We start from the raw sequence: 107478 nt of genomic DNA, 5'->3' as shown, positions 1-107478 counted from the left end.
GGTCCCCAAAGGCCATCTAGTCCAACACAATAAGAAAGACACAGTCAAAGCCCCCCCAACAGATGTCCATCCAGCCTCCATCAGAACCCTCTCAACAGATGGACATCCAACCTTCAGAGTAGGAGGAGAGGAAGCCAAACTCTGAATCGTAAAGTCGGAAGGGGTCCCCAAAGGCCATCTAGTCCAACCCAATAAGAAAGACACAGTCAAAGTCCCCCAACAGATGTCCATCCAGCCTCCATCAGAACCCTCTCGACAGATGGACATCCAACCTTCAGAGCAAGAGGAGAGGAAGCCAAACTCTGAATCATAACGTCCGAAGGGACCCCCAAAGGCCATCTAGTCCAACCCAATAAGAAAGACACAGTCAAAGCCCCCTCAACAGATGGACATCTAGCCTCCATTTAAAGAACCATAGAATCAATAAAAGTCAGAAGGGACCCCAAAGGCCAACCAGCCCAACCCCTTCCTTCCTGCCTGCCAGGCAGCGAGAGCACCATCAGAACCCTCTCGACAGATGCCCATCCAGCCTCCATTTAAAGAACCATAGAATCAATAAGAGTCAGAAGAGACCCAAAAAGGCCATCCAGCCCAACCCCTTCCTTCCTGCCAGACAGGGAGTGCAACATCAGAACCCTCTCGACAGATGGACATCCAGCCTCTGCTTCAAAACCTCCAGAGAAGGAGGACAGGGCACCAAACTCTGAATCGTCAAGTCGGAAGGGACCCCCAAAGGCCATCTAGTCCAACCCAATAAGAAAGACACAGTCAAAGCCCCCTCAACAGATGTCCATCCAGCCTCCATTTAAACAACCATAGAATCAATGAGTCAGAAGGGACCCCCAAAGGCCATCCAGCCCAACCCCTTCCTTCCTTTCTGCCAGGCAGGGAGTGCACCATCAGAACCCTCTCGACAGATGGACATCCAACCTTCAGAGTAGGAGGAGAGGAAGCCAAACTCTGAATCGTCAAGTTGGAAGGGACCCCCAAAGGCCATCTAGTCCAACCCAATAAGAAAGACACAGTCAAAGCCCCCTCAACAGATGTCCATCCAGCCTCCATTTAAACAACCATAGAATCAATAAGAGTCAGAAGGGACCCCCAAAGGCCATCCAGCCCAACCCCTTCCTTCCTGCCAGGCAGCGAGAGCACCATCAGAACCCTCTCGACAGATGGGTATCCAGCTATCTGTCGAGAGAGAAGGAGGACAGGGCGCCAAACTCCGAATCGTCAAGTTGGAACGGACCCTCCAAAGGCCATCTAGTCCAACCTCCTTCTCGGCACAGTTGGAGCCCTCTCAACAGTTGGCCATCCAGCCTCCATTAAAAGGACCGTAGAATCAATAATAGTCAGAAGGGACCCCCAAAGGCCATCTGATCCAACCCATTCTGCCAGGCAAAAAAGCACCATCAAAGCCTTCCCAACAGATGGCCATCCATATATATATATATATATATATATATATATATATATATTAAATTACCTACAATAATATAATAATATTAATATATATTAATTATTATATTAGTAATAGAATCCTAAAGTAGGAAGAGACTTCATCCAGTCTGACGCTATTCTACCAGGCAGAAAAGCATTACCAAAGCCCTCCCAACAGATGAGCATCCACCTGTTGTTGTTATTATTATTGCTCATAATATAATATTATTATATACATAATATTATATATAATGATAATAATATAATGTATTATTATTATCATATAAATAATAGGATCCTAAAGTTGGAAGAGACCCCAAAGGCGATCCAGTCTGACCCCATTCTGTCGGGCAGAAAGGCACCAGCAAAGCCCTCCCAACAGATGGCCATCCACCTGTTGTTGTTATATATTATAATAATATAATGTAATATTATATTATTATATTAATAACAGAATCCTAAAGTTGGAAGGTACCCCCAAAGGCGATCCAGTCTGACCCCATTCTACCGGGCAGAAAGGCACCTGCAAAGCCCTCCCAACAGATAGCCATCCACCTGTTGTTGTTGTTGTTGTTGTTATATATTATAATAATACAATGTAATATTATGTTATTATATTAATAACAGAATCCTAAAGTTGGAAGGTACCCCCAAAGGCGATCCAGTCTGACCCCATTCTGCCAGGCAGAAAGGCACCAGCAAAGCCCTCCCAACAGATGGCCACCCACCTGTTGTTGTTGTTATATATTATAATAATATAATGTAATATTATGTTATTAATAACAGAATCCTAAAGTTGGAAGGTACCCCCAAAGGCGATCCAGTCTGACCCCATTCTGCCAGGCAGAAAGGCACCAGCAAAGCCCTCCCAACAGATGGCCACCCACCTGTTGTTGTTGTTATATATTATAATAATATAATGTAATATTATGTTATTAATAACAGAATCCTAAAGTTGGAAGGTACCCCCAAAGGCGATCCAGTCTGACCCCATTCTGTCGGGCAGAAAGGCACCTGCAAAGCTCTCCCAACAGATGGCCACCCACCTGTTGTTGTTGTTGTTGTTGTTGTTATATATTATAGTAATGCAATGTAATATTATGTTATTATATTAATAACAGAATCCTAAAGTTGGAAGGTACCCCCAAAGGCCATCCAGTCTGACCCCATTCTGCCAAGCAGAAAGGCACCAGCAAAGCCCTCCCAACAGATGGCCACCCACCTGTTGTTGTTGCTATATATTATAATAATACAATGTAATATTATGTTATTATATTAATAACAGAATCCTAAAGTTGGAAGGTACCCCCAAACGCCATCCAGTCTGACCCCATTCTGCTGGGCAGAAAGGCACCAGCAAAGCTCTCCCGACAGATGGCCACCCACTTGTTGTTGTTGTTATATATTATAATAATATAATGTAATATTATATTATTATATTAATAACAGAATCCTAAAGTTGGAAGGTACCCCCAAAGGCCATCCATTCTGACCCCATTCTGCCGGGCAGAAAGGCACCAGCAAATCCCTCCCGACAGATGGCCATCCACCTGTTGTTGTTGTTATATATTATAATAATATAATGTAATATTATATTATTATATTAATAACAGAATCCTAAAGTTGGAAGGTACCCCCAAAGGCCATCCAGTCTGACCCCATTCTGTCGGGCAGGAAGGCACCGTCAAAGCCCTCCCGACAGATGGCCATCCAGCCTCACAGGCATTAGAAGGTTCGTTGGGAATTAGAATCCTACAGTTGGAAAAGTTCTCAAAGAGTGTCACTTGGTCCCACCCCATTCTGTTATGCAGGGTGACACCATCCAATCCCTCCTGACAGATGGCCATCCAGCCTTTGCTTGAAAACCTCCGCTGGGCTTCTGGGCAACAGCACATTCCTCTTTTGCAAATACTAAATACTAAATGGAGGTGAGGATATTTGCCTTGGAGGGTCTGCTGGAGATCAAAGGCCTGCACCAGCCAAACAGGAGATGGAGGGAGAATCCCATTTCCCACCTCCTTCCTCCTTCCTTCCTCCCTCCTTTCCTTCCCTGCTGTTTCCCACTCCTATGCCACCTCTCAACACAAGGCAGAGCCATAAAACCATTAAGGCCAACACTCTGTAACCAATTGGACCATAAAGACACCCAATTCAATCACCATCAAGCCTTCCTCCTTCCCTCCCGCTGTTGGCTCCTCTTTCTCTTGTCAACACACCAGGCAACTGCACTTGCAAAAAGTTCTGTTCCCAGTTTGAACTATCGTGTTAAAGATTTATTATTGTTATTATTTTCTTATATTTATTATGCTCATTCTTACTCTTATTTTCTTATATTTATTCTTATTTTCTTATATTTATTATGCTCATTTTTATTCTTATTTTCTTATATTTATTTTATGTTCTTATATTTATTTTTATTTTCTTATATTTATTCTTATTTTCTTATATTTATTATGCTCATTCTTATTTTCTTATATTTAGTATTATTTTCTTATATTTAGTATTATTTTCTTATATTTATTATGCTCATTCTTATTTTCTTATATTTAGTATTATTTTCTTATATTTATTCTTATTTTCTTATATTTATTATGCTCATTCTTATTCTTATTTTCTTATATTTATTATTATTTTCTTTTATTTATTTTTATGTTCTTATATTTATTTTTATTTTCTTATATTTATTTTTATTTTCTTATATTTTTATTATGCTCATTCTTACCCTTATTTTCTTATTTTTATTCTTAATTTCTTATATTTATTCTTAATTTCTTATATTTATTATGCTCATTCTTATTCTTATTTTCTTATATTTAGTATTATTTTCTTATATTTATTATGCTCATTCTTATTTTTATTTTCTTATATTTAGTATTATTTTCTTATAATAGTAATATTTTCTTCTTTTCTTTATTATTAATATTATCTTATATTATTATATTTATTATTATACATTATTATTTTCTTTATTATGTTTTCTTTATTATTGTTATTATTTTCTTATTATTATTTTTCTTATATTTATTATTATTATTTTCTTATATCTATTACTGTTATTATTTCCTTACATTTATTATTATATTCTTATATTTATTATTATTACTATTTTCTTTATTATTATTATCACTTTCTTATATGTATTATTGTTACTATTTTCATATTTTTATTATTACTATTTTCTTTATTATTATCATTACTATTATCTTTATTATTATTATTTTATCTTTATTATTATTTTATTTATTATTATTATCTTATATGTATTATTATTAATTTCTTATATATATATATATATATATATATATATATATAATTTCCTTGTATTTATTATTATTGTTTTCTTATATTTATCTTTATTATTATCTCTATTTTTATTAGATTATATTTATATTTCTTCTATTTATTTTTCTTATTATTACAAATACATATAATAATAAATATAAAATAATCGTGATGTATAAAATACAAATGATAAGGAAATTAGAGCCATTATTTTTATTATTTATTATTGTATTTATTTATTTTTCTTATATTTATCTTTATTATTATCTTTATTTTTATTATATTATATTTATATTTCTTCTATTTATTTTTCCTATTATTACAAATAAATATAATAATAAATATAAACTAATCGTGATATATAAAATACAAATGATAAGTAAATTAGAGCCATTATTTTTATTATTTATTATTTATTTATTTTTATTATATTTATCTTTATTATTATCTTTATTTTTATTATATTTATATTTCTTCTATTTATTTTTCTTATTATTACAAATAAATATAATAATAAATATAAACTAATCAGGATATATAAAATACAAATGATAAGTAAATTAGAGCCATTATTTTTATTATTTATTATTGTATTTATTTATTTTTCTTATATTTATCTTTATTATTATCTTTATTTTTATTATATTATATTTATATTTCTTCTATTTATTTTTCCTATTATTACAAATAAATATAATAATAAATATAAACTAATCAGGATATATAAAATACAAATGATAAGTAAATTAGAGCCATTATTTTTATTATTTTTGTATTTATTTTTATTATATTATAATTCTTATATTTTTACTACTATTACAAATAAATATCATTATAATAAATATAAAATAATAAAATTATTAAAAGTATAAAAGTAAATTATAGTCTATATTATATTATAATTCTTATATTTTTACTATTATTACAAATAAATATAATAATAATAATAAATATAAAATAATAACAAGTAAATTATGGTCTATATTATATTATTATTCTTATATTTTTACTATTATTACAAATAAATATAATAATAATAATAAATATAAAATAATAACAAGTAAATTACGGTCTATATTATATTATTATTCTTATATTTTTACTATTATTACAAATAAATATAATAATAATAAATATAAAATAATAACAAGTAAATTATGGTCTATATTATATTATTATTCTTATATTTTTACTATTATTACAAATAAATATAATAATAATAATAAATATAAAATAATAACAAGTAAATTATGGTCTATATTATATTATTATTCTTATATTTTTACTATTATTACAAATAAATATAATAATAATAATAAATATAAAATAATAACAAGTAAATTACGGTCTATATTATATTATTATTCTTATATTTTTACTATTATTACAAATAAATATAATAATAATAAATATAAAATAATAACAAGTAAATTATGGTCTATATTATATTATTATTCTTATATTTTTACTATTATTACAAATAAATATAATAATAATAATAAATATAAAATAATAACAAGTAAATTATGGTCTATATTATATTATTATTATTATTTTTTACTATTATTACAAATAAATATAATAATAATAATAATAAATATAAAATAATAACAAGTAAATTATGGTCTATATTATATTATTATTCTTATATTTTTACTATTATTACAAATAAATATAATAATAATAAATATAAAATAATAACTAGTAAATTACGGTCTATATATGCCTTGGGTAGAGCCAACGGCAGGCACAGGCAAGTGGGAACTTGCCTTGGCTTCTTCCCAGAAGGAAGGATGGTTCCCCTGGCCTTGGTTTCTCCATTCCTTCTGATTCATACCTGGTTCGTCCATCTGGATTGTGCCACCAAGAGAAGCCCTTTTGCAAGAATGCCAAAGGCTGTGCATCCCACCCGTCCCTCGGAAGCCCCTCCGACCCCTCTTTGCAGAAGAAGAAGCCCCCAACCCATAAAGCCTGGGCCTCACTCTCATCTCCTCTTCCTCTTGCGCTCATCAAAACAAATTACTCTTTTTACAAGCAGTGTGTGGCTTGCTTTTGTCTGGCCGTTTGCCCGGCGGGCCTCTCTGGGACTTTATGGCCACCTTGCATTCATCTTCTCTCCCTTCCTTCCTTCCTTTGAGTCTTTTTATAAGGGCCACCTTGAGCTGGAAGTGCATTGAGGGAGTAAAGGAGAAGGGTCCTGAGAAGAAGGGCTGGAGTCTCAACTCCTTTCTGGGTACTTAAGGCAATCAAGGGATCATCTGCATATCCACGTTGTAGGAGTCCGAGTCCAAAACACCTTGAGAGAAGGATAAAGTCAGCCCATGCCTTTGTCCGCTTGGGACTGGACATTATTACGGGATCATCTGCATACCCACGTTGTGAGAGTCCAAGTTCAAAACACCTCGAGGAAAGGCCTACGTTGGCCCATGCCTTTGTCCTCTTGGAACTGGACGTTATTACGGGATCATCTGCATACTCATGTTGTGGCAGTCCGAGTCCAAAACACCTCGAGAGAAGGATAAAGTCAGCCCATGCCTTTGTCCACTTGAGACTGGACGTTATTACGGGATCATCTGCATACCCACGTTGTAGGAGTCCAAAACACCTCGAGAGAAGGATAAAGTCGGCCCATGCCTTAGTCCGCTTGGAACTGGACATTTATTATGGGATCATCTGCATACTTATGTTGTGTGAGTCCGAGTCCAAAACACTTGGAGGGAAGGCCGAAGTTGGCCCATGCCTTTGTCCGCTTGGAACTGGACACTTAATTACAGGATCATCTGCATACCCACATTGTGGGAGTCCGAGTCCAAAACACTTGGAGGGAGGGCCAAAGTTGGCCAATGCCTTTGTCTGCTTGGGACTGGACGTTATTACGGGATCATCTGCATACTCATGTTGTGCAGGCCGAGTCCAAAACACTTGGAGGGAAGGCCGAAGTTGGCCCATGCCTTTGTCCTCAGGTGACTGGACACTTAATTAAGGGATCATCTGCATACTCATGTTGTGGGAGTCCGAGTCCAAAACACTTGGAGGGAGGGCCAAAGTTGGCCAATGCCTTTGTCCGCTTGGGACTGGACGTTATTACGGGATCATCTGCATACTCATGTTGTGCAGGCCGAGTCCAAAACACTTGGAGGGAAGGCCGAAGTTGGCCCATGCCTTTGTTCGCTTGGAACTGGACACTTAATTACGGGATCATCTGCATACCCATGTTGTAGGAGTCCGAGTCCAAAACACCTCGAGAGAAGGATAAAGTCGGCCCATGCCTTAGTCCGCTTGGAACTGGACGTAATTATGGGATCATCTGCATACTCAGGTTGTGGGAGTCTGAATCCAAAACACTTGGAGGGAAGGCTGAAGTCAGCCCATACCTTAGTCCACTTGGAACTAGACATTTATTATGGGATCATCTGCATACTCATGTTGTGGCAGTCCGAGTCCAAAACACTTGGAGGGAGGGCCGAAGTTGGCCCATGCCTTTGTCCACTTGGGACTGGATACTTAAATCAATCAGGGGATCATCTGCATACCCACGTTGTAGGAGTCTGAGTCCAAAACACTTGGAGGGAAGGCCAAAGTTGGCCCATGCCTTTGTCCTCTTGGAACTGGACATTTGTTATGGGATCATCTGCATACTCATGTTGTGGCAGTCCGAGTCCAAAACACTTGGAGGGAAGGCCGAAGTCGGCTCATGCCTTTGTCCGCTTGGGACTGGACACTTAATCAAGGGATCATCTGCATACCCACATTGTGGGAGTCCGAGTCCAAAACACTTGGAGGGAAGGCCCAAGGTGGCCAATGCTTTTGTCCGCTTGGAAATGGATGTAATTACGGGATCATCTGCATACCCACGTTGTGGGAGTCTGAGTCCAAAACACTTGGAGGGAAGGCTGAAGTTGGCCCATGCCTTTGTCCTCTTGGAACTGGACACTTAATTAAGGGATCATCTGCATACTCATGTTGTGGGAGTCCGAGTCCAAAACACTTGGAGGGAAGGCCGAAGTCGGCTCATGCCTTTGTCCTCTTGGAACTGGACGTAATTAAGGGATCATCTGCATACTCGTGTTGTGGGAGTCTGAGTCCAAAACACTTGGAGGGAAGACCGAAGTTGGCCCATGCCTTTGTCCGCTTGGAACTGGATGTAATTACGGGATCATCTGCATACTCAGGTTGTGGGAGTCTGAGTCCAAAACACTTGGAGGGAAGACCGAAGTTGGCCCATGCCTTTGTCTGCTTGGAACTGGACACTTATTACGGGATCATCTGCATACGCATGTTGTGGGAGTCTGAGTCCAAAACACTTGGAGGGAAGGCCGAAGTTGGCCCATGCCTTTGTCCGCTTGGAACTGGACACTTATTACGGGATCATCTGCATACGCATGTTGTGGGAGTCTGAGTCCAAAACACTTGGAGGGAAGACCGAAGTTAGCCCATGCCTTTGTCCTCTTGGAACTGGATGTAATTACGGGATCATCTGCATACTCAGGTTGTGGGAGTCTGAATCCAAAACACTTGGAGGGAAGGCCGAAGTTGGCCCATGCCTTTGTCCGCTTGGGACTGGACACTTAATTAAGGGATCATCTGCATACCCATGTTATGGGAGTCCAAAACACTTGGAGGGAAGGCCGAAGGTGGCCCATGCCTTTGTCCGCTTGGGACTGGACACTTAATTAAGGGATCATCTGCATACTCATGTTGTGGGAGTCCGAGTCCAAAACACTTGGAGGGAAGGCCGAAGTCGGCCCATGCCTTTGTCCGCTTGGAACTGGACACTTAATTAAGGGATCATCTGCATACCCACATTACGAGAGTCCGTGTCCAAAACACTTGGAGGGAAGGCCGAAGTTGGCCCATGCCTTTGTCCGCTTGGGACTGGACACTTAATTAAGGGATCATCTGCATACCCACATTACGAGAGTCCGTGTCCAAAACACTTGGAGGGAAGGCCGAAGTTGGCCCATGCCTTTGTCCGCTTGGGACTGGACACTTAATTAAGGGATCATCTGCATACCCACATTACGAGAGTCCGTGTCCAAAACACTTGGAGGGAAGGCCGAAGTTGGCCCATGCCTTTGTCCGCTTGGGACTGGACACTTAATTAAGGGATCATCTGCATACCCACATTACGAGAGTCCGTGTCCAAAACACTTGGAGGGAAGGCCGAAGTTGGCCCATGCCTTTGTCCGCTTGGGACTGGACACTTATTAAGGGATCATCTGCATACTCATGTTGTGGGAGTCGGAGTCCAAAACACTTGGAGGGAAGGCCGAAGTCGGCCCATGCCTTTGTCCTCTTGGAACTGGACGTAATTATGGGATCATCTGCATACTCGTGTTGTGGCAGTCCGAGTCCAAAACACTTGGAGGGAAGGCCGAAGTTGGCCCATGCCTTTGTCCTCTTGGAACTGGACGTAATTATGGGATCATCTGCATACTCATGTTGTGGGAGTCCGAGTCCAAAACACTTGGAGGGAAGGCCGAAGTCGGCCCATGCCTTTGTCCGCTTGGGACTGGACACTTAATTAAGGGATCATCTGCATACCCACATTACGAGAGTCCGTGTCCAAAACACTTGGAGGGAAGGCCGAAGTTGGCCCATGCCTTTGTCCGCTTGGGACTGGACACTTATTAAGGGATCATCTGCATACTCATGTTGTGGGAGTCGGAGTCCAAAACACTTGGAGGGAAGGCCGAAGTCGGCCCATGCCTTTGTCCTCTTGGAACTGGACGTAATTATGGGATCATCTGCATACTCGTGTTGTGGCAGTCCGAGTCCAAAACACTTGGAGGGAAGGCCGAAGTTGGCCCATGCCTTTGTCCTCTTGGAACTGGACGTAATTATGGGATCATCTGCATACTCGTGTTGTGGCAGTCCGAGTCCAAAACACTTGGAGGGAAGGCCGAAGTTGGCCCATGCCTTTGTCCTCTTGGAACTGGACGTAATTATGGGATCATCTGCATACTCGTGTTGTGGCAGTCCGAGTCCAAAACACTTGGAGGGAAGGCCGAAGTTGGCCCATGCCTTTGTCCGCTTGGGACTGGACGTTATTACGGGATCATCTGCATACTCAGGTTGTGGCAGTCCGAGTCCAAAACACTTGGAGGGAAGGCCAAAGTTGGCCCATGCCTTTGTCCGCTTGGGACTGGACACTTAATTAAGGGATCATCTGCATACTCATGTTGTGGCAGTCCGAGTCCAAAACACTTGGAGGGAAGGCCGAAGTTGGCCCATGCCTTTGTCCGCTTGGGACTGGACACTTAATTAAGGGATCATCTGCATACCCACGTTGTGGGAGTCGGAGTCCAAAACACTTGGAGGGAAGGCTAAAGTCGGCCCATGCCTTTGTCCTCTTGGAACTGGATGTTATTACGGGATCATCTGCATACTCAGGTTGTGGGAGTCTGAATCCAAAACACTTGGAGGGAAGGCCGAAGGTGGCCCATGCCTTTGTCCTCTTGGAACTGGACATTATTACGGGATCATCTGCATACTCAGGTTGTGGCAGTCCGAGTCCAAAACACTTGGAGGGAAGGCCGAAGTTGGCCCATGCCTTTGTCCGCTTGGGACTGGACACTTAATTAAGGGATCATCTGCATACTCATGTTGTGGGAGTCTGAGTCCAAAACACTTGGAGGGAAGGCCGAAGTTGGCCCATGCCTTTGTCCTCTTGGAACTGGATGTAATTACGGGATCATCAGCATACCCACGTTATGCGAGTCCGAGTCCAAAACACCTCGAGGGAAGATTAAAGTTGGCCCATGCCTTAGTCTGCTTGGAACTGGACACCTGGAGACAGGGCCAAAATTGGCCCATGCGTTTGTCCTCTTGGAAGTGGACACTTCAGAATCAAGGGATCATCTGCATACCCACATTGTGGGAGTCCGAGTCCAAAACACTTGGAGGGAAGGCCAAAGTTGGCCCATGCCTTTGTCCGCTTGGAACTGGACACTTAATTAAGGGATTATCTGCATACTCATGTTGTGGGTGTCCGAGTCCAAAACACTTGGAGGGAAGGCTGAAGTCAGCCCATACCTTAGTCCGCTTGGAACTAGACATTTATTATGGGATCATCTGCATACTCATGTTGTGGCAGTCCGAGTCCAAAACACTTGGAGGGAAGGCCGAAGTTGGCCCATGCCTTTGTCCGCTTGGAACTGGACACTTATTACGGGATCATCTGCATACGCATGTTGTGGGAGTCTGAGTCCAAAACACCTTGAGGGAAGGCCGAAGTTGGCCCATGCCTTTGTCCTCTTGGAACTGGACACTTAATTAAGGGATCATCTGCATACCCACGTTGTGGGAGTCTGAGTCCAAAACACCCCGAGGGAAGGCTGAAGTTGGCCCATGCCTTTGTCCTCTTGGAACTGGACACTTAATTAAGGGATCATCTGCATACCCACGTTGTGGCAGTCCGAGTCCAAAACACTTGGAGGGAAGGCCGACTTTGGCCCATGCCTTTGTCCGCTTGGAAGTGGACACTTATTACGGGATCATCAGCATACCCACGTTATGCGAGTCTGAGTCCAAAACACCTTGAGGGAAGTCTAAAGTTGGCCCATGGCTTAGTCCGCTTGGAACTGGACACTTAATTAAGGGATCATCTGCATACTCATGTTGTGGCAGTCCGAGTCCAAAACACTTGGAGGGAAGGCCGAAGTTGGCCCACGCCTTTGTCCGCTTGGGACTGGATACTTATTACGGGATCATCTGCATACTCATGTTGTGGCAGTCCGAGTCCAAAACACTTGGAGGGAAGGCCGAAGTTGGCCCATGCCTTTGTCCGCTTGGAACTGGACACTTAATTAAGGGATCATCAGCATACCCACGTTGTGGGAGTCCGAGTCCAAAACACCTCGAGGGAAGGCTAAAGTTGGCCCATGCCTTAGTCAGCTTGGAACTGGACACTTATTACGGGATCATCTGCATACTCATGTTGTGGCAGTCCGAGTCCAAAACACTTGGAGGGAAGGCCGAAGTTGGCCCATGCCTTTGTCCTCTTGGAACTGGACATTTAATTACGGGATCATCTGCATACCCACGTTGTGGGAGTCTGAGTCCAAAACACTTGGAGGGAAGGCCGAAGTTGGCCCATGCCTTTGTCCTCTTGGAACTGGACATTTAATTACGGGATCATCTGCATACCCACGTTGTGGGAGTCTGAGTCCAAAACACTTGGAGGGAAGGCCGAAGTTGGCCCATGCCTTTGTCTTCTTGGGACTGGACACTTATTACGGGATCATCTGCATACCCACGTTGTGGGAGTCTCAGTCCAAAACACTTGGAGGGAAGGCCGAAGTTGGCCCATGCCTTTGTCCTCTTGGAACTGGACATTTAATTACGGGATCATCTGCATACCCACCTTGTGGGAGTCCAAGTCCAAAACATCTGGAGGGAATGTATGCTGGGAAGGAAAAGGCCTTTCAAGACGTTGCCCAACTGTAGTAAAAGCCGTGAGAAAGACGTGTTCCTCATTCCTGTCTTCCTTCCTCCCTTGGGTGAAATCCACCGAAGACGAGCCGGTTTCTGCTGCGTGAGGTCACTTCACCCGGGAGGAAGAGAAACAGGTGACTTTCCTTAAGAAAATAGGTGAATAATAGGAGATTAGTGATGTCATCCTCTGAGAAAGAGAGAAGGAAAAGCGGTTTCTGCAAACCGAGAGGAACAAGGAGTTCCTTGGTTGAGAGCCATGGCCTTGCCTTCCAATCCTGGCTTTTGTTGTTATTCTTATATTCTTATATTTATTGTTGTTATATGATACTTCATCATCTTCATATCAGACAAATGGCAAGCTATTTAACTCTGAAAGCTGAAACCAAGGTCACAGCAACATCTGTTATAGAACTCCAATATGCTGATGATAACATAGTTTGTGCACATTCAGAAGACTTACAATGTCTGTTATAGCATTCCAGTATGCCGATGATAAAGTAGTCTCTGTTTTTTCAGAACTACAATGTCTGTTATAGAACTCCAATATGCATATGATAATGCAGTCTGTGCGCATTCAGATCTACAAGGTCTGTTATAGAACTCCAACATGCCGATGAGAACGCAGTCTGTGCGCATTTAGAAGAAGACCTATGTCTGTTATATAATATTATATTATATTGTTATCGTATTATTGTTAAATTATTGTATTTATTATTGTTATAATTATATCATTTTATTATTCTTATCTTTATATATTATTTTGTTATATTATTATTATTAGTCATCATATTATTGTTATTATATTATTTTGTTATAATAATATATCAGCATGTTATATTATAATTATATCATCATATTATTCTTTATATTATTTTTGTTATATTATTATTGTTATTAGTCATCATATTATTATTATATTGTTTTGTTATATTATTATAACAAAAATAATATAATAATATGATGACTAATAATAATAATATAACAAAAATGATGTATAACTATAAGAATAATATGATGATATAATTATAATATAGCAATTGTAAATTTATTGTTATATGATTATATTATTATTTGGTTATTGTCATATTGTTATTGCTACTATTATATATTTATATGTATTCTTGCTGTATTATTGATTTTGTGGTCATACTGATATTGTTATATATTTATATGTATTATAGTTATTATATTATCATATTATTGTCATATTTATTATTGTTGTATTATTATTATATGTTTAAATTATTATTTTTATCATTATATTGCTGTTATTATTGTTACATTACAATAATAATAATATAATATATATTATATAATAATATATTATTATTATTATATTGCTATATTATTATTATTATCTTGCTGTTATTATTATTACATTACAAAAATAATAATATAATAATATATATTATATAATAATATATTATTATTATATTGCTATTATATTATTATATTGCTGTTATTATTGTTACATTACAATAATAATAATATAATAATATATATTATATAATAATAATATATTATTATATTGCTATTATATTATTATTATTATTATATTGCTGTTACTATTGTTACATTACAATAATAATAATAATATAATATATATTATATAATAATATATTATTATTATATTGCTATATTATTATTATATTGCTGTTATTATTGTTACATTACAATAACAATAGTAATATAATAATATATATATTATATTATAATAATATATTATTATTATATTGCTATATTATTATTATTATATTGCTGTTATTATTGTTACATTACAATAATAATAGTAATATAATATATATATATATATATTATAATAATATATTATTATTATATTGCTATATTATTATTATTATTATTATATTGCTGTTATTATTGTTACATTACAATAATATATATATATTATGTATATATATATATATATTATATTGCTATTATATTATTATATTGCTGTTATTATTGTTACATTACAATAATAATATATATATAATATAATAATAATATATTATTATTATATTGCTATATTATTATTATTATATTGCTGTTATTATTGTTACATTACAATAATAATAATAATAATATAATATATATTATATAGTAATAATATATTATTATATTGCTATTATATTATTATTATTATATGGCTGTTATTATTGTTACATTACAATAATAATAATATATATTATATATAATAATATATTATTATTATTATATTGCTGTTATTGTTACATTACAATAATAATAATATAATATATATTATATAATAATATATTATTATTATTATATTGCTATAATATTATTATTATTATTATTATTATTATTATATTGCTGTTATTGTTACATTACAACCAATTGCAAGCTATTTTGAAGCAGTGACACAAACAAAGTATCTTGGAGTAGAACAACAACTTTCCAAGTCAGGACTTGACCATTGAAGAGGCCCTTCCCCTTGGCTCCTCCCCTGGGCTGAGGGGTGGGCGGGGCCTCCATGGGGTGGGCGTGCCCTCGCTGACGTCACGGGGCAGCATGAATGAACTGGGCGAGAACTTTCCCACCGGCTCCCATTCAGCTTCCCGAGGGAGAGAGAGAGGAAGAGAGGGAGAGAGAGGAGCCCCAGCCATGGCCAGACGCCCCCTCCTCCTCCTCCTCCTGGCCCTCTCCTCCTGCTTGCTGCTCAGAGGGTCCCACGCCCGGGAAGGTGAGCCCACTCCCCTCCCAGGAGAAGGAAAGAAGGAAGGAAGGAAGGAGGAGGAAACTTCGCCCAACTTGGGAAGAAGGGAAGGAAGGAGGGAGGGGGGGGGGGGCACAAGGGAGACAGGCACATCGAGAAAGAGACCAAGACCCAGGAGAAGGAGGAGGAGGAGGTCTCAACCCGGGGCATCCTCCTTCTTTATTTCTTTCCTTCCTTCTTTCCTTCCTTCCTTCCCTCCCTCCCTCCTTCCTTCTTTATTTCACTCCTTCTTTCTTTCCATCATTCCTTCCTTCTCTCCTTCCTTCTCTCCCTCCTTCTTTCCTTCCTTCCTTCCCTCTTTCCTTCTCTCCCTCCTTCTTTCCTTCCTTTCTTCCCTCCTTCCTACCTTCTCTCCTTTCTCTCCCTCCTTCCTTCCTTCCTTCCTTCCCTCCTTCCTTCTTTCCTTCTTTCTCTCCCTCCTTCCTTCCTTCCTTCTCTCCCTCCCTCCTTCTTTCTCTCCCTCCTTCATTCCTTCCCTCCTTCCTTCTTTCCTTCTTTCTCTCCCTCCTTCCCTCCTTCCTTCCTTCCTTTCTTCCCTCCTTCCCTCCTTCTTCCCTTCCCTCCTTCCCTCCTTTCTCTCCCTCCTTCTTTCTCTCCCTCCTTCTTTCCTTCCTTCCCTCCTTCTTTCTCTCCCTCCTTCCTTCTCTCCCCCTTTCTTCCTTCCTTCCTTCCTTCCTTCCCTCCCTCCTTCTTTCTTTCCTTCCTTCCTTCCCTCCTTCCCCCCTTCTTCCCTTCCTTCCCTCCTTCCTTCTTTCCTTATTTCCCTCCTTCCTTCCTTCTCTCCTTCTTTTTCTCTGTCCTTCCTTCCTTCCTCCTTTCCACATTTCCCTCCTTCTCTCCTTCTTTCTCTCCTTCCTGCCTTCCTTCCTTCTCTCCTTCCTTCCCTCCTTCCTCCCTTCCTTCACTCCTCCCTCTTCCTTCTTTCCTTCCTTCCTTTCCTCCTTCTTTCATTTTCTCCCTCCTTCCTCCCTTCCTTCTCTCCTCTTTCTTTCTTTCTTTCCCTCTTTCCTTCCTTCACTGGAGCTTTTGAAGCAGAAGGATCTGCCGGGAGGGATGAAGGAGCTGGACTGGATGGCCCTTGGGGTTCCCTTCCAACTCTATGGTTCTGCTCCTATCATCACCATCATTATTACAGTATTATCATTATAAGGAATGTTTGGCCATCTGTCGGGAGGGATCGGATGGTGCTTCCCCATAAGGGGGTTGGGCTGCATGGCCCTCTTTGGGCTCCCTTCCAACTCTAGTTCTCTATCTGTCCATCTATCGCACCTACCTCCCCACCCATCATGTTTATGTGTAGTGTTTGGATGGTGCCTCCCTGCTTGGTTGAAAAGGGGCCAGACTGGATGGCCTTTGGAGGCCCCAACCTACTGTGTGTTTTGATTATTTTATGATGACAGCCTGGGCAGGAGGGCTTTGGTGGTGCCTAACCCTGCAGTGCAGAAGAAGAAGGGCCAAGCTGGATGGCCTTCGGAAGTCCCAATTCTAAGAGAGGCAAATAGATCATGGAATGCTAGAGTTGGGGCCTCCAAAGGCCATCCAGCCTGGCCCATCTTCTGCCATGCAGGGAGGCACCACCAAAGCACCAAAGAGAGAGGTGATAGAGAGGTAAATAGAGCATAGACTCCACCATCTCTCTCTATGGTGCTTTGGTGGTGCCTCCCTACCGGGCAGAAGAAGAAGGATCAGACTAGATGGCCTTTGGAGGCCCCAACTCTGGGATTCTATGCTTTGTTTACTTCTCTTTTTGGTGCTTTGATGGCGTTTCCCTGCCTGGCTGAAGGAGGTCAGACTGGATGTCCTTTGGAAGACCCAACCCTAGGATTCTATGCTTTGTTAACCTCTTTATCATCTCTCTTTTTGGTGTTTTGATGGCGTTTCCCTGCTTGGCTGAAGGAGGTCAGACTGGATGGCCTTTGGAGGGCCCAACTTGAGGATTCTATGCTTTGTTTACCTCTCTGTCGTCTCTCTCTTTGGTGCTTTGGTGGTGCCACCCTGCAGAGAAGAAGAAGGGTCAGGCTAGATGGCCTTTGGAGGACCCAACTCTAGGACCCTATGCTCTATTTACCTCTCTCCCATCTGTTTTTGGTGCTTTGGTTGTGTTTCCCTGCCTGACTGAAGGAGGTCAGACTGGATGGCCTTTGGAGGGCCCAACTCTAGGATTCTATGCTTTGTGTTTACCTCTCTGTCCTTTCTCTCTTTGGTGCTTTGGTGGTGTTTCCCTGCAGAGAAGAAGAAGGGTCAGACTAGATGGACTTTGGAGGGCCCAACTCTGGGATTCTATGCTTTGTTTACCTCTTTTTGGTGCTTTGATGGTGTTCCCCTGCCTGGCTGAAGGAGGTCAGACTGGATGGCCTTTGGAGGTCCCAACTCTGGGATTCTATGCTTTGTTTACCTCTCTGTCGTCTCTTTCTGGGGCTTTAGTGGTGCCACCTGCAGAGAAGAAGAAGGGTCAGACTAGATGGCTTTTCTAGGACCCTATGCTCTCTCCCATCTCTCTTTTGGGTGCTTTGGTGGTGCCTCCCTGCCTAGGTCAGACTAGATGTTCTTTGGAGGGCCTTTCTTCTCCCTTTACCCTCTCTTTGGGGCCCTGGTGACTCCTGTGAGTGTCACTCGGGGAAGGGGAAGAGCCTGGCGCACCTTGGTTACACAATGGAAGGAGGGCCAGGCCCACTGAGTCACCCCTCCTTCCCTTCCTTCCTTCCTTGCGGGACATTCCTCCTCGCTCACCTTTGGGTGCATATTTCCCAGGTGACGAAGAGGAGCCCTCTCTCTTTCTCTCTCTCCTTGGCAACCCAAAGGGCAGGGCTCCTTCCCAGTCTTCCCAGTGGGCAGCCCCTTGGGACGGCGGCAGGACAAACTGGGAGCCTCCCTTAGGCAAGCCCAGGCCTGTCCTGCCCTCCTTCTCCAGGGATGGATGGGTTTCCGCTCTGAGTAGCCACAAAGCTGCAAAGTCAATCAGGGAGGGTCTCTGCAGAGAGGTCTGTTGGAAACTAGACAAGTGGGGTTTGTATATCTCCCTGTGGAATGATGTCCAGGGTGGGAGAAAGGACTCTTGTCTCCTTGAAGCAAGTGTGGATGTTGCTGTTGGCCAATTGCATAGCCTGGCAGCTGCAAAGTCAATCAGGGATGGTCTCTGCAGAGCGGCTGGTTGGAATCTTGGCAAGTGGGGTTGATATATCTCCTTGTGGAATGATGTCCAGGGTGGGAGAAAGGACTCTTGTCTGCTTGAAGCAAGTGAGAATGTTGCCATTGGCTAATTGAATACCCTGTCAGCTGCAAAGTCAATCAGAGAGGGTCTCTGCAGAGAGGTCTGCTGTAAACAATGCAAGTGGAGTGTGTATATCTCCTTGTGGAATGATGTACAGGGTGGGAGGAAGAACCCTTGTCTGCTTGAGGCAAGTGGGAATGTTGCCATTGGCTAATTGAGTAGCTTGGCAGCTGCAAAGTCAATCAGGGAGGTATGTTGGAAACGAGGCAAGTGCAGTGTGTATATATCCCTGTGGAATGATGTCCAGGGTGGGAGGAAGAACCCTTGTCTGTTGGAGGCAAGTGTGAAGGTTGCCATTCGTCAGCTTGATTTGCATTGAATGGTCTTGCAACCTCAAAGTCAATCAGTGAGGGTCTCTGCATAGAGATCGTGAAGGAAGTGGAGTGCATACACACGCATATTTGTGGAATAATGTCCAGGGTGAGAGAAAGAACCCTTGTCTGTGTGAAGCAAGTGTGGATGTTGCAATTGCCCACCTCGATCAGCATTGAGTAGCCATGAAGCTGCAAAGTCAATCAGTGAGGGTGTCTGCATAGAGGTATTAAGTGGAGTGCAGTGGAATGATGTCCAGGGTGGGAGGAAAAACCCTTGTCTGTTGGAGGTCAATGTGAATGTTGCCATTGACCACCTTGTTTAGCATTGAATGGCCTTGCATCTGCAAAGTCAATCAGCGAGGGTGTCCACATAGAGGTCTGTTGGAAACGAGGCAGGTGGAGTTTTATATATCCCTGTGGAATGATGTCCTGGGTGGGAGAAAGAACTCTTGTCTGCTTGAAGCAAGTGTGGATGTTGCCACTGGCCAATTGTCTAGCCTGGAAGCTGCAAAGTCAATTATGGAGGGTTTCTGCATAAAGGTAGCGAAGCAAGTGGAATGCACATATCAGTGTGCAGCGATGTCAAGGATAGGAGAAACCCTTGTCTGTGTGACGCAAGTGTGAATGCTACCATTGGCCAGCTTGATTTGCATTGAATGGCTTGGAACAGCTGCAAAGTCAATCAGTGAGGGTGTCTGCAGAGAGGTCTGTTGGAAATGAAGCAAGTGGGGTTTGTATATATCCCTGTGGAATAATGTCCAGGGTCGGGAGAAAGAACTCTTGTCTGTTGGAGGCAAGTGGGAATGTTGCAATTAGCATTGAGTAGCCTTGCAGCTGCAAAGTCAATCAGTGAGGGTCTCTGCATAGAGGCAGCAAGTGGAATGTATGTATGTGTGTGTGTGTATCCCTGTTGAATAATGTTGAGGGTGGGAGAAAGAACTCTTGTCTGTTGGAGGCAAGTGGGAATGTTGCAATTAGCATTGAGTAGCCTTGCAGCTGCAAAGTCAATCAGTGAGGGTCTCTGCATAGAGGTAGCAAGTGGAATGTATGTATGTGTGTGTGTGTGTGTGTGTGTATCTCCCGGTGGAATAATGTCGAGGGTGGGAGAAAGAACTCTTGTCTGTTGGAGGCAAGTCAGAATGTTGCAATCAGCATTGAGTAGCCTTGCAGCTGCAAAGTCAATCAGTGAGGGTCTCTGCATAGAGGCAGCAAATGGAATGTATGTGTGTGTGTGTATCTCCCTGTCGAATAATGTCCAGGGTGGGAGAAAGAACTCTTGTCTGTTGGAGGCAAGTGGGAATGTTGCAATCAGCATTGAGTAGCCTTGCAGCTGCAAAGTCAATCAGTGAGGGTCTCTGCATAGAGGTAGCAAGTGGAATGTATGTATGTGTGTGTGTGTATCTCCCTGTCGAATAATGTCGAGGGTGGGAGAAAGAACTCTTGTCTGTTGGAGGCAAGTGGGAATGTTGCAATTAGCATTGTGTAGCCTTGCAGCTGCAAAGTCAATCAGTGAGGGTCTCTGCATAGAGGTAGCAAGTGGAATGTGTGTGTGTGTGTGTGTGTGTGTGTGTGTGTATCCCTCTGGAATGATGTCCAGGGTGGGAGAAAGGACTCTTGGGATGATTTCTGCGCATCATCAGCTTTGCAAAGGCCTGGCCGTGTCCAACTCGGCCTCAGACCAGGAATGTTAATGACCAGTCCCGGATGGCCGCCCGGGCTCTCATTACGCCGTTGCCGCCACCGCCACGGCTGCGGCCGCCTGCAATCTGCCCAGTAAGCAGTTCGTGGCCGGCTTGCTGTGCTTGGGCTCATTGTGGGCTTCCTTCCTCCCTTCCTTCCCCAGGAATGTGGCCCCCTCCCATTGCTACCGTATATATCCATGTATAAGTTACCATTCCAACTGTAACTCCCAGCATTCAACTAAAAACCTCGTCATCCTAAGTATGATTCCCATCATTCTGGATCATAGAACTCAATGGGTGCAGGGTTAACTACAACTCCTATCAACCTGGTTCACAGGGTGTGGGGTGAGCTATAACTCCCACCATTCTAACTACAACTCCCATCATCCTCAGTACAATTCCCATCATCCTGGGTTGCAGGCTCTGCATATGGGGTGAACTACAACTTCCACCATCCTGGGCCACGGGGGCTCTGGGTGTGGGGTGAACTATAACGTCCACCATTATAACTACAGTACTCATTATTTTAACTACAACTCCCATCAGGTTCTCTGCATATGGGGTGAACTACAACTCCCATTATCTTGATTCAAAGGGGTTATCTGGGTGTGAAGTGAACTATAAATCCCATCATCCTAACTACAACTCCCATTATCCTGATTCACATGGGCTGTCTGGGTGTGAAGTGAACTATAAATCCCATCATCCTAACTACAACTCCCATTATCCTGATTCACGGGGCTATCTGGGTGTGAAGTGAACTATAACTCCCACCATCCTAACTACAACTCCCATTATCCTGATTCACAGGGGCTATCTAGGTGGAAAGTGAACTATAACTCCCATCATCATAACTACAACTCCCATTATCTTGCTTCACAGGGGCTATCTGGGTGTGGGGTGGGCTATAACTCTCATCATCCTAACTACAACTCCCATTATCTTGATTCACAGGGGCTATCTGGGTGTGGGGTGGACTATAATTCCCACCATTCTAACTACAACTCCCTTCATCTGGGGTCACAGGCTCTGCATATGGGGCAAACTGCAACTCCCACCATCCTTGTTCACGGGGGCTACCTGGGTGTGGGGTGGACTATAACTTTCATGTTTTGAACTACAACTCCCATAATCCTAAGTACAATGCCCATCATCCTGGGCCATGGGGGCTCTTTGCATAAGGGGTGTAGTATAACTCCCATCATCCTAAGTACAACTCCCATCACCCTGGTTCATAGGGGCTATCTGGGTGTGGGATGGACTATAACTCCCATCATCCTAACTACAACTCCCATCACACTGGTTCACAGGGGCTATCAGGGTGTGAGATGGACTATAACTCCCATCATCCTAACTACAATCCCATTATCTTGATTCACAGGGGCTATCTGGGTGTGGGGTGGACTATAATTCCCACCATTCTAACTACAACTCCCTTCATCTGGGGTCACAGGCTCTGCATATGGGGCAAACTGCAACTCCCACCATCCTTGTTCACGGGGGCTACCTGGGTGTGGGGTGGACTATAACTTCCACCTTTTGAACTACAACTCCCATAATCCTAAGTACAATGCCCATCATCCTGGGCCATGGGGGCTCTTTGCATAAGGGGTGTAGTATAACTCCCATCATCCTAAGTACAACTCCCATCACCCTGGTTCATAGGGGCTATCAGGGTGTGGGATGGACTATAACTCTCATCATCCTAAGTACAACTCCCATCACCCTGGTTCATGGTGGCTATCTGGGTGTGGGATGGACTGTAACTCCCATCATCCTAACTACAACTCCCATCACCCAGGTTCATAGTGGCTATCTGGGTGTGGGGTGGACTATAACTCCCATCATCCTAACTACAACTCCCATCACCCAGGTTCATAGGGGCTATCTGGGTGTGGGATGGACTATAACTCCCATTATCCTAAGTACAACTCCCATCACCCTGGTTCATGGGGGCTATCTGGGTGTGGGATGGACTATAACTCCCCTCATTCTAACTACAACTCCCATCATAGGTGCCGAATATAGCTATGTATAAATTAATGGCATGTTTACATCACATACAAGTCAAATGCATGTATATATGTATATGTATGTATATATTTTGGCGCCAACGACAGAGACTTCCCTAGCGTCGCTTTGCATGTTTTTGTCTCCTGCGTGGAGATAGCAATGGCATTTCTGGGTGTGTTTTGGCCCACGCTCAAAGTCCGAATCCCAGACTTTGGGTGCCATAATAATAATATTATTAATAATAATAATAATAATTAATACCCTGCATTTTCTCCCCAAAAGGGACTCCAAGCGAATGCTGTCTCCAGCAAAGAGAGCCCAGGGTTGCCTTGCTCTCCTCCTCCTTCTTTCCTCTCCTCCCAAGTGTTTGGGAAGCATTCGTGCTTCCCAACCGTCACCAAAATCGCACGCTGCGAAGGGTTTAAAATTAGCCGGTGGGAAAGGAAACTTCTTCCAGATGCTCCTTGCAAATGTCTGGAGCGGAGGCAGCCTCGGACGACAGGCAGCTGCTGGGGATTTCAGCATGAAGCATCACGTAAAAATAGCCCCCAACGACGGCCAGACCGGGCCCATAACCCGCTGCCACACAATCGAATGCCCAGGTTGGGTTTGGCCTTGGGAAAGGTGAATGGATGCGCCTCTCCTTTGGGTCTCTCCCTCCTCCTGACTGCACAGATTTGCCTCCCTCTTTCCAAACCGCTCACATTCCTTCGGGCGGGAGGCAAAGGGTTTGCAAACGACAGGCGTGGAGATAAGGCTGAGGCAAGCCAGACAGAAGCCTCACAATGGGAAGGGGGGTTTTATGGCACGTCCGGAAGGGCGTTGCTATAGATACGGCATGCCTTCACTACCTTGGGTTCCCCCCTCTTTGGGTCTTCGGCTCCTCCGGGCTGCCATCCTTTGAGGCTGAGAGAGTGTGACTTGCCCAAGAGTAGGCTCTGGGATTCACTTGGTTGAGTTGGTCATGGGGGTTCTGTGTGCCAAGTTTGGTGGAGAGCGGTGGTCCTTGAAGGAGCTTGTTGGAGCTCCTTCAGGATCTTGGGAAGGCTGGGGAGTCTACAGCAGAGGATGAGGGGAATAATGGGTGCGATCAGACTGAAACACGGACAGAAATGCACGCCGTAGATCAGAGAGAAGGGCCGGCAGCTGCCGAAGAGAGAGAGCATGTCTGGGATTCCATTTTTCTTGGGAAGCAGCCAAGGCCAGACCCAGGAATCACCAAGCTCTCTCCGTGCAGAGGTCTAATCTCATATCATGGGAAAACTCCTCATCTTCTGAAGGCCGAAGATCACACCCAGACTCAGTGAAAAATCTAGCATTCCCCGAGGCAGGAGGAATCACCAAGCTCTCTCTGTGCAGAGGCCTAATCTCATATCATGGGAAAACTCCTCATCTTCTGAAGGCCAAAGATCACACCCAGACTCAGTGAAAAATCCATTATTTCCCTCATCCTCCAAGGCAGGAGGAATCACCAAGCTCTCTCCGTGCAGAGGTCTAATCTCATATCATGGGAAAACTCCTCATCTTCTGAAGGCCGAAGATCACACCCAGACTCAGTGAAAAATCTAGCATTCCCCGAGGCAGGAGGAATCACCAAACTCTCTCCATGCAGAGGTCTAATCTCATATCATGGGAAAACACCTCATCTTCTGAAGGCCAAAGATCACACCCAGACTCAGTGAAAAATCCATTATTTCCCTCATCCTCCGAGGCAGGAGGAATCACCAATCTCTCTCCGTGCAGAGGTCTGATCTCATATCATGGGAAAACTCCTCATCTTCTGAAGGCCGAAGATCACACCCAGACTCCGTGAAAAATCCATCATTCCCCTCATCCTTCGAGGCAGGAGGAATCACCAAGCTCTCTCCATGCAGAGGTCTAATCTCATATCATGGGAAAACTCCTCATCTTCTGAAGGCCGAAGATCACACCCAGACTCAGTGAAAAATCCATCATTCCCCTCATCCTCCGAGGTAGGAGGAATCACCAAGCTCTCTCCATGCAGAGGTCTAATCTCATATCAGGGGAAAACTCCTCATCTTCTGAAGGCTGAAGATCACACCCAGACTCAGTGAAAAATCCATCATTCCCCTCATCCTCCGAGGCAGGAGGAATCACCAAGCTCTCTCCGTGCAGAGGTCTAATCTCATATCAGGGGAAAACTCCTCATCTTGTGAAGGCCGAAGATCACACCCAGACTCAGTGAAAAATCCATCATTCCCCTCATCCTCCGAGGTAGGAGGAATCACCAAGCTCTCTCCATGCAGAGGTCTAATCTCATATCAGGGGAAAACTCCTCATCTTCTGAAGGCTGAAGATCACACCCAGACTCAGTGAAAAATCCATCATTCCCCTCATCCTCCGAGGCAGGAGGAATCACCAAGCTCTCTCCGTGCAGAGGTCTAATCTCATATCAGGGGAAAACTCCTCATCTTCTGAAGGCCGAAGATCACACACAGAGTCAGTGAAAAATCAATCATTCCCCTCATCCTCTGAGGCAGGAGAAATCACCAATCTGTCTCCGTGCAGAGGTCTGATCTCATATCAGGGGAAAACTCCTCATCTTCTGAAGGTCGAAGATCGCACCCAGACTCAGTGAAAAATCCATCATTCCCCTCATCCTCTGAGGCAGGAGGAATCACCAAGCTCTCTCCGTGCAGAGGACTAATCTCATGTCATGGGAAAACTCCTCATCTTCTGAAGGCCGAAGATCACACACAGACTCAGTGAAAACTCCATCATTCCCCTCATCCTTCGAGGCAGGAGGAATCACCAAGCTCTCTCCGTGCAGAGGCCTAATCTCATATCATGGGAAAACTCCTCATCTTCTGAAGGCCGAAGATCACTCCCAGACTCAGTGAAAAATCCATCATTCCCCTCATCCTCCGAGGCAGGAGGAATCACCAAGCTCTCTCCGTGCAGAGGCCTAATCTCATATCACGGGAAAACTCCCCATCTTCTGAAGGCCAAGAAGGCCACGTGTCGAAGGGATGACCTCATGGCTTCTTGTCCAGGTTTGAGCTTGTGTGATGCTGGGGAGTCTGCCTCGGAGTATGAGGGGAATGATGGATTTTTCACTGAGTCTGTGTGTGATCACACTGAAACACTGACAGGAATGCAGATTGTAGATCAGAGAGAAGGGCCGGCAGCTGCTAAAGAGAGAGAGGATGTCTGGGACTCCATTTTTCTTGGGAAGCGACTAAGGCCAGACCAAGGAATCACCAAGCTCTCTCCGTGCAGAGTCCTAATCTCGTATCACGGAAAAACTCCCCATCTTCTGAAGGCCAAGAAGGCCGAAGCTGGGGAGTTTTCCCGTGATATGAGATTAGGCCTCTGCACATTGAGAGTAAATGAAAGGTTAATTAGAAGGTCAGAAAGACTCTGTAAGAAGCAGTCCTTGAAACCCAGGTGTCGAAGGGAGAGGCTTCTTGTCCAGGTTTGAGCTTAAATTAAGGGATGTTTTTCTGGTCCCTTCAGAGCAGAAAACATTGCCTTAAAGTCAAGTTCATGTTCATCTCTCAAGTTTGCCTGATGCTGGGTAGTTTGCCTTGGAGGATGAGGGGAATGATGAATTTTTCATTGAGTCTCTGTGTGATCACACTGAAACATGGATGGAAATGCAGGCCATACATCAGAGAGAATGGCCGGCAGCTGCCAAAGAGAGAGAGGATGTCTGGGATTCCATTTTTCTTGGGAAGCGGCTAAGGCCAGACCCAGGAATCACCAAGCTCTCTCCATGCAGAGTCCTAATCTCGTATCACGGGAAAACTCATCTTCTGAAGGCCAAGAAGGCCGAAGCTGGGGAGTTTTCCCGTGATATGAGATTAGGCCTCTGCACATAGAGAGTAAATGAAAGGTTAATTAGAAGGTCAGAAAGACTCTGTAAGAAGCAGTCCTTAAAACCCAGGTGTCAAAGGGATGACCTTATGGCTTCTCATCCAGGTTTGAGCTTAAATTAAGGGATGTTTTTCTGGTTCCTTCAGAGCAGACAACTTTGCCTTAAAATCAAGTTCATGTTCTGCTCTCAAGTTTGCCTGTCTTCCTGAAAGAGTTTTGCCTTGGAAAAGTTCCCGTTTCACATTTATGGAATTTACGCCTATGTTCCTGACTTCATGGATGTCACGTACCTTGCTATCTTGGGCTATTGATCTTTGTATATATGGACTACTGCAATTTTATGGCACCTTTTCTACTGCTTTTTGGGAAATGCCCTTTTTTTACCTTTTGTAAACAAACTGCTGTAGTTAGCTACTACTGGACCCTTGTGTGGTACTGGGTGTAAAAGTGTTCCCGGGCTAAAGTGCAAGAGAGGCTCAAATTTGGTAGCAACAGCATTCCTGGCTTGGTGACTTCCTTGGCTGCTTCGTTGCCTTTCCTTCCTTCCTTCCTTCCTTCCTTCCTTCCTTCCTTCCTTCCTTCCTTCCTTCCTCCCTCCCATTTCGATTCCCTCCCTGTTCCCAAATAGCTTTACGGCCTTGGCCGGTTGCTCAGCGACTACTCCTTCCCAACAGGAAAAACACTGCACAGGAAGCCAAAGAACAAACTTGTCTCGCAGATAAGAACCCGATAAGGGGACTTCCGACCTTGCCCTTCTGTTTGCTGACAAAACACATCATTCCCCTGTTGACTTATGGCAAACCCATGAGTTTCATAGGCAAGGAAGACTCAGGGGCGGGTTGGCCAGTTCCGTCCTACAGCCTCGTCTCCCAATACTTACCGAGGTTGGCACTGCTTAGCTTTTCAGACGGGATCAGATGTTATCTTCCGGGCATTTACCCCAATGCAAGCGGCTACAGAAGGAGATATATGAAGGAGCCACTTATCTTTCTGTGTCCAAAAACCTAAAGCCAGCTGCTGTTGACTTAAGGGAGTGCAGACATGATGGATGTTGTTGCGCAAGGGAGGGATGAGATAGTAGGGGCTCAAGCGCTTTATGGCTTAAGAGCAGGCCTGGGCCGACTTCGGTCCTCCCTTCAGGTGTTTTGGACTCCAACTCCCACAATTCCTAACAGCTAGTAGGCTGTTAGGAATTGTGGAAGTTGGAGTCCAAAAAACCTGGAGGGACAGCCGAAGTCGGCCCATGCCTTTGTCCTCTTGGAACTGGATAGTTAAGTCAATCAAGGGATCATCTGCATACCCACATTATGGGAGTCCGAGTCCAAAACACCAGGAGGGAGGGCCAAAGCTGGCCCATGCCTTTCTCCTCTTGGAACTGGATATTTAAGTCAATTAAGGGATCATCTGTATACCCACATTATTGGAGTCCAAGTCCAAAACACCTGGAGGGAGGGCCAAAATCAGCTCATGCCTTTGTCCTCTTGGGGCTGGATACTAAAGTCAATCAAGGGATCATCAGCATACCGACGTTATGGGAGTCTGAGTCCAAAACACCTGGAGGGAGGGCCAAAGTTGGCCCATGACTTTGTCCTCTTGGCACTGGATACTTAAGTCAATCAAGGGATCATCTGCATACCCACGTTGTGGGAGTCCGAGTCCAAAACACCTAGAGGAAGGGCCAAAGCTGGCCCATGCCTTTGTCCTCTTGGGACTGGATACTTAAGTCAATCAAGGGATCATTTGCATACCCACGTTGTGGGAGTCTGAATCCAAAACACCTGGAGGAAGGGCCAAATTTGGCCCATGCCTTTGTCCTCTTGAGACTGGATACTTAAGTCAATCAAGGGATCATCTGCATACCCTTGTTGTGGGAGTCTGAGTTCAAAACACTTGGAGGGCCAAAGTGGGCCCATGCCTTTGTCCTCTTGGGACTGGATACTTAAGCCAATCAAGGGGTCATCTGCATACCCACATTGTGGGAGTCCGAGTCCAAAACAACTGGAGGGAGGGCCAAAGTTGGCCCATGACTTTGTCCTCTTGGGACTGGATACTTAAGTCAATCAAGGTATCATCTGCATACCCACGTTGTGGGAGTCTGAGTCCAAAACACCTGGAGGAAGGGCCAAAGGTGGCCCATGCCTTTGTCCTCTTGGAACTGGATAGTTAAGTCAATCAAGGGATCATCTGCATACCCATGTTATGGGAGTCCGAGTCCAAAACACCTGGAGGGAGGGCCAAAGTTGGCCCATGACTTTGTCCTCTTGGGACTGGATATTTAAGTCAATCAAGGGGTCATCTGCATACCCACCTTGTGGGAGTCCGTGTCCAAAACACCTGGAGGGAGGGCCGAAGTCAACTCAAGTATCCAGTTCCAAGAGGACAAAGGCATGAGTTGACTCGGAGTGGCTTACATGAGGCCAAGCTCAACAGCACATACCAACGTTATGGGAGTCCAAGTCCAAAATACCTGGAGGGAGGGCCGGAGTTGGCCCATGCCTTTGTCCTCTTGGGACTGGATACTTAAGTCAATCAAGGGATCATCTGCATACCCATGTTGTGGGAGTCTGAGTCCAAAACACCTGGAGGAAGGGCCAAAGTTGTCCCATGACTTTGTCCTCTTGGGACTGGATACTTAAGTCAATCAAGGGGTCATCTGCATACCCACGTTGTGGGAGTCTGAGTCCAAAACACCTGGAGGAAGGGCCAAAGTTGTCCCATGACTTTGTCCTCTTGGGACTGGATACTTAAGTCAATCAAGGGGTCATCTGCATACCCACGTTGTGGGAGTCTGAGTCCAAAACACCTGGAGGAAGGGCCAAAGTTGGCCCATGCGTTTGTCCTCTTGGGACTGGATACTTAAGTCAATCAAGGGATCATTTGCATACCCATGTTATGGGAGTCCGAGTCCAAAACACCTGGAGGGAGGGCCGAAGTCAACTCAAGTATCCAGTTCCAAGAGGACAAAGGCATGAGTTGACCCGGAGTGGCTTACATGAGGCCAAGCTCAACAACACATACCGATGTTATGGGAATCCAAGTCCAAAACACCTGGAGGGAGGGCCGGAGTTGGCCCATGCCTTTGTCCTCTTGGGACTGGATACTTAAGTCAATCAAGGGATCATCTGCATACCCTTGTTGTGGGAGTCTGAGTTCAAAACACTTGGGGGGAGGGCCAAAGCTGGCCCATGCCTTTGTCCTCTTGGGACTGGATACTTAAGTCAATCAAGGGATCATCTGCATATCCATGTTGTGGGCATCTGAGTCCAAAACACTTGGGAGGGCCGCAGTTGGCCCATGCTTTTGTCCTCTTGAGACTGGATACTTAAGTCAATCAAGGGATCATCAGCATACCCACGTTGTGGGCATCCGTGTCCAAAACACCTGGGAGAGCTGAAGTTGGTCCATGCCTTTGTCCTCTTGGGACTGGATACTTAAGTCAACCAAGGGATCATCTGCATATCCATGTTGTGGGCATCTGAGTCCAAAACACTTGGGAGGGCCGCAGTTGGCCCATGCCTTTGTCCTCTTGAGACTGGATACTTAAGTCAGTCAAGGGATCATCTGCATACCCACGTTGTGAGAGTCCGAATCCAAAACAACTGGAGGAAAGGCCAAAGTTGGCCCATGCCTTTGTCCTCTTGGGACTGGATACTTAAGTCAACCAAGGGATCATCTGCATACCCACGTTGTGGGAGTCTGAGTCCAAAACACCTGTAGGAAGGGCCAAAGTTGGCCCATGCCTTTGTCCTGTTGGGACTGGATACTTAAGTCAATCAAGGAATCATCTGCATACCCACGTTGTGGGAGTCTGAGTTCAAAACACCTGGAGGGAGGGCCAAAGTTGGCCCATGCTTTGTCCTGTTGGGACTGGATACTTAAGTCAATCAAGGAATCATCTGCATATCCATGTTATGGGAGTCCAAGTCCAAAACTCAAGTATCCAGTCCCAAGAAGACAAAGGCATGAGTTGACTTTGGCCCTCCCTTCAGGTGTTTTGGACTTGGACTCCCATAAAGTCAATCAAGGGATTATCAGCATACCCACGTTATGGGAGTCCAAGTCCAAAACACCTGGAGGGAGGGCTGAAGTTGGCCTAGGCTTGCGTAAGAGCCAGGTCCCTCCGCTTCGGGTCTCGGGAAAGTGACTTTCCCTTGTGTCTTTTCCGTAGTGAGAGTTTCCTAGGTGGGATTGAGACCTTGCTGTGCAACACTAATGCCTCCTTTTTCCGTGCCTTTCCTCCTAGTTGTCCTGCTGGACTTTGCCAAGGCGCAGGGGGACCTCGGCTGGCTCAACCATCCTTTTGGGAAAGGGGTAAGTCCGGCTATTGAAGTATTTGGGCTAAAAAGCAGTTAATTCATGTCGTTGCATGGAGAGTTGGTGGTGGTTGTGGTGATGCTGATGCTAGTGCTGGTGGTGATGATGCTGTGTCCCTCCTCCGCCAGTGGGACCTCCTCCAGAACGTCATGAACGAGTCCCTCATCTACATCTACTCGGTCTGCAACGTCATGGAGGGCGACCAGGACAACTGGCTGCGGACCAACTGGATCTACCGCAGCGAGGCCCAGCGCATCTTCATCGAGCTCCAGTTCACCGTGAGGGACTGCAACAGCTTCCCCGGCGGGACGGGCACCTGCAAGGAGACCTTCAACCTCTTCTACGCCGAGTCGGACGTGGACTACGGCATCAACTTCCAGAAGCGGCAGTTCCGCAAGATCGCCACCATCGCCCCGGACGAGATCACGGTCCGCGAGGACTTCGACACCCGCAACGTCAAGATCAACGTAGAGCGACGCTCTGTGGGGCCCCTCACCCGCAAGGGCTTCTACCTGGCTTTCCAGGACATCGGGGCTTGTGTGGCCCTCCTCTCCGTCCGCATCTACTACAAGAAGTGTCCCGCGACCATCCACAACATGGCCACCTTCCCCGAGACCATTGCCGGGGCCGACTCGCAGTCTTTGGCCGAGGTGGCCGGGGCGTGCGTGCCGGATGCGGTGTCCGCCGGGCAGCCGCTCCTGCACTGCAACTCCGATGGGGAGTGGCTGGTGCCGATCGGCGAGTGCCTCTGCCGGGAGGGCTTCGAGAAGGACGGCGACAACTGCAGAGGTAAGCAGCCTTATTTCCCTTTTGTGCTGATGATACATGTGGTGCAACTGTTCTTAGAATAGTCTTAGAATACGGGAGTCTCTTCTGATACATGTCTGGCCTGCTTTTATTTATTTATTTATTTCTGGTACTTTTACCCTGCTCTTCTCAACCCCAGAAGGGGGATTCAGGGCGGCTTACAGAAAAGGCAGAATTCGAAGCCTATACAAATTACACATAATATACAAAAACGTAATTAAAACAGTTATCACAATTAAAACAATCAACAACTAGTACATAACACATCATATAAAACATCATATATAAGTCATTCTTATAATCAGCGTTTCCATAGATCCAATCCGTTAATCATTTCCTAGTCATCATCGAAGTTCTTTCTTTATCTGCCCGCTTGTCCGAATGCCTGGTCCCAGATCCATGTTTTTAGTTTTTTCCTCAAAGAAAGGAGGGATGTTGCAGATCTAATTTCCCCGGGGAGTGAATTCCACAGGTGGGGGACCATCACCGAGAAGGCCCTGCTCCTCGTCCCTGCCAATCTCACTTGTGATAGAGGCAGGGTCGAGAGCAGGACCTCCCCAGAGGATCTTAGGCTCTGGGGTGGGACGTAGAGGGAGATCCGTTCGGACAGATACACTGGGCCGGAACCGTATAGGGTTTTGTAGGTCAAAACCAGCACCTTGAATTGTGCTTGGAACTGGATTGGCAGCCAGTGGAGCTGACACAACAGGGGGGTGGTGTGCTCCCTGTATGACGCTCCGGTGAGTAGTCTGGCTGCCGCTCGCTGGACCAGTTGAAGTTTCCGAACAGTCTTCAAGGGCAACCCCACGTAGAGTGTGTTGCAGTAGTCTATTCGGGATGTAACAAGAGCGCGGACCACTGTGGCCAGATCAGACTTCCCAAGGTACGGGCGCAACTGGTGCACAAGTTTTAATTGTGCAAAAGCTCTCCCGGCCACCACCGAGACCTGGGGTTGTTCAACCATCTCAAAGCTCCCAGCTTGAGTGGTGATGGCATGATCGTCTGCATAGAAGAAACTCTCTGTCCCTTCTGGCAGTGGTTGGCAATATGTGTAAATGTAAGAGCACCTAAACCTTCGGGGAGCTTCTGTTCAACCATCTCCCTTCTGGCAGTGGCTGCTCATTTGTGTCAATGTTAAACTTTAATGGCGCAAGCTGGTTTTCCCTGTAATAGGCAGTAAGAGCACCTAAAGCTTCGGAGAGCTTCTGTCCAACCATCTCAAAGCGCCCTGCTTGGGCGGTGATGGCACGATCGTCAGCGTAGAAGAAACTCTCTGTCCCTTCTGGCAATGGCTGATCATTTGTGTCAAAGTTAAACTTTAATGGCGCAAGCTGGTTTTCCCTGTAATAGGCAGTAAGAGCACCTAAAGCTTCGGAGAGATTCTGTCCAACCATCTCAAAGTGCCCTGCTTGGGTAGTGATGGCACGATCGTCAGCGTAGGTGAAACTCTCTGTCCCTTCTGGCAATGGCTAATCATTTGTGTCAAAGTTAAACTTTAATGGCACAAGCTGGTTTTCCCTGTAATAGGCAGTAAGAGCACCTAAAGCTTCGGAGAGATTCTGTTTAACCATCTCAAAGCGCCCTGCTTGGGCAGTGATGGCACTATCGTCAGCGTAGATGAAACTCTCTGTCTCTTCTGGCAATGGCTGATCATTTGTGTCAAAGTTAAACTTTAATGGCGCAAGCTGGTTTTCCCTGTAATAGGCAGTAAGAGCACCTAAAGCTTCGGAGAGCTTCTGTCCAACCATCTCAAAGCGCCCTGCTTGGGCGGTGATGGCACTATCGTCAGCGTAGATGAAACTCTCTGTCCCTTCTGGCAATGGCTGATCATTTGTGTCAATGTTAAACTTTAATGGCGCAAGCTGGTTTTCCCTGTAATAGGCAGTAAGAGCACCTATAGCTTCAGAGAGATTCTGTTTAACCATCTCAAAGCGCCCTGCTTGGGCAGTGATGGCACTATCGTCAGCGTAGGTGAAACCCTCTGTCCCTTCTGGCAGTGGCTGGTCTTTTGTGTCAATGTTAAACATGGATGTTGCAAACTGGTTTTCCCTGTAATAGGCAGTAAGAGCATCTAAAGCATTGTGGCCAGATCAGACTTCCCAAGGTACGGGCGCAACTGGTGCACAAGTTTTAATTGTGCAAAAGCTCTCCCGGCCACCGTCGAGACCTGGGGTTCCTGCGAACCTGCGTCTTCAGGGGGAGTGGAACCCCATCTAACACAGGCTGTAACCCTATGCCCTGTTCGGCCTTGCGACTGACCAGTAGGACCTCTGTCTTGTCTGGATTCACTTTCAATTTGTTAGCTTTTGCCTCTGAGCCAGGGCAAGAACACACAGGACAGGAGCAGGAAATGGGTGACAACCTGGGATTCACGCTCCTCCGCTCCTCCATTCCTCCCAGAAACACTTTCCTCTCACTTCTTTCTCCTGGGTGGAGCTGTGGCTTCTTTCCTCCTAAATTGGCCTGGAATGGTGCAGAGGAAAAAGCAGACTGGGAGATCCTGTTTGTGATCTGGAGGTGATACTGTTAGGGAAAACTACCCGAAAATATAGCAGAGCGTACAAAACAAAAAAAATCAAACCGGACACTGACAATTGAGCCACAGCTCACAGGTAGCGAAGCTGCTCTTGGCAGGCAAAGAGTCCAATCTTCAAAAATCACAAAAAGTTTTGTTTATAATAATACGAGGGTTGAATGAAAAGTAATGCCTCCACCTTCATAACTCCTCAACAGATGGCAGTACTGGTATGTGGCAGGTACTGGCTTGCTCAGTAGACTCTCCTCTACAGTTCCATTTTATGTACCATATATTCTGGCGTATAAGCTTGTGCACCAGCTGCGCCCGTACCTTAGGAAGTCTGACTTGGCCATGGTAGTCCACGCTCTGGTTACATCCCGCTTAGACTACTGCAACGCTCTCTACGTGGGGTTGCCTTTGAAGACCTCTCGGAAGCTTCAACTAGTCCAACGCTCAGCAGCCATGATACTAACAGGAGTGGAACTCAGGGAGCATACAACTCCTCTGTTGCGCCAGCTCCACTGGCTGCCAATTTGCTACCGGGCACAATTCAAAGTGCTGGCATTGGCCTATAAAGCCTTAAACGGTTCTGGCCCAAGTTACCTATCCGAACGCATCTCCGCCTATGAACCCACTAGGACTTTAAGATCTTCTGCTCTTGATCCCGCCTGCAACTCAGGCACGGTTGGCGGGGACGAGGGACAGGGCCTTCTCGGTGGTGGCCCCTCAGCTGTGGAACGCCCTACCCACAGACATCAGATCAGGTCCCTCATCAATGGCATTTCGGAAGAAAGTGAAAACCTGGTTATTTGAACAGGCGTTTGAATAGGCATTGCAATGAATTACAATGAATTATAGGAAATCGGAACAACGGATGACGAGCTTGGATTACGATTTTAGTTATGAGACCCTAGTGAGTTGTTTATTGATGTTTACTGATGGTTATTGATGTTAATTGCTTACTGTATTATTGTGTTAATTGTCTTTTAAATGGCGGTAAGATGTTTGCATTGAATTTTTGCCGCTACTTGTTGTTAACCGCTCTGAGTCGCCTAATGGCTAAGAAGAGCGGTATACAAATAAAGTAAATAAATAAATAAGACACCTTTTTAACCCTATTTATTTATTTATTTACAGCATTTCTATTCCGCCCTTCTCCTCACCCCGCAGGGGACTCAGGGCGGATTACAGTGTACACATATATGGCAAACATTCAATGCCAGTTTTTGACATACAAACATGTACAGACATATACAGAGGCTATATTTAACTTTTTCTGGCCACCAGGGAAGCTGTCGCTTTCATCGTCCATCTGCGACACTGATGAAGCACTTCCGCATTCCCCGCATGCTTCCCCGCTGCAATGCTTTGTTGGAGTCTTCTTTATGGCCTCATAAATCAGTTAATTTAGCCTCCCCACACTTTAAGGTGGTAACTTATTTTCCTACTTGATAGATGCAACTCTCTTTCGGGTAGCAAAGGTCGGCAACAGGCTACACACAGTTGGTTGGAAACCCACTCCAACCCGCGCTGGCTTCGAACTCATGACTTTTTGATCAGAGTGATCTTAATGCCGCTGACACTCAGCCAGCTGCACAACAGTCCCGGTGCAAGATTTTCCCCAAGAAAATCTCAAAAGTCAGGGGTCGTCTTATATGCGGGAGTAGTCTTATACGCCGAGAGTCGTCTTATAGAGCGGGTGGTGAAACTTCCAATCTGTGGAGAATCTGTGGTTGCTGCCTGTTACCATCCCTCCTCCTCTGCCTCTCAGATCTCGCTCCCGAAGACTGCAGTGAAGCGGTGCAGGTGCGCATGTGCGAGATCTGAAAGGCAGAGAAGGAGGGACAGTAATAGGAAAATTACCATATTGAAATCAAATCTGATGCTTTTGGGAGTTGTAGTTCACCTACATCCAGAGAGCATTGTGGACTCAAACAATGATAGATCTGGACCAAACTTGGCACAAATACTCAGTATACCCAAATGTGAACACTGGTGGAGTTTGGGGAAATTATATTTGAGAGTTGTAGTTGCTGGGATTTATAGTTCACCTACAATCAGTCCCTTGAACCCCACCAACGATAGAATTGGGCCAAACTTCCAACATAGAACCCCCATGAATGTACTGGGGGGATTTGGGATGAATTGACAGTGATTTAGGGGAGATGTAGTTCACCTTCCACCTTTCTGATGGATATTTGGTGACCCTTCTGACACCCCCTCGCGACCCCACCAGGGCTCCCGACCCCCAGGTTGAGAAACGCTGCATTACATGTTTGCAAAGGTTGGCAAGAGCTAAGGCTGAAGATGAGAGCTCACTCTGTCTCATGGTTTCGAACTGCAGACCTTCAGGTCAGCAGTTCAGCAGCACTAGGGTTTAACCCATTGCGCCACGGAATAACATTTCTGATTGGTCCAGCAGCTCATAAGTGAAGAAGGAAATGATTTCCAAGAAGAGCAAAGGGAGTGATTCCTAAGCTGCTCTTAGCTTGACCTTTCGTTTCCTTCTGGATGCTTTTGCTGGGTCCCCGAGCACCCATGCATGAGGATACATGGATCCCACAGTCCCTTGGCCCCAGATTGTTTCCTGGCATGGGAGAAGCAAGGCTCCAGACAGGTGCGGACCCTGCGAGGAGAGATAGGAGAGGGGCTTTGTGCAGGAATGTGCCTGGCTTTGCAGAGGGAGATAAGCGCCCTTCAAGGCTGCAGAGCAAACACAGACCTACGGAGCTCCCCTCTATTTCAGTGCTGGCAGGACTGATGACCTGTCAGCGGTTCGAATTCGTGGAGAGTGGATTGAGCTCCCTCTGTCAGCTCCAGCTCCTCATGCGGGGACATGAGAGAAGCCTCCCACAAGGATGGTAAACATCAAACACGTGGGAGGCTGAGGACGGTGGATTGTGTGATTGTGTGAACCCATCCGATTGGGTGTCCGCACTAAGTCTGGTGTCAATATGGGCGCCCGCGGGAAGCTGGGGGCCACCAAGTTGTCTCAGGAGTGCTTCTTGTTGGTCAGGGTAACTCCCAGGTATTTGGGCGTGCTGCAATGCTCCAGTGGGATTCCTTCCCAGGTCATCCTCATACCTCAATATGCTTTTCTGTTGTTAAGGTGAAAAAGCACACTTATGTATTTTAGATGGATTAGGAATAGGCAGTAAGAGCCCCAAAAGCTTTGGAGAGCTTTTGTTCAACTGTTTCAAAACTCCCAGCTTGAGCGGTGATGGCATGATCGTCAGCGTAGATGAAAATCTCTGTGGCTGATCATGTGCGTAAATGTAAGAGCACCTAAACCTTCGGGGAGCTTCTGTTCAACCATTTCAAAGCTCCCAGCTTGAGCGGTGATGGCATGATCGTCTGCATAGAAGAAACTCTCTGTCCCTTCTGGCAGTGGTTGCCAATTTGTGTAAATGTAAGAGTACCTAAACCTTCGGGGAGCTTATGTTCAACCATCTCAAAGCGCCCTGCTTGGGCAGTGATGGCACTATCATCAGCGTAGGTGAAACCCTCTGTCCCTTCTGGCAGTGGCTGATCATGTGTGTAAATGTAAGAGCACCTAAAGCTTCGGGGAGCTTCCGTCCAACCATCTCGAAGCTCCCAGCTTGAGCGGTGATGTCATGATCGTCTGCATAGAAGAAACTCTCTGTCCCTTCTGGAAGTGGTTGGCAATTTGTGTAAATGTAAGAGTACCTAAACCTTCGGAGAGCTTCTGTTCAACCATCTCAAAGCTCCCTGCTTGAGCAGTGATGACATGATCGTCTGCATAGAAGAAACTCTCTGTTCCTTCTGGCAGTGGTTGGCAATTTGTGTATATGTAAGAGCACCTAAAGCTTTGGAAAGCTTCTGTTCAACCATCTCAAAGCGCCCTGCTTGGGCAGTGATGGCACTATCATCAGCATAGGTGAAACCCTCTGTCCCTTCTGGCAGTGGCTGCTCATTTGTGTCAATGTTAAACATGGATGTTGCAAACTGGTTTTCCCTGTAATAGGCAGTAAGAGCACCTAAAGCTTCGGAGAGCTTCTGTACAACTATCTCAAAGCTCCCAGCTTGGGTAGTGATGGCACAATTGTCAGCGTAGATGAAACTCTCTATCCCTTCTGACAGTGGCTGATCATTTGTGTCAATGTTAAAAAGCTGGTTTTCCCTGTAATAGGCAGTAAGAGCACCTAAAGCTTCGGAGAGCTTCTGTTTAACCATCTCAAAGCGCCCTGCTTGGGCGGTGATGGCACTATCATCAGCGTAGGTGAAACCCTCTGTCCCTTCTGGCAGTGGCTGATCATTTGTGTCACTGTTAAACATGGATGTTGCAAGCTGGTTTTCCCTGTAATAGGCAGTAAGAGCACCTAAAGCTTCGGAGAGCTTTGGTTCAAACATCTCAAAGCGCCCTGCTTGGGCGGTGATGGCACTATCGTCAGCGTAGGTGAAACCCTCTGTCCCTTCTGGCAGTGGCTGATCATTTGTGTCAATGTTAAACATGGATGTTGCAAGCTGGTTTTCCCTGTAATAGGCAGTAAGAGCACCTAAAGCTTCGGAGAGCTTTGGTTCAACCATCTCAAAGTGCCCTGCTTGGGTAGTGATGGCACTATCGTCAGCGTAGATGAAACTCTCTGTCCCTTCTGGGAGTGACAGATCATTTGTGTAAATGTTAAACTTTAATGGCGCAAGCTGGTTTTCCCTGTAATAGGCAGTAAGAGCACCTAAAGCTTCGGAGAGCTTCTGTCCAACCATCTCAAAGTGCCCTGCTTGGGTAGTGATGGCACGATCGTCAGCGTAGATGAAACTCTCTGTCCCTTCTGGCAGTGACTGATCATTTGTGTAAATGTTAAACTTTAATGGCGCAAGCTGGTTTTCCCTGTAATAGGCAGTAAGAGCACCTAAAGCTTCGGAGAGCTTCTGTTCAACCATCTCAAAGCGCCCTGCTTGGGCAGTGATGGCACGATCATCAGCGTAGGTGAAACTCTCTGTCCCTTCTGGCAGTGGCTGGCCATTTGTGTCAATGTTAAACATGGGTGGGGCAAGCACCTTCCCCTGAGACAGGCCGTTTCCTGTGTCCTTGCTGAGGTTGAGCCTTGGGCAGTAGGGAAATCTAGGTCTGCCACTAGGATGGAAAGACTGTCCAGTGCCGCAAGGAACGAGGAAGCGGTGGTCGCAATGGTGGCCAAGCCCAAAAGATGGTCTCAAAAGAGGCTTTGGGCTCCTAGGACCAGGCTCTTTGGTCAGTTTAGTTAGGCCGAGGTTGGGGGAGGAAAAAGGAATGTGCCCTTTTGTGCAAAGATACCCTGACCTCCCATCCCGCTGGCCTCTCTCTGCGGGAAGGAAACAAAGGCCGTTTATCTCCAGGAATAAACACAGATATTCGGAGCTTCCTGGCCGGCTCGCCAGAAGCCAGCCCTGCTTTGTGTTCATTTTCCTGCCTGCTTTGGCTTTTGGCAAGAGAGGTGCCATGGAAACCCACGCCTCTCCTCCCAAGCGGAGTCCCCACAAAGGTGCATTCCTCTGATCCCGTCCCATCCCGGTCTGTACGGGAATGCGGCCAAAGATTGGCCAGCCGGCACGAAAGCCAAGAGGGGAACTCTCTCAAACAAAGTCAAATCCGCATCGTGGATGGGGAAGGGACCGCCGTGGGGTGCGTTCTCCGAGTCCCTCCGTTACGGATCCCCGAAAGGAAGGAAGTGACACGGTCCAGGGAATGTTCGGTTCCTGTGGAAGAACAGACTCATCCAGGAAACGAGCCTGAATGGCTGGCCGGCGGCAGGCAGGAAGGTGTCTTCCGCTCCCCCCGCAACGCATATTTGCTCTAATGTGCGGACATCCAGAGCTGAAGCTCATTTCCCCTCTGGGTGAGCCTGCTTGACATTCTTTTGCTCCCTCTCAGTAATAGCGCATACGTCAGTAAAGAATACCTAGCCACCTGAAATATGTACACAGTCCACCTGACCACGGTTAGGGAAAACTACCCCAAAATATATAGCGGAGCATCCAAAACAACCCCAACATATATAGCAGAGCATCCACAATATATAACAGAGCATCCAAAAACAAACAGGATACTAAAGTTGAGTATTCAACAGAGCGTGAAGTGCCTTGTGATGTGACTGCAAAGAATTCAGAGCTTAGAATCCAATCTTAAAAATCACCAGAGGTTTATTTACAATCATAAAGAACTAACTGCATTTCTGAATGATCAAGAACTGGATCTGAGCTACTCTAACACCCATCTCTTCTAAGGCTTCAAGAGAGGGAAAAGCTCAATCACTACATCTCTCCTGACACACAAGCAGAGAGAGATCTCAAAGCACTCAGCACATACTCCAATGGAAGAAACAGAAGTCGGATTCAAAAACCTTGCAGTAGAAAAGTATCCAATTGAGCGGTGAACTGGGTCCGAGCTACTCTAACACCCATCCCTCAAGAGAGGGAAAAGCTCAATCACTACATCACTCCTGACACACAAGCAGAAAGAGATCTCAAAGCACTCAGCACATACTCCGATGGAAGAAACAGAAGTCGGATTCAAGAAGCTTGCAGTAGAAAAGTATCCAATTGAGCGGTGAACTGGGTCTGAGCTACTCTAACACCCATCTCTTCTAAGGCTTCAAGGGAAGGAAAAACTCAATCACTACATCTCCACTGACACACAAGCAGAGAGAGATCTCAAAGCACTCAGCACATACTCCGATGGAGGAAACAAGTCAGATTCAAAAAGCTTGCAGTAGGAAAGTATCCAATTGAGTGATGAACTGGGTCTGAGCTACTCTAACACCCATCTCTTCTAAGGCTTCAAGAGAGGGAAAAACTCAATCACTACATCTCCCCTGACACACAAGCAGAGAGAGATCTCAAAGCACTCAGCACATACTCCAATGGAAGAAACAGAAGTCGGATTCAAAAACCTTGCAGTAGAAAAGTATCCAATTGAGCGGTGAACTGGGTCTGAGATACTCTAACACCCATCTCTTCTAAGGCCTCAAGAGAGGGAAAAGCTCAATCACTACATCTCCCCTGACACACAAGAAGAGAGAGATCTCAAAGCACTCAGCACATACTCGAATGGACGAAACAAGTCAGATTTGAAAAGCTTGCAGTAGGAAAGTATCCAATTGAGCGGTGAACTGCGTCTGAGCTACTCAAACAACCATCTCTTCTAAGTCTTCAAGAGAGGGAAAAACTCAATCACTACTTCTCTCCTAACACACAAGCAGAGAGAGATCTCAAAGCACTCAACACATACGCCAATGGAAGAAACAAGTCAGATTCAAAAAGCTTGCAGTAGGAAAGTATCCAATTGAGCGGTGAACTGGGTCTGAGCTACTCTAACACCCATCTCTTCTAAGGCTTCAAGAGAGGGGAAAACTCAATCACTACATCTCTCCTGACACACAAGCAGAGAGAGATCTCAAAGCACTCAGCACATACTCCGATGGAAGAAACAGAAGTCAGATTCAAAAAGCTTGCAGTAGGAAAGTATCCAATTGAGCGGTGAACTGGGTCTGAGCTACTCTAACACCCATCTCTTCTAAGGCTTCAAGAGAGGGAAAAACTCAATCACTACATCTCCCCTGACACACAAGAAGAGAGAGATCTCAAAGCACTCAGCACATACTCCGATGGAGGAAACAAGTCAGATTCAAAAAGATTGCAGTAGGAAAGTATCCAATTGAGCTATGAACTGGGTCTGAGCTACTCTAACACCCATCTCTACTAAGGCTTCTCCTGACACACAAACAGTGAGAGGTCTCAAAGCACTCAGCACATACTCCGATGGAAGAAACAGAAGTCAGATTCAAAAAGCTTGCAGTAGGAAAGTATCCAATTGAGCGGTGAACTGGGTCTGAACTACTCTAATACCCATCTCTTCTAAGGCTTCAAGAGAGGGAAAAACTCAATCACTACTTCTCTCCGGGCACACAAACAGAGAGAGATCTCAAAGCACTCAGCACATACACCGATGGAAGAAACAAGTCAGATTCGAAAAGCTTGCAGTAGAAAAATATCCAATTGAGTGGTGAACTGGGTCTGAGCTACTCTAACACCCATCTCTTCTAAGGCTTCAAGGGAAGGAAAAACTCAATCACTACATCTCCACTGACACACAAGCAGAGAGAGATCTCAAAGCACTCAGCACATACTCCGATGGAGGAAACAAGTCAGATTCAAAAAGCTTGCAGTAGGAAAGTATCCAATTGAGTGGTGAACTGGGTCTGAGCTACTCTAACACCCATCTCTTCTAAGGCTTCAAGAGAGGGAAAAACTCAATCACTACATCTCTCCTGACACACAAACAGAGAGAGATCTCAAACACTCAGCACATACTCCGATGGAAGAAACAGAAGTCGGATTCAAAAAGCTTGCAGTAGCAAAGTATCCAATTGAGCGGTGAATTGGGTCTGAACTACTCTAACCCCCATCTCTTCTAAGGCCTCAAGAGAGCTCTGAGTCCCCTTGGGGAGAAGGATGGAATATAAATAAGTTGTTGTTGTTGTTGTTGTTGTGGTTGGCTGAAGCGTAATTTGCAGCCTTCCATCTGCTCCCCTGCACCGTCTTTCCATAATATGAACCATGGTGATGGATGCTAACCTCCGGTCCTTCGCTGCCCTCTCTCTTTTGCAGCCTGCTCCCCCGGGTTCTTTAAGGAGGAGGTCTCCAACAGCCCCTGTTCCAGCTGCCCCTTGCACACGCTGCCCTCGGCCGCCAGCTCCACCTCCTGCCCCTGCGAGGAGGGCTACTTCCGGGCTGCGAGCGATCCCCTTTCCGCGCCGTGCACACGTGAGTAGCCCAACTGCAGAACCGCGGGGACAAGGGACCGGAAGGAGAACCCTCTAAGTGTCCAACAGGGGAGCTCTCTGCCTTGGAGACTGGATGGCCATCTGTTGGGGGGGCTTTGACTGTGTCTCCCTGCCTGGTCGAAGGGGGTTGGTCTGGATAGAACAATAGAGGAACATGGAACAATAGAGTTGGAAGAGACCTCTAAAAACCATGCCAAAGTGTTTTGGACTTCCAACTCCTACAGATTTCAACTGTGGGAGTTGAAGTCCAAAACATCTAGAGGAAAAGCCAAAGTTGGCCCATGTCTTGGAACTGGACACAAGTCAATGAAGGGATCATCTGCATACCCACGTTATGGGAGTCCGGGTTCAAAACATGTTGAGGGAGTGCCAAAGTTGGCCCATGTCTTGGAACTGGACACTCAAGTCAATGAAGGGATCATCTGTATACCCACGTTATGGGAGTCCTGGTCCAAAACACGTTGAGGGAGTGCCAAAGTTGGCCCATGTCTTGGAACTGGACACTCAAGTCAATGATGGGATCATCTGTATACCCACGTTATGGGAGCCCGAGTCCAAAACACGTTGAGGGAGTGCCAAAGTTGGCTCATGTCTTGGAACTGGACACTCAAGTCAATGAAGGGATCATCTGCATACCCACGTTATGGGAGCCTGGGTCCAAAACACGTTGAGGGAGTGCCAAAGTTGATTCATGTCTTGGAACTGGACACTCAAGTCAATGAAGGGATCATCTGCATACCCACGTTATGGGAGCCCGGGTCCAAAACACATTGAGGGAGTGCCAAAGTTGGCTCATGTCTTGGAACTGGACACTCAAGTCAATGAAGGGATCATCTGCATACCCATGTTATGGGAGTCCGGGTCCAAAACACGTTGAGGGAGTGCCAAAGTTGGCCCATGTCTTGGAACTGGACACTTAAGTCAATGAAGGGATCATCTGCATACCCACGTTATGGGAGTCCAGGTCCAAAACATGTTGAGGGAGTGCCAAAGTTGGCCCATGTCTTGGAACTGGACACTCAAGTCAATGAAGGGATCATCTGCATACCCACGTTATGGGAGTCCGGGTCCAAAACACGTTGAGGGAGGCCAAAGTTGGCCCATATCTTGGAACTGGACACTCAAGTCAATGAAGGGATCATCTGCATACCCACATCATGGGAGTCCGGGTCCAAAACACGTTGAGGGAGTGCCAAAGTGTTTTGGACTTCCAACTCCCACAGACTTCAACTGTGGGAGTTGAAGTCCAAAACATCTTGAGGAAAAGCCAAGGTCGGCCCAAGCCTTGGAACTGGACACTCAAGTCAATGAAGGGATCATCTGCATACCCACGTTATGGGAGTCCGGGTCCAAAACACGTTGAGGGAGTGCCAAATTTGGCCTGTGCCTGCTATAAACCCACAAGAGATGCAGAGAACCCAACGGTGGAAACAAGGACCTCCTTTTGTGATGGGACTCCTTTGCTCGTTTGTTCCACAGGCCCCCCGTCCACCCCATGTAGCGTCACGGCCGTCGGCCTGGGAGCCAAGGTGCAGCTCCGTTGGCTCCCTCCTCTCGACGCCGGCGGGCGCTCGGACCTCACCTACAGTGTCTCCTGCGAGCAGTGCTGGCCAGAGTCTGGAGAGTGCCGCCCTTGCGACCCCGGCCTCCGCTTCTCGGACCGCCCGCACGGCTTCACCGGCACCTCCTTGACCGTCAGCGATTTGGAGCCCCACGTCAACTACACCTTTACGGTGGAGGCCCAGAACGGAGTGTCCTCCTTCAGCACCCGGCGCAGTTATGCCGCTGCCAGCATCAGCGTCAACCAGACAGGTACCGACGGGCAACACTCTCCACTTCTGCTAACCAATTCCATTTTGGTACTGTTCAGGGATTTGACATATAAGGCCCTATGTTTTGGAAAGGTATAACCGTGTTAGACATCATAACCTTTAGTAAGGTATGATCTTCCTGAGAAGAGTTACAAACTCGCTTCTCCTTAGTGGTAAATATCCACTAGTATTCATGCAAGGCAATTAGGTTTCTCAGTTGTTAGACTGATATACCTGGATATCTCTTTGAACTGTTAGGAACGAAGATATGCCATTGCACAAAACATACACACACACGCATATACACACACACACTATATTTATATATCGCCTTTCTCACCTCAAGGGGGAACTCAAGGCAGTTTACAACATATAAATGGCAATAATTCAATGTCATATACATCTATTTATTTATTTACTGTATTTGTATACCGCCTTTCTCAGCCCGCAGGCGACTCAAGGCGGTTAATCGGGTAAAATTCAATGCTTACGATATCATAAATACAATTAAAAACATAACATATAATAAAAATTAAACATATCAATAAAATATAAATTTAAAATATAAAAAGCAGAAGACATTTCCATCTTGTCTTTACTGATAATATAATATAGTATATTATAATTTACTAATATTTACTAATAATATTTACTAATATTTATTGATATATTTATGTTAATATTTATTAATATATTTATTTAATATTTATTGATGTATATTTATATTTATTATTTATTAATGTATTTATTTAATATTTATTAATGTATATTTACTAATAATATAATATAGTCTATTGTATATACCTATAATATTTACAATATTATAATGTAATACAATATAATACTAGTAATAATACAATATTATAATTATATATTTACATTACATGTAATGTAAATATAGTGCAATATAGTAATATATAATGCTGATATTGTACTATGCTAATAATATAATATATTGTATGAAAATATATATTGTAAGCTGCTCTGAGTACCCTTCGGGGTGAGAAGGGCGGCATAGAAATGCCGTAAATAATAATAATAATAATAATAATAGTGTCGCCTTGTTGAAAACGTTGTCCGGTCTCATTGTCATCGTTCCATTTTCCTATATAAATATCTATATAAATAAAAATGTTATGTTCGTTTGTGGGATTAACATAACTCAAAAACCACTGGACGAATTGCCTCCAAATTTGGTCACGAGACACCTACTAACCCAACAAGTGACTATCATTTCATTTGGGAGTTGTAGTTGCTGGGGTTTATAGTTCACCTACAATCAAAGAGCATTCTGAACTCCAGCAATGATGGAATTGAACCAAATGTGGCACACAGGCCTCCCATGACCAACAGAAAATACTGGAAGGGTTTGGTGGGCATTGACCTTGAGTCTGGGAGTTGTAGTTCACCTCCATCCAGAGAGCGCTGTGGACTCAAACAATGATGGATCTGGACCAAACTTGGCACGAATATTCCATATGCCCAGATATGAACACAGATGGAGTTTGGGGAAAATAGACCAAGACACTTGGGAGTTGTAGTTAATGGGATTTATAGTTCACCTACAATCAAAGAGCATTCTGAACTCCACCAATAATGGAATTGAACCAAACATGGCACACAGGCCTCCCATGACCAACAGAAAATACTGGAAGGGTTTGGTGGGCATTGACCTTGAGTCTGGGAGTTGTCGTTCACCTACATCCAGAGAGCGCTGTGGACTCAAACAATGATGGATCTGGACCAAACTTGGCACGAATATTCCATATTCCCAGATATGAACACAGATGGAGTTTGGGGAAAATAGACCAAGACACTTGGGAGTTGTAGTTGCTGGGATTTATAGTTCACCTACAATCAAAGAGCATTCTGGATCCCACTACCAACACAATTACAACACAAGAAATACTGTTTACCCACAAGCATAAAGAAATTACATTTATTAGAAACCAATAAATTACATTTATTAGAAACCAAGACTTGCTCATTACTGGATTTTCCAGATCAGCAGACTGGGCCACAGCAACGCCTGGCAGGGACGGCTAGTATAAAATATATATAGTTTCAGAAGTGTTCTTTCAGTTGCCCAAAAAACATATCTACTCTCCCTTAAAACATCTCTCAAGAGACAAATAATAATGTAGTTTTTTGTCAAAATAACATAGTTGGTTTACTCATAAACTTCATGTACCCAGTGTAGAGGTACTTGGCATATCAGTCCAGTTACAGATAGGGTTGGAAGTAGTTTTTTTGTGTAGATAATAGGCTTGGGCGATAAAGAAAAAAATTGGTTCTAAACTCTTTTCGTTTCTAGAGTGCGCTAGCGTTTCGAAATTCTGAGGGCTTCCGAAATTTGAGATTTCAAAATTTCGAAATTTCCGAAATTTTGTAAATTACGAATCGATTCGTTAATGGCGGACGCGATTGCACAATATGGGACAGGGGGAACTTCTGAAGCTTCCCTCTCCCTCTGTTGTTGACTGTTGGTGTGATAAAACAAACAACAACTATATTATATTATATTATATTATTATATTATTATAATATTATATTGTTGTATATTATATTATAATATTATTATATTATATTATAATTATAATATTATATATTATTATAATAATATATTATATATATATAATATAATATAATAATTTATTATATATTATATTATATTATATTATATTATTATAATATTATTATATTATATTATATTATTGTATATTATATTATATATATTATATTATAATATATTATATATATTATATTATATTATAATATACAATACAATGCACCAGACATACGAAAATAATTACGAAATAATTACGAAAATTGAAAAAAATGTTTCGATTCTTAATTACTCCTCACACTATTCCTGCATGGCTCGATATTGGATCGAAAGCTAATTTAAATACGAATCAATAACGAATAACGAAATTAATGAACTGGATCGCCCATGCCTAGCAGATAATATTGGGTGTAAGACCAAGCTTTTGAGTATGGCTTTGAATGAGGTGCTGTTGCATTGTTGACCTCACTCTTTCTCCTCCCCGATGTCCAGAACCTCCTCGAGTGACCTCTGTGACTATGGACGGCCGCACGTCCACCAGCCTGACCTTGTCGTGGACTGTCCCTCCCCGGCAACGGAGCCATGTCTGGAAGTACCAGGTCACTTACAAGAAGAAGGTATCTGTCTCTCTAGAAGCCCACTCTCTATTCCTTCAGGCAGGCCTGTAGCAAGGGGGTGGTATGGGGTAGGCCTTAGTCTGTGAGAAAAGCCTCTGTGAGAGAAGCCTCTCCATGTGAGAGAACACCTCAGTGGGAGAATAGGTCTCAGTCTGTGGGAAGGCCTCACAGTGTGGGGTAGGCCTTAGTCTGTGAGAGAAGCCTCTGTGTGAGGTAGGTCTTAGTGTGTGTGAGAAGCCTGTGTGAGAGAACGCCTCATTGTGAGAATAGGTCTCAGTCTGTGAGAAGGCCACACAGTATGAGGTAAGGCCTTGGTGTATGAGAGAAGCCTCTGTGTGAGAGAACGCTTCAGTGGGAGAATAGGTCACAGTGGTAGTATCCCTTATTGTAGGAGAAAGGCCTCGTTATGACAAAGCCTCGTGTGTGAAGGTCCAGTGTGCGGTAGGCCTTAGTCTGTGAGAGAAGCCTCTGTGTGAGGTAGGTCTTAGTGTGTGTGAGAAGCCTGTGTGAGAGAACGCCTCATTGTGAGAATAGGTCTCAGTCTGTAAGAAGCGCTCACACTGTGAGGTAGGTCTTAGTGTGTGAGAGAAGGCCACACAGTATGAGATAAGGCCTTGGTGTGTGAGAGAAGCCTCTGTGTGAGAGAATGCTTCAGTGGGAGAATAGGTCACAGTGGTAGTATCCCTCATTGTAGGAGAAAGGCCTCATTATGAGACAGCCTCGTGTGTGAAGGTCCAGTGTGTGGTAGGCCTTAGTCTGTGAGCAGGCCTGTAGCGAGGGGGTGGTTTTAGGGGTTCAACCCCCCCCCCCCCGAAATGTTTCAGATTTTTTTAAAAAACCTGGTTTACTCATGAATTTTAACTGGTTAACCAAATCCCCATGCTAAGTCTATGAGATGCAAAAAATTAAGAGTCCCTCCAGAACTGCAAGCACTATCTCAAGCAAATATTGACAATTTATTCACACTGTCGTTACTTGCAGCAATAGCCGATGCAGTGAAGCAACCAAGTTGGGTGTGTGTGTGTTGAATGCTCTCATTAAGGAGGCCAGACTTGGTGGAGGTGGTTGACAGGGGTGGAGCTGCAGGCTATTGAAGGTTGCTCTGCCCCCTGCTGTGCTCTTTGCTTCAGCGTGAGCTAGGAGGCAGGTTTCAACCCCCTCCCCCCGAAAAGTTCAACCCTCCCCCCCGAAATTGTCAACCTCTCCCCCCCCAGAAGCAACCAAATTGGGTGTGTGTGTGTTGAATGCTCTCATTAAGGAGGCCAGACTTGGTGGAGGTGGTTGACAGGGTCAGAGCTGCAGGCTATGGAAGGTTGCTCTGCCCCCTGCTGTGCTCTTTGCTTCAGCGTGAGCTAGGAGGCAGGTTTCAACCCCCCCCCCCGAAAAGTTCAACCCTCCCCAAAATTGTCAACCCTCCCCGGAATTTTTTTCTGGCTACGGCCCTGCTCAGGGTCTTGCGTGCATGGTGGGGGCTCAATCGACCCCTTGACTAATGCTGGTGTTTCACATGTCGAGTCTCACGGGTTGTTTCCCTTCGTCTTTGGCAGAAGGACGAGCACAGCTACTCCGTGGTGCGCTGCGACGGGAACTCCGTGACCCTCCCGAAGTTGGCCCCGAGGACAAAGTATGTGGTCAGCGTCCAGGCCCTGACCCAGGAGGGCCACGGGGCCCACAGCGTGGAGCACGAGTTCGAGACGCTCCCAGAACGTGAGTCATGCAAGAGGAGGCTCCTCCCGTTGACGCAAAGTTGGTACTCTTTCCGGAGGATGACCACTGCGTTTTCGTCCCTTTTTCTGCAGGATCCGATGGCGCAAACAGTGCCGCTGTCCTCGGGGGCTCCATCGCTGCCTGTGTCGCCATGGTCCTCTTCATAGGGGGCTTAGTCTTTTTCGTTCACCGGAGGTGCGTTTCATATTTACGCTATGTATGTCTTTGAATTGCAAGTTTTCAGCCTTGAAAGCCTAAGCACCTTCCGTCACCCGAGCCTAACAAGCTTTGCGGGTTTGTAAACAATGCCAGGTCCTGCTTTCCAGAGGCTTTCCAAAGTGGGCTGTGGGCACATTCTCCTCTTCCGTGTTCTGTCTCTGGTCTCCTTTTGACCCAGCTTATTTCCCAAATGTATGGCCACTTTGTTTGGAAAGGGCTACCACCATTGAGAGAGGAGTTAAGAGGGTCAGGAATCAATGGACTAGATGAGCAGGTGCCTACTGGGCCTGTAAATAATTGTCTTTAGAACAGGACATGCAACCTTAGCCCAGCGGGAAGCCAGGGGGCCTAAAGAGAAGTTCTCAGAGGTTTCCACCACAAACAGTCTTTAGATGGCTTGAGAAGTACAACAAAGTCCTTTATTAATGAACAATCAAACAGAAACTTCTCTTGTCTTCAGTAAAGTTAAGCAAATGATTCCAAGCTTTTAGGCAACTGGTGAATTCCTAATCTTGCCCACGAAGGACAAGCAACTGTCTTCAATAACTTCTTCTTCAAAGGAAAATCCCCTTTTTAACTTCTCCCAGGCTGACTGTAATCTAACCCTTACTGATGTGGGCTCCGCTACCAGGTCGAACTGCTTCTCGAACGCTGAGTGGATCTACCAGCAAGGCGGTAGATGTTCTCCAGCTGGAGTTCTTTGGTCTTTAGGGCTGTTTTCCTGGAAATTCTGAAAGGTTGAAGCTTTTGTACAGGGGAAGCTTGCACACATCCTATACATCAGCTTACCTTGCTGAGACTAACTAAAAAAGGCTCCCTTCCCTTCCCAATTGCCCTGAGCAAGGGGCGGGACCAAAATTTAACAATGATGGACAGGTGACTTGCCCTATGACTGCAACCAAAAGAAGCCACCTATCTGCAAAGTCCCTGAAACCCAGGGCTGCAAGCAAACAATAAATACAAAGCAAATAAAATTGGAGCTCCTGGTACAGCTGTACCAGAACACCTACTGTTAGGGGAAACTTCCATTAAATGTAGCAGAGCATCCAAAAACAAACAGGATACTAAAAATTTGAGCGTCAGCTCATTAGCGAGCAAAGCGTAAAGTGCCGTTGGTTGTGGCTGTAAAGAATTCAGAGCTTAGAAAGGTAAGATCTTTAAAAAATCCAAAAATTATTGTTTATTTACAATAGTAAACAATAACTGCATTTATCAACAATCAAGAACTGGGTCTGAGCTACTCTAACACCCATCTCTTCTAAGGTTTCAAGAGAGGGGAAATCTCAATCACTACGTCTCTCCTGACACACAAGCAGAGAGAGAGCTCAAAGCGCACAGCACATACTCTCCTGACACACAAGCAGAGAGAGTCATCTGTACGCGGATGATGTCCAACTCTGTCACTCCTTTCCACCTGCTACTAAGGAGGCTGTTAAGGTCCTGACCCGGTGCTTGGCTGCTATAATGGTCTGGATGAGGGCAAACAAATTGAACTTGAATCCAGACAAGACAGAGATAGTCCTGGTCAGTCGTAAGGCCGAACAGGGCATAGGGTTACAGCCTGTGTTAGATGGGGTTCCACTCCCCCTGAAGACGCAGGTTCGCCGCTTGGGTGTGACCCTGGACTCGTCACTGAGCCTGGAACCCCAGGTCTCAGCGGTGACCAGGGGAGCATTCGCACAGTTAAAACTTGTGTGCCAGCTGTGCCCGTACCTTGGGAAGTCTGACTTGGCCACGGTAGTCCATGCTCTGGTTACATCCCGTATAGACTACTGCAATGCTCTCTACGTTGGGTTGCCTTTGAAGACTGCTCAGAAGCTTCAAATGGTCCAGCATTTGGCAGCCAGGTTGCTAACAGGAGCGGCACTCAGGAAGCATACTATTCCTCTGTTGTGCCAGCTCCACTTGCTACCAGTTTGCTACCAGGCACAATTCAAAGTGCTGGCGTTAGCCTATAAAGCCCTAAATGGTTCTGGTCCTACTTACCTCTCCGAACGCATCTCCTCCTATGCACCGGCTAGGACACTAAGATCATCTGGGGAGGCCCTGCTCTCGGTCCCGCCTGCATCACAGGCGTGCTTTGCGGGGACGAGAGACAGGGCCTTCTCAGTGGTGGCCCCTTGGCTGTGGAACGCCCTGCCTGCAGATATCAGATCGGCCCCCTCCCTGCTGGCATTTCGGAGGAAAGTGAAGACCTGGCTGTTCGAACAAGCATTTGATTAAACAGTGGAATTGAACATAGGAATACGGAATAATGGATGATGAGACTGGATTCTGATTTTACTGTTGAGGCGCTAATGATTGTTATACGGATGTTTAATGATTTATGTTACAATTGTTTTTAATTGCCCTATACTTGTCTCGTGATGTTTTGTATCAATGTTGTTCACCGCTTTGAGTCGCCTGAGGGCTGAGAAAAGCGGTATATAAATAAAGTAAATAAATAATAATAAATAAATCTCAAAGCGCACAGCACATACTCTCCTGACACACAAGCAGAGAGAGATTGTCGTGAAGGCTCAATGTTCTGCTCCTTGTCCTTTAGGAAGAAGAACTCGAGGGCCCGGCAGACGCCTGAAGACGTTTACTTCTCCAAATCTGGTAAGTCATGGTCGTCGGCAGACGGGCGACTTATCCCAATGGACCCCCAAATCTGTGGTCAATTAAATAAGCCATCAGACGAGGAGAGCAGAGCAGGAGAACCTTCCTCTTTCCACTTCTGACTGTTGGCTTTCCCCCTCAGACCAGCTGAAGCCCCTGAAGACCTACGTGGACCCCCACACGTACGAAGACCCCAACCAGGCGGTGCTGAAGTTCACCACCGAGATCCAGCCGTCGTGTATTTCCCGGCAGAAAGTAATTGGGGCAGGTGAGAGAGGAAGCCGGGATGTCTCGTGATGGGGAGTGGATTCCTCTTTGCCGAGATTTATCTTCACGGCCACCTCCTGCTCTTCTCTTCCCAGGGGAGTTTGGCGAAGTCTACAAGGGGACCCTGAGGAACGGCAAAAAGGAGCTCCCGGTGGCCATCAAGACACTGAAGTCGGGCTACACCGAGAAGCAACGCATTGACTTCCTGAGCGAGGCCAGCATCATGGGACAGTTCTGCCACCACAACATCATCCGCTTGGAGGGGGTTGTGTCCAAATGTAAGGGCCCTTTGTCTATTGAGATGGGGGGAGGCGTTGAGGATTCCGGTTCAAGGCCGTCTTCTTCTGCGGGAGATGGGTTGACGGAACCGAGCACAACACCTATCTGTCCGTCCTGTATGTCTAGCGGCACATTATGTATGTTCTGTGATTCGCCCTGAGTCCTCTTCGGGGTGAGAAGGGCGGAATGTAAACACTGCAAATAAATAAATAATTTTTCCCCTTTTCCCAGATAAGCCATTCATGATAATCACAGAATACATGGAGAATGGAGCCTTGGATAAATTCCTACAGGTACGGAAGTTTCTTCTTTCTTGCATACACAATGAGGGAATCATTGTCAGAAATATTAAATATTAACGAGGTTTTTTAAATCACAGAAATGGATGCAGTGACTCAGCAAAGGCTGTAGTTTGCTATGGACAGGTGTGCCTGTAGCTTAGTAGCCCTCAGTGTTCGTAGTCCTCAGTCTGTGAGAAGGCCTCAGTGGGAGAAAGGCCTCAGTATTAGTAGGTTATTCCTTCTACCATACGCAATGAGGGAGTTGAGAGGAGGTCCTGTCGGAAATATTAAGTATTAGCTAGGTATTTTTTATGTGAGTGAATTACTGAAAAGATTAAATGGATGCAGTGACTCAGCAAAGGCTGTAGTTCGCTATGGACAGGTGTGCCTGTAGTTTAGTAGCCCTCAGTGTTCGTAGTCCTCAGTCTGTGAGAAGGCCTCAGTGGGAGAAAGGCCTCAGTATTAGTAGGTTATTCCTTCTACCATACGCAATGAGGGAGTTGAGAGGAGGTCCTGTCGGAAATATTAAGTATTAGCTAGGTATTTTTTATGTGAGTGAATTACTGAAAAGATTAAATGGATGCAGTGACTCAGCAAAGGCTGTAGTTCGCTATGGACAGGTGTGCCTGTAGTTTAGTAGCCCTCAGTGTTCGTAGTCCTCAGTCTGTGAGAAGGCCTCAGTGGGAGAAAGGCCTCAGTGTTAGTAGGCTATTTCTTCTACCATACGCAATGAGGGAGTTGAGAGGAGGTCCTGTCGGAAATATTAAATATTAGCTCCTCAGTCTGAGGGAGCCCTCAGTGTTCGTAGCCCTCAGTCTGTGAGAAGGCCTCAGTGGGAGAAAGGCCTCAGTGTTAGTAGGCTATTTCTTCTACCATACGCAATGAGGGAGTTGAGAGGAGGTCCTGTCGGAAATATTAAATATTAGCTCCTCAGTCTGAGGGAGCCCTCAGTGTTCGTAGCCCTCAGTCTGTGAGAAGGCCTCAGTGGGAGAAAGGCCTCAGTGTTAGTAGGCTATTTCTTCTACCATACGCAATGAAGGAGTTGAGAGGAGGTCCTGTCAGAAATATTAAATATTAGCTAGGTATTTTTTATGTGCGTCAAGCACTGAAAGGATTAAATGGATGCAGTGACTCAGGAAAGACTGTAGTTCTCTATGGGCAGGTGTGGCTGTAGTTTAGTAGCCCTCAGTGTTCGTAGTCCTCAGTCTGTGGGAAGGCCTCAGTGGGAGAAAGGCCTCAGTGTTAGTAGGCTATTTCTTCTACCATACGCAATGAGGGAGTTGAGAGGAGGTCCTGTCAGAAATATTAAATATTATGGGCAGGCGTGCCTGTAGCTTAGTAGCCTTCAGTCTGAGGGAGCCCTCAGTGTTCGTAGCCCTCAGTCTGTGGGAAGGCCTCAGTGGGAGAAAGGCCTCAGTGTTAGTAGACTATTTTTTTCTGGCATATGCAATGAGGGAGTTGAGAGGGGGTCCTGTCAGAAATATTAAATATTAGCTAGGCATTTTTTATTACAGAAATGTGAATCAAGAGATCTCTGTGGGAGAAAGGCCTCAGTCTGAGAGAGCCCTCAGTGGGAGAAAGGCCTCAGACTTAGAGAGCCCTCAGTGTGAGAAGGCCTCAGTGGGAGAAAGGCCTCAGTCTTAGAAAGCCCTCTGTGTTAGTAGGCTACTTCTTTCTGGCATACGCAATGAGAGAGTTGAGAGGGTTTCCTGTCAGGTATTTTTTTATTTCAGAAATGTGAGTCAAGCACTGAAAGGATTGAATGGATGCAGTGACTCGGCAAAGGCTGTTGTTCTCTATGGGCAGGTGTGCCTGTAGCTTAGTAACCCTCAGTCTGAAGGAGCCCTCGTTGTTAGTAGCCTTCAGTCTGTGAGAGATCTCTGTAGGAGAAAGGCCTCAGTCTGAGAGAGCCCTCAGTGGGAGAAAGGCCTCAGTGGGAGAAAGGCCTCAGTCTTAGGGAGCCCTCAGTGTTAGTAGGCTACTTCTTTCTGGCATACGCAATGAGAGAGTTGAGAGGGGATCCTGTCAGGTATTTTTTTATCATAGAAATGTGAGTCAAGCACTGAAAGGATTGAATGGATGCAGTGACTCGGCAAAGGCTGTAGTTTTCTATGGGCAGGTGTGCCTGTAGCTTAGTAACCCTCAGTCTGAGAGAGCCCTCAGTGTGAGAAGGCCTCAGTGGGAGAAAGGCCTCAGTCTTAGAGAGCCCTCAGTGTTAGTATGCTACTTCTTTCTGGTGTACGCAATGGGGAACCTGAGAGGGGATCCATCTCTTGGTGGATCCTCTGCTCCGAAGTATTGCTGTCTTTGTTGACCCCAAGCTTATCTTGGGAAGAGAGTGGGGACTCAATTCTGTGTTGCCACTAACCTGCCCATAAAGCGCTTCCAAATGCTGGAGTGACTTATCTGTGTGGAACTCCCCTCTTGCAGGAAAAGGATGGGCAGTTCTGTGTCATCCAGCTGGTGGGCATGCTGAGGGGCATTGCCTCGGGGATGCGGTACCTAGCCAGCATGAACTACGTCCACCGCGACCTGGCCGCACGCAACATCCTGGTTGACAGCCAACTGGTCTGCAAGGTCTCTGACTTCGGACTCTCGCGGGTCCTGGAGGACGACCCTGACGCCACTTACACCACCAGCGTGAGTCTCGGCCCTTGCTCCCCACTTACACGGCAGTTGTGTCTCTGTACCGCCTACAAATATAGGAGGGTAGGGCCAAACTGGCCATGCGTTGTTCGTTGTTTGGAAGCAGATCTTCTGATGTTTGGGTTTACTTGCAGGGTGGGAAGATCCCCATCCGATGGACTGCGCCTGAGGCCATCTCCCACCGCAAGTTCACCTCGGCCAGCGATGTCTGGAGCTACGGCATTGTGATGTGGGAGGTGATGTCCTACGGCGAGCGGCCCTACTGGGAGCTCTCCAACCACGAGGTAAGGCACCTGGCTGCTCTGTGTTGTCTACGTTGTTCCCATTGCAACCAAAGTGATGTCGATGGAGTGTGTACTTTCTGGGCTGTATGGCCAACGTATTCTAGCAGGATTCCAAATGTCTCATAAAAATCCAAAGTTAACACAGTCCAGGCATAGCTAAAACTCACACGTACAGCATAAAACCATCAGCAAAAGATATCCTTAGAAAAACTTGAGCAAAAATAACAAAACAAGAATATAGAAACCTTCCAAGATACTTGAATCCAAAAACAGGACTTGACCTAACACAAAAACTCAGGCTTAGGTTCTCCCTCGAACACCAACGTTGCCTAGTAAACAATTGGCTGTTAATGCACAGACATGAAGTCATGGCTTTTCCCATGATTTTTCTCTATCTTTCCCATGTAATTTTACTGACCTACGGAGCTGATTCTCTGCTCTGATCTGCAAATAGAGATCCTTGCTTATCTCCGTACCACCAGGTGCTTTCCCTTGAGAGTTTTCTGTTTCACTTAATTCCCTTTCATTTCACTCCTTATCTAATGATGCTGTTGCTGGCTCCTACGACTGATTTTGAAGCTCAGCACTGTTTGACGCAATTTCATTCCTATGGCCTGAATCTTCAGTAGTTTTAATCTATCTCCGTATCACCAGGTGCTTTCCCTTGAGAGTTTTCTGTTTCACTTAATTCCCTTTCACTTCACTCCTTATCTAATGATGCTGTTGCTGGCTCCTACGACTGATTTTGAAGCTCTGCACTGTTTGACGCAATTTCATTCCCATGGCCTGAATCTTCAGTAGTTTTAATCTATCTCCGTACCACCAGGTGCTTTCCCTTGAGAGTTTTCTGTTTCACTTAATTCCCTTTCACTTGACTCCTTATCTAATGATGCTGTTGCTGGCTCCTACGACTGACTTTGAAGCTCAGCACTGTTTGACGCAATTTCATTCCCATGGCCTGAATCTTCAGTAGTTTTAATCTATCTCCGTACCACCAGGTGCTTTCCCTTGAGAGTTTTCTGTTTCACTTAATTCCCTTTCACTTGACTCCTTATCTAATGATGCTGTTGCTGGCTCCTATGACTGACTTTGAAGCTCAGCACTGTTTGACGCAATTTCATTCCCATGGCCTGAATCTTCAGTAGTTTTAATCTAGCCTACATCACTTTGAACCTCAAGAAATCCTTCTGAATTACCAGTGAACCCATCAGCCCCTGACTGCTGAGCTAACCCATTATCCCCTAACTGCTGAGCTACAACAGTTGCTCCATCTTTGAGCACTTCTGTCCCCGAACAGGTGATGAAAGCCATCAATGAAGGCTACCGGCTACCGGCCCCCTTGGACTGCCCCTCCGCCGTCTACCAACTGATGATGCGCTGCTGGCAGCAGGAGAGGAGCCACCGGCCCAGATTCAACGACATCGTCAGCATCTTGGACAAGCTCATCCGCGCCCCTGAGTCACTCAAGACCTTGGCGGAGTTCGACCCTAGGTAAGCGTGGCTTCCATTCCCCAGGCAGAAGCCCACATCCTTCCAGTAGTTTGTGCCTCTGCCTTCCTCCCTTCTCCCATAAGAGATAGAGATGCCCAGGAATAGGTTTCCAAAGTGTCCCCTGCCCTCCCCAGACACTAAAGAACAAGGGTCCCTTTTTGTCTCCAAAGGGTCTCCATCCGCCTCCCCAGCACCAGCGGCTCAGAGGGCATCCCTTTCCGAACGGTGGGCGAGTGGCTGGAGTCCATCAAAATGCACCAGTATACAGAGCACTTCCTCTCCAGGGGGTATAACACCATTGAGAAGGTGGTGCAGATGACCAACGAGTGAGTCTGGCCTCCTAGACCCCTACCCTGGGCTCTCTTCCTCCCGTTTCACCCAATATGGCAACTGAATGGGTTTCCGAGTTCTGTTTCCCAGTGCCTTTCTCCTTTCAAGGAACTATTCTCTTGTATACATGGAGTGCATACTTCTATTTCAATGGTTCCCAACCTTTTTTTGACCAGGGACCACTTTGACCAGGGACTATGCTCCAACAAAAAAAGTTACGAATCAGATTTTGGTCAACGTTAGATTCGATCTGGTTATTTGGGGTGCTGATTCAGAAAATTGCATTGGATAGATCACATCAGCTGATTCTGAAAATTCCACTAGATACACCACATCAGCTGATTCAGAAAATTGCATTGGATAGACCACATCAGCTGATTCTGAAAATTGCATTGGATAGACCACATCAGCTGATTCTGAAAATTGCATTGGGTAGACCACATCAGCTGATTTTGAAAATTCCACTAGATAGACCACATCAACTGATTCAGAGAAGTGTATTGGATAGACTACATCAGTTGATTCAGAAAATTGCATTGGCTAGACCACATCAATTGATTCTGAAAATTGTATTGGATAGACCACATCAGCTGATTCAGAAAATTACATTAGATAGACCACATCAGCTGATTCAGAAAATTCCACTGTATAGACCACATCAGCTGATTCAGAAAATTGCATTGAATAGACCACATAAGCTGATTCAGAAAATTGCATTGGATAGACCACATCAGCTGATTTTGAAAATTACATTAGATGGACCACATCAGTTGATTCTGAAAATTGTATTGGATAGACCACATCAGCTGATTCTGAAAATTGCATTGGATAGCTCACATCAGCTGATTATGAAAATTCCACTAGATAGACCACATCAGCTGATTCAGAGAATTGTATTGGATAGACCACATCAGCTGATTCTGAAAATTCCACTAGATAGACCACATCAGCTGATTCAGAAAATTGCATTGGATAGACCACATCAGCTGATTCTGAAAATTGCATTGGGTAGACCACATCAGCTGATTCAGAAAATTCCACTAGATAGACCACATCAGCTGATTCAGAGAATTGTATTGGATAGACCACATCAGCCGATTCAGAAAATTGCATTGGATAGACCACATCAGCTGATTCAGAAAATTGCATTGGATAGACCTTATTAGTGCTAGTTTCTGATACAGAACCTATGCCATCCAGTAGTCGCCATCCACTCAGCCACAGAAAACCATATGTAATAATCTGGAGCTGACGTGGTAGTAATCTTTCGTGGCTAGCCAGCCTCTCCCCTCCTGACACCACAAGACCATATATACGGGTCCTGGCAGACACATCTGTCCCTCTTATTGATTATTGATTACTTATTTACTGTACTTGAGGGGACTCCAAGCACTTTCCAGCATAGATCATGGCTCTTGTTCTCGTTATGAGGATAGGGCGGTGCAGGTGCGCCCTCCACGATTAAGAGACTTTTATGGGGCTATGAAAACATGTTGCATGCTTGGAATGCACATAACTGTGACCTCACCAGACCTTTTCTCCTTCTTCCTAGCGACATCAAGAGCATCGGGGTGCGCCTCCCAGGGCACCATAAGCGCATCGCCTACAGCCTTCTGGGGCTGAAGGAGCAGGCCAGCGCCATTGGCATCCCGCTCTGAAGCGGACGCGTTTAGCTGCTCGGGCAACGTGTTTCCTGGGACATACTTGAATGGAGAACCCTCTGGCCACGGAGTCAGCACAGCTCCGTGTCCTTCCCCACCACGTTGGGAGTCTCCCTGGTGCCAAAACTGCCGAAAGTCTCATGTTTCGTTCCACCTACGTTGCTTCCAGACCTTGCGCCTGCTATTCCATCTACCATTTCACGTGGCTCAACCTGTAGACCTCTCCGAGGCCACCAAAGCAACGTTGGGTTGTTTATTCATTTGCAGATCAACTGACTTTTCCTCTTGGGAACTTCATGGACCAACAGCCGCCTTATTTCCGTGCTCAGAAACCTGGAAAACTGTTACAGTGTTGTTGTTTTTTTATGACCACATTCCTTTGCTTTCTAATGAAGGTTGAACATCACAGCCTCCATTGGCCTTTCGCTTTGTTTACACAACCAAATTCAGAGTGAGGCCTTGCACGGACTCCCTATTGTGTAATACTGATGGAAAATACAGTTCTAATGGACATGTGGTCACACACCCACCAAAGCATGCACGGCCAAATTTCAGCCCTCCAGTTGTTTCGGCCTACAACTCCCTATTGTGTAATACTAATGGAAAATACAGTTCTAATGGACATGTGGTCACACACCTACTAAAGCAGGCACGGGCAAATTTCGGCCCTCCCAAGTGTTTCGGCCTGCAACTCCCTATTGTGTAATACTGGTGGAAATACAGTTCTAATGGACATGTGGTCACACACCTACTAAAGCAGGCACGGCCAAATTTTGACCCTCCAGTTGTTTCGGCCTGCAACTCCCTATTGTGTAATACTGGTGGAAATACAGTTCTAATGGACATGTGGGCACACACCTACTAAAGCAGGCACGGGGAAATTTCGGCCCTACAAGTGTTTCGGCCTGCAACTCCCTATTGTGTAATACTAATGGAAAATACAGTTCTAATGGACATGTGGTCACACAGCTACTAAAGCAGACACGGGCAAATTTTGGCCCTCCAGTTGTTTCGGCCTGCAACTCCCTATTGTGTAATACTGGTGGAAATACAGTTCTAATGGACATGTGGTCACACACCTACTAAAGCAGGCACGGGCAAATTTTGGCCCTCCAGTAGTTTCGGCCTGCAACTTCCTATTGTGTAATACTAATGGAAATACAGTTCTAATGAACATGTGGTCGCTCACTTACTAAAGCAGGCACGAGCAAATTTCGGCCCTCCAAGTGTTTCGGCCTGCAACTCCCTATTGTGTAATACTAGTGGAAATACAGTTCTAATGAACATGTGGTTGCTCATCTACTAAAGCAGGCACGAGCAAATTTCGGCCCTCCAAGTGTTTCGGCCTGCAACTCCCTATTGTGTAATACTGGTGGAAATACAGTTCTAATGGACATGTGGTCGCTCACCTACTAAAGCAGGCACGAGCAAATTTCGGCCCTCCAAGTGTTTCAGCCTGCAACTCCCTATAGTGTAATACTGGTGGAAATACAGTTCTAATGGACATGTGGTCACACACCTACTAAAGCAGGCACGGGGAAATTTTGGCCCTCCAAGTGTTTCGGCCTGCAACTCCCTATTGTGTAATACTGGTAGAAATACAGTTCTAATGGACATGTGGTCCCACACCTTCTAAAGCTGACACAGGCAAATTTCGGCCCTCCAATTGTTTCGGCTTGCAACTTCCTATAGTTTAATACTAGTGGAAATACAGTTCTAATGGACATGTGGTCACACACCTACTAAAGCAGGCACGAGCAAATTTCGGCCCTCCAAGTGTTTCGGCCTGCAACTCCCTATAGTGTAATACTGGTGGAAATACAGTTCTAATGGACATGTGGTCACACACCTACTAAAGCAGGCATGGGGAAATTTCGGCCCTCCGGGTGGTTTTGGACTCCAACTCCCACAATTCCTAATGCATCTTTGTTGCCTTCTGTGTTATTTATTCATTTTTTTATCCAACTGCCGCTGTGCCTTCCCTTCCTGTAAAGCACTCTTGACTCCTTGACAATGGTTCTGCTTTCATATTATCACATTCTTTTTGTTGTTGTTTCTTAATTTATTTTTTTATATTTATTAATTGTTGCCGGTAAAGATGCACAATTTTACTTCCATGCGTGTATGATGTTCTCTAGCTTTAATAAAATGTTTTTATTCTTTAGCACTTTGATTTTCTCGATGTTCATTGAGAGGCCGAGCTTCTCATGCTTTTGCAAAGTGTTTAGAGTAGCTTGTAGGTCTTCTTCTAAATGTGCACAGACCGTCAGCATATTGTAGTTCTAGAACAGACATTGTAGGTCTTCTTCTGAATGTCCATAGACTGCGTTATCACCAGCATATTGGAATTCTATAACAGACGTTTTGGGTCTTCTGAATGCGCACAGACTATGTTATCCTTGGCATATTGGAGTTCTATAAGAGACATTGTAGGTCTTCGTCTGAATGCGCACAGACTGCGTTATCGTCAGGATATTGGAATTCTATAACAGACGTTGTAGGTCTTCTGAATGTGCACAGACCGTCAGCATATTGGAGTTCTAGAACAGACATTGTAGGTCTTCTTCTAAATGTCCACAGACTACGTTATCACCAGCATATTGGAATTCTATAACAGACGTTTTGGGTCTTCTGAATGCGCACAGACTGTGTTATCATTGGCATATTGGAGTTCTATAAGAGACATTGTAGGTCTTCTTCTGAATGTGCACAGACTATATTATCATCAGCATATTGGAATTCTATAACAGACGTTTTGGGTCTTCTGAATGCACACAGACTGTGTTATCATTGGCATATTGGAGTTCTATAAGAGACATTGTAGGTCTTCTTCTGAATGCGCACAGACTGCGTTATCATCAGGATATTGGAATTCTATAACACGTTGTAGGTCTTCTGAATGTGCACAGACCGTCAGCATATTGGAGTTCTAGAACAGACATTGTAGGTCTTCTTCTAAATGTCCACAGACTATGTTATCACCAGCATATTGGAATTCTATAACAGACGTTTTGGGTCTTCTGAATGCACACAGACTGTGTTATCATTGGCATATTGGAGTTCTATAAGAGACATTGTAGGTCTTCTTCTGAATGCGCACAGACTGCGTTATCATCAGGATATTGGAATTCTATAACACGTTGTAGGTCTTCTGAATGTGCACAGACCGTCAGCATATTGGAGTTCTAGAACAGACATTGTAGGTCTTCTTCTGAATGTCCATAGACTATGTTATCACCAGCATATTGGAATTCTATAACAGATGTTTTGGGTCTTCTGAATGCGCACAGACTATGTTATCCTTGGCATATTGGAGTTCTATAAGAGACGTTGTAGGTCTTCTTCTGAATGTGCACAGACTATATTATCATCAGCATATTGGAATTCTATAACAGACATTTTGGGTCTTCTGAATGCGCACAGACTATGTTATCATTGGCATATTGGAGTTCTATAAGAGACATTGTAGGTCTTCTTCTGAATGCGCACAGACTGCGTTATCGTCAGGATATTGGAATTCTATAACAGACGTTGTAGGTCTTCTGAATGTGCACAGACCGTCAGCATATTGGAGTTCTATAAGAGACATTGTAGGTCTTCTTCTAAATGTCCACAGACTATGTTATCACCAGCATACTGGAATTCTATAACAGACGTTTTGGGTCTTCTGAATGCGCACAGACTGTGTTATCATTGGCATATTGGAGTTCTATAAGAGACATTGTAGGTCTTCTTCTGAATGCGCACAGACTGCGTTATCATCAGGATATTGGAATTCTATAACAGACGTTGTAGGTCTTCTGAATGTGCACAGACCGTCAGCATATTGGAGTTCTATAACAGACATTGTAGGTCTTCTTCTGAATGTCCGCGGACTATGTTATCACCAGCATATTGGAATTCTATAACAGACATTTTGGGTCTTCTGAATGCGCACAGACTATGTTATCATTGGCATATTGCAGTTCTATAAGAGACATTGTAGGTCTTCTTCTGAATGCGCACAGACTGCGTTATCATCAGGATATTGGAGTTCTATAACAGACATTGTAGGTCTTCTAAATGTCCGCAGACTATGTTATCACCAGCATATTGGAATTCTATAACAGATGTTTTGGGTCTTCTGAATGCGCACAGACTGTTATCTTTAGCATATTGGAGTTCTATAAGAGACGTTGTTGGTCTTCTTCTGAATGTCCACAGACTATATTATCAGCAGCATATTGGAATTCTATAACAGACATTTTGGGTCTTCTGAATGCGCACAGACTGTGTTATCATTGGCATATTGGAGTTCTATAAGAGACATTGTAGGTCTTCTTCTGAATGCGCACAGACTGCGTTATCATCAGGATATTAGAGTTCTATAACAGACATTGTAGGTCTTCTAAATGTCCGCAGACTATGTTATCATTGACATATTGCAGTTCTGTAAGAGACGTTGTTGGTCTTCTTCTGAATGTGCACAGACTATATTATCAGCAGCATATTGGAATTCTATAACAGACATTTTGGGTCTTCTGAATGCGCACAGACTATGTTATCATTGGCATATTGCAGTTCTATAAGAGACGTTGTTGGTCTTCTTCTGAATGCGCACAAACTGTGGTATCATCAGCATATTGGAGTTCGATAGCAGATGTAGGTCTTCTGAATGCGCAGAGACTACGTTATCATCGGCATATTGGAGTTGTATAACATATTGGAGTTCTATAAAAGACTAGAAGGCGCACAGCGACTATGTGTTGTGCCTGTGACACCTTCCTTGGTACATGTTCATCGGGTTGCGCACGCTTCTGCATGGCATGATGATGCCTGTCTCCTGAGGGACTTTGATGTGTGAATTCCATGGCGAGGGCCAGGCCCAGAAGGGGAAAAGATGGCACGCCTGATAAAGGGAGGCGCGGATCCATCTCGGCAGGTAATGCTGCAAATTAGTTCAACGTCTCCCCCTTAGCACGGAGTTTGGCAGCGAGGGAGGCCGTGCCGTGCCGCAGGTTCCAGGTTGAAGCACGCCTGCGCTTGGCTCGGAAGAGGCTGCCGAGCCGGTCTGTCTCTGGTCTGTCGGTTGGGTAATCCAAGGCTGATGCAGGAGGTTGGTTGGCGACATATCCCTTTGGGTTTTGGAAAGGCACGGCCTTGTTAGAGATCATAACCTTTGGGAAAACCAAGAATCTCCATAGCTTCCCCATAACAACATCAATGTTTAACATTGACACTAATGACCAGCCACTGCCAGAAGGGAGAGAGAGTTTCACCTACGCTGACGATCGTGCCATCACCACTCAAGCAGCAAGCTTTGAAACGGTTGAACAGACGCTCTCTGAAGCTTTAAGTGCTCTTATTGCCTATTACAGGGGAAACCAGGTTGCACCAGTATCATTTACAAGAATGATCAGCCACTGCCAGAAGGGATAGAGAGTTTTATCTATGCTGACGATTGTGTCATCACCACTCAAGCAGCAAGCTTTGAAACGGTTGAACAGACGCTCTCTGAAGCTTTAAGTGCTCTTATTGCCTATTACAGGGGAAACCAGGTTGCACCAGTATCATTTACAAGAATGATCAGCCACTGCCAGAAGGGATAGAGAGTTTCATCTATGCTGACGATAGTGTCACCACCGCTCAAGCAGCGAGCTTTGAAATGGTTTAACAGAACCTCTCTGAAGCTCTCTGAAACAGGGAAAACCAGTTTGCAACATCAACATTTAACATTTATACAAATGATCAGCCATTACCAGAAGGGACAAAGAGTTTCATCTATGCTGACGATCGTGCCATCACCGCCCAAGCAGGGAGCTTTGAAATGGTTGAAGCTCTCCAAAGCTGTAGGCACTCTTATTGCCTATTACATGGAAAATGAGCTTGCTCCATCAATGTTTAACATTGACACTAATGACCAGCCACTGCCAGAAGGGACAGAGAGTTTGATCTATGCTGACGATTGTGTCATCACCTCTCAAGCAGGAGCTTTGAAATGGTTGAAGCTCTCCAAAGCTGTAGGCACTCTTATTGCCTATTACAGGGGGAACCATCAATGTTTAACATTTACAAGAATGATCAGCCACTGCCAGAAGGGACAGAGAATTTCATCTACGCTGACGATAGTGTCATCACCGCTCAAGTGGGGAGCTTTGAAACGGTTGAACAGACGCTCTCTGAAGCTGTAGGCACTAGTATTCCCTATTACAGGGAAAACGAGATTGCTCCATCAACGTTTAACATTTACAAGAATGAGCAGCCACTGCCAGAAGGGATAGAGAGTTTCATCTATGCTGACGATCATGCCATTACTGCTCAAGCAGCGAGCTTTGAAATGGTTTAACAGAACCTCTCTGAAGCTCTCTGAAACAGGGAAAACCAGTTTGCAACATCAACATTTAACATTTATACAAATGATCAGCCATTACCAGAAGGGACAAAGAGTTTCATCTATGCTGACGATCGTGCCATCACCGCTCAAGCAGGGAGCTTTGAAATGGTTGAAGCTCTCCAAAGCTGTAGGCATTTTTATTGCCTATTACAGGGGGAACCGTCAATGTTTAACATTTACAAGAATGATCAGCCACTGCCAGAAGGGACAAAGAGTTTCATCTATGTTGACGATCGTGCCATCACCGCCCAAGCAGGGAGCTTTGAAATGGTTGAAGCTCTCCAAAGCTGTAGGCACTCGTATTGCCTATTACAGGGAAAACGAGATTGCTCCATCAACGTTTAACATTTACAAGAATGATCAGCCATTGCCAGAAGGGATAGAGAGTTTCATCTATGCTGACGATAGTGTCACCACCGCTCAAGCAGCGAGCTTTGAAATGGTTTAACAGAACCTCTCTGAAGCTCTCTGAAACAGGGAAAACCAGTTTGCAACATCAACATTTAACATTTATACAATTGACCAGTCAGCCATTGCCAGAAGGGACAGAGAGTTTCATCTATGCTGACGATCGTGCCATCACCACCCAAGCAGGGAGCTTTGAAGCTCTCCAAAGCTGTAGGCACTCTTATTGTCTATTGCAGGGAAAACCAGCTTGCTCCATCAACGTTTAACATTTATACAAATGATCAGCCATTGCCAGAAGGGACAGAGAGTTTCATCTACGCTGACGATCGTACCATCACCACCCAAGCAGGGAGCTTGGAAATGGCTGAAGCTCTCCAACGCTGTAGGCATTCTTATTGCCTATTACAGGGGAAACTATCAGTGTTTAACATTTACAAGAATGATCAGCCACTTCCAGAAGGGACAGAGAATTTCATCTACGCTGACGATTGTGCCATCACCGCTCAAGCAGTGAGCTTTGAAATGGTTTAGCAGAACCTCTCTGAAGCTTTAGGTGCTCTTACTGCCTATTACAGGGGAAACCAGGTTGCACCATCAACATTTAATATTTATACAATTGACCAGTCAGCCATTGCCAGAAGGGACAGAGAGTTTCATCTATGCTGACGATCGTGCCATCACCACCTAAGTAGGGAGCTTTGAAGCTCTCCAAAGCTGTAGGCACTCTTATTGTCTTTTGCAGGGAAAACCAGCTTGCTCCATCAATGTTTAACATTTACACAAATAATCAGCCACTGCCAGAAGGGACAGAGAGTTTCATCTATGCTGACGAGCATGCCATCACCGCTCAAGCAGGGAGCTTTGAAATGGTTGAAGTTCTCCAAAGCTGTAGGCACTTTTATTGCCTATTACAGAGGGAACCATCAATGTTTGACATTTACAAGAATGATCAGCCACTGCCAGAAGGGACAGAGAGTTTCATCTACGCTGACGATTGTGCCATGACCACTCAAGCAGTGAGCTTTGAAACGGTTTAATAGAAGCTCTCTGAAGCTTTAGGTGCACATCCTACGTATTACAGAGGGGACCAGGTTGCACCATTAACGTTTACAAGAATGATCAGCCACTGCCAGAAGGGATAGAGAGTTTCATCTATGCTGATGATCGTGCCATCACCTCTCAAGCAGGGAGCTTTGAAATGGTTGAAGCTCTCCAAAGCTGTAGGCATTTTTATTGCCTATTACAGGGGGAACCATCAATGTTTAACATTTACAAGAATGATCAGCCACTTCCAGAAGGGACAGAGAATTTCATCTATGCTGACGATTGTGCCATCACTGCTCAAGCAGGGAGCTTTGAAATGGTTGAACAGAACCTCTCTGAAGCTTTAAGTGCTCTTACTGCCTATTATAGAGGAAACCAGGTTGCACCATTAATGTTTACAAGAATGATCAGCCACTGCCAGAAGGGACAGAGAGTTTTATCTATGCTGACGATTGTGTCATCACCACTCAAGCAGGGAGCTTTGAAATGATTGAAACTCTCCAAAGCTGTAGGCACTCTTATTGCCTATTACAGGGAAAACAAGTTTGCTCCATCAATGTTTAACATTTACACAAATGACTAGCCACTGCCAGAAGGGACAGAGAGTTTGATCTATGCTGACGATTGCGTCATCACCACTCAAGCAAGGAGCTTTGAAACAGTTGAACAGACATTCTCTGAAGCTTTAGGTGCTCTTACTGTCTATTACAGGGAAAACCATTTTGCAACATCAACGTTTAACATTTATACAAATGATCAGCCGTTGCCAGAAGGGACAGAGAGTTTCATCTACGCTGACGATCGTGCCATCACCGCTCAAGCAGGGAGCTTTAAAATGGTTGAACAGATTCTCTCTAAAGCTTTAGGTGCTCTTACTGCCTATTACAGGGAAAACCAGGTTGCAACATCAGCGTTTAACATTTACTCAAATGACCAGTCACTGCCAAAAGAGACAAAGGTTTTCATCTATGCTGACGATCGTGCAATCACTGCCCAAGGAGTGAACTTTGAAACAGTTGAACAGAAACTCTCCGAAGCTTTGCTACCTATTACCGGAAAAACCAACTGATTCCTAATCCATCCAAAATGCAGACATGTGCTTTCCATCTTAAGAAGAGACAAGTATCTCGAGTTCTGAGGATGACCTGGGAAGGAATCCCACTGGAGCATTGCAGCACACCCAAATAGCTGGAAGACACTCTGGACTTAGAAGAAGCTCTACTTGACTATCAGGCAAAAAGTGGGTGCTAGAAATAATATCGTACGAAAGCTGACTGGCACAACCTGGGGATCACAACCAGACACAGCGAAGGCATCTATGTACACCAATGGTGTCATTCCACCCATCTCCTGGATTTCTTATTGCAGTGCTTCCCTCTTTTCCTCCTGACAATAAATGCCACCCTTCCTGCAACAAACGGAGCAGGAAGGGTGGCGCTCAGTCCGGGGGCCCTTCCCATTCCCATTCCCAGATCCAAGCTGTCATGGCACGCTCAGACGAACCGCTGCCAGTGAAAGCCAAAGCAAACATTTGGGTTGAAAGGTACAAGGGTGCGGGGGCCTCCCTTGGGGCTTGCACCCGGTCTAAAAATATAATGATAATAAGGATAACAAGCGCTCCACTTGGCTGGGTCTGTTTTGCTTGATCGCTGCTGGGATAAGCGGAGGAGTTGGCAGAGGGAGCAGGCAGCCCCAAGCCAAGGCAGCAGCCATTGTTCTCCTGGGTGAAATTAGGAAAGGGTGGCTTGTCCCGACTCACAAAGAGCCCCTTTCTGCCTCTGATGGGGCCAGCTAGAAGGGAGGGAGGAAGGAAGGAAGGAGTGAAAGAAGGAAGGAGTGAAAGAAGGAAGGAGTGAAAGAAGGAAGGAGTGAAAGAAGAAAGGAATGAAAGAAAGAAGGAAGGAAGAGGACGAAAGTAAGGAAAGAAGGAGTGAGTGAAAGAAGGAAGCAAAGAAGAGGAAGGAAGAGGATGAATGTAAGGAAAGAAGGAGTGAAGGAAGGAAAGAAGGCAGGAAGGAGTGAAGGAAGGAAGGAAAGAAGAGGAATGAGGGAATGAAAGAAGGCAGGAAGGAGAGAAGGAAGGAATGAAAGAAGGACAAAAGGAAGAGGAAGAAAGGAAGACGGAAGGAAAAAAGGAAGAGGAAGGAAGGAAGGAAGGAAGGAAGGAAGGAAGGAAAGAAGAGGAAGGAAGGAATGAAAGAAGGCAGGAAGGACAGAAGGAAGAAAGGAAAGAAGGAAGAGGAAGGAAGGAATGAAAGAAGGAAAAAAGGAAGAGGAAGAAAGGAAGGAAAGAAGGAAGGATGGAAGGAAGGAAGGAAGGAAGGAAAGAAGGAAGGAAGAGGAAGGAAGGATGGAAGGAAGGAAAGAAGAGGAAGGAAGGAATGAAAGAAGGCAGGAAGGAGAGAAGGAAGAAAGGAAAGAAGGAAGAGGAAGGAAGGAAGGAAGGAAGGAAGGAAGGAAGGAAGGAAGGAAGGAAGGAAGGGGAAGGAAGGAATGAAAGAAGGCAGGAAGGAGTGAAGGAAGGAAGGAAGGAAAGAAGGAAGGAAGGAAGGAAGAGAACAAAAGAAAGGAAAGAAGGAGTGAAAGAAGGAAGGAAAGAAGAAAAGAAGGCAGGAAGGAGTGAAGGAAGGAAGGAAGGAAGGAAGGAAGGAAGGAAGGAAGGAAGGAAGGAAAGAAGAGGAAGGAAGGAATGAAAGAGGGCAGGAAGGAGAGAAGGAAGGAAAGAAGAGGAATGAAGGAAGGAAGGAAGAGGAAGAAAGGAAGGAAGGAAAGAAGGAGTGAAGGATGGAAGGACAGAAGAGGAAGGAAGGAATGAAAGAAGGCAGGAAGGAGAGAAGGAATGAAAGAAGGAAGGAAGGAAGAGGAAGAAAGGAAGGAAAGAAGAAAGGAAAGAAGGAAGGAGGAAGAGGAAGGAAGGAAGGGGAAGGAGTGAAGGAAGGAAAGAAGTAAGCGATCAGGGACTGAGGGAGGAAGAAGGAAGGAAGGAAGGGAGACTATGCTGAGCTAGACAGACCCCTCACTCATTTTGCTCGTCCCCTACATTCTGTCTTCTGTTTATCTATCTATACACATAATATAATAATAATAGTTATTATTATTATTATTATTATTATTATTATTTTATTATGTGTATAGATTATTATTTTTATTATTATTATTATTATTATTATTATTATTATTATTATTATTATGTGGCTGGGGTGTCCACTTATGCACACAAGCTCCTATCTCCACAAACTGCTCTAGCTTCCAGTGCTCAGGAGACACCAATCGCAGGTTACAGTGAGTGCCTTGCACATGTCCAAGAGACCAGCCAGTGTCCTCCACCAACACCAGACTGCCCACCACCACCCAACTAAATGCATAACGGGCCTGATGGAGTTTGTCAGCTTCCAGTCCTTTGTTGGGGCCATTTCTGGGGAGCGCGGCAGGGTTCCCAGGAGGGACTTTGTTTCCTTCTTGCCGCGGGAAAGGGACGAGACTCACAGGGGTCACTTGGCACAAAAACAGGCGGCTTGAGGAGCAGTGACCCTTCCAAGCGGAGCCTGAGAAAAAGGAGAGGGCAGGAGGAGGAGGAGGGGGCCAGGCTTTGCCGCACGCAGCATGGGGCCCGGCTGCCATCAGCGTTGGAGGGAAGAGCGCCTTCGCGACAGAAATTAAGAGGCGACCCTTGGGGCCAAGCAGCTGCATTGTCCCCAGCCTGGCCATATGGATCATTAGGGCAGAATACCAAGGGGGGGGGGGGGAAGAAGCCAACGAGCCAAGGATCCACCCAGAATCAGGCATCTGTCTGCGTTCCCAACACGGGCCATTTTAGAACAGTTTGCATTTCGTATCGTTCTAGGCATCTTCTATACAGGATATAAGTATCTACAGGCACTCCCCAAGTTACGAACGTCCGACTTCTGTTCAACCATTTCAAAGCTCTCTGCTTGAGCAGTGATGGCATGATCATCAGCATAGATGAAACTATATCTCTGTAGTTTTGCCTTGTTCTCTGTCCTGGCTGATCTGGTTTAGAGGATGCTCACCAGGAATGGACCTCTTTATCCGTGGTCCTATAGGGAATGGATCTCTTTATCCGCGGTCTTATAGGGAATGGATCTTTTTATCCGTGGTCCTATAGGGAATGGACCTCTTTATCCACGGTCCTAAAGGGAATGGACCTCTTTATCCGCGGTCCTAAAGAGAATGGACCTCTTTATCCGCGGTCCTATAGGGAATGGATCTCTTTATCTGCTGTCCTAAAGGGAATGGATCTCTTTATCTGCTGTCCTAAAGGGAATGGATCTCTTTATCTGCTGTCCTAAAGGGAATGGACCTCTTTATCCGCGGTCCTATAGGGAACATACCTCTTTATCCGCGGTCCTATAGGGAATATACCTCTTTATCCACGGTCCTATAGGGAATATACCTCTTTATCTGCGGTCCTATAGAGAATGGACCTCTTTATCCGCGGTCCTATAGGGAATATACCTCTTTATCCACGGTCCTATAAGGAATGGACCTCTTTATCCACGGTCCTATAGGGAATATACCTCTTTATCTGCGGTCCTATAGGTAATATACTTCTTTATCTGCGGTCCTATAGAGAACGGACCTCTTTATCTGCGGTCCTATAGAGAATGGACCTCTTTATCCGCGGTCCTATAGGGAACATACCTCTTTATCCGCGGTCCTATAGGGAATGGACCTCTTTATCCGCGGTCCTATAGGGAATGGACCTCTTTATCCGCGGTCCTATAGGGAATGGATCTCTTTATCCGCGGTCCTATAGGGAATGGACCTCTTTATCCGCGGTCCTATAGGGAATGGACCTCTTTATCCGCGGTCCTATAGGGAATGGACCTCTTTATCTGCGGTCCTATAGGGAATGGATCTCTTTATCCGCGGTCCTAAAGGGAATGGACCTCTTTATCCACGGTCCTATAAGGAATGGATCTCTTTATCTGCTGTCCTAAAGGGAATGGACCTCTTTATCCACGGTCCTATAGAGAATGGATCTCTTTATCTGCTGTCCTAAAGGGAATGGACCTCTTTATCCACGGTCCTATAAGGAATGGATCTCTTTATCTGCTGTCCTATAAGGAATGGATCTCTTTATCTGCTGTCCTATAGGGAATGGATCTCTTTATCCACGGTCCTATAGGGAATGGACCTCTTTATCTGCAGTCCTATAGGGAATATACCTCTTTATCCGTGGTCCTATAGAGAATGGACCTCTTTATCCGCAGTCCTATAGGGAATATACCTCTTTATCTGCGTGTCCTATAGGGAACATACCTCTTTATCCGCGGTCCTATAGGGAATGGACCTCTTTATCCGCGGTCCTGTAATTTTAGAGGTTTTTAGAGATCACAGCCTTTAAAAGGGTTGGGAACCACTGCTCTAAAGGAAGCGGGTGTCCCCCTTGACACTTCTTGTACGCCCGGCAGAGCTGACCTGCTCCTCCTTTCCATGGAAAACAAATGACTGGGAGTCGCAACTTCTATGAATTGCCGCCGGGCCCCGCAGACTTCCTGGATGCCATTCTGGCTTCGGCCCATCCCTCCACATTTGTTCATTGCAGCCGCAAGGCCACCTCCCTTCGGCCTGAGTCATGTTGGGAAAAAAGGGCTCAGGCCAAGAATGCCTTCTCCCTGGAAGCTCTGCTGCTGCGTGCAAAGGGCCTCAGCGACGGGGCACATGCATGTTTCTCTCTCACATAATGAATGGCATTGTTCAAAGGAAGGGAAGAGGGAACAGGTTGGGCGAGTAGTCTGGCCCTGGTTGCATTTGCAGAAGCCTTCCTTGTATTGGTCCCTGAGATGGCTCCTTGCAACCTGAATGCCCTCTCCTTGCACTTCCCTCTGAGATACCTTTGACACGTACCATATGACATCTCAGCTTTCTTTGGCAGATTACAGTGAGCTGACATCACTTCAGTTGATTTGAATAAAATATCTCAGTGGCTTCTTCTTCAACTTGGTGAGATTTCTTGATTTTGGAACATTGGGTAGCTTCATCTCGCCAGGCGACAGATCCACATGCCAGTACCCATTTATTTATTTATTTATTTGATGCATTTGTTAACCGCCATTCTCAGCCCTTTAGGGCGACTCATGGCGGTGTACAACACATATAAAAAGGCAATTTACAAAGAGGCAATTACAACAACATATTAACAATACAACAATTACAAAATTACACTAAAAATCCGCTTCGTCTCATAGCGGAATCATAACCAATCTCATATTCCTTGTTTCTTTCCAGTCGTCTTTACCACATTTTTATAGCACTTAATTAAATGCCTTCTTGAACAGCCATGTCTTAAGGCTTTTTCGGAAGGACATAAGGGAGGGCGCCTGTCTGATGTCTGCAGGGAGAGTGTTCCACAGCCGGGGGGCCACCACCGAGAAGGCCCTCTCCCTCGTCCCCGCCAGACGTGCCTGTGAGGCAGGCGGGATCGAGAGAAGGGCCTCCCCGGACGATCTCAAGGTCCTCGTGGGCTCGTAGGCCAAGATGCGGTCCAAAAGGTATTTTGGGCCGGAGCCGTTTAGGGCTTTGTAGGCCAAAACCAGCACCTTAAATTGGGTCCGGTAGCAAATCGGCAGCCAGTGGAGCTGGGACAACAAGGGCGTTGTGTGCTCCCTGCCTCCCGCTCCAGTTAGTAACATGGCTGCCGCACGCTGAACCAGCTGAAGCTTCCGGGCCGTCTTCAAGGGCAGCCCCACGTAGAGAGCGTTGCAGTAGTCAAGGCGGGATGTGACCAGAGCGTGTACCACTGTGGCCAAGTCAGACTTCCCGAGATACGGGCGCAGCTGGCGCACGAGCCTGAGCTGTGCAAATGCTCCCCTGGTCACCACTGAAACCTGGGGATCCAGGCTCAACGATGAGTCCAGGGTCACACCCAAGCTGCGAACCTTGGGACTCGGTATCCGCGTTTCAGGTTTCGCTGTCTGCTACCTGGATCTCCATATCCACGGTTGCTCTAAATCCAAATTCAACTTAAGAACAAATCTACAGAACCTGTGTTGTTTGTAATTTGCGGCTGCCTGTACTATTCGTAACGGAGGACATGCCCAAGGAGTCCACCACTATTTGTGCTTCATTACAACATCACTCTCACAAAGACATTACTCTGAGCAATATGTTAACTATGAAGGCTATGTGGCTTCATCTCGCCAGGCGCATGGATCCACAGGTAGCCCATTGCCAGTACCCGTTTATTGGGACTCAATATCCGTATTTCAGGTTTCGCTATCCGTGGCCCAGATCTCACTATCCGCGGTTACTCTAAATCACTTAATTTCCTATCGCTGGAGTCACACTTGAAAAATGTCCCTGTCCTGACTTCAATTTAAGATCTAATCTACACAATCCATGTTGTTCGTAACTTGGGGCTGTACTATTTGTGACAGAAGACACACCCAAGGAGTCCACCACTGTTGGTGCCTCATCCCAACATCACTCTCACAAAGACAGAGCAGACTTCTCAAGTAATTTATTTCCAAATGCCACACGGCATGCTTTTGCTCTGAGCAATAGGCTAACTATGAAGGCTATGTGGCAGAGAGTTCAACCTGATCTCGGCAAGTGGCTGCATGCGCAAAGGCTGCATTTTTGTCTCCGCATTCTTCTCTGTGCAACTGCACCGCAAGGTGTGACACACACACTACTTCTCCCCTTTGCACACTATCCTCCCAAACGCAGGTGGAAGGAAATGTTGCCTCTGAAATCACAGCAAATATCTAAGGTAGTGTTTCTTAACCTTCCTAATGCCACAATACCGGATCCATGGCGAGGCACATGCCCTGAGGCTGTAACCACGTGCTTACTCATTCCAGCTGCTTGGCTCTGTCGTTTATAGCTTGGCACTTGTTGCCCGGAGAAGGTCAAACACCCAGCCATCCCTGCAATAGTGCAAATCAACAATTTGATGTCATGGACTCTCCCTGGCATATCTGTAGCAAGAGGCCACTGGAACAAAGCTTGCATGACAAAGTTAGGATAGAATAATAATAATAAATATATGATGATATGGGTGTGGGATAAAGAGAGACATTCCCATTAAAACCTTCATGCTGGCGTGTTACAAAACATTTTATAAGCTCAGGAAGGGCAATTATTGCCAAACTGAAAGACAATGTCAGAAGGAAAGGGGCTGCGGTCCGACACTGCGCCTGGAATCATTCAGCAGAGACACCTTTGAGAACAATTACGGCAGATTAGTTAGTTACTCCCTCATACAATGCATTTATCGCCCTGTCGCGTTCACGATCGGCGTGCGAAAGGTGGATTTGCAACCACACACGGCTTCAAAACAAGCTTATAAAGGTAATGGGGGACAAATGGAAGCAAGGAATGGCGCATCCCCCCCCATCCATAACATTGTTTTTGTTGCTATTTCACAACACTTTGCTCCTGTTATGAATCGTAATGTAAGTATCTGATATGTAGGATGGATTTTCATTCACTGGACCAAATGCCCACATCTGTATACTGGTGGGGTTGGGGAGGGGGAGGGGATTGGTTTTGTCATTTGGGAGTTGTGGTTGCTGGGATTTATAGTTCATGTACAATCAAAGAGCAGGCGAGGCGAGGCAAGGCAAGGTATGGGCCTGAAGAACGTTGTTGGGTGGATGCGCGGGATGTTCAGGCTCTTGATCTGGTGGTGTAATTTCATCGAACATACCCGGCCAAGTCTCAGCCACTGGGAGGGCGGAAGGGAGGGGGGGCTTGGAGGGGGGGTAGTGTTGTGACTAAACTGGAACCACCAAGGCAAGGCAAGGCAAGAAATTTCACGCATAATTGGCATTTCACAAGAACATTATTGCTTTACTTGTCTATCGGAAGATCTGTGCACGATGGGTACATTGAGAGAACTGTGAGACGCTGGTTGAGGGAAAAGAGTGTTGACTTCTTCCGCGACGGCTTCAGAAAACGTGTTCATTGTTGGCAGAAATATATCCAATTGTCTGATGATTATGTGGAAAAGTGAATAGTGGGAGGATTATTTCTGCGTTTGATTTATTAACATATTCCCATCCAAACCCAAATAACAAAGGTGGAGGTATTACTTTTCATTCATCGTTGGCAGAAATGTATCCAATTGTCTGGTGATTATGTGGGAAAGCAAACAGTGGTTGATCATCATTGGCAGAAATGTATCCAATTGTCTGGTGAGTATGTGGAAAAGTGAATAGCGGTTGTTCATCGTTGGCAGAAATGTATCCAATTGTCTGGTGATTATGTGGAAAAGCGAATAGTGGTTGTTCATCGCTAGCAGAAATGTATCCAATTGTCTGGTGATTATGTGGAAAAGTGAATAGTGGTTGTTCATCGTTGGCAGAAATGTATCCAATTGTCTGTTGATTATGTGGAAAAGCGAATAGTGGTTGATCAACATTGGCAGAAATGTATCCAATTGTCTGGTGAGTATGTGGAAAAGTGAATAGTGGTTGTTCATCGTTGGCAGAAATGTATCCAATTGTCTGGTGATTATGTGGAAAAGTGAACAGTGGTTAATCATCATTGGCAGAAATGTATCCAATTGTCTGGTGATTATGTGGAAAAGTGAATAGTGGTTGTTCATCGTTGGCAGAAATGTATCCAATTGTCTGGTGAGTATGTGCGAAAGCGAACAGTGGTTGATCATCATTGGCAGAAATGTATCCAATTGTCTGGTGATTATGTGGAAAAGTGAATAGTGGTTGTTCATCGTTGGCAGAAATGTATTCAATTGTCTGGTGATTATGTGGAAAAGCGAATAGTGGTTGATCATCATTGGCAGAAATGTATCCAATTGTCTGGTGAGTATGTGGAAAAGCGAACAGTGGTTGATCAACATTGGCAGAAATGTATCCAATTGTCTGGTGAGTATGTGGAAAAGTCAATAGTGGTTGTTCATCGTTGGCAGAAATGTATTCAATTGTCTGGTGATTATGTGGAAAAGCGAATAGTGGTTGTTCATCGTTGGCAGAAATGTATTCAATTGTCTGGTGAGTATGTGGAAAAGCGAACAGTGGTTGATCATCATTGGCAGAAATGTATCCAATTGTCTGGTGAGTATGTGGAAAAGTGAATAGCGGTTGTTCATCGTTGGCAGAAATGTATCCAATTGTCTGGTGATTATGTGGAAAAGCGAATAGTGGTTGTTCATCGCTAGCAGAAATGTATCCAATTGTCTGGTGATTATGTGGAAAAGTGAATAGTGGTTGTTCATCGTTGGCAGAAATGTATCCAATTGTCTGTTGATTATGTGGAAAAGCGAATAGTGGTTGATCAACATTGGCAGAAATGTATCCAATTGTCTGGTGAGTATGTGGAAAAGTGAATAGTGGTTGTTCATCGTTGGCAGAAATGTATCCAATTGTCTGGTGATTATGTGGAAAAGTGAACAGTGGTTAATCATCATTGGCAGAAATGTATCCAATTGTCTGGTGATTATGTGGAAAAGTGAATAGTGGTTGTTCATCGTTGGCAGAAATGTATCCAATTGTCTGGTGAGTATGTGCGAAAGCGAACAGTGGTTGATCATCATTGGCAGAAATGTATCCAATTGTCTGGTGATTATGTGGAAAAGTGAATAGTGGTTGTTCATCGTTGGCAGAAATGTATTCAATTGTCTGGTGATTATGTGGAAAAGCGAATAGTGGTTGATCATCATTGGCAGAAATGTATCCAATTGTCTGGTGAGTATGTGGAAAAGCGAACAGTGGTTGATCAACATTGGCAGAAATGTATCCAATTGTCTGGTGATTATGTGGAAAAGTCAATAGTGGTTGTTCATCGTTGGCAGAAATGTATTCAATTGTCTGGTGATTATGTGGAAAAGCGAATAGTGGTTGTTCATCGTTGGCAGAAATGTATTCAATTGTCTGGTGATTATGTGGAAAAGTCAATAGTGGTTGTTCATCGTTGGCAGAAATGTATCCAATTGTCTGGTGAGTATGTGCGAAAGCGAACAGTGGTTGATCATCATTGGCAGAAATGTATCCAATTGTCTGGTGATTATGTGGAAAAGTCAATAGTGGTTGTTCATCGTTGGCAGAAATGTATCCAATTGTCTGGTGATTATGTGGAAAAGCTAATAGTGGTTGTTTATTGTTGGCAGAAATGTATCCAATTGTCTGGTGATTACGTGGAAAAGTGAATAGTGGTAGCACATTCTAAGTATTGTTTCTGCATTTGATTTATTAAAATATTGCCATCCAAACCCAAATAACGAAGGTGGAGGAATTACTTTTCATTCAACCCTCATACCTGCATACATTTCTTGATGTATTTTGGTAGGGCGTTGGCATATCCCTGCTTTAGATGGAAGCAATGGGATCTTTGCGATGTTTGGAGGGGGGCCATTAGATAAACGTGACCACCATGGTTAGTGCGTGTCTCCATTGCAAGGCAAACTGAGTGAGCCAGGATGCAAGCCTGCTGCTGTGTTCATCCCAAGTTGAGTTGAAACCAGGTCAGCCTGAGAGGCGACGACGACGACGATGGGAGAAATCCCCGGAATACCAGGGTACTTTTGAACAGGAAGGGAAGCATCTTGGGAAGTCGCTCTGCCCTGTAATTTAGAGGAAATGAGTTGCAGCGCTTGTCGAGCATGGAAAGATTGCTGCAGCCCTCAGGGTCATTTGGGATGCACTTCCATTGGCTCCTCATGAGGAGGAGGATAGTCGCGTGGTCCTCACCCACTTCGCCTGAAGAGCAGTGCCAACTGGGAAAGCACAGCGCAAGCAACGTCATGGACTTACCTTTACATAATGCGAAATGTATGAGTCTCTGAACTCCATAACAAGTTGGACGAGGCCTGTAATTTCGTCCCTAGGCACGCAACGAGGCTGTCACACATCATGGTGCACTCCTCGTTGTTTCACCACTCAGATCCATGACTTTTCAGACATGGCTGTATTCGAAACATATTGGTCACAGAACACTCCGCTTGGCTTTGAGCGCAGGAATGATTTGGATCGAGGACACCGCTAGCTTAGTTGATTATAGGGTTGCTCATCCTGGAATCCACAGGACTTCAAGCCCGACGGAGACAGCGGTATGGGCAGAACGGGACATAATTCATGGCTGGGGTGGATCCGAAATACTCTGCTTAACATTCCTGGTGTGTTCGCTTGGACGGCTTTCTCTCCATGCTCCAGGAAGCCTCCTAATCCTTCTGACTGTGGTCATTAGCGAGAAATTGGATTGGTCACCAAAGTCAGGATCAGCATGTTCCAAGCCTCTAGAGTGCCTAGAAGATGGAAAGGCACATCTGGTGCTTCAGAACATTTTGAGGTTTCGTCTAAGGCATCCAGTCCCAGTCGCTGTTGGGGAGGCATGGCCCCTTTTAGGATCATAGAGGATTAGGCCCAGCAGACCATCCGTTTCCTGCCAAAACCCAAGGCAAGCCTTCTTGGGTTTTCAGAATGCTTACTGCATTGTATATGTATGTATTGGTATGCAGTTTTCCTTAACGCTTTGTTGTGGGAAGAGCTGCAGACCACGTGATCACATCTGGGACTATTCAGGACTCAGACTCCACTTTAGAAACAGTATGCTTTCAGATGCCACTTTTGTTCAAGCATGCAAGAAATCAGTTAATGTGTGTGTGTGTGTCAACCGTAAAATAAGATGCACGAAGCTGATTGGTCAGATCTGGGACTATTCGGGACTCAGACTCCATTTTAGAAACAGTATGCTCTCAGAAGCCACTTTTGTTCAAGCATGCAACAAATCAGTTAATGTGTGTGTGTGTGTGTCAACCGTAAAATAAGATGCATGAAGCTGATTGGTCAGATCTGGGACTATTCGGGACTCAGACTCCATTTTAGAAACAGTATGCTATCAGAAGCCACTTTTGTTCAAGCATGCAAGAATTCAGTGAATGTGTGTGTCAACTATAAAATAAAATGCATGAAGCTGGTCAGATCTGGGACTATTCAGGACTCAGACTCCATTTTAGAAACAGTATGCTTTCAATGTATTGTCGAAGTTAGAAACAGTATGCTTTCAATGTATTGTCGAAGTATGCTTTCAGATGCCACTTTTGGTGGAGCATGCAAGAAATCAGTGAATGTGTGTGTGTGTCAACTATAAAATAAGATGCATGAATCTGATTGGTCAGATCTGGGACTATTCAGGACTCAAACTCCATTTTAGAAACAGTATGCTTTCAGATGCCACTTTTGTTCAAGCATGCAAGACATCAGTTAATGTGTGTGTGTGTCAAGCGTAAAATAAGATGCATGAAGCTGATTGGTCAGATCTGGGACTATTCAGGACTCAGACTCCATTTTAGAAACAGTATGCTCTCAGAAGCCACTTTTGTTTGAGCATGGAAGAAATGGTTAATATGTGTGTGTGTCAACCGTAAAATAAGATGCATGAAGCTGATTGGTCAGATCTGGGACTATTCAGGACTCAGACTCCATTTTAGAAACAGTATGCTGTCAGATTCCACTTTTGTTGGAGCATGCAAGAAATCAGTGAATGTGTGTGTCAACTAAAAATAAGATGCATGAAGCTGATCGGTCAGATCTGGGACTATTCGGGACTCAGACTCCATTTTAGAAACAGTATGCTCTCAGAAGCCACTTTTGTTGGAGCATGCAAGAATTCAGTGAATGTGTGTGTCAGCTATAAAATAAGATGCATGAAGCTCGTCAGATCTGGGACTATTCAGGGCTCAGACTCCATTTTAGAAACAGTATGCTTTCAATGTATTGTCGAAGTATGTTTTCAGATGCCACTTTTGTTGGAGCATGCAAGAAATCAGTGAATGTGTGTGTCAACTATAAAATAAGATGTATGAAGCTGATTGGTCAGATCTGGGACTATTCGGGACTCAGACTCTATTTTAGAAACAGTTTGCTCTCAGAAGCCACTTTTGTTGGAGCATGCAAGAATGAAGTTAATGTGTGTCAACCGTAAAATAATATGCACTATGCTGATTGGTGAAGAGATAACTGAGCCTGGGACTTTTGGATACCCTTACATTTTTGTTCAGGCTTAAACTAAGCAAGTGCACAGACACTTTGAAAAGAGAAGCAGAGAGAGACAGAGTTTGGAGTGTGCGCTCGCTTTGTGAACTGCTGAAGGAATGTATCCACATGGACAAATAAAGACTATTTTAAATCTCTCATAAAGGACATTATGTGAGTCGATGCAACTGATCACATGATTGTAATATGTTGTTCTGAATTAAGAAGAGTAAACTACTTGTTCTTTACTATTCACCTGCGTGGCATATTTTCTTTCTCTGGCAAGGCAGTGTGTGGGCTGATCCAACATGAACAACACGTGGTTTATTTTACCTTACGCCACAGCTTTCAATGTAGAAACCTGTATGCTGAATACATGAAGTTTATGAGTAAAACAACTATGTTATTTTAAAGAAGTCTACTGGTTTTTGGTCTCTTGAGAGCATGATTTCAACCAAGATGTTTTAAGGGAGAGGAGATGTTTTTGGGCAACTGAAACAACACTTTTGTATATATATATTTTTGTGCACTGGCATATCTTTGTTCCAAACAGTTCAAAGAGATATCCAGGTATATCAGTCTAACAGCTGAGAAACCTAATGGCCTTGCATGAATGCTAGTGGATATTTACTACTAAGGAGGAGGTTGACATCTTGGCCTGCTCACTATATCGTCCTTTCTGGACAGCTGTGGGTCTTCCACATCATGTGGGGCTATGGGGGGGGGGGTACTGTTTGAGCTCTCCGGCTGATGAGCAGATGCCATACAAGGGACCATGCGATGTGGCACCTGCTCCCTTCCTCACTAACTAGCGAGCAGCAGGCAAGATGTTGTAGGCATCCAGGGCTGATCGTAGCTCCTCTAAGAGCCAGCCTGGATTGGTCCTTTGTGGAGGAGAGTCCCAGGATCAGCGCCTCCACCGGGAAGCCCTTCTTTGCAAGGAAACAACAACCAGCTGGAACTGGGGACAACACCTTCTCCGCACAACCGGTCAGCAATGGTTCAGAAGATTTTGGACACAAAAGACCAACCTTAGGTCCAGCTGTCCGGCCGCTTCCATCTTGGTTGACGTGGTGGGAGAGGCCAAGTGCAACGTACTTTGTAATGTGTTGTCTTACCAGAACATTTGTGGTTTCTTCCATTGGAAACTGGAACCTTTTGCCCAATTCTTGAAATTTCTTGCTGTTTGTTCAGCTCTTTGTAGCAATTAAAAAGAAGAAGAAGCAAAAAGTCAGGTAAACATGTCCCAAATTTTGAGGTTTTGTTTAAGGCATCCAGTCCCAGTCGCTGTTGGGGAGGCATGGCCTACTTTATTACTAAACTAAGATGCAAGGAAGACCACCAGCATTGAAGCGATGCTCCTACACCATCAACTCTGCAGGACCGAAGGCCACGTTGTCCGAATGCCCAAAGATCACTGTCTCGCAAAGCAGTTACTCTCCTCCCGAGTCAATAACAGAAAAGGGAATGTTGGTGGACAAGAAAAGAGAGAACTGGGAAGTCCTGGCCCTTGAGCGCTCTAAGTGGAGGTCAGCTGTGACCAGCAGTGCTGAGGAATTTGAACAGACACAAATGGGGGGGGGGGAGGGAGAAACATGGAAAGAGGAAGGAACATCAAGCCAACCTTCCATCTGGAAACCGATGTCCTCACTGTGGGAGAACATGTGGATCAAGAATAGGCCTCCACAGCCACATACTGACCCACCGCAAAGACACTTCACTTGGAGGACCATCATCCTCGAGGCTATGAAGGATCGTCTAAGTAAGTAAGCAAGCAAGGAAGACACATTGTGTCCCTAAAGTAGCAGGAAGTTAGCTACTTCCTGCTAATACTTGAAAACAAAAAGCAGCCCCGTCAATAATAAAGTTAATAAATGATTCCCTTTTAGTGGAGGGAGCGTGGTCCACCACCATTGATTTAAAGGATGCCTATTTCCACATGGCAATCCATCCTGATGATCACCAATCAGTGATCGTCAGGATGGATTGCCATGTGAAAATAGGCATCCTTTAAATCAATGATGGCGAACCACGCTCCCTCCACTAAGCGGAAATAATTTAATGTATTGTTGAAAGCTTTCACGGCTGGAGTCACTGGGTTGTTGTAGATTTTTCGGGCTGTATGGCTGTATTCTAGAAGCATTCTCTCCTGACATTTCGCCTGCATCTATGGCAGGCATCCTCAGAGGTTGTGAGGACTCTGCCAAAGATGCAGGCGAAACATCAGGAGAGAATATTTCTTGAACATGGTCATACAGCCCGCAAAATCTACACAATCCGGGAACAATTTAGTTCTTCCAACCCCTTCCTGGAAAGTTTTTTCCCCATAGGCTTTGGGGAGCAGAGCATTTTCTTGGTGAGTTGCTGAGGACTGAGAGCTGGATCCCCCGGAAGCAAAGAAGGAGACAAGGCCACCTCCATCCTTGGAAAAGGCGGGCAAGCGACGAGAGTGCAGCAGGGATCCAATGTCAGTCTGAGGGTGCCCCCTGCTGTCCCTCTGGGGTAAATTCATGGGGCACACAGGTGTCCATCATGCTCAAGCTGTTCTTCACAGCCTTCCTGTGATTTATTTATTTATCGTGTCATCCACAACCAGAACATTGTATTACATTTCTAACAGAACAAAACAAACAAACAGATTTAAAAAAACACACAAATTTTGCAAACTTGGTAGCTGATTAAATGTCCTTTGACCAGTATCAGGCCAGTTGGAGTGCCTCTGGTGTTGCCGCAAGAAGATCCTCCATTGTGCATGTGGCAGGGATCAGGTTGCATTGCAGCAGGTGGCCAGTGGTTTGCTCTTCTCCACACTCGCATGCCAAGGATTCCACTTTGTGGCCCCATTTCTTAAGGTTGGCTCTGCATCTCGTGGTGCCAGAGTGCAGTCTGTTCAGCGCCTTCCAAGTCGCCCCGTCTTCTGTGTGCCCAGGGGGAGTCTCTCATCTGGTATCACCCATGGATTGAGGTGCTGGGTTTGAGCCTGCCACTTTTGGACTCTCGCTTGCTGAGGTGTTCCAGCGAGTGTCTCTGTAGATCTAAGAAAACTAATTCTTGATTTAAGTCCTCGACATGCTGGCTGATACCCAAACAAGGGATGAGCTGGAGACGTCTCTGCCTTGGTCCTTTCACTATTGGCTGCAACTTCCCAGCGGAGGTCAGGTGGTGCAATACCGGCTAGACAGTGTAATTTCTCCAGTGGTGTAGGGCGCAGACACCCCATGATAATGCGGCATGTCTCATTAAGAGCCACATCCACTGTTTTAGCATGGTGAGATGTGTTCCACACTGGGCATGCATATTCAGCAGCAGAGTAGCACAGCGCAAGGGCGGATGTCTTCACTGTGTCTGGTTGTGATCCCCAGGTTGTGCCAGTCAGCTTTCGTATGATATTGTTTCTAGCACCCACTTTTTGCTTGATATTCAGGCAGTGCTTCTTGTAGGTCAGAGCACGGTCCAGAGTGACTCCCAGGTATTTGGGTGCGCTGCAATGCTCCAGTGGGATTCCTTCCCAGGTAATACTTAGAGCTCGGGATGCTTGCCTGTTCTTAGGTTAAAGGCACATGTCTGTGTTTTAGATGGATTAGGGATCAGTTGGTTTTCCCTGTAATAGTCAGTAAGAGCACCTAGAGCTTCGGAGAGCTTCTGTTCAACCATCTCAAAGCTCCCTGCTTGAGCAGTAATGGCACTGTGATGTAGGACAGCATGAGTGAACCAAAGTCACGGTAGTTTTGTCACGTCGCAGTGTCCTTGACGTTGTTTTGGGGCGGCCCTGCTTCCCCAGGCGGCGTTCTTCTTTGCCGCAGACTTCATGGTGTTTCCTTTGAAGCCAATGGGTGGGTTTGGGTGTGCTTTTCATAGGGATTGATGGGGCAATGCCTCTCAGAGGTGGCTTTCCCAGCCAAGGAGAGCTGCTCGTGGGTCTTGCCATGGGGGTCTCGGGCCTGCTTCACTCCCAGCATTGAGCCTGTATTGTGTTTATTAATTAATTAATTAATTAATTAATTATTTTTCGCACCACTACCCCGCCCTTCTCAACCTCCGAGGGGGGACTCAGGGCGGCTTACAAAAAGGCACAATTCGATGCCGGCACAACAACAAGGTCAAAAACAAAACATATAAACAGTAATTAAAACATGTTCTAGAGGCATTTCTCCTGACGTTTCGCCTGCATCTATGGCAAGCATCCTCAGAGGTTGTGAGGTCTGTTGGAAGTAGGAAAAATGGGTTTATATATCTGTGGAATGGCTGGGGTGGGGCAAGGAGCTCTTCCCTGCTGCAGTTAGGTGTGAATGTTTAAGCTGATCACCTTCATTAGCATTTGAAGGCCTGTCTGAGCCTGGGAAAATCTGTTGCTGGGAGGTGTTAATCTGTGCCTGGTTTTTTCCTCTCTGTTGGACCACACCAACAACCACCATGTCAGACTACACAGAGAAGCCATTGAAATCCACAAGCATGTGGACAATTTCAACAGAAAGGAAGAGACCATGAAAATGAACAAAATCTGGCTACCAGTATTAAAAAACTCTAAAATTATAACAGCTAAACAACAGAGAGGAAAAAACCAGGCACAGATTAACACCTCCCAGCAACAGATTTTCCCAGGCTCAGGCAGGCCTTCAAATGCTAATGAAGGTGATCAGCTTAAACATTCACACCTAACTGCAGCAGGGAAGAGCTCCTTGCCCCACCCCAGCCATTCCACAGATATATAAACCCATTTTTCCTAATTCCAACAGACCTCACTACCTCTGAGGATGCTTGCCATAGATGCAGGCGAAACGTCAGGAGAAATGCCTCTAGAACATGGCTCTATAGCCCGAAAAAACCCACAAGAACCTAGTGATTCCAGCCATGAAAGCCTTCGACAATACAGTAATTAAAACAGTCCATTATACATCACAATCCTTAAAACCATCTAGTGCTCAACGTTTATCGGCTCAGAGTCCGTAAATTCAAATTCCACATTGTCCAATCCATCAATTCTGGTCGTCGCTTGTCCTTTGTCTATCCGCCAGATTACCCGAAGGCCTGGTCCCAAATCCATGTTTTTAATTTCCTTCTAAAAGAGAGGAGGGATGTCGATGATCTAATTTCCCCGTGAGGGGCCACCACCGAGAAGGCCCTGCTCCTCGTCTCCACCAACCTCACTTGCGATAGAGGTGGGGCCGAGAGCAGCGCGTCCCCAGAAGATCTTAAACTCCGAGGCGGGACGTAGAAGGAGATGCATTCGGACAGATACGCTGAGCCGGAACCGTATAGGGTTTTGTAGGTCGAAACCAGCACTTTGAATTGTGCTCGGAATTGGATCGGCAGCCAGTGGAGCTGACATAGCAGAGGGGTGGGATGCTCCCTGTATGACGCTCCGGTGAGTAATCTAGCCGCCACCCGTTGGACTAATTGAAGTTTCCGAACAGTCTTCAAGGGCAACCCCACGTAGAGTGTGTTGCAGTAATCTATTCGGGATGTAACAAGAGCGTGGACCACTGTGTTGGGAGTCAACCCCACACCGCTCAAGTCCTCAATGAGAAGCAGACAGAGAGAACTAGGCAATGCTTGCTGTTGTTGAGCCTGTTCTTTCTCCTTGGACTCCAACTCCCAGTATTCCTCACCACATTGGAAAGCAGGGCAGCAGGTGGGAGGGGAGGGAGGGGTGGTCCCTGGGAGTGTTTCCTGGGGGCGGGGCCAAGGCATCAAAGGGGCGGGGCCAAGGACAGGTGTGCTGTTGCTGCTGTTTGGAAGGAAGGAAGGGCTTTTTTTTCCCCCCACCCCCTTCCCTTCCCTTGGCCCCCAGCCCCAAGCACAGCTCCCGGGCAACGCCTCCTCCTCCTCCTCCGCCTGACGCGTGTTTTCGTCTCGTCGGGATCGGCGGCGGCGAGGGGAGGGGCTCTCCCTTTCCTCCTCCTTCTTCTCCTCTCTCTCTCCCTGATCCGGGGTCCCTTCCTCCTCTTGTAGGGGGGCCAGGAGGGTCCCGATGCCCGCCCCTCCCTCCTCCCTGCCCCCTCCTCCCTCCCCCCGCCGGACATGGGCCTTTGCGTCACCAAAGGTGAGCTCCCCCCCCCAGCCCCCTTTCTCTCCCCCCTCCCCTTCTCATCAGGGGAAAGACCCCGTCGGATCTGCCTTGCCTTCATCCCTTCTTCCCCATCCCTTCTTCCTTCCTTCCTTCCTTCCTTCCTTCCTTCCTTCCCTTCTTCCCCTTATCTTCTCTATTTCCTCCCTCCCCTCCCCTCCCCTCCCCTCCCCTCCCGTCCTTTCCTTCCTTCCTTCCTTCCTTCCTTCCTTCCTTCCTTCTCTTCTCTTCTCTTCTCTTCTCTTCTCTTCTTCCCCTTATCTTCCATCTTTCCTTCCTTCCCTTTTTTCCCCTCTCCCCCTTCTACCCTTCCTTCCCCTTACATTCTGTTTTTCCTCCCTCCCCTCCCTTTCCTTTCCCTCTTCCCCTTCTGTTTTTCGTCCCTTCCTCCCACCCTTCCCTTCCTTCCTTCCTTCCCTTCCTTCCTTTACTTTATCTTCTGTTCTTTCCTTCCTTCCCTTCTTTCCCCTTCTGTCCTACCTTTCCTTTCCTTTTACCCCTTATCTTCCATCTTTCCTTTCCATTCTCCCCTTCTTCACCTTATCTTCTGTCCTTCCTTCCTTCCTTCCTTCCTTCCTTCCTTCCTTCCTTCCTTCCCTTTCCCCCTTATCTTCTGCCTTTCCTTCCTTCCCTTCTTCCCCTTATCTTCTGTATTTCCTCCCTCCCCTCCCCTCCCGTCCTTTCCTTCCTTCCTTCTCTTCTTCCCCTTATCTTCCATCTTTCCTTCCTTCCCTTCTTTCCCCTCTCCCCCTTCTGCCCTTCCTTCCCCTTACATTCTGTTTTTCCTCCCTCCCCTCCCTTTCCTTTCCCTCTTCCCCTTCTGTTTTTCGTCCCTTCCTCCCACCCTTCCCTTCCTTCCTTCCTTCCTTCCTTCCCTTCCTTCCTTTACTTTATCTTCTGTTCTTTCCTTCCTTCCCTTCTTTCCCCTTCTGTCCTACCTTTCCTTTCCTTTTACCCCTTATCTTCCATCTTTCCTTTCCATTCTCCCCTTCTTCACCTTATCTTCTGTCCTTCCTTCCTTCCTTCCTTCCTTCCTTCCTTCCTTCCTTCCTTCCCTTTCCCCCTTATCTTCTGCCTTTCCTTCCTTCCCTTCTTCCCCTTATCTTCTGTATTTCCTCCCTCCCCTCCCCTCCCGTCCTTTCCTTCCTTCCTTCTCTTCTTCCCCTTATCTTCCATCTTTCCTTCCTTCCCTTCTTTCCCCTCTCCCCCTTCTGCCCTTCCTTCCCCTTACATTCTGTTTTTCCTCCCTCCCCTCCCTTTCCTTTCCCTCTTCCCCTTCTGTTTTTCGTCCCTTCCTCCCACCCTTCCCTTCCTTCCTTCCTTCCTTCCTTCCCTTCCTTCCTTTACTTTATCTTCTGTTCTTTCCTTCCTTCCCTTCTTTCCCCTTCTGTCCTACCTTTCCTTTCCTTTTACCCCTTATCTTCCATCTTTCCTTTCCATTCTCCCCTTCTTCACCTTATCTTCTGTCCTTCCTTCCTTCCTTCCTTCCTTCCTTCCTTCCTTCCTTCCTTCCCTTTCCCCCTTATCTTCTGCCTTTCCTTCCTTCCCTTCTTCCCCTTATCTTCTGTATTTCCTCCCTCCCCTCTCCTCCCGTCCTTTCCTTCCTTCCTTCCTTCCTTCCTTCTTCCCCTTATCTTCTGTCTTCTTTTCCTTTCCTTTCCTCCTTTACCATATCTTCTTTCCTTCTTCCCATCTTCCTTCCTTTGGAGGCACCACCTATCTGTGCCCCCGATGCCCATCTGGAGGGGGCGCCCAGCCTCCGAAGTGGGAAAGAGCCCCAAGTCCCTTGTGCTGGAGCTTCCTTTCTCCGGGAAGGGAGGAAGAGGAAGAGGGAAGGGAGCCTGTGTGTGTTGGGGAGGAGGTTCCATGGCACCTCATTACTCCAGGCGGGCAGAAAGGAGGCTTGTGGAGACCCCCAGTCCACATTCAATCCCCAGGAAAGAGCCCAAAAAGGCAGAGGGTGACCTTGAGCCCTACCTTACAGGGTTGTTGTGGGGGGGGGGGGGGAGAGGAGAAGGAGGGGAGGAAGAATGCAGACAGACAAGATGGAGAGGGGGAGGGAGTCCAAGGAGATGTCCATGGGGAGGAAGGAGGACATGGACCACCTTGTTGTCCTCAAAGGAAGGAGGACAAAAGAGAGACGGCGGCAGCGGGGAGCCAGTGTCTCCTGACTCACACTGGCATCGCATCCCGCCAAAGGGCTGTGAGGGTGACGACGACGATGGTGACGACGCACCTGGCAGCAGGTGGCCCAGACATCTCGTCTGGTGTTCCACCTGCTGCCAGGTGCGTCATCATCGTCGTCCTCAGCCTCACAGCCCTTGAGTGGGATACAGGTGTGTGAATGGACAACTTAAGGGTACGAGACCCGCGAGAGCGCATGTCAGGTGGATCCAATGTGACCGAGGCCTGCTTTTCTCTCTTCTCCCAGACTTCTTCACAAACACCCACAAGGAACACCCCACGGGCGCCCCCCAGCCGGACCCCGCTTCCTCGGCCCCCCAGGAGGGAAGCCGCCACGAGGTGAAAAGGGAACATTGGGTGGATGTGGTGCGGGCAGAAAAGTGGGTGCTGCCAGGACCCACTCCATTCCTGTCTCTCAGTGGGTGGGAGAGAAGTAGCGCACCCCCTTCCTTGCCCTGAAGCGGAGAACACAAAAGCAGAGCCTCTTGAGCCCCCTCCTCATTTGCTTCCCTCAGAAATGCCTCCAGGACTTGGAGGGCGGCAGCAGCGGCACCCTCTCCGGCCCCAACCCGGCCTCCTCCGCTTCCTCGTCTTCAGGCCGCGGCTATAATGTGACGGCCCTGGCAAATTCCTCCCTGGTGGGTAGGTACTAGTCATGTGCTTTCGGGACTTATCCGTTTTGTGTCCCAGGTTTCGGGGGGGGGGGGGAGGGAACGGGACCCCAATCCGTTTTCGTCTGAGTCTCCCAAAATCGGGAGGTCAGATTTGCGTTTTTTGTTTTCGGGGTCGAAATATCTGTTTTCTTTCATCCCATTAATTGGGGGGGGGGGGGATATCACCCGTAGGTCCAAAGTGCCCAGGCCTATGGGCGCAGGCTTTGGGAGCACTCCTTACTTAGCCCTCGGCCCCACACAATCGATCCGAAAAGCAGGCCCACCTGCCTTTCGGATCGATTGCATTTTCGTTTCAGAAGAGGCCTTTCCGTTTTGTGCAATCCAACTGGACAGAACGAAACGAAAGCACGAATGAAACTGATGGGAAAATATCATAGGTACATGTCAGCTCCCGGTTCTCTGCCTTGCTGCCTGACTCCTTCTCGTTTATCCGACATAAACGGGCCGGCAAAATGTCGGATAAACGAAAATGTCGGAGCGCAAGACACCTAGAAATAATAACAACAGGGGCTCAAAGAGTTAAGGCAAGGCAACGCCCCAGGGCTAGAGGGGAAGAGGAGCATGGAAATCCCAGAGGGATGGAGGGAGAACACTTCCGTTTCGTGCAGTCCAAATGGACGGAACGAAATGAAAGCATGAATGAAACTAATGGGAAAATATCAGGTCCATGACTAATAGGTACATGCCAGCTCTCGGTTCTCTGCCTTGCCGCCTGACTCCTCGTTTATCCGACATAAACAGAATGTCGGATAAACGAAAATATCGGAGCCTCCTACTGTTACCTGTCCGATGTGGCGCAAGACAACTAGAAATAATAACAACAGGGGCTCAAAGAGTTATGGCAAGACAAGGCCTCGGGGCTAGAGCGGTGAACAGGAAGTGCCTGCATACAGAAGAGGAGGAGCGTGGAAATCCCAGAAAGGAAGGAGGGAGGATGCTTCCGCTTCCGGTCCTGCCTCTTTTCCCCCTTTCTTTCCTCCTCCTTTTCCTTGTCAAGGCCTGACTGCAAATGGAAAGAGACTTGGGGAAATGCGCTCCTTTAATTGAAGGGGAAATACCAGAGGAAAACAGGTTGTTGGATAAGAGTGTTGGATAAGATGGAATGTCGGATAAGCAAAGTTCGGATAAGTGAGACTCTACTGTATTTTATGGCACCATAAAAGGCACTAACAGTAAAAATAGTGGCAATTAAATGAAGAAGGAAGTGTTTAAGGGCTCTTCATAATAGAGAATGGAACAACAGCACCCCCTGTGGCCAGAATTGAGCACAACCTCCAGGATGCCAAAATTGGGGAAAATGCCAACATATCTGTTGTCTGTTCTGTCTGTTTAACGGCATTGATTGTTTGACGTTGGTGTGTTCTGTGATCCGCCCTGAGCACTCTACGGGGTGAGAAGGGCGGCATATAAATGCTGTAAATAAATAAATAATCAATCTGCTTCTGCCCGCTCTCTCCCCATTCCCAGGCCTCGTCCAGACCATCAAGGACCACATCACCAAGCCCACCGCCATGGCCCAAGGCCGTGTGGCCCACCTCATTGAGTGGAAAGGTTGGAGTGCCTCCCAGGTGGGACGGGCAGCCCCTCTGCCAGACGAGGAGCTCTACGCAGACCTGAGCGATGAGCTCAAGGAGGCCCGCTTCGCTGCTGGTGAGTCTGGGAAAGTGCGTCTCAAATGAATGTCTGTCCTGGTGGTGCCCAAGGCGGTGTGAGAGATGCTTGCTTAGCTTGACCATGTCTGGGGTTTCCCTGAGACCCCCTCCTACTTCATCCTGTACCCCTTTCTTCTGTCCGCAGGGGTGGCCGAGCAGTTTGCCATCACGGAAGCCACGCTGAGCGCCTGGTCCTCGCTGGACGAAGAGGAGCTGCATTACTGGGGGGCCTCCCAGGACGCCCTCCGGATCCCAGGTGCCTCCCCCAGCCTTCTCCCCATTTCTGGCTCTCCACCCTTTCAGGCTGTGGTGAAATAGGTAGCGGAGAGCCATACCTCTAGGAGAGATCTTGGTGGGGAGGGATCTTATTGTGTGTCAGGAGTTGGGGAAGGAAGCCGCGGTGGCACAATGGGTTAAACCCTTGTGCCGACTGAACTACTGACCTGAAGACCTGAAGGTTGGTGGTTCAAATGAGTAAGACAGAGTGAGCTCCTGTCTGTCAGCTCCAGCTTCCCATGCAGGGATATGAGAGAACCCTCTGACACATCCAGTCGTCCCCTGGATAATGTCCTTGTAGACAACCAATTATCTCACAACCAATTATATACAGAAGTAGCTTGCAGTATATAGTAGAGTCTCTCTTAACCGACATAAACAGTCCGGCAGAATGTTGGATAAACGAAAATGTCAGATAATATGGAGTCTCCTACTGTTACCCATCCGACGCTTAGCTAGACACCTAGAATACTAACAAGAGGGACTCAAAGAATTAAGGCAAGGCAACGCCCCAGGGCTAGAGGGGAAGAGGAGCATGGAAATTCCAGAGGGAAGAAGGGAGGATGCTTCCACTTCCACTTCCAGTCCTGCCCTGTCCCCCCTTTCCTCCCTCCTCCTCCTCCTCGTCGTGACTTTTTCACTTATTGGGAATGGAGAGAGAGTTGGGCAGCGCTGGAGGAAATAATGGCGTCATTCAGATAAGAGCGTCGGATAAAACTGAATGTCGGATAAGCGAAGATTGGATAAGCGAGACACTACTGTTTTGGGAATGAAGAAAGAATTGGGGAGCGCTTCTTTAACTGAAGGGGAAATGCTGGAGGAAACAGGGGGCGTCGGATAAGACGGAATGTCGGATAAGACGGAATGTCGGATAAGATGGAATGTCGGATAAGTGAGAATCTAGTGTATTCTCAAGTGGCTTCTGACTCCATTAAAAAGGAGGAGTTTGGGTGCCCGACCCGAACCGTGGAGGATCCACGGGCTCCATTCCCACCCCATTCAGTTCCAAGCCCCCCCCCCTTGGGACTCCATCTTAGTTGTGGTTTGGTCCTTTCCTGACCATAGGGCTCTTCAATTCTCAATGCAAGAGACCCCTTCTTCTGACTCCTAGATGTTTCCCCAGGATATCTTGCCCAGGTTGAGACTCTCTTTCTTTGTCTTCTTCTTGTTCTAGAGCTGGAGAACTTCTGCCTGCAGGAGCACCTCCTCCTCGGCCCACAGGCCCTGGGCAGCCCCCGCCTTGCTGGAAGCCTCCGGGCCTTTCCCCACTCCAGGCGGGAGTCCCTTGGCCCGAACGGACCCTTGGTGACCAACCCCTGGAGGGACTTGGCGGCCGCTGTTCGGGCCCCTGGACTGGAACCAGGTCTGCTGCCCTTGGAGGGGGGGCAGGAGAGTACCCCGGGTCCCCTCTGGCTCCAGCGCAGCACCCCCTCACTCCGCTATGTGGACAGCAGCTCCCTCTCAGAGGATGATGTCTTCTACAACTAGGGGAGGGGGCTCAGGGCCAGGCGGGAGGGAGTTTTGCTGGCCAGTGATGCGTTCTGGGAAAGGACAACCAGGAGGGAAGTGAGGAGCTCCTTCATGTTCAGCTGCGAGAACCTCCATCCGCATCCCAACGAGGAGGGAGGGACCCACCTTTCTGAAGAGAAGGGAGGAGGTCTGCAACTCCTAATGCTTCCTTTCCTGGCCATCAACAACTCTTGACTTCCCATGGCTCTTTTGGAGTATGGTTCTCAGAACCCTTCAACCAGCAGTCATGCTATGGTGGGGATTCTGGGCCTTCTAAAGTGAACTTTAGAAGGAGAACCTGGAGAACTCTGGAGAACCTGGTTGGCAATGATCAGGAGGTGGATTCTTCCATCATAACAGCTCAGTATGGTCTGCAAGTGGTGGAGATGGAGGAGGAGGGTGGGAGAATAGGATACCCTTTCTCCTCATACATCTGTCTCAGTGGTTCACAACCTGTGGTCTGTGGTCCGCAAGAATGAAAATATGGTCTGCGGCCTCACTGTTACTACACCATTGCCTCGAAACTACGTGGCAATGAGAGCAACTGGGCTCATGAAACCTTCAAAGAGGTCCTTGTCAATGAGGTCTCTGGTCAAGTGGTCCCTGGTCAAAGAGGTCCCTGGTCAAAGAGGTTCTTAGTCAAGTGGTCCCTGGTCAATGAGGTCCCTTGTCAATGAGGTCCCTGGTCAAAGAGGTCCTTGTCAACGAGGTCCTTGGTCAAGTGGTCCCTGGTCAAAGAGGTTCTTAGTCAAGTGGTCCCTGGTCAATGAGGCCCCTGGTCAATGAGGTCCCTGGTCAATTAGGCCTTTGGTCAATGAGGTCCCTGGTCAAAGTGGTTCCTGGTCAAAGAGGTCCCTGGTCAATGAGGTCCCTGGTCAAAGTGGTCCTTGGTCAATGAGGTCTCCCTGGTCAAAGAGATGCCTAGTCAAGTGGTCCCTGGTCAATGAGGTCCCTGGTCAAAGTGGTCCTTGGTCAATGAGGTCTCCCTGGTCAATGAGATGCCTAGTCAAGTGGTCCCTGGTCAAAGAGGTCCCTGGTCAATGAGGTCCCTGGTCAAAGTGGTCCTTGGTCAATGAGGTCTCCCTGGTCAATGAGATGCCTAGTCAAGTGGTCCCTGGTCAATGAGGTCCCTGGTCAAAGTGGTCCTTGGTCAATGAGGTCTCCCTGGTCAAAGAGGTCCCTGGTCAATGAGGTCCCTGGTCAAAGAGGTCCCTGGTCAATGAGGTCCCTGGTCAAAGTGGTCCTTGGTCAATGAGGTCTCCCTGGTCAATGAGATGCCTAGTCAAGTGGTCCCTGGTCAATGAGGTCCCTGGTCAAAGTGGTCCTTGGTCAATGAGATGCCTAGTCAAGTGGTCCCTGGTCAAAGAGGTCCCTGGTCAATGAGGTCCCTGGTCAAAGAGGTCCTTGTCAATGAAGTCCCTGGTCAAAAAAAGTTTGGGAACCACTGGTCTGTCTGAAATATTGTCTTTATTGGGTGCCTCCCTTCATGTGTATATTTGTAAATAAAAGGTAAATGTTGTCTGATAATGTATCCTTGCTGTCAGAAGAAAATTGCCACCTTCTCTGCTCCCAACTGCGTTGTCTCAATTTTGCAAAGTAAACAGTGGAAACAAGGTGTTTTGGGGTTGTCGTTTAGTAAATAATTGTACAACAATACACAGTTATGTAAAAAGGGCGCCTGGCTCTTTGCGTCGGGCTGGGAAATGGAGCAGGGACCAAGATGAAGCGGCGCTCCCTGTCCTTCTTGCTACGCTGGGCTTGGCACTGCTCTCCGGTATCCACGAGGAGGCCTCCTTCGCCAGTCCATCCATTCATCCATCCATCCATTGAACACTTTCCCTACTTTGTGGGTTTCGGGTTGGCCAGGTCTTCGATGGCTTTCCTGAGCTGGAAAGAGAAGAAAGACTGGAGAAAGCAAGCAAGCCCAACCTGGTCCTGCTCAAAATCAAGACCAACTTCCAAGGTGCTCAAGACTATGTCCAACTTCCAAGACCAACTTCCAAGTGTATCATGTTCCTTCCACCCTTGGTCCCCTCTACTCCGTCCCCAAATCCAGTGAGTGAGTGAGTTACCTCCTTCCTGGAGACCACTCCCACCACTTTCCCCAGTTGGGTGACGAAGGCCCACTGGAGGCTGAGCATCTCAAAGAGGTTGTGAGCCTGCCGTGGAAGAGGAAGGAGAGAAGAGGTCAGTTTGGGAGGGCTGAGAATAGCTGGAAGGGGACAAGGTCACCACAACTGGTCCTTGAGGCCTGCTTCCTTCTCTAACAAGTCTTCTGCATCTCTAAGCCAGGCTGTCCGTGTCCATGGAGACAGCAGCATCTAAGCAGGGACATGCAGGTGACCGCCTCTGGAGGCTCTCTTGAGGTTCCCTTCAAGGATACGCAGGACCCATCTTCTCCCTTTACCTCAATGAGACCCAAACAAAGCTCTGGCAACCAGAACAAGAAGACTCTCCATTCCCCCAAATGGTTGTCCTTGAATGTCTTGGGAAGTGGAGGCTCCGTTAAGCCATTGCTGCCAATGGGAAGCTGTGGTTCCAGGGGATTATGGGATGTCGGCACCCACCCAGACCTCTGCCCCATTTACCTGGTGGAGAGACGTCCAAGGAGAGAGCTGCAGGGTCACTGGGCTGAAGGAGCATCCCTCGCCCAGCGTCTGGCAAGATGGCGCCTGAAAGGGTGAAAAGGGACATATGGGTGGAACCATCATCATCATCATCTATAATGACTACCTGCCACCAGTTCACAACTGAAGTTCCAGAGTGTCAACTTCATGTGGGCCCATTTCTGCCTACTCGAGAGCCAAAAGCTTGCTACACGCTGGACTGGAAGGATTCAAGGCTGAGGGTTCACCTAATCTCTTTCAGGAGGTATTCCAGAGTTGGAGGGCCACCACAGAGAAGGCCCTCTTGCTCGTTCCCACCAACCGTGCTTGGGACGGTGGTCAGACCAAGAGAAGGGCCTCCCCTGCCCATCTCAAAGCCCGTGCTGACCATGGTCAATGGTATCAAAAGCCACTGAGATATCCAGGAGAACCAACAAGGACACATCCCCCCTGTCTAGCTCTCTGGAGAGGTTGTCCACCATGGTGACCAAAGCTGTCTCCATTCCATGACCAGGCCTAAAGCCAGACTGCGATGGATCAAGACAGTCACTTTCACCCAAGAGTTGAGAGGGGTTGAGAGGCCACCACCCGCTCCAGAACCTTGCCCAAAAAAGGTTGATTAGAAATAGGTCGGTAGAAGATACCCTTAAGTTCTTCCAACCTGCACCCCACAGCCATGTGGCTAGGCTGACCCACCTCTTCCTTGTGGGGCTCGGCAGCTTCATCGTGGGTCTGGAGGAAGTGGATGAGTTCGGATCTCTGGACGACCCCCAGGAGCATCGAGGTCTCTGTGGGGAAAGTCAAGGGAGTGGTCCCATAAAGGAGAGAAAGGCTCTCATGGGGCAGAGATGGGCCTCACAAGGCCTCATACATGGAGCCTTCACCAAGCTCTTCCCCCTCTGTGCAGAGTTCCCAGTTTACCAGCGCCGTCGACCACTGGATACTCGGGGTCGTCGGTAGAGGTGACCACTTTGAGGACCTCCTGGAAGGTAGCGTCCTTGGGCAGAGTGACAATGTCCACCTTCATGAACTCCTGCGTGATGACCTTGTAAGAGCTGTGAAGGGAAGAAAGGTTGCCCTGACTTATTAGCTCTCCAAAATGGCTCCCCTTTTCAGGAAAGCAAGCATCGTTGTGTGCTGGAGAGGTGATTTTATGCAGCATATCAGCCACGAGTTCACAGCCTCTCTCTACTTTTCTTGGGTCAATCTTCAGCATGTATTGATCCATCTCAGGCATGGGCAAACGTCAGTCCTCCAGGTGTTTTGGACTTCAACTACCACCATTCCTAACAGCCTCAGGCCCAAGAGCAGTGGTTCTCAACCTGTGGGTCCCCAATTGAGTTGGCCTACAACTTCCAGAAATCAAAGCTAGTTTACCAGCTGCTAGGATTTCTGGGAGTTGAAGGCCAAAACATCTGGGGACCCACAGGTTGAGGACCACTGACCTAGAGAGAGGGCCGAAGTTGGCCCATGCCTTTGTCCTCTTGGAAGTGGACACTTCAGAATCAAGGGATCATCTGCATACCCATGTTGTGGGAGTTCAAGTCCAAAACACCTGGAGTGAGGGCCAAAGTTGGCCCATGCCTTTGTCCTCCTGGAAGTGGATCATCTGCATACCCATGTTGTGGGAGTTCAAGTCCAAAACACCTGGAGGGAGGGCCAAAGTTGGCCCATACCTTTGTCCTCTTGGAAGTGGACACAAGGGATCATCTGCATACCCATGTTGTGGGAGTTCAAGTCCAAAACACCTGGAGGGAGGGCCAAAGTTGGCCCATGCCTTTGTCCTCCTGGAAGTGGACACAAGGGATCATCTGCATACCCATGTTGTGGGAGTTCAAGTCCAAAACACTTGGAGGGAGGGCCAAAGTTGGCCCATGCCTTTGTCCTCCTGGAAGTGGATCATCTGCATAGTGCATACCCATGTTGTGGGAGTTCAAGTCCAAAACACCTGGAGGGAGGGCCAAAGTTGGCCCATGCCTTTGTCCTCCTGGAAGTGGACACTTCAGAATCAAGGGATCATCTGCATACCCATGTTGTTGAAGTCCAAAACACCTAGAGGGCCAAAGTTTGCCCATGCCTGATCTATCTGGAGTAAGAGAAACTTTGGGCAGAGTACCGTCTCCCCTCGATGTGTGGTAGCCTCCCCTTCCCCAAATGTGAGGAGTAGGCTGCCCTCCTCACCCAATGTGGCGGCTGCGGATGCGGGGCAGGTAGGGGAGCTTCTTGACGATGATGGTGCCGTCGTAGAAGGAGGGCTGGAACTTCTGGGCGATGGCGTTGGCCACCAGGACAGCCAGGATGACCGGCAGGATGTGGGAGATCTGCCCGGTCATCTCAAAGGCCAGCAGAGCCGTGGATAGCGAGTGGGTGACCGCCCCGGAGAAGGCCGCTGCTCCTGAGACAAGAAGGGGGGAAGGTGAGAGGCTATGAAGTCCTTGCCCTCGCTATGGGGCAGAGCTTGGCTCCTGCTGACCCTCTCTCCCCCATCCCAGCCCTGCGGACTCACCTGCCAAGGCATAGGCCCCGGGCGTAACAGGGCTGACCAGCCCTTCAGAGACGATCCCTTGTGGAAAGAGGACGGCAACCACTTCCCCCACCAGGCGCCCAATGGCAGCTCCTATATTTCAGGGTTGGGGAGAGAGAAAAGTGGGTCCCCCCTGTGAATTTGTTTACTTACTTACAGTAATATAAGAACAAGGGGACACAGTTTAGATCACATTGTGGATAGACAGGACAGGATCAAACAGAACACAAAGGAGGTATGTTGTGTCAACATCCAGCTTTTTGGCTCCTTGGAAGGTTGTGCTCAAATCCAGCCACATGGAGGCACTGTCGCTCAATCTTCTATGACGAAGAGCCATCAGGACTTCCTCCTTCCTTTTGACTGCTGGGCATTTTCTGATCTTTTTCTTTATGGTGTCCTGAAATACCTCCCTCCCCTGCTTGTTTTAAGCAGTATCTAATTTCTCTACTTACAGCTTTTTTCGAACTGCTTAGGTCAACAGTGAGCTGGGCTGACAGTCAGGAGCTCATGCCGACCCAGGGCTTCGAACTGGCAACCTTCTGCTTGGGAGATCTTATCATTGCTGGTGATTTACTAGCTGCGCTAAAGCCCGGCGCCGTACTTATATTCCGCCCTTCTTACAGAACACACATACAGCAAACATTCAATTGCCTCAGTATGAGAGAAGCCTCAGTATGAGAAGGCCTCAGTATGAGACAGCTCCAATGTTAGTTTGCCTCAGTATGAAAGAAGCCTCGGTATGAGATGGCATCAGTATGAGACAGCTCTAGTGTTAGTTTGCCTCAGTATGAGAACGCCTCAGTGCTAGTAGGCCTCAGTGTGAGGTAGGCCTCAGAGTTAGTAGGCCTCAGTGTGTGAAGGCCTGGTGTGAGAAGGCATCAGTATGAGACAGCTCTAGTGTTAGTTTGCTTCACTGTTAGTAGGACTCAGTGTGAGTTGGGCCTCAGAGTTAGTAGGCCTCAGTGTGTGAAGGCCTGGTGTGAGAAGGCATCAGTATGAGACAGCTCTAGTGTTAGTTTGCCTCACTGTTAGTAGGACTCAGTGTGAGTTGGGCCTCAGAGTTAGTAGGCCTCAGTGTGTGAAGGCCTGGTGTGAGAAGGCATCAGTATGAGACAGCTCTAGTGTTAGTTTGCCTCACTGTTAGTAGGACTCAGTGTGAGTTGGGCCTCAGAGTTAGTAGGCCGTAGTGTGTGAAGACCTGGTGTGAGAAGGCATCAGTATGAGATAGCTCTAGTGTTAGTTTACCTCAGTATGAGAACACCTCACTGTTAGTAGGACTCAGTGTGAGTTGGGCCTCAGAGTTAGTAGGCCGTAGTGTGTGAAGACCTGGTGTGAGAAGGCATCAGTATGAGATAGCTCTAGTGTTAGTTTACCTCAGTATGAGAACACCTCACTGTTAGTAGGACTCAGTGTGAGTTGGGCCTCAGAGTTAGTAGGCCTCAGTGTGTGAAGGCCTGGTGTGAGAAGGTTTGGTGATAGGAAGCCCCAGGTTGAAGGCCATACAATGACAAGACAGAGGTATATATAGGCATGTTCTCATTGTCCAGCATCTTTTGGAGGCTGTGCTCGGTTCTGGCCACAGGGGGGTGCTGTTGCTACATCTCTTTACCAAAGAGCTTTCTTTCTTTGTAAACTTCCTCCTTTTTCTGATCGAAATGCCATGCCTAAAACACCTCCCCACTTAATGTGGTTCCTACTCACATTTGTTTTCGCACCGCTAGGTAGGCAGAAGCTGGGCTGAAGGTCAGGCGCTCACCCTGATCTGGGTTTTGAACAGTCAACCTTCCAATTTATTGCAGCTTGGTGATTAACCTGCTGTGCTAAAGCCCGGCACTTACCGTAATATATTTTTTCCGTGTCAGAAGCGACTTGAGAAACTGGTGTGAGAGAATTGGCTGTCTGCAAGGATGTTGCCCAGGGGACATTGCCCAGATGATTGACCAATCTGTGGGAGGCTTCTCTCATGTCCCTACCTGAGAAGCTAGAGCTCGACAGACAGGAGTTTACCCCGCTCCCCCGATTCGAACCGTCAACCTGTTGGTCGACCAGTCCTACCAGCACAGTCCTGCCACCGGGGGCTCCACTTACCATAAATGAAGACGGGCATGAAATACCCAGCGGGCATGGGCATGGTGGTGGCCAGGGTCAGCATCCAGAACTGCAAGAGCAAGAGGAGGGCGCATGGCTTGTGGCTGGAAGACTGCGCTGCCACTGAGTGGTCACAAACACCCCCACCCTCCTGAGAACCTTTAGGAAAGTTGCCAAGAACCCCATGGAAAATATTGACTCTGGGACCATGTGCTCCTCAAGCCAAACACATTTCAGTGATGACTAGATGGAGGTCATGGACCCCCCACACATTCAGAGGGATCTCCGAGTACCTTCATCACGAGGAAGACCACCAAAGTGCCAAAGATGGTGATGTTGGGGTCCCACCACTCAAGCCACAGCTGGGAAGGGTCAACGTGGAGTGGCCTGGCCAGAGATGCATTCTGGGAAAGGACGACCCAGGTGTGGTTGTCCAGGAGGGAGGTGAGGAGCTCCTTCATGTTCAGCTGTGAGGGAGAAGCATGTTCCTTCAGCCACTTTGGCTTCCTTGAATGGGTTATGTGGCACCTCTCCACCTCGTTGTCCCATCCCATCCCATCCCATCCCATCCCATCCCATCCCATCCCATCCCATCCCATCCCATCCCATCCCATCCCATCCCATCATTGAATCATAGAGGTGGAAGAGACCTCCCGTCCCGTCCCATCATAGAATAATAGAGTTGGAAGAGACCTCCCATCCTGTCCCATCATAAAATCATAGAGTTGGGAGAGACCTCCTGTCCCATCCCATCCCAGAATCATAGAGTTGGGAGAGACCTCCTATCCCATCCCATCCCATCCCATCACAGAATCATAGAGTTGGGAGAGACCTCCTATCCCATCCCGTCCCATCCCATCACAGAATCATAGAGTTGGGAGAGACCTCCTGTCCCATCCCATCCCATCCCATCACAGAATCATAGAGTTGGGAGAGACCTCCTATCCCATCCCGTCCCATCCCATCACAGAATCATAGAGTTGGGAGAGACCTCCTGTCCCATCCCGTCCTGTCCCATCCCATCACAGAATCATAGAGTTGGGAGAGACCTCCTATCCCATCCCGTCCCATCCCATCACAGAATCATAGAGTTGGGAGAGACCTCCTGTCCCATCCCGTCCTGTCCCATCCCATCACAGAATCATAGAGTTGGGAGAGACCTCCTATCCCATCCCATCCCATCCCATCACAGAATCATAGAGTTGGGAGAGACCTCCTGTCCCATCCCGTCCTGTCCCATCCCATCACAGAATCATAGAGTTGGGAGAGACCTCCTATCCCATCCCGTCCCATCCCATCACAGAATCATAGAGTTGGGAGAGACCTCCTGTCCCATCCCGTCCTGTCCCATCCCATCACAGAATCATAGAGTTGGGAGAGACCTCCTATCCCATCCCATCCCATCCCATCACAGAATCATAGAGTTGGGAGAGACCTCCTGTCCCGTCCCATCCCATCCCGTCCCATCATAGAATCATAGAGTTGGAAGAGACCTCATGGGCCATCCCATCCCGTCCGTCCCTCAGTCCCAAACATTGGCCAGAGAGTGTCCCCCTGTAAAACCAACATGCTCTTCCCAAGGAGGCCATCTTTACCCTGGAGGCCATGAACTGCCCCAAGCTGAGAGGGCAGGTGATGGAAGCGAGCAGAAGGGCCACCAGCGCGGAGTAAAGGGGCTTCCTGTAAAACAGAAAGGAAGTGTTAGTAGGCCTCAGTGTGAGGCAGGCCTCAGTGTGAGGCAGGCCTCAGTGTGAGGCAGGCCTCAGTGTGAGGCAGGCCTCAGTGTGAGGCAGGCCTCAGTGTGAGGCAGGCCTCAGTGTGAGGCAGGCCTCAGTGTGAGGCAGGCCTCAGTGTGAGGTAGACCTTCCTCATGATGCCTTCCAGCACATACGGTAGAAGAGGCTTACTCTGTTGCGAGGAGGGCGGCCGTGAACCTGTTCCTCCGGACGTAGCCCAGGAGCCAGCGCTGGCAGAAGAGGTAGGCGCAGCTGACCACCCCACAGACGGCCCTGCAAAGCAGGCAAAGGGGGGGGGGGGGAGAGAGAGGGGTTGGCACCCGAGCACCTTATGTTGAGCCCCTTCCTCTCCTCCCAACGCACGGTCCTCACCCTAGGAACATGAAGAAGAAGGTCTCGGGCAAATCGAAGGGCAGGTCGATCTTGAAATTGGTCTTGAAGATAGCCATGATGGTCTCTGGAATGGCGGCAAAAGGGGGACAGGTGAACCCCCCTCGTATGGCCCTTCCATAAGTCCTAATAGTAGCTAGGGAATCCCTCCTCGGTGCAGATCATGCCCCCAGGTCTTGGCTGGCTTTGCAGGAACTTGAGCTTGTTTTGGGGAGACAGGGTTCACACTCTGAGCAGCTCCATGACTCAGCTTGGGGCCTCCTCACTCACCCTGTTCGCTGTTGAAGACGGCCAGCAGCCGGAACATGAAGGCCCCGCAGGTGGCTGAGAAGAAGCCCCTCCAGTAGTCACGAACGGCAAAGTGGGAGGAAACCACCTCGATGCTGAAGAGGACTCCTAGGAAATCAGGAGGGAGGTCACTAGGTATGCCTCAGAGTTAGTTTGCCTCAGTATGAGAGAAACCTCAGTATGAGAACAACTCTGTATGAGAAGGCTCCAGTGTTAGTTTGCCTCACTATGAGAAAAACCTCGGTATGAGAAAGCCTCAGTATAAGAAGGTTCCAGTGTTAGTTTGCCTCAGTATGAGAAGCCTCAGTATGAGAAGGCCTTAGTATGAGATGGCTCCAGTGTTAGGTTGCCTCAGTATGAGAGAAACCACAGTATGAGAAGGCCTCAGTATAAGAACATTCCAGTGTTAGTTTGTCTCAGTAGGAGAGAAGCATTGGTATGAGAAGGCTTCAATATGAGATGGCTCCAGTGTTAGTTTGCCTCAGTATGAAAGAAGCCTTAGTATGAGAAGGCCTCAGTATGAGAACGTTCCAGTGTTAGTTTGCCTCAGTATGAGAGAAGCCTCGGTATGAGAAGGCTTTAGTATGAGACGGCTCCAGTGTTAGTTTGCCTCAGTATGAAAGAAGCCTTACTATGAGAAGGCCTCAGTATGAGACGGTTCCAGTGTTAGTTTGCCTCTATATGAGAGAAGCCTTAGTATGAGAAGGCCTCAGTATGAGAGAGCTTCAGTGTTAGTTTGCCTCAGTATGAGAGCAGTGTTTGCCTCAGTATGAGAGAATTGTCGTATGATAAGGCCTCAGGAAAAGAAGGCTCCAGTGTTAGTTTGCCTCAGTATGAGAACGCCTCAGAGTTAGTAGGCCTCAGTGTATGAAGGCCTGATGTGAGAAGCTTCGGTAAGAGGAAGCCCCAAGATTATGGCCATTGTGTGTAAGGCTACTGTGTGAAGCTCCTGTGTAAAATCAGTGTGAGAAGAGACTCTGTGAGAGCGAAGCTATCTATCTGTATGAGAAAGAAGTCCAGCATTGAAGCAAAGAAAGTATAAAGAACTTTTTTCATGTTATGGAAACCTAGTTTTTGTAAATAGTGCAAATCATAGAGTTGGAAGATATCCCAAAGGCCATCAAGTCCAACCCCCTGCCATGCAGGTAGATGACAATCAAAGCACTCCTGAGAGATGGCCATCCAGCTTCTATATCCAGCCTTCACACTGGGGCCAGGGACATGATAGCATAGCCATGTCCCTCCTTCTGACCGGCTCCTGCTGCCCATGTTTTGGTTACTCTGGAAGTAAAGTAGTTCTTTCTGGTCCTGCTTACCACTGATGGGCGCCCCAAAGACGGTTGCCACGCCAACAGCTGCCCCTGCCACCAGCATCTCATTCTGTTTGCTCTTATCCTGGAAGGAAGAAAAGAAGGAAGGAAGAGCAAGGGCTGCTCAGCATTCACTCCATGCCCAGAGAAGCCTCAGTATGAGAAGGCCACAGAATGAGACAACTCCAGTGTTAGTTTGCCTCAGTATGAGAGAAGCCTCGGTATGAAAAGGCCTCAGAATGAGACAGCTCCAGTGCTAGTTTGCCTCATTATGAGAGAAGCCTCGGTATGAGAAGACCTCAGAATGAGACGGCTCCAGTGTTAGTTTGCCTCAGTATAAGAGAAGCCTCAGTATGAGAAGGACTCAGTATGTGATGGCTCCAGTGTTAGTTTGCCACAGTATGAGAGAAGCCTCAGTATGAGAAGGCCTCAGTATGTGATGACTCCAGTGTTAGTTTGCCACAGTATGAGAGAAGCCTCGGAATGAGAAGGCCTCAGTATGTGATGGCTCCAGTGTTAGTTTGCCTCAGTATGAGAGAAGCCTCAGAATGAGACGGCTCCAGTGTTAGTTTGCCTCAGTATGAGAGAAGCCTCGGTATGTGAAGGCCTCAGTATGTGATGGCTCCAGTGTTAGTTTGCCTCAGTATGAGAGAAGCCTCAGTATGAGAAGGCCTCAGTATGTGATGGCTCCAGTGTTACTTTGCCACTGTATGAGAGAAGCCTCGGTATGAGAAGGCCTCAGAATGAGACAGCTCCAGTGTTAGTTTGCCTCAGTATGAGAGAAGCCTCAGAATGAGACGGCTCCAGTGTTAGTTTGCCTCAGTATGAGAGAAGCCTCAGAATGAGACGGCTCCAGTGTTAGTTTGCCTCAGTATGAGAGAAGCCTCGGTATGAGAAGGCCTCAATATGAGACAGCTCTATAGCTGGACTTGCCTTGCTGGCCTCACCTCATATTCTCCGGAGACGCTGGTCCGGGCCTTCCCGAGGTAAGCAGCCAACATGCTGGAGAGGTGGACAAAGGGGCCCTGCAAGAGAGTGGACACTAGGAGGAAGGGAGGGCTGGAAAATAACCCATACTCATACTCATACTCATAATTACCACAGTGAGTTAAACCACGAGCTGCAGAAAGTCTTGCCAATTGAAAGGTTCACAGTTCAAACTGGGCAGGCATCCTCAGAGGTTGTGAGGTCTGTTGGAAACGAAGCAAGTGAGGTTTATATCTCTGTGGAAGGTCCGGCAGATGTGAATGTTGCAACTGCTGCTTCCTACCTGGGGGGAGTCCTTTGTTGGAAGGTGATGAGCTGGCCCTGATTGTTTCTTGTCTGGAATTTCTCTGCTTATTGAGTGTTATTCTTTTTTTACTATCCTGGTTTTAGAGGATTTTTTAAATACCGGTCGCAGGAAGCAGCCAAGCTTTGAAGCTGCAAGGCTATTCAATGTGAATCAAGCTGGCCAATGGCAACATTTGCCTCCGACAGACAAGAGTTCTTTCTCCCACCCTGGACATCATTCCACAGGGATACACACACACACACACACACACACACACACACACACACAGAGTACACACCTCATTTCCAGCAGACCTCTATGTAGATACCCTCACTGATTGACTTTGTAGCTGCAAGGCTATTTAATACTAGCCAAGCTGGCCAATGGCAACATTCCCACTTGCCTCCAGTAGACAAGAGTTCTTTCTCCCACCCTGGACATCATTCCACAGGGATAAACACACTCGCAGAGTCCACTTGCCTCATTTCCAACTGAGCTCTCTGCAGAGGCCCTCCCTGATTGACTTTGCAGCTGCCAGACTATTCAATTAGCCAATGGCAACATTCACCCTTGCATCCAACAGAGAAGAGTTTTTTCTCCCACCCTGGACATCATTCCACAGGGATAAATATCAACCCCACTTGCCTCATTTCCAGCCGAGCTCTATGCAGAGACCATCACTGATTGACTTTGCAGCTGCCAGACTATTCAAGTAGCCAATGGCATTCACACTTGCCTCAAGCAGACAAGAGTTCTTTCTCCCACACTGGACATCATTCCACAGGGATATATATCAACCCCACTTGCCTCGTTTCCAGCAGACCTCTATGCAGAGACCCTCCCTGATTGACTTTGCAGCTGCAAAGCTACTCAATGCTAATTGCAACATTCACACTTGCCTCCAACAGAGAAGAGTTTTTTCTCCCACCC

The 107478-nt window shown here is 46.6% G+C and overlaps 3 protein-coding genes across 5 annotated transcripts in view; 2 read left to right on the top strand and 1 right to left on the bottom strand.

Moving 5' to 3' along the window:
- Nucleotides 1-15685: 15685 nt before the first annotated feature.
- EPHA2 (EPH receptor A2) lies at nt 15686-62352 on the top strand. Of its 2 annotated transcripts, XM_060758844.2 has the most exons (17): nt 15687-15856; nt 31250-31317; nt 31449-32109; nt 43253-43408; nt 44908-45240; nt 48298-48422; nt 49970-50129; nt 50222-50324; nt 52894-52949; nt 53092-53217; nt 53312-53494; nt 53727-53788; nt 56207-56416; nt 56557-56706; nt 58004-58197; nt 58368-58523; nt 60080-62352. In XM_060758844.2, exons 1-17 carry the CDS (start codon nt 15778-15780, stop codon nt 60183-60185), a joined length of 2928 nt encoding a protein of 975 aa, XP_060614827.2. In that variant the 5' UTR covers nt 15687-15777; the 3' UTR covers nt 60186-62352. The 2 variants fall into 2 exon arrangements, with proteins under 2 accessions (XP_060614828.2, XP_060614827.2); XM_060758845.2 differs by lacking the exon at nt 58368-58523 and having other exon boundaries at nt 15686-15856.
- A 25349-nt stretch (nt 62353-87701) lies between these two features.
- On the top strand, nt 87702-95496 carry FAM131C (family with sequence similarity 131 member C). Of its 2 annotated transcripts, none has more exons than XM_067472708.1 (6): nt 87702-88014; nt 90470-90561; nt 90750-90864; nt 92364-92546; nt 92694-92804; nt 93999-95496. In XM_067472708.1, exons 1-6 carry the CDS (start codon nt 87993-87995, stop codon nt 94310-94312), a joined length of 837 nt encoding a protein of 278 aa, XP_067328809.1. In that variant the 5' UTR covers nt 87702-87992; the 3' UTR covers nt 94313-95496. The 2 variants fall into 2 exon arrangements, with proteins under 2 accessions (XP_067328809.1, XP_067328808.1); XM_067472707.1 differs by having other exon boundaries at nt 90738-90864.
- Nucleotides 95497-95804: 308 nt separating this feature from the next.
- The window catches only part of LOC132764930 (chloride channel protein ClC-Kb-like), a 14612-nt gene continuing 2938 nt past the window's right edge, over nt 95805-107478 (bottom strand). The window contains exons 5-19 of the mRNA XM_060759099.2: nt 106223-106300; nt 105282-105360; nt 103948-104073; nt 103660-103744; nt 103459-103560; nt 103147-103231; nt 101845-102018; nt 101552-101621; nt 99446-99556; nt 99121-99334; nt 97861-97994; nt 97636-97727; nt 96922-97005; nt 96406-96492; nt 95805-96220 (exon numbers count right to left, since the gene is read on the bottom strand). Of these exons, the coding sequence (XP_060615082.2) occupies nt 96173-96220; nt 96406-96492; nt 96922-97005; nt 97636-97727; nt 97861-97994; nt 99121-99334; nt 99446-99556; nt 101552-101621; nt 101845-102018; nt 103147-103231; nt 103459-103560; nt 103660-103744; nt 103948-104073; nt 105282-105360; nt 106223-106300 (1569 nt within the window). The 3' untranslated portion in view covers nt 95805-96172. The remainder of the gene's footprint in view (nt 96221-96405; nt 96493-96921; nt 97006-97635; nt 97728-97860; nt 97995-99120; nt 99335-99445; nt 99557-101551; nt 101622-101844; nt 102019-103146; nt 103232-103458; nt 103561-103659; nt 103745-103947; nt 104074-105281; nt 105361-106222; nt 106301-107478) is intronic.

This window comes from Anolis sagrei, chromosome 13 (assembly GCF_037176765.1).
Source record: "Anolis sagrei isolate rAnoSag1 chromosome 13, rAnoSag1.mat, whole genome shotgun sequence".
Lineage (NCBI taxonomy): Eukaryota > Metazoa > Chordata > Lepidosauria > Squamata > Dactyloidae > Anolis > Anolis sagrei.
This window is presented reverse-complemented; position numbering and strand designations above follow the sequence as displayed.

What these genes read in the sequence shown, in the direction of transcription:
- FAM131C (XM_067472707.1), top strand. Translation starts at nt 87,993, where the DNA reads ATGGGCCTTTGCGTCACCAAAG. An exon ending in GGCAAATTCCTCCCTGGTGG is followed by an intron (nt 90,865 to 92,363) that starts GTAGGTACTAGT and finishes CCCCATTCCCAG; the next exon opens with GCCTCGTCCAGACCATCAAG. An exon ending in GGAGGCCCGCTTCGCTGCTG is followed by an intron (nt 92,547 to 92,693) that starts GTGAGTCTGGGA and finishes TTCTGTCCGCAG; the next exon opens with GGGTGGCCGAGCAGTTTGCC.
- EPHA2 (XM_060758844.2), top strand. Translation starts at nt 15,778, where the DNA reads ATGGCCAGACGCCCCCTCCTCCTCCTCCTCCTGGCCCTCTCCTCCTGC. An exon ending in GGACGGCGACAACTGCAGAG is followed by an intron (nt 32,110 to 43,252) that starts GTAAGCAGCCTT and finishes TCTCTTTTGCAG; the next exon opens with CCTGCTCCCCCGGGTTCTTT. An exon ending in CATCAGCGTCAACCAGACAG is followed by an intron (nt 45,241 to 48,297) that starts GTACCGACGGGC and finishes CCCGATGTCCAG; the next exon opens with AACCTCCTCGAGTGACCTCT.